We start from the raw sequence: 144,179 nt of genomic DNA, 5'->3' as shown, positions 1-144,179 counted from the left end.
TCAGATAGCGGCGTATTCTCTGAGGCGTTGACGCTGTGATTAGGCTGGGAAGGTGACTTTATCTTGGCAAGTCTCCGTTTCGTAATGCATGCTCTTTCGATATGCCCTCGCTTGTGGCAAAAATTACACGTGGCTGACTGGAATCGACATCCCTGGGGGTTGTGTTGGTCGTCACACCGCCAGCAGCGTTGTGCCTTTTTGACCGATTTTACAACAACAGAAGGCTTGCGCACCTGGTTGCTTGTCTGGTGTACCGGCTCGGTGTTCCGGCGAATCCCTCTCTGCTGGTGACCGGCGCTCTCCGCTCGAACGGCGATGTCGTAAGCTTTGCTGAATGTGAGGTCCTTCTCAGCGAACAGGCGCTGCTGCAGTGACTCGTCACTCAGTCCGCACACAAATCTGTCGCGTAACATCACGTCCAAGGGAAGCATGGTGGTGTTAGCAGAAGAAGCTGCGTCTCCCTCCTGCCCGGTAGCTGTTGTCGACAGCGTTCCAAAATTGCAGTCGGCAGCGAGCTTCTTGAGCGCGGCTACGTAGGCGCTCACAGTTTCTCCTCCCAGTTGATCTCGTCGTTGGAAGCGAGCCCGGCTGTAGACCTCGGATGGCCTTGGGTCGTAGTGCTTTTGCAGCGCTTTTACGATGTCGTCGTAAGACACTGCCGCTGGTGTGCTTGGCTGAATAAGGGCGCAGACAGTATCGTAGGTCTGCTCCCCGCACAGCGTCAGCAGGTTGGCCCTCTTCAAGGCTGGGTCTGTGATGTTGTTAGCTTCAAAGTAGAACTGAAGGCGTCCAACCCACGATGACCACGATGAGCCGTTGAACTCTGGTATCTGATTGGGAAACCCTCGCGTAGCCATGGCTTGTCAATAGCGTTGCGTAGCGCGGGTCGAATCCACTTTCTCGTCGCCACTGTCGTGTCCGGTCGCTGTGTTGAATGCAGCGAAAGACGCACACGGTACTTTAAGACTTCGTTTATTTAAAGCCGATGAGGGTGCGACCAGCGTCGACCGAGGCAGGAGCCGAACTGGCCGCCCGAAGAAAGGAGGGAGCGGAGAAGCGTCCACGGGAGGGAGTGGCTTCCCAAAACAGGAGGAGGGTGCGGGGGCGCACCATGGAGGGGCATCTGGCGACAGCGTGCGACGAAGGGCAAGTGGTCGTTAGGAGGAGGATGCGAGTGGTCGTTAGGAGGAGGATGCGGGGGCGCACACACACAAAAGCAATAAGGGGACACAACAGCAAGAAACTGAGAACTGGCTGAAAAAGGGCATCATCCGCAAGTCCAAGTCTGCATATGCCTCGCCTGTGATTGTTGTCGACCAGCCACTGCACAAATCTACACCAAAAAGGATGTGCGTTGACTACCGTTTCCTCAATGCGAAGACGATCAAACGGGTTTACCCTATGCCTAGAATCGGTACACTACTCCGCAAGGTGTCAGGATCGCGACTGTTTTCGAAACTTGACGTGAAGAAAGCGTTCCTGAACGTCCCAATCTGTGAAGAGGACATCGAGAAAGCGGCCTTCGTGACCGAAGACGGACACTATGAGCCAACACGCATGATTTTCGGCTTATGCACAGCACCGGCAACTATGCAAAGCATCATGGACGAAGGGCTTCAACCGCTCATCGACAGCGGACACATCATTGTGTATATGGACGACATATGCATCTTCACGAACGACGTCGAAGAGCACATCCAAACAGTGAACCATGTTTTGAAGAGACTCAGAGACCTCAACCTACGAGTGGACTTTAGAAAGTGTACTTTCGCAGCCGACTCTGTTAGCTTCTTGGGCTACGTCATTTCGCGAAACGGAGTAGCTCTATACTTCGTCTCACAAGATGTTTGCAGCACTACGGAAGGTAGAGCTCTCTAGTCCAATCTGGACTGCAGAAACACAGAAAATAGTCCCTCGAATATTTGAGGAGTGTACGACTATTAATCATAACAAAAAGCATTGCAACTTAAGACATGCTTTGGACAGGTATATTTAAATGGTAGAGAGTGTTTCAATCACTGGGGATATTACCAGACAAAGCCCGTACGGACACAGCTCTGCGGAGGCCTGCTGCGAGGTAGTGATGCGTCGCCACTTTCCAACATGGCGTCGGTCGAGTCTGTTGTGTCTTCTGTGTGCTCTACACCGACAGTGCGCTGTTTCCCCAAGCAGGCGAAGCAGGTGGCTTTAAATATTCTTGAAGCGCTTCGCGTCGAGTGCGGGGGCAGTTCGAGTACAAATGCGCTCATCAAGAGGACGGCAAAACTCACGCAGGTGAGCGAGCGAACGCTTTACAAGTGGACAACGGAGACGTTGAAGGCGGGCCGAGTGTTGTCACCGAAGAAGCGTGCTGGCGGAAGAGGCCGCGACCGGACGAAGAATCTGGACGATTTTGACCTGAGCGTGTTGCGAAGGGTGGTACACACCTTTTTGCACGGAGGGGAAATTCCAACTATCGCGAAGGTGGTTGCGCATTTCGAAGAGGACGACACGCTACCGACCGTGTCCGCAGCGACAATGCAGAGGATGTTGAAGAAACTTGGCTTCCGATACAAGAAGCGCTCTCGGAATGCGATGTTAATCGAAGCGACGCACATTGTGCAGTGTCGCCGCCGGTACCTGCGCCAGATAGCGGAGCTGCGACGCCAGGGTAGGCCTATTTTCTTCACCGACGAAACGTGGGTTAACGCCGGCCACACGTGAAGTCGAGTGTGGACTGACTGCACCATCCAATCTGCACACCAAGCGCATCGATCCGGACTGTCGACTGGTCTACAAAACTCCAGCGGCAAAGGTGGCAGGCTTATTGTGACGCATTGCGGTAGTGAGCAAGGTTTTGTCGAAGGCGCAGCGGAAGTTTTCCGAGCGAAGAAAAACTCGGGCGATTACCACGAGGAAATGAACGGGGAACACTACGAAAACTGGTTCTCCAGGAGACTTCTCCCACTACTACCACCCGGCAGCGTTATAGTGATGGACAACGCGCCATATCATTCTGTGAAGCAGGATAAAGTGCCGCGGATGAGTAGACTCAAAAAGGACATACAGGCTTGGCTGTCCGGAAAAGGTGTCGCGTGGAGCAGCGGCATGGTGAAGGCCGAGGTCATGCAGCTTGTCAGCAGTGTGAACACAGGTGGGGAGCGATACCGTGTCGACTGCATTGCTGCAGCTGCTGGCCATCTAGTTGTGCGCCTGCCACCATACCACTGCCAACTGAACCCGATAGAGCTTCTCTGGAGCGACGTCAAGGGTTTCGTGGCCAGCCAAAACAAGACGTTTAAGCTCCAAGACGTCGAGCCTCTGGTTTGGCAAGGCATCACGCAAGGGACTGCTGAGAAATGGAAGAATTACGTCCAGCATATTATCAGTGAGGAAGATGTGATGAAAAAACTGGACCACCTCATCGACGATGTTGTTTACCAGGGACCGGCCATTGTTGTCAACCTGGAGGACGACACAACCAGCAGTGCTGAATTCAGTTGTGATGAGGACGTTGAAATGATCGAGCCCGTTTAACGTGCGTTGACTTTCGCGCAGCACATGGGCTTGTTTTGCATTTCGCCACCATCGACACTCGGCTGCCTGGGCACGCTGGAGTAAATAAATTTATATGCACATGACACGATTACTGAAATTTACTGCGACGCGATAACAGAGGAACTGATGAGAACAGGTCGCGACAAAAAAAAGTGGGGCCAGTCCCTTTGGAACGGGCGTCCGCCTGTCCAAAAACAAACCAAAAAAAGAATAAAAAGATATCAAGCGCCACCTGCTAGAGGGTGGAAGAAGCGAACTACTAGTACGCCTTCTTTCACATGGATGGAGCCACCTGTCAGTAATTGGCGGGGCGACAGGCGCGTAGGAACACACTAATGTAGTGCGCGCCATCCTGATTGGACGAGAGAGCTCTACCTTTCGTAGTGCTGCAAACATCTTGTGAGACAGAGTATAGACCCACGACGCATAGGTGCCATAAAGGAATTTGGGCAACCGCATTCGAAAACGGCAGTGCGATCATTCCTAGGTCTGACGTCTCACTACAGGAAGTACATCAAAGATTACGCGAAAATAGCTGAACCATCGACCGAACTTACGAAGAAGGATGCACTGCTGACGAGGACTGCTGAATGCCAAACAGCCATGGATACGCTGAAACATCGACTGACAGAGGCACCGATATTAACCAACTTCGACCCAGCACTTCCAACGCAAGTTCACGTTGATGCCTCATACACATGCGTTCGGCGCCGTCCTTTCACAGAAACACGGGAACGAAGTACGCGTAGTGGAATACGCTAGTAAGAAAGTGCCTGACTCGGACAGGCACAAGCACTCGACAGATTTGGAGGCAATCGCGGTGCACTGGGCTGTGACAGACAGGTTCCACCCCTACCTGCAAGGCTTGCAACACTTCGAAGTCTACGCCGACAACTGGGCGATGGCGCACATCATGTCCAAGAAAAATCCGCAGCGGCGATTCGCCCCCATCGTGCTCGACTTGATGTCGTACAAATTCACGATCCGCCATAGATCGGGCAAGACGAACGTCATCGCTGATGCACTATCAAGAGTCCCAGAAAAGACACACAACGTTTTCGTCCTCAGAGCTGAAGACAACCGACTTTGCAAAGCGCAAAGAGAGGACCCTTCACTTGCCCCGGTCATTGACCAAGCACGAAAAAACGGAACGGAAGCAACATCGTACAGGCTCGTGCACGACAGGCTTGTACATGTGTCCACCGACGGAGAACGAGCGAAACAGCGTATTACCAGAAAGCCTGAAGCAGTCTGTTTTCACGTCATACCACAACGAGGGCGGGCACGGCGATGGTACTAGGACGCTTGCGAAAATCCGGCAAAGGTACTTCTGGCACAACATGAGCCGAGATGTGGATAACTACGTACGCGGATGTCAAGCGTGTCAACGGTACAACGCGAGTACAGGCGTGCAACACGGTTCGCTCAACCCACGCATGCCAAAACAAGCACCATTCGATACCATTTCCATGGACCACGTTGGACCAATCTACACCGAGGACGCCAACAAGTACTTTATAACGGCAGATGACGTCACGACGAGGTTCATAATCACACGTGCTGTACCAGACAAGTGAACTGAACACGTGCTACGTTTCCTTGACGAGGACATTCTATTCACTTTTGGGGCACCAAAAACGGTGGTGACGGACAACGACCGAGTGTTCACGTCGAGACCCACGAAACACAGAACGTCTTAGAAACGTCCTGAAAGAGCTCGAAATGGCTTCACATGTCTTGCGCTAGAATGAAACGTCTCATATACGTCGACGGCAAGATGTCTTTTGGCAACTTCTTCAAGACGTCCGCGGTTTCTGAAACGTCTAACTCAAGACTATATCAGGCGATTGGCAGAAAGCTGCCACCATTGATTAAACATGATATAGATCATGACAAACATTTTTAACCTTCACGTTTTATTCCAAACAATGAATGAAACATGCAAGTGTGGCACAAACTGTTAGATTTCAGTGCCCTACTATTTGCACTTTTTTAAGAGAAGGCGCGCCGGTGCAAAGTCCGCGCTTTGTGCTCAAACTGTGACAGCGCATTTTGTCATATGTAGTCCGAAATCACGTTTATCACGGTCCACATCGAGTACAACTAGCCCAGCACTTGTAAAGCTGCACTAAAGTTACGCAAATCATGAAATTTGTTTCCTGTTGCGAACGCCTCTTCGTTCGGCCTCGGTTGGCCACGAGCAAGGAATGTTGCCGTCGCGCCATCGCCGCTTTCTTACATGCTGTCCTCGCCATGTTGGCGCAGTCCGCTCGAGGCTCGCGCGCATTCTTCTCTTCGCCACGGCCGGTCTCATGGAGGAAAGAGGGGCGCCTGAACGCCTCAGCTTGCTGCTTGGTGTCGCTCCGCTCGGTGGCGACACCACCGAGTGGAGCCAGGATCAGTTACATAAACATGCAAGGGGGTAGAAAGGGAGCGAAATGGCTAGAAATAGAACAGCAGTTAAAGGACGAAGCAGTAGGTGTGTACGCTCTATGCGAGACACATCTGAGGGATCTAGAAGATCCACCTTTAATCGATGGCTATATCTGGGAAGGGTGCAACAGAACAACGGAGAAGAAGGGAGGAGGAGTAGGTATGCTGATACATCAAGGAACAAATTAGCAAAGAATAAAATCAACTTGCAAGGAACATGTCTGGGTATCAGGTACAATTGCTGGCAAAAGGGCATGGCTAGGGGTAGTTTATTTAGGGACCGGGGGCAAATGCAGACAAGAAAACAAGGATCTAGTTAAGTGCCTCAATGACGATATAAAGCAGATTGGAGACGGTGTCGATATTATTTTGCTTGGAGACATAAACGGCCACATCGAGGATCTGGATGGATGCACGGATTGTAACGGGAAGTTAATGCTAGCCTTGTGTGAGCGGCACAACCTAGTTATTGTGAACAGAGAAACTAAATGTGAGGGACAAATCACGTGGGAATCCCGTAACAGGCAAACAACCATTGACTACTGTCTAATGTCGAAGGGCATCTATGGCAAGCTCGCAATAATGGAAATAGACGAAGAGGGGAAGTACAGCCTAGGAAGTGATCATAAACGTATTAGTCTACAGTTGGGAGCCCTAGTCAAAAGAGAAATGCAGCGATGTCAAAAAGATAACGCAAAATTAAACGATGAACAAATAGCGCTAATATCAGCCGAAATAGAAGAAGTAATCGAGAAACGCCCCATGGAAAAGTGGGATTATAATCAGTTAGAACTGCTCATCGCTACAAAAATGAAACAAGTGAAAGGAGTAAACCGCTGGAGAGGAAAGAGGAAGCGACGAAGCTGGTGGAATATGGAAATTAAGGAGGCAATCGAACAACGACGGGTGGCTTCAAGGGAGCACAGAGAAGCAGAGAAGGCGCAGTTATCTGAAGAGGAAACAGGCGAAAAATGGGAATCTTATCGACAAAAGAAACAGCAAGTTCAGGTCCTAGTCCAGGCTATAATGAAGCAGTCCTCTGATAAATGGCTGGCTGAAGTTCGCGAGGCAAATAAAGGGGGGCCAAGAAAATTCTGGAACCATATAAGCTGGTTGGGAAAAACAAATAAAAGAACGCAGGAACAGATTATAGATGCTGAGGGAAAATGTTTAGAGGGAGACGATGCTGTGAACTACATTACATCATTTATAGCTGCGTCTTTTAGCAACGACAATGGGGTAATCTCCCCAAGTGAGGCGGCAACACAGGACAGCACAATAGAGAACAGCTTAGAACTGACTAGTCTTAACTGGGAAAAGGCGGAAGCGAATATTCCTAAAACCACATCCGCAGGGATAGACGAAATTCCAATTAAGCTGATTAATGAACTTGGCCCAAGAAGCAAGGAAGCGCTGATAAGAGCATTGGAGACAGTCATAACAAATCAGTAAATTCCGCAGAGCTGGAGACAGAGTAAAATGAATTTGATTTATAAAGGGAAAGGAGATAAGATGAACATCAAATCCTACCGTGCGATTACGATAACGTCTGTTATGTACAGGCTGGGAATGCAGGCGGTGAAATTAAAAATGCAGGCATGGGTAGAACTAAAGTGGCTGTTTGGGCTTGTTTGTCAGTGATCATGGTTAAAAACAGGACTGGCGCTGTTGCTTTAAAACAGCGTCAGTCCTGTCCACTTCTTCGTTTGTCCTTGTCTTTTCGCGCTGCATTTCTTAACCATGGGTAGAAGGTAATCGGATACTCGGAGAACCTCAGAATGGGCTCAGAAGGGGTGGGCGTTTAGATGATAGCCTGTTCGTGCTTACCCAATGCATAGAAATAGCTAAGGCGGAAAACAGACCTCTGTTTTTAGCCTTTCTGGACATAAGCGGTGCATACGATAACGTGAACAGGGAACTCCTGTGGAGCATATTGAAAGATTTAAGTATCGGTCATGAGGTAATTGATTTTCTACAGGAAATCTACAGAGATAATGAAGTTGAAATTACATGGGAAGGAAAAAAAAGTACCACAACTGTGGGGGTGCACAAAGGATTAAGGCAAGGTTGTCCTCTATCACCGCTGCTGTTCATGCTTTACGTGATATATATGGAAAGAAGGCTAGAAGAAAGTAATCTAGGTTATAATCTGTCGTACAGATTAGGCGGAAATGTAGTTGAGCAGCGACTCCCGGGTTTAATGTATGCGGACGGTATTGTACTGTTAGCAGATAGCCAGGAAGATTTACAAACTTTGGCTAATTGCAGAACTTTTTCTAGGCTAGTTGGTCCATTCTGACATTAGTGAAAACAGCGCTAAAGAAGAAGCCCGAAGGCGAAACAAGGAAGTGATAGGAAAGAGCGCTGGTTTCTGTCACTTCCTCGTTTCGCCTTCGGGCTTCTTGTTTACCGCTGTTTTCACTGATGTCAGTTTGGTTAATTGCTGTGGAGACGAAGGAGACGCTCTAGGATTCAGTTTTAGCGCAACTAAATCAGGTGTGATGATTTTTAACGATACAACTGACCAGGTGCTTACAATACAAGGCCACGAAATACCCAAAGTGGCTGAATACAAATACCTCGGGATATGGCTAAACGAAGGGCAGATATACACGGAAAAGCACGAACAGGCCCTTAGGGCAAAAGGACGAATATACGCTGGGATAATGAAACATAGGTCATTATGGGGGTACAACAAATATGAAGTACTAAGAGGTATTTGGAAAGGAATAATGGTGCCGGGACTTACTTTCGGCAATGCGGTTCTGTGCTTAAGGGCAGAAGTTCAGTCGAGATTAGACGTAAATCAGAGAGCTGTTGGAAGATTAGCACTAGGTGCCCACGGCAAAACCACAAACGAGGCAGTACAAGGGGATATGGGCTGGGCATCGTTCGAAGCACGGGAAGCTAAGAGTAAAATACTATATGAAGAACGCCTGAGAAAATTGGACGATAACAGGTAGGCAGCTAAGGTATTTGAATATTTACAGTCGAACCACGCAATTACGAAACCGCCGGGGCAGGAAAACTTTTTCGTTGTCGTGAGAATTTCGCCGTCGCGAAAATAGACAAATAAGCACACCCATTACCTTGCAGAACGAAAATTTAATGAAAATAGTCGATTATTTTGCTCTGCTTGACATTGCTGTGCAGGAGCTTGACGACTCTGGCTTCGCAGCTTGATAAGCTATGCATAGCTTCGTCGTCGTCGTGGTCGCCGAGAAAAGTCCGGATAACGTCAAAAGCATCAAGCACCTCACGCGAGCTTACTTGTTTACTTTGTGCTTGGTTTTCGCAATCTTTGTCGTCACTCGCCTCATTTCCTTTGGAGGAGAAATTCGAGGCCCGTGTACTGTGCGATGTCAGTGCACGTTAAAGAACCCCAGGTGGTCGAAATTTCCGGAGCCCTCCACTACGGCGTCTCTCATAGCCTGAGTCGCTTTGGGACGTTAAACTCCATAAACCAAACCTAAACCATCATTTCCTTTGCGCACACTGTCGATAATAGCGTCGTCGCTGAATTCCTCATGATGCCATTCTTTGATTTCAGAATCGTAGAAAGTGAGCTGCACGGGATACTGAACTCTTCCGCAATGTCCGTCTTCTTTCTGCCTTTTTCAGATTGCAGCCTTTTCCTGCAGCGTCAAAAACTTGCGTTTCTTTACAGGAGGCGGCATGTTTCCGACAGTCAAAAAAACAACAAAAAACACTGTACACGAGCAAGTCGCGGGCGAATTCGGCTTGCACAAGGCGGACGGCGAGATCGGCGAGATAGCGTGGTCGGCGCACTAGCGAAAAAAAAAAAGGGGTTCCTTGCTCTTCCCCGGTTGGCCGGCGGTGTCGTCACGTGAAACGTCACGTGCGTGCGTAGTCGCCACAGACGGGCTAGCAAAAATCCGCTCTCAGCGGGCAAAAAAAATGCTTTGCTATCATCATCATTACCGAACCAACCGAAAGTAAACAAAAATGGCTGCGCCGGTGCTTGTTGGCAGGTGAAATGAACGGGCCCGACTTGTCGGATGAGTGTGCTGCTGCAGTTTTGCCCATTATATGTTCCCGACTGGCTGATGTGCCGAAAAAATGTTGCAGATCACTACCTCAAACTTTCGTTAATGCGCGACTGCTTTTTAAAAACCCTTCGCTGTTGAGCGCAGCATTGACTGCAGAAAGAGCGTTGACTCACAGTGGCGGAAAAGAACTAGAAAACTAACCAGTAAGTATGCAGGTCATGAGGACGGAGAAAGAAAGAGCATTAAACGACAGGTTAAAAACGCGGAAGTTAAAAATTGGATGAATTCAATGGAAAAGAAACATAGTGTAGAACTATATCGATACTGGAAAAGGCAGATCAGGAAAGAATTTTTCTATGATAACTCAAGAGGCAGTGCCCTACTTTTTGAAGCTAGGTCAGGGTGTCTTAGAACGCGCAGCTACATAAAGAAATTTAACGAAGAAGATGACGCATGTGCAGTGTGTGGTAGATCTGTGGAAACAATTGAACACCTCATAATCAGATGTGATGGTATCCATCCGGATGTCGATGCAGGCGCAGTCACTCTTCCTGAGGCCCTAGGGTTTAAAGATAACAATGGTCATGTAAATAAATCTGCAGTGGAAGTTAGCAAAAAGCGATTGGAGGATTGGTGGCTGAAAAGCAGAGATGGGTCATAAGGTTAGAATTGTAGGAAACCGTAGGTAAAGATGATGGCGATTCTTAATGAGAATTGCCAACACAGTAAACAAAAAAAGAAAAAAAAGAAAAGCTGAGCATGGTGGCAATTGCCACCACCCCTTTTCAAAAGGGGCGCTCCTATCCATCCTTCCATCCATCCATAGTCTACAGTCTGTCTACGTGAATTTAACTGTTTCAAGCAAAAATCAACCTTTTTGCAAGTTATAAATGCTTAGCGCCACATAAAAGCATGAGATGCAATTTGTGATTATTTTTATGTTGCTGCTTTGTTTTTTTTTGCATTTTTGGAATCGTACTTCGTCTGGCCATTTGGCGTTGCGGTCGCTAGCGGTCGCTTGCTACGCGCGCGAAGTGGACGCTCACAACGTTTCTCTGCCTTCTTTGTCTCGCGCTTGTAGGCGCTTCATTTCATTTGACGCTGCTGTTTGCAGTTTTCCCGCGATGTCTTTCATTACCAGGACTGCGCTGAAAGGTGCACCTCGCTTTCAGCAAAAGTAAGTCGACTTCTAATTCTCTCGTGTGTTGAAAGCGTCAACCTTTCTGCGGCTAAGTTGCGCCTCATTCAACCGTCGGCTGTGCGCCCCTCCTTTGGTTTGCAAATCACAAAGCTGTCTCAGCCAGTGTTTTCATACCGAAGTGTAACGTTTGATGTACGAAAACAGGGCGTTTCCAAGCGTTTGAGATCTCGTTGAGTGGGTACCGCTATGTTGCTGTTGCATCATCCTCTATGAGCTGCTTTCTTACGAAAGTCGCCCATAAATTGGAACCATAGAAAAATAAAGTGTCATCATTTGTGACATAGCTTCAAAGCGACCACGCTTTGTTTAAACACGGGTAGAAAAGGCGGGAATTTTTTCTACACATTGAAGTGTGCTCGACTGCATCCCGGTAGGAATTTTATTGTTGCAAACAACTCTGTTCTGTCCTTGCGAATGTTCGTATTCAACTTAATTTGATGACTACCAGCGACACTCGTGTTAAGAAGGCGTTGGTTATGATTATAATGGCGGAATAGAATGTGCAATGCCCATTATCATGAAGTGATCATGAAACCCGTCGTGGTGACTGTGTGGCCGTGCGTTCGTTTGCCGTTCGCAAGCTATCTGACGCCGCCCGCGGCGGCGCACGTCGTTAAAGTCGAAATACAAAGACGCCTGTGCGCTGTCTTAAGTAAGCGCACGATAAAAAACCCCTATTCGTCCAAATTAATCCGGAGGCCTCCACTATAGCGACCCTCGTTGGCTATATATCGCTTCTGGACGTTATAAGCCACAATTTACAAGTAATCATGTGGCGTAAATTGTATTGGTTGCATGAAATTCAGTGACTACATGCATAATATATTGTCGATGGCTTTTTTGTTCCAGGTCTTGATGAAAATATGGAATAATACTTTGTCAGTTAACTGTGATTACCTGATTTCTGTTTATTTGAGCAGGGCTACCCTGAGCTATTTCATTTGCACTCGTATATGCCTTGTTGCTAAATATTATGGATGTGCTGTGTTTTGCCTTAGGTCTGCAGTTGGTTGCGGACTTAGAGAAAAAATAATGGAGTTGAGGGAACTGTGAAAATCCAGGTGCTTGGTTTATGGGGTTTTAACGTCCCAAAGCGACTAAGGCTATGAGAGACGCCGTAGTGGAGGGCTCCGGAAATTTCGACCACCTGGGGTTCTTTAACGTGCACTGACATCGCACAGTAGACGGCCCTCTAGAATTTCTACTCCAAAGAAATTGAACCGCCGCGACCGGGATCGAACCCGCGTCTTTCGGGTCAGCAGCCTAGCACCATAGCCACTGAGCCACCGCGGCGGCGAAAAATCCGGATGCATTACTGCATAGACTTGTTGGACCTGTCAAGCGTTTGTTTCACTATGATTGATAGCTACAACACTCAGGAAACCTACTCGGTGGTACTGCTCTGTATGTGTGCTGGCTGTTTGACAATGTAAGGAAGTAGCCCCTTGGTAGGCAGGCCTCCTTGAATTTTTTCGTAAGCCATTGCAGTTTGCACAGCTGGTGTTGCCGATGAATTCACCCTGTACATTTCTTTTTAGGTAGAAGTTGTTCAACAGTGGTTTTCAGAGAACCTCCTGGCCTGCTCAAACTTATAAAGTTTTGGTAAGCACTCTTCACAGCTGACAGTGTTTTCCCTTCACTTCATGCTTTCTTGTATAGGAGCAGCAGGCAGTTAGCGAAAATTTATTTCACGAATTCTGTTCTTTGCTTGACCTGACCTTTTGGTTTTGTTAGACCTGCTACAGTTTACCAAACGAACAAGGGCTTTAGTTATCCAAAAATTGCACACAACGACACTCCTTAGTCAAAAACCAGGTTACTGCCATTCATAACTAAATAGTTTCTAGGCGCAACAACAGACGAGACACATATGAAGGTAACAGGACGAAGCGCCAACTTCCAACTGATTTTATTGCATGCATGAAACATACTTATACAACTTGTCGTCACATGAGCGGGAGGGTCACCTAAAGCTCAAGAACGACATGATAAGGCGTGCTCCAGGAATTTCTTATCACAGTTTATGGGGGTTATTCTTGTGATAACGCTCAAAGGGCTAGAAGCAGTTGTCGCTCTCTAGCACCAGCGTGCCAGCCCTAGCAGTCAGAGCTGTGACCCCCAACCCGCGGTGCGGTGAGTCGCAACCACGGCGGGTTCGGGCCAGAGGGGACAAACACCAGTATGCTACTCGGAGGAGCGTTTATTGCTCCCGAGCAATACAGTGCAGCAGCAACAATACAACCGCCGTAACGAGGGAGAGTGTTCCGCTCGCGTACGGGGGTGAAAAACACAAAGGGCAGAACGCACGCAAAAATGTGGGGGAAGAAGGTTCCGCTCACCTCGCGTGGTTCCTCGCTCACGGCCCGCGGCGGTCAAGTCACACACGGTGGCCGGGCGATAAGGGCAGCGGTCTCCGTGGCAGATCTCTGATCCGTGCGTGTGCACGGCTCCCGCCAGAAGACAAGCGAGCCTCGGGAGAAACGCGTCTCCTCCCGAGCTGTGGAGAGGAGGTCTCTCCGTTGTAAGAGGGGAAAGACGGAAAGTCTCCGCGGCGGGGAGCGAAAGGAAGCGGGGGTGGCGAGAGTGCCCTCCCTCGCAAAACCTCCCGAACGGCGCGCGCATAGCATCGCGTGATAATTACTCGCGGCCGTTACAATGGGGCGGGGGATTCATGTGTATCCCCACATCCCCCCCTCCTTAAAACTGCCCTACGGCCGAGAAGTGACCGCGTTCCCAAAAAGGGTGTACCGAGTGGGGCCGGCGAAACGCCGTTTAACTTTAAAACCAATAAAGAAAAGATTGAGCTCACAGCCAGCAGTGCCGTCGTCGAACGCCGTGGACGCTGGGGCAGGAAGGCAGTGTAGACGGCCGCCATGGACGACCGTGGAGCCCAGGGTTGAAGGGGGTCGATGACCGCAGGTCCCGTGAGTCGGCCAGGGCAGCTTTGCCGGGACGCGCGGGCGGCAGGCAGGCTCAGGGCAATTACGCACCGTGCCGTAGCGTACGGCAGGCCCCCACTCAGCTGGATGAACCGCTTGCTCTTGGCTCGCCTTCTTTTCCTCTCGTTGGGGGGTGACAAAGGCGCGCCGACCCATTTTCCCTCTGCCGCAGAGGACTTGCGAGGCGGGCCCAGCGGGGCACCAAGCTTCTCTTGCGGGCGAAGCCGCTGCCGCGGGGACACGGGAAACTCCAAGGCGGCTTCTCTGCTGCAGTTTTCGCCATGGTAGACATAGGCCCCGGTTTCTCCGAATTCCCGCTCGCTCGTACCGCGGCCGACCGGAAGCTGTTCTTCTTCTGCGCAACTTGGTGGCGACAGCGGGCTCTTGGCTCCGGTATGCGGCCACCTTCCAAACGGCCTGGCTCTCGGTGTTAGAAGCAGCAACGGTCGTTGCGGCGTCCGCTGGCTCTCCTCCGGGCACGCTGTGAAGGCTGGCCTGCGGCTGCAAAGCTGTCTTTTCTTTTTAGTTACTTTTAGCGACTTACACACATTTTTTTTTCTTTCAGTTAGTCTAACCCCGCTCGGTCTTTTCCGAAGAGAAAGCGTGTGCTTGCTCCGGAAGCCACGGTGCGAAATATGGAAGGGGTGTTCCGTCTATATTAAGCAGGAGAGATTACTCCCTGCGCGTTGGTCAGAGTTGTTTCTGCCGTGGGCGCAAGTTGTAACGAGGCGCCGGGCTCTGTTGTCGAGCCTTGCCTCTCGGTGCGGCTGCCTGCTGGCGGGGGAGGGTGTTCTCCACAGGCCACTCGTTCCATCTGTCAAAGTAGGGTTTGAGATCACAGACATGCACTGGCCCGCCGGTCGGTCTTAGCGTCAAGTCCGCGAGCCTGTAGACGAGAGAGGAAAGTTTCTCCCGAACTACGTATGGTCCCGTCCATTTCGGCGCCAGAGAAGCAGAAAACCGCTTACTGGCATCGCTCAGAACGTGACTGCGTCTCAACACCAGGTCACCCGGTTTGTAGTAAACTTCCCGGTGAGAGCGGTCATACTGCGCTTTCTGCTGGGCCCGGGCAGTGCTCAGATTCCGGCGTGCTTTGTCCAAAGCCTCCGTCATCCTCGCGCGCAGCCCGGTCGCATAGTCGGCGCGTGCCGACCAAGCAATCGGGTTGTCGCTGCGAACCTGTAGAGTAAGTTCTAACGGGTTTGGCAGCTCCCTGCCAAGGTTGAGAGCGGCAGGTGTGTACCCAGTCGAGCGGTTCACGGTCGACCTGAGAGCAAACCCAATCTCGGGGAGACAGGTGTCCCAGTCGATGTGCGTCTCCGCAAATGCAACGAGCATGTGCTTGATGTTGCGGTTCACGCGTTCCGTGGGATTCGCCTGGGCGTGGTACGTGGTTGTTCTCCTGTGCTTAATGTCATGGGCCGCACAGGAGTAAACGAAAAGTTTGGCAGTGAAGTACGATGCATTGTCCGTTATCAACTGCCCGGGGTAGCCGAATCGTGTGAACACCTCGATCAGCTTCCCCATGATTACGCGTGCCGTCAGCTTTCGAAGTGGGAACAGTTCCACCCATTTGCTGAAATGGTCTGTGACAACGAGCAGATATTGGTTTCCACTCGGAGTCCTGGGGTAAGGTCCCATAACGTCACAAGTCGCAATTTGCCAAGGACCCTGGCTATTGATCAGCTGCATGAGCCCAGGTGGGCGTCCACCACGTGGCTTGACCCTTTGGCACACGTCGCACGAGCGGGTGTAGCGTATCGCATCCCGCTTCATGCCAGGCCAGGTAGCGAGGCGGCAAAACTTGAGGTAAGTCTTAGGGCCACTCGCATGCCCAGCGATGCACGTGTCATGAAAGTAGCGTAAAAGTGCTCCTCTCAACGTGCGTGGAATCCCCACCTTGAAGGACTCGTGTGTATTCTTCTCGGAGGGGATATATCTCAGCAGGATGCCATCGGAGTCGAGCAGATAGGAATCCATCGCGCTCACAGCATTACCAGCTGTGTTCGAGCGCCCCGCACGGACAACAATACCAGTTGCCTCCATGTGCGCCGCGGCCGCGCCGCCCGGCTCCCTGAGCCCGTCGAACACTTTTCGACAAAATGGATCCTCCCACTGTGCCTCCAATAGCTCCCTTCTGCTGAAAACGCTCACCACTGAACTGATGCCTTCAAAGTGGTTTACGCTTTCGCCCTGGGAAGGAGGGGTGTCCCTTCCCTCGGGGCGTTGTGCGAGCTTCGCGGCAGTCTCGCTGCTCTGGCTGTCGGGCGCGGCGGAGTGGGCAGTGTTGTTACTTCCCAAGCCGTCAACGGGCGCGCGCGAAAGTGCGTCCGCCGCCACGTTGTTCTTGCCCCTCCTGTAGCGCACGGTAAAGTCGTAACGCTGGAGGAGTAGCGCCCATCGCGCTAGGCGTCCGGACGGCTCGCCTAGGCGTCTCAGCCAAGTGAGTGCCATGTGATCAGTCTCAATCACGAAAGCGACTCCATCGACATAGTAGTCGAACTTCCGCAGAGCGAAGATAATCGCGAGACATTCTTTTTCTGTCACGGAATAGTTTCTCTCTGCGGGAGTTAATGAGCGGCTGGCGAACGCCACCGGTCTCAGGCTACCTCCGTGCTCTTGAAGCAGGACTGCTCCTAAGCCCAGGTCACAAGCGTCCGTGTGGATCACAAATTCCCTGTTCAGGTCAGGCAGCCTTAGCTCTGTGGTTTCCGCGAGCGCGCAAGTGAGATGGCGTAGTGCCGCCTCTTGCTCGGGTCCCCAATGCCACTTCACACCTTTCCTTAACAGCGTTGTTAAGGGGGCTTGCAGAGCTGCGCAATCTGGGATAAACTGTCGATAAAAGTTCGCCAGCCCCAGAAAGCGTCTTAGTCCGCCTATATCTGCCGGCGACGGGAACTGCAAAATAGCCCGCAGCTTGTCTTCGCACGGCAGAAGGCGGCCTTTGTCTAGCGTAAACCCCAACAGTGTTATTCGGGTCGCCGCTATCTGGGTCTTGTTCGGGTTCAGAGTGATTCCCGCAGACCTCAGCCTTTCCAGTGCATCCCTGAGATGGCGTAAGTGCTCATCAAAGGTTTACGAATACACGACAATGTCATCCAGGTAAGCAAGAGCGTGGTGCCACCTTGCATCGCCTAGGACACGGTCCATCAGACGCTGGTACGTCGCGGGCGCTCCGACCAGGCCAAACGGCATTCGGGTAAACTGGAAAAGTCCCCTGTGACAAGTGAAGGCAGTTTTCTCTCGATCACTGGGGGTCATCTCCACCTGAAAGTATCCTCTGCTAGCATCGAGCGTAGTGAAGTGCTTCGCTCCACCAACATTGGACACTATCGAGGGAATGCTCGGAAGTGGGTATGCGTCCTTCCGTGTCACCTCGTTCAGGCGTCGATAGTCCACACAAAGGCGGGTTGTTCCATCCTTTTTGGGCACCAGCACCACTGGAAACCCCAAGGGGCTGTTTGATCGTTCCACGACGCCTGTATCGAGAAGCTCGTCCAGTGCGTCATCGAGCGCTTTCCTCTTAGCCAAGCTGACTGGCCGAGGATTGCACTTCCATGGAACAGCGTCGCCTGTCTCAATTTAGGAGCAGAGACAAACGCGCTTTTTCCTCCCCCGACAAGCTGTCTGAGTTGTCCAGCAGCGGGTGGGGAGGCCTGCATGCCGCCGCGGCACAGAGTGCAACCGCAGGGGGGACAGGGGGTCGCGCGGGAGGGGAGAGGTTCCCTTCGGCGCTTTTCCTCTCGGCGCGGTCGACAGGCTGGTTGTTCAGCCGGGCCGAAGGCGTTTCGAGGCTCTTTTTCGGGCGATCGTTGCGTACGTCTGCGCGCGAAGCATCGGAAAGCGAATGCGCTTTCGACGCTTTTCGGGGTTGAACGAAAGGTTTCAGGGTGCCACATGCTCGCTCCCTATATCCTCCGTTGCAGACGTCAATAACAATGCCCGTCTTGGCGAGGAAGTCTCTACCAAGAATAATTGGAACCGATAGGCCGGGGAGGTGAGCGAAGCGCTGGCGCCTCACTCTTTTCTCCCACCGCACCACAAGCCGCGCGGCACAGCTCGCGTGCGTAGTGCCGCTGGCTAATCGGAACGTGAGGTTGCTCGCTCGCAGTCGGAGTCCGTTCCGACGGAGATGCTCACATACCTCGTCGCCAAACAGGGATGCGCTCGCTCCTGTGTCTAGCAATGCCATGAACTTACGTTGTGCCACTGTAAGCTCAATAAGCGGTACTGGCGTGTCGCTGGGTGGTTCCAAACGACAAGCCAGCGGGGCTAGGAGTTCGTGTGACTCACTGAGCACCGCTGTTGACGCCGCCGGCTGCGAAGCGTTGCTTACCGGCGGCTGCGTTCGTTTCCCGAAAGCGCGTGCTCTCGGTTCACGGGGCGTCTGCACTCCCGGGCGTAGTGCCCTCGTTGGTTGCACCGGTAGCAGAGTGTATCCGGCCATTGCCGGGCGGGGCAGTTGTCGCCGCGCGCCGGTTGACCGTTCCTCCCTACCGGGCGAACCGTCGCAGATGCCCTTTGGTCTAGCGTCCTCGGGTCGGCATGTCGGTCCCGATTCTGCATACCTTGGCCACGCGCAGCGTGTGCTGACCGCATAGCATACGTGTACGGGTCGAGAGCTCGGTCTGACAGTTCCCAACCGTTTCTCAATTGCCCGTCACTGAATGCAACCATTTCGGCTCCCCGGGAACGGTTTCGAAAAGTGTCTCCGTTCCAGGCGCATCGCGGCTCAAGTGCCTGCGACGCTGGCGGGGGTGGCCGATACGCGCGGGAGGCGAGTATGTCCGCCTGTATGCGCTTGGCTGCCGAGGCGAGTTCGTCCAAGTCCCTGAACGGTACGCCTCGTAGGTAGGCTGCGAAGGTAGGGTGAGCTTGTCGTGTGACACGCTCTACCTTCTCGCCGTTCGAAGCTGAGGGGTCTGCAAAACGATAGAGTTCGTCCATCGCCCTCACGTACTCAAGCAAGGACTCGTCCGGATGCTGAGTACGCAGCTCCAACTCGCGCCGCAGACGACGCTCGTAATCTGCGGGCAAGAACTCCTCGCAAAACCTCGCTCGGAACTCCTCCATTGTGCCAAGAATATGGGGGTTATTCTTGTAGTAACGCTCAAAGGGCTAGAAGCAGTTGTCGCTCTCTAGCACCAGCGTGCCAGCCCTAGCAGTCAGAGCTGTGACCCCCAACCCGCGGTGCGGTGAGTCGCAACCACGGCGGGTTCGGGCCAGAGGGGACAAACACGAGTATGCTACTCGGAGGAGCGTTTATTGCTCCCGAGCAATACAGTGCAGCAGCAACAATACAACCGCCGTAACGAGGGAGAGTGTTCCGCTCGCGTTCGGGGGTGAAAAGCACAAAGGAAAGAACGCACGCAAAAATGTGGGGGAAGAAGGTTCCGCTCACCTCGCGTGGTTCCTCGCTCACGGCCCGCGGCGGTCAAGTCACACGCGGTGGCCGGGCGATAAGGACAGCGGTCTCCGTGGCAGATCTCTGATCCGTGCGTGTGCACGGCTCCCGCCAGAAGACGAGCGAGCCTCGGGAGAAACGCGCCTTCTTCCCGGGCTGTGGAGAGGAGGTCTCTCCGTTGTGAAAGGGGAAAGGGGGAAAGTCCCCGCTGCGGCGTCGCGGCGGGGCGAGGAAGAAAGTGGGGGTGGCGTGAGTGCCCTCCCTCGCAAAACCTCCCGAACGGCGCGCGGGAGACGACACGCGACCGCCGACTGGAGCAGACGTACGCTGAAAGGGCTCCCCGCCCGACTCCGACAAGCTGCGAGTTGCCTGCCCCGACGAAACCGGTCGCGCTCTCGGCCGCCGGTGACCTTTCATCCCTTCGCGGCCCACGCCACGTGGCTCCGCTCTGACGGAGCCACGCCGTACTCCCGCTATCCCTAACGCCAGGCAGCCCGTAATGGCGGGCCCGTCTACTGCCCCATCGACTTCTACGGACCTGGGACCACCCCAGGATTGCAACATCGAGCGAGAATCCGATATGGAGTCGCAGGACGAGGATTTTTCGCAAGAGTCTACCCCCCTCACTTCAACGTCCGGCGCTGACGATCCCCCTCCCCTCCCCGGCAAAGGGCCAGGATGGGAGTTGTACGTTAAAAGAAGCCGGGCGAAGAAGCTCCGGACGGAAGCTAGAATTTTGGCTGCAACCACCAGGAACACGGAATCGAACGTGAGTGCTCCTCAAGATACTCCCCACAACGATCAAAGGTGCCGCCCGGGTCCACGTCGACCTCGTCTGCCGCCTCTACCGAAAGATGACATCAAGATCGTGGTTCGCCCGACCGCAGGCCTCAACCTCCGCAAAATACCGACACCCGTACTCTCAGAAGCCGTGGTTCGCTCATGTCGACACCCACAACGGATCCAGGGAAGGTACATTGTTCGCCTTCACCCAGGCTCAAATATCATCGTCATCAGCACGCCGTGCGAAAACTCGGCGGCCGAGTTCAGCAACCTCGAAGGACTCAAGTTGGACGGCAAAGTCCACCCGGTACGGGCGTATACCCCGCTCCCCACAAGCACACTCAGAGGAGTCATCCACGGACTCCGGTCCACCGAAACCCAAGAAACACTCATGGCATCTCTGTGGGTGAGAGACACAAGGATCGAAATCCTACACGCGCGGATCCTCGGTTCCTCCACAACAGCTCTTCTCGCTTTCTCGGGACCATGTCTGCCTCGAACGGTCTACCAAGAAGGAGCGGAGTTTGTGTCATCCGTATCGACCGGCGCGGCAGTTCTGCTCGGCGTGTATGCAGCCGGGCCACCGACCCGACGTATGCCCCAACCCCACAACCAAGGTGTGTCGTCTCTGCGGAGCCAGCGACCCACCTGCGAGCCACAAATGCCAACCCAAATGCTGCCTCTGCGGGGACCAGCACGAAACCGGTGCGAGAGGATGCCCGCGACGCCTTAAAGCCGTGCGCCAACCTCCCGTCTCCTCCAAGACAGTCAACCCAGGCCAGGGCCGGAAGTCCCGCAAGGACGGGGTGCCAGGAATCCACAAAGGCCGCTGGTTCTCTTCAGACGACGAGAGCATGACCAGCCACGGCAGCAGGCAGGCGAGCCAGTCTGGGAGCCGTTCCCGATCAAAGACCCCGGTGCCGCCCCTGGCCCCACCGAAGCCGGCGCCGAGGAAAAACAAGCCGTCACCGCCGCCGACGACGAAACAGGTGAGCTGGGCAGAGAAGGTTACGGCCTCCCCTCCTCCCTCGTTTACTGACTCCCGAACTGCTAAACTACAGGCCCAAATCGCGACCCAGGAAACCCGCCTAGCAACACATGAAAAGCTTATAGTGGATATCAACGCGAAACTAGATCGCCTCCTCGCGCGAAAAGAATCCCCAGCCCCTAATCCGACGTACGTCACACAGGAGCAGCTCTCCCAATTTGCGGAGCGTCTTGACCAAACAATTCAAACCGAGGTAACCTCACAGCTCACGCACCTCCTTGAGACCAAAATCGAACCGCGCCTTGCTCGTATAGAAGCGCAGATTGAACACATTCTCAGGATACAAACGCAAAACGCGGCAGATATGCAGTCCCTCCGGTCTACGCAGCGAAAGCGTACCGCCTCGAGCGACTCGGGCCCCACCCGAAATCGGAGTCGTGCACAATCGACCAGCAGTGAGGCGGGCGTTTTCATTGCCCCGCAGGTCCACCAATATGGCCCCACACCCTAGACAGCCACCCACCGAACACGTCGAAATTTGGCAATGGAACTGCAGGGGGTTCCGACGAAAGTTAGGTCTCCTCAAGCAATTCATTGCTAAAGCTCCTATCAGACCCGATTTGATATGCCTGCAAGAGGTCAAGGCTGACAGAGCCCCCTCCGTGCCGGGATACTACACGGTCGTTCACCCCCTCATGCCGACGGTTGCAACGCTGGTTGCAAAGGATGTGACCGTTGTCGAACACACGTTATCTGTGCCGGATGTAGAGCACTTAGCGGTCGAAATAGTGCCAAATAAGCGTGGCCGAAAAAGCACATTCGTCGTAAATATGTACAAAGCACCGACCCCAGCGAGAGCTGACTTCACAGATTTCTTAACGGCGGCAGTGCAAAAGGCGCAAAACAACCAACTTGTCGTAGTCGGCGATTTTAACGCCCCGCACAGAGACTGGGGATACCGCATCAACTCGGCAAGAGGAGCCTCGGTGGCTAGGGCGATAACAATACTCGGCCTCGAACTCCTCACCGACCCAGACTATCCGACGAGAGAGGGAAACAGCGTCACGAGAGACACTTGTCCGGACCTGACCCTCGTCAAAAATGTCACCCATGTTACGTGGACGAATCTCGGAGAAACACTAGGAAGTGATCACTGCATCCTCAGCACCTCGCTCGCATCGACGAAAATTCGCAGAAACCTTGGCCCGGCACGGCTAACCGACTGGACTAAATTCAGAGAGTCACAAATTTCAGAAGGCGCCATCGAGTCGCTCTCGGATTGGTGCGATGCCATTAGACAGGCGCACGCTTCCGCCACCGAGATAGTACAGCGTACGCCGGAATCGCCGGAAATCGATCGGCACCTACTCAAGCTATGGCAGCAACGAACCAAACTAGTGCGACGGTGGAAGCGCCAACGCCTGAATCGTCCCCTAAAGAAACGCATCGCAACCCTCACGGAGGAGGCCCAAACGTATGCCCTACAGCTATCTCAAAGGAATTGGCAACAGTTCTGCGAGTCGCTGAGAGGCACGCTGGGAACGTCGCGTACTTGGACGATTTTGCGTAACCTAATCGATCCCACGAAGTCCAAGACTGAATCAACTCGCACGTTAAAGCGCATTGCTCATCTGTTTCCGGGAGACGATGCAGCGCTGCTCCTAGCCTTGGAAAACAGATACGTCGGCACAACGCCGACACCACCGAGCACGGTCGAGTACCGAGGAAATCCCAATTCGGCCCTAGACGCTCCCATCACAACGGCGGAAGTCTACGCTGCGGCCCGTTCGTGCATCCGGAATACAGCGGCGGGAGCGGACCGGATCAACAACGCAATGATCCGGAACCTCAGCAACGCTAGAATTCAAGACCTGACAAAATACATCAATGATTCGCTCTGGGAGAAGAACGTCATCCCGAATGAATGGAAACATGCGGAGGTGATCGTAATCCCCAAACCGGGGAAACAACCTACAATTGAAGCCCTCCGACCCATCTCGCTGACATCGTGCCTCGGCAAGCTGTACGAACGAGTTGTGCAAACAAGACTCCAAAACTACTTAGAAGAAAACAACCTTTTCCACCCATCGATGCTGGGATTCCGGGCGGGTCTCTCTACGCAAGACGCCTTCCTCCTTCTTCATAACGAGGTCCTCGTCGGCATCCCGAGAGAATCCGAACACGTCGTCATGGCTCTCGATCTCAAGGGAGCTTTCGACAACGTCTCGCATGACGCTATCCTGAACGAACTGAATAACCTCCACTGTGGTGAACGGGTATTCCAATACATCAAGAATTTCCTCTCGAACCGCACGGCCACCATTGGCATAGGCGAAACGCGCTCCGATATCAAGAGCATGCCCAACAAGGGCACGCCTCAGGGATCCATCATCTCCCCTCTCCTATTTAACGTCGCCATGATTGGAGTGGCAAAGGCCCTGCAAGAAGTTCCCGACATTGGATTCACTCTGTACGCGGACGATATCACCATCTGGACCACCAAAGGCTCTTTGGCGGACAAGGAACAAGCGCTACAAGTGGCGGCGACATGCGTCGAAAGAGAAGCGATATGCCGCGGCCTGCGATGTGCCCCTGAAAAATCAGAAATAATCAGAGTCAAGGGGTTTGCGTACAAATCCCAAGACACCCCGATCAACGTCCTACTTCATGGTACCCAGGTTAAGGAAACTTCTCTAGTCCGCATACTCGGTCTCTGGATACAAAGCGACCGCAAAGCCACACACACCTTCAAGCTACTGTCCCACGCCACCCAGCAAATCGCCCGAATGATACGCCGGGTGGCCAGGAACAGAAAGGGCATGCGAGAAGAAGACACAATAAGACTGGTGCAGGCGCTTGTCCTCAGCCGCATCTCTTACGGTCTTCCGTATCACGCTCTTCTCAGACAAGACTTCAAGAAGGCGGACGCGCTGATCCGCACGGCATACAAACACGCCCTCGGACTACCCCCGTATACGACCAACACAGAACTCGAAGCACTGGGACTTCACAACACCTTCGACGAAATCAGAGACTCTCTCCTCCTCGCACAGCGAGAGCGACTCCTTCGCACGGAAACCGGCAGGCAGATACTCATTAGAATCGGCTTCCCGGCCGATCTCCAAGTCATCGAGTCGACGGAAAACCTTTCACCCAAGTACCGCAATAGAGTCCACGTCAATCCACTACCCAAGAACATGTCACACTCGCACAACGAGGGCCGACGCAACGCTCGGATCGACTACTTAAAGCGCACAGTTGCCCGCAGCTTCAATACTCTATACGTAGACGCCGCCCTACACAGAGACGCCACGCGCGCCACGGCAGTAGTGGTGGACTCGACATTTCAGGAAGTGGCCAGCGTTTCCCTGAGGCACTGCACGGTCACCGAAGCTGAAACGGCCGCGATAGCGCTCGCCGTCCAGTACGGAGATACGCACGGCAAAGAAGTGAAGATTGTGTCGGACTACCAGGCGGCATGTCGACTTCTCCTCGCAGGAAGAATCCCCAAAAAGTTGTCCGTATTTGCAACGACTTCCCCTGTACACAATTCCGAACTCCGACACGAAATCACATGGGCTCCGGGGCACTCGGGGCTCGAGGGAAACGAGGCCGCGGACCTGTCAGCTCGAGGGCACACCAACCGAGCGACAGACACCCCCGACCAGGACACCACCACCCCCGAAATCCCCACTGCCTACAGTGCACGGCTCCAATACTTTAGAACGCTTCGCCAGCAATACCCCCCACCGCATAAAAGGCTAAATGCTCAGGAGGCGCGCGAATGGAGGCAACTCCAGACCGACACCTTTCCTAATCCATATAAGTACCACATTATTTTCCCGGGCCGTTACGAAGGCTCCTGCCCGTGGTGCGAAGAACATCCCACAACATACCACATTACAAGTGGGTGCGTTGGGCCAAAACCATTGGATCTAAAATTCCCTAGAACAATGGAGCAGTGGGAGGCCACTCTGCTCAGCTCGGACCTTGTCATTCAGCAACAGCTGATCAAACAAGCCCGGGCGGCAGCGATAGCCACTGGGGTCCTGAAATGAGGACACCACCCGTTCTGTAACCTCTCATTTTCTTACTTTCTTTTCCTTTTCTCAATAAATGTTTTCAACAACAACAACGGCGCGCGCATAGCATCGCGTGATAATTACGCGCGGCCGTTACAATGGGGCAGGGGATTCATGTGTATCCCCACAAGTTATACAATACAACTGATGTGTCGCTTCCGCACAAGTCGCCTTTCTTTTTGATAAAAAAACGCTTCTATCGACTCCCCAGCAGTAGTGTCATTGCTTTTGCCCAGAATGCGCACATCAGTGAACTTTGAGCGCGCTCTTTTTGCTATCTCTAATCTGGTTAGTAAGGGTGCTCAACCCCAGATGATTACACAAGGGTATCGCGGCCCATTTCACTTTTGTAGACTTTTTAGAAATAAGAACAAAATTCTTTCTAACCGCCTGAGTTGCTCTCGCTGAGAAGTTATCATATGAGCACCCTTACTAACCAGATTAGAGATAGCAAAAAGAGCGCGCTCAAAGTTTTCTTTTCTGTCAAAACTCAGAAGCAAAGCATGCCGTTTAGAACTATTGTAACTGAAAAAGTCACGTGGCAGAAAAATCTTAGCATGTATTTGGCTAAGCACTTGTCTAAGCTGCATGTAAATGATCCTTTTTTGACGAAAAGGTCAAATGAAATTTGTGACTTTTTTGAAACCAACCCTGATGTTAAGAGTGCTTTTTCAGAGGACGTTGTAGATTTGTTCTATTCAGCTCCTCATGGCCCCTTGTTCTCCGCTATTAGGGAGTGCATTGAAGAAAATGGCCTGATTTCTTTTCAGAACTCAGCGGGTATTTCCATAGATGACTTTTTAACCTTTTTACAGTTTTACCTGGAATCTACTTTTATCACTTTTGACCAGCAGTTTTTTCTGCAGAAGTCAGGCATATGCATTGTGTCCTGTGTGGCACCGGTGCTCTGTCATCTTTTTATCCCGTATTGACCAAGCTCTGCAGCAAGTTTTACCCATTGACAAGGTTTTTAAAGTTTTTAGGTATGTTGATGATTTTATGATTGTTTTAACTAAAGGTCTTTACGACTTTAATGAAACAATGGACAGTGTTTTATCTGCCTTTAGAGAGCATGGAAAAGGTATGGAGTTCCTACACGAAATACCTGATCATGATTCATTACAGTTTTTAGACTTGAAAATTGAGTTCTGTGGTGATCGGGTCTGTTGGTCATATTTTCCGCGTGCAAAGAAGCAGCTTCTACCTTTTGACTCCTGCCATTCTAAACTTGTGAAACGCGGGATTGCTTCGCTTTGCCTTGAATCGGCACTCAAAAAGTCATGACCTCACAAAATGCGGGACAGTTTTAATCACCAATTGGCTAGGCTTTTTGCAGCCGGGTTCCCCTGTTCGCTCGTGACTGCGGTGGTCGAATGTCTCCTAAACAAGACAAAGAATGGTACTGGTAGAGCTAGGCCAGAGCTTCCTCGAGAAGAGGTAAGACCAGTGGTGGTGCCATACGTGCATCGTGTGGCCCATAATTTGAAAAAAATTGCCAGCCGCCATGCTGTACGGCTCGCTTTTTCGGCGCAATGACACTACTGCTGGGGAGTCGATAAAAGCGTTTTTTATGAAAAAGAAAGGCGACTTGTGGGTAAGCGTCACATCAGTTGTATTGTATAACTGTGAAAAGAAATTCCTGGAGCGCGCCTTATCATGTCGTTCTTGAGCTTTAGGTGACCCTCCTGCGCATGTGACGACAAGCTGTATAAGTACGTTTCATGCATGCAATAAAATCAGTTGGAAGTTGGCGCTTAGTCCTGTTACCGTCATATGTGTCTCGTCTGTTTTTTCGCCTAAAAATTATGAACCAAAACTAACCAGCCCAGCAGCAAGTGCTCTTATACTGCCATTCAAAAGTTTTGAAGTTGATTTTGTGTTCACGAAGCCTCTCATTCAAGCAATGACCAGATTGAGCAACATACTACTTGACACAAGAAAGTGGGGTGTCATAAACAATGCCTTCAGTCCATTTCGCGAATTTTTTCCTGTGATTACTGGTGTACTGCAGCTTTTGGGGACGTTTGTCGGCGGGGAAAGTTTTTTTTGGATAGCGCATCTTTTTTTTTAGGGACTGAGTAACATTTGCTTTATCCCAATTTTATTGACATTTTTGGTCTGGCAATGAATGTAGGGAATGGCGGCCATTCTGCCTTTCTTTCTTTCTGAAGGCACAGACGATAGTTGATCTTCCTGGCACTTCTTCTTCAGTATGCCTTCAGCGGCAGAAACACAGATATCAGCTGGGTAGCCTGCTTCACTGAACCTTGAGAGTTGTTCGTGACAGCTCTAGCTGATGAGGTGGGGGCATGACTTTTCGAGGGCATTTTTCAAACAAATTAATAATGACATGTTTTACGAGTTTAGAATGTTCAGAAGTGTAGGGAAGTGCAGGCTGAAGATAGGTTATTTCAGTAACGACTGAAATAACCTACCTTCAGCCTGCACTCCCCTATACTTCTGAACATTCTAAACACGTAAAATGAGGCATTATTAATTTATGTTTGAAAAATGAACTGGAAAAGTCATGCCGCCACCTCATCAGCCACAGCTTTCACGAACAACTCACAAGATTCAGTGAAGCAGGCTACCCAGCTGATATCTGTGTTTTTGTTCCTGAAGGCATACTGAAGAAGAAGCACCAGGAAGATCAACTACCGGCTGTGCCTTCAGAAAGAAAGAAAGAAAGAAAGAAAGGCAGAATGGCCGCCATTTCCTACATTCATTGCCTGTCCCACAATCTCGAGAAAATTGAAATGAAAGTGAATGTTTGCGTGCTTTTTTCAGCCCCTGAAAAACTAAGTGCGCTATCCAAAAAAACTTTGCCCGCCGATAGACGTCCGCAAAAGCTGCAGTGCACCATTAGTCACAGGAAAAAAATTCGGGAAATGTACTGAAGGCATTGTTTATGACATCCCACTCTCTTGTGGCAAGCGGTATGTTGGTCAGTCTGGTCGTTGCTTGAATGAGACGCTTCGTGAACACAAAAACAACTTGAAAACTTTTGCCGGCAGTAATCTGGTTTTGCACTGTAAGGAGTGGGGTTTTGTGCCATTTTTGGATAAGTGCTCGATCGTGGCCAGACACCGGAATCAGTAAACACGTGAAATTATTGAAGCAGCGCGTATCGCTGCTTTGGAAGATAAATGTGTCAGCAAGCCTACTATCTTCCTGTCCAAAAGAGAACTGGCCTTCTTAAACAATCGCTGAGTCGTACGTGTCCTTAGTTCCTCGTTCACCTGATTTTAATTTTTTTCCGGGCACATACGCCTGTTTGCCCTCACGGTTCACGTTCGTCTTGGCCGCCTGGGCTCTGTCAGTCGGAAGTTAGCGCCTGTGTTGTGTTCGTCTTTCTCTGCCCTTGTCCCGTTTTGCGCTACCTCTCGTACCATGGATCACCGTTACCGACTCGCCCAAGTTTCTACCCTTGTGAATGATGTACAGTTATCAGTTGCTGGCTGTCTTGTGTATTTTTCGTCTGCTTATGTGCACTTAGTGAGAAAAAATATTCAGTGCTGAAAATTGACATTAATTTTTCTGTTCACCCAGTAACCATGGCCTTTTTTATGCCCGCTGTGGAGTGCGACTGCAAACATCTGTGTCGGAGTCATCGTGGGAGACGTGGGCGTGGTGCCTACCATGCATATGGCAGACAGCTGTCAACTGTTCCTACCATGTGGCACTTTTTGTTCTCTTGAGGTATTTTTCATGTGTTTTGATCCAACGTGTCACTTTTTTTAATCCTAAGAAGCAGGTATGTATTACTGAGGCAATAAAATGTTTGATTCTTTGATTGAAGCCATTTCTTGCTCTTTTTTTCACTCAGAACAGAGCTGGCATGAAGAACCATCGACATTGGCTTTTTTTTTCTTTATCTGAATTTTACTTGTAGTTCTACTATGAATAAATTTAATTAACACAGTTTGCCTGCCCAAAGCTTTCATCTTGCAGTAAGCATTGCAAGACTGTCAGATTTGCACAATTTACTTATATTTACGCAGCAGCCAAAGTTAAAGGTGCTTTACGAAGAGCTCATCTTGATGTCTCACGAGCAATAAGAGCTCAGTTTAAGAGAAGGTACAGATCTCTTGCATGCTTGGGAGAAAAAAATGTGTATTGAGGGTGTATGAGAAAACTTGTTGCTGTGCTCTCTTGTCCTTCTTGCCTCGCATTTGGCCAGTTGTCTACAGATTAAAGGAGTGTTTGCATTTAGCAGTAGTCTAGCTACCAGGCAGTTAATACATGAAATGATGCAGCAGTTTCTTTTGCACTCTTAATATGCAAAATTTTATTGCAAAAGAAATTGCTGCATTATCTCATGAATTAATTACCTGGTACCTAGACTTCTGCTGAAGAAAATATACTTTTAGTCTGCAGACAACAAGCCAAATGTCAGACAATTTTCGCACACTCTCAATGCACATTTTTTCTCCCAAGCATGGAAGATTTTTGTACTTTCTTCAGTTCTTATTGCTTGTGAGGCGTCAAGGCCGGGCTCTTCGTAAAGTGCCTTTCATTGAGCATCATTACATTAGCCCCGATACAAAATACCTAAAATACATATATATACAGCTAGGTAAGACCTCTATTAGCCAACTACTAGCATCGGATGCCACAGCTACAGAAGAGCTAAAACTCTTTTTTTAAAGCTAAACAAGGTATCGGCTAGAAGTCTACAAGATGTCAACAAAAACCTCTTGTAGCCGACAGATAGCGTTGCATTAGCCTAGGCTACAGGAGGTCTTCAAGACTTAGGACGGCTATATAAAATCTTGGCTATGCTTCTATAAGACGTCAAAACATCTTGGTGTAGATGACTTATAGATTTCTACAAGCACTTTTTGTGTTTCGTGGGGATCTGCAACATGCTACTTCGCCGAGAAGAGCATCCATCATAGGTTCACAGTACCCTATGCACCCGAGACAAATGGTCTAGTCGATTGTGCAAATGCAAAAATGCTATCAGCGCTTAGGAAGAATCTCAACGGAAACATGGACAACTGGAGCGAGTACCTAAAAGAAAGAACGTTCCAGGTAAACAACGAGCCGCATGTGGGTTTGCAGATTTCACCATTCGAACTGCTGTATAATTACGTGCCTCGCCGATCCATCAACAACGAGCTATCAGCACCAACAACGCCGCAAGCCCAAGCAGAAGCTAAACGCGAGGAAGCACGCGCTACGCTTACCGACTACTTACACGGCGTCAAACGCAAGTACGATGCCAAACGTAGCCCGCCATCCTTCAACGTGGGAGATGAAGTATGGTACCATAAAGGTTCGCGACCAACAAAGTTAGGCCCAATGTACGAAGGACCCTACACGATCACACAGGTGGAGAAAGAAACGTACACCATCACGAAGAACGGAACAGAAGAAACAAGGCTCGCTACTGCCAGACAAGTTAAAAATCTCCACGAGCAACCTGACTTCAACGAGACGCAGTCGCAAGCCGCAGCTGAAGTTGTTACAAGCACGGACTCCGGCGAGCCAAACCAACCTGCCCAAGCGCAAAGCTACAGACACGCCGAAATGCAACCGAGTGGAGAGAACTTGGCACCTTTCCAAATCGCGGGTCATCGGCCACGTCAAAGAAGACCGCCACGCTGGCTACAAGACTACTATTGCGAGGACGCAAAAAATTGAAGACCCGTCCGTGTTAGCTTGTTGGTACAGAAATGCACACCATCTATCGCCAAACGGAGGAAGCAAGAGCAAGCGCCCTCACCCTGGCATCGTCTCCGCGGGGAGGCGCTAGACCCGAGGGGAGAGAAGGAGAGCGAGCAGAGCGTTCAAGCCGTGACGACGCGCTCGTCGAGACAGTTATGTAATACAGTTAATCCTTCATTAAATGTTGTTTGCAGAATTGGTCGTGTCCATCATGTCCACCAAGGCTGACAATTAAGCTCCAGGCGATGGCCGCTGGCCGCTGGAAAAAGCGCCGCGCCGCGGATGAAGCGAGAGCTACACAAGAAGGGGTAGGAGGCAAGAATCTGTGAGACACATGGTGAAGGAGTAGGACAGAGCTATCCCCACGGCGCGCCCGAGCGCAAGGACGACGCAGCAGTGGCCGCATTTGTTTATCCAGTGGCTGCATTTGTTTTTCAGTCCCGGACTGTCCGGGACTACTTCCGGACTCGAGTCCGGTATTTGTTTTTTCTCGGGCAGTCCGAAAGCTCCGCCCACCTGCCTGCATCGCCATAGCAACGCGTTCGTTTTTCGCCAATGGCAGTCCGCGGGCTAGTTGGGGCCGCGGGAAAGGCAGCAGACGACAGCTGCGCGCCGCGCTGGCAGCTTATTGTGTTAGACTCCGTGTGCATTTTGCGTACTTTTCGTGTTCCCGGAAGACGATATCGTGCGTTAAACCTTCACATGAGCTCCGTAACTGCTCTCTGAGCCATCGTAAGACTTTTTGTTCTTGCATCTTCGTTTATTTTCTTAAAATCCACCGCACACGGACGCGCGTTCGGAGCTGCGAGCGCGTATTGTTTGCTCTAGTGCACTGCACGGGCTCGGGCCAGCCCGAAAGCCCGGGCCAGGCCCGCGGGCCGGGTCGAGTCGGGCCGGGACATGATTTGTTTTGTGGGCCGGGTCGGGCCGGGACATGATTTGTTTTGCCGGGCCTGGGCCGGGCCCGGGCCTGAAGTTGCGGGCCAGGGCCGGGCTCGGGCTTAAAGCTGCGGGCCCGAGCCAGGCTTGGGTCCGTACAGAAATGGCTGGTGTTCGACTTTTCATTCACTATTGCAGGGGGAAGTACACAACTACGGCATTGAAGCAGCGACACGGATGAGCTATGAGTTATAGTACGCGCCAAGAAAAAAAAACTAAGCTTTATTCATTGACTTATTTATTTCCTTATTTCCATGCCGCGGTGCAGAAAGAGTAAAATTCAACCGGCTTTAATTGGCCATTGATCGTTCGTAATCCCAAAACATACCTATACGCTATTATAAATGCATTTTGGAAGAACATATTAGTTTATGACGCTTATAGCCTTCAAACACATACCGTGAAATACTCAAGCCTTTTAGCTTGTCGTTTCTGCTGAAAGGCGACCAGTTCGGCAATGAGCTCAACCTGTGAGATCGTGTTTACTAAAAAAATGTCATCGTACTGATTGCTAGGCAGCTTTAATATTTACACTTCGCCGGCGGCAGAATATAACTGATTAAAATCATTGGGGAACGCAAAGTAGACTACTACGCCTGTATGCAGCCCTTTTTATTAAGCATGAAATGCTTTTAGCCCCCGTTGTCGGCAGTGTGGTGACGTCACGCCGAGACCAAGAGCCATCATCCGGGCACTGAAATCCACTCATCCGGGCACTGAAATCCGCTCATCCGGGCATTGAAATCCACTCATACGGGCACTGAAATCCACTCATACGGGCACTGAAATCCAGTCATCCGGGCACTGAATTCCAGTCATCCGGGCACTGAATTCCAGTCATCCGGGCTCTGAAACGAGAACATCCGGGCACCGTACGAGACTTGACGAGATTTCACGAGACTCTGTAAGCCCTCCTACGCGACCGGCATGCAAGCGCCGGTTGGTCTCCAAAGGAGTCACAAAAAATAACTGCTGCCAGTGCCTTCTCAATGTTTATCAAGATATCAGTCGCTGTGCGTTTGATAATGCACGGAATTATAATTTCCGATTTCTAATAACGCGTGCAAAAAGCACATAAATGCCACGATACACCTCGTTGTCATACGTGAACTCTTAGGGGCTTCGCGCATCGAAGCAAAGCCGCGCAGGCGCACAGGGGCCCGGGGGAGAAGCGCTGCGTTCAAAGGGCAAGGCATCGCGCCGAACGGGTGGTGGCGTTCCTCCCTTCCATTACGGTGTGGTTCGGGTGTCCACCGAGATGGCAGAGAATTACTGCGTCATTTCCTTTCCTCAAAAAACCTTGCGTTCAAATGGCAAGGCATCGCGCTGAACGGGTGGTGGCGTTCCTCCCTTCCTGTACGGTGCGGTTCGGGTGTCCACCGAGATGACATTAGACCCGTAAACATTTCATGCTTACTCTACTCTCGGTTACGGGAGAGGCAGAGATTTTTTTTAGCTCTCGGAACTGCCGAGTTTATCTTTGCCCACATACACCAGATCACTGTCCAAAAGACGGGCCTGGCGAGCACTACTCTTCATCGCTTCCTTGTGGGTTAAAAAGACCCAACTTTCTGGAAACCAAACTGCGGTTTCAGAACCTTTGTCGGCCAGTTCCTTATCGGCGTAGTAGCAGTCTACTTGCTCAGAGTGAGCAATATACCTCAAGAGTTCCTGAGAAACGGGCCGTGCCGGGCCCGGGCTGGGCCTCACTCCGGGATCCACGGGCCGGGCCGGGCTGGCTAGAGTGATAATTTAGCGGGCTCGGGCCGGGCCCGGGCTTGAAGCCGCGGGCCTGGGCCGGGCTCGGGCTTGAGGTCTCGGGCCCGGGCTGGGCTCGGGCCTCAGATTGAGGCCCGTGCAGTGCTCTAGTTTGCTCGTGGCGTCAAGAGGTTCTTGTTCGCTTGTTTTGCGACATGCTGTCTGCGCGCTTACCTGAAAGCATCGCAGGTGAACCACTCGTATACTGGAGCAGCTATAGCGCTTGTTGTCAACATTTTTGCGAAGGCTTTCGTCTATCTGCCTATCCGGAACGAGTTGGGCTACTTTGTGCAAACTTCGGCGCGAGCAGTAGCGGCGAGCATACCTCCGAAGCTGAGTTCTGTGATGCACCTACGCTAAGCTGGCAGTACTGTCTTCAAAACGACTCAGTATCGAGCGCAGGGCGTTGCTTCGGCGTCGTGGTGGCCATGGCTTGCGTCGTCTGCTTTAGATGACAGCGTCCAGGTACGGTAACAGAGGGGGAGCCCGGCTCTGTCCTCGAGTTCGGGAGCAGCCTCCGGCAAGTAGGTCATGTGGCCATGACTCTGTTTCCTGTCAGTGCGGAAGCCGAGACCTGTCAGCAAGCAGTCCGGGACTGGAAAAACAAATGCGGCCAGTGGGCGCATTTCTACCTGCCGGTAAGACACGGCCGAAAAACAAGTCAACCAGTCAAATCGAGCTGCGCTCCAGCTATCGTCAGTCGTCGCGAACATAGGGTGTGTTTCCATTCTCTAGACGTCCGACAAGACGTCTAGTGTGACGTCTAGGAAGTCGTCTACATGTCTACATATTGGAACGTGTCAACTTCACTGGCCGCCTTGCGGCATACAAATTGAAATAAAATATACGGTTAGTTGCACTCTATTTCTTAAAAATTTTTAATAAGACAATTTAGAAACGCGCACCTATTAGTTCGCTTTTTTTTTGCTGCAATAATGGTGCGTTCATCGCTACTGCTTTAGCAGACGATCTCACCCGCACGATTCACACATATAAGCTGCTATAGCAATCGTAGGTCCACAAAGACTGTTTCATTGGCCGCCAGTTCTTACAAAAATCAACTTAACAAAATGACACGCACGTGAAAGATGATGCGTTTCCGGGCTACAGTGGCCGCGAAGAACACGGCTGGCTCAGCTCCGACTGCACCAACTGCGCCGCCATCTTTAGACAAGAAGTTAGCCTGCATCGATGTTGACTTCGACGAAGCAGTCTTCTGGACGGCTTCGTGAAAAATGGAACGCGTCTCAAAATGGCGGCTGTCGGGCAAGACGTCTAAGTAGACGCATGGAGGAAAAAAAACTAGGAGAGAGGGCGCTCAGCCTCTGCAAGCCATAGAGTCACTGGAAAAAATTTCAGAGTACCGCATTTCTTTTCCCCGCGCCGCCGACGCGGTCATTGGCCCAACCGTACCACGTGATCTTGGGGTGCCATATACCTTCCAAGCGCCGGTCGGGCCGGCTGAGGAGAGCGCAGGTTCCCGACGTTTCTCGTGTTGCAACTGTCGCTCTCGTGTTTGATACTGAAGAAATCATGCCTGGCTGCTGCGCCTTCGGATGCAGCAACCGAACCGAGTCCAGAAAGACTTTTTTCTCGATTCCGACCGGGAAAAATGACCGAGAGCGTCATTCTGCGTGGTTGCACAGAATCGGCCGGGAGAACTTCAAGCCTTCAAAAAACACACGCTTGTGCAAGGTAAGTGCAACTTGGTTGTGCTTTTTGGTGCTGTTTTAGAAGGTAAGCGCAGTGCACGCGGTGTTAGCGGTAGGATGCTAAGAAAATAGGAGTTCACAGCAAGACCGTTGCGCATGTCGCGCAGGGATCGTTCGCGGCTTGCCCGCTTGACGCGGGTACACGTGTACGCGCTTGTTACTCAACACACGCGGCTCTTCCGACTATTCCGTGCTTGTGGCACGCAAAGGCACATTTATCGCGCGAGAATTCCACGTTCTAACGTGCACCAAGCACTCGCACGATCTTTCCGCGCCTCGAGTCATTCGACCCATGGCACTTGTTTTTCGCGGACCGTGACGATCGCAGTCAATAAAAGCATGGTCGGGCATGTCTTACGTTCACATAACGGCCGCTTTCTGTTCAGTTGTGTTGGGACTGGTAGAAAAATAGAAATGGGTCAAATGATAGCAATCCTTGTAGCTGCTTGTTTGCGGCGACATGCGTGTTTACGTCCAAAATGAGCTATTTTAAGTGTCACTGCGTAAACTTAGAAACCTTTATAACGTAATCTTTTTCTTCGCCTCTTTATTTGGGTGTTTCAGCTTATTGTTACAGCTATCTTCCATGTTTTTCTTGTTCCACATATTTGAAACAGGGTTTCACTCGAAGAAGTCCTGGGAGCCTACTTCGGCAGCCCAGCATTCAGGTGACCAGCATCACTCTTTAACTGAACAACAAACATTTGCAGGACCACTTTTGTGCTGAAGACTTCGAGAAGCCTAGAGTGGATGGGAAGAAGAAGCTAATGTCAAGTAGTTTCGTCCTGCTTGAACGAGACGGCAGTCCCATGGCGGTCCACGATGCTCACTGCCCAAAAGTACGAGCTTGTCTCTTTGCTGCTCGGAGTGGCGAAATGTTTCCTTCGTGGCTTGCTCCGCGGAAGGGGAAAAAAGGCGTGCACAAGCTCCCGATAGCAGCGCTAAGATGCTGCTCACAATCATAGCACAGTTCCTGCAGCAAACGCAACCGCGGAGCAAAACAACCGCTGGCTGCATTACTTTGCGCAAAATAACAATATTTGTTCTCTTCTGAGCAACCATTGTCTCCGAGCACGAAGTATTTGCGCTTCAGTGAACACTCAACCCGATACGTCACCGAATATAAAGCTCTTCCAACACGGCGACCTCCCTGCGACGCAGTCGGCTTGGAAGGTAAATGGTAGCGGCCGCTCAGTGTTGCCACTCAAATTCCGACCTTTGCGGTACTCTGAAATTTTTTCCAGTGACTCTAGCAAGCCATCCTTCTCTGACGCCGCTGCCGAGGGCCCTTTTGAGCACTGACTTTGGGAAATAGGCCCTCCACAGTTACCAGATTGCCAACCAGGGGTGATTTTTAGTGAACGTCCGTGCTCCGATGTAGCGCAGAAGCGCAGCGCCTGTGTTGCAGCTTTGGCGGAATGCGTACCGAGATCGAGGTTGTCTGAAGGCTCCGCGTCTCAACACTTCTGTTGATTACACTCTTTAGTTTTTGGGTGCACTGTAGAAAACTGCAGGTAAACTTTTCATCAAAGGGTGCGGCCGCGACCTCGTCACTGTTCAACTTTGGTTCCTAAAGGGAATGGAGAGGAATTCCTTTCGTCGTTATACACACATACGGAGCGTTTATTTCAGCGCATGCTGTAAGCGGAGAACTCGAGAGAAGGCGAAGAAAACGAGCCTCTAAAAAAGGACGCAGTGGCTTCCAGAGCGCTCACGGCGGACGGACGTGTTTAACGAGCGCTCCGGCGCGCTGCGCAAGATTCTATTTCTCGGGCAGGCGGACTTCGGCCCGCCCATGGGCCCGCCGTTCTCTGCTATTCTCGAGGCCCAAGTCGCTCCGAATACTCTAGCGCACATACGCGGTTCCGACGTGAAATGCAGCAGTGAAGTATTTCTCTCTCTCGCTGTCGAGGGAGAGCGCCGGCGGCTTTACGTCTGCCCCTGCGCGGGGTCTCCCGGCCACTGCGCACAATCACTTACAAAAAGAAGTTAACTGTATGTACTACATAGCCGCGCGCACGGCACACTGCACTAGTGGCCGGGGTGGAGCGCCCGGCCGCGTATTCCGTCCGAGGTGGCACCCACGGAGCGTTCGTGTCACGCGTGCACTACATGGCGAAGAGCAAGCGGGAAGTCAAGTCCGCCTGCTCGGTGAACGCACAGAGGCTCACCATTGTTCAGTCACGGATGCGCGCACTGCCGCGCGGCCACAGGAGCGCTTCGAGACTGTCCGGGATGATTCCCAGAGCCCTGTAGGCCGCGAGCATCTCGCGACGCGGCACTGCAGAAGCGGCGCAGCGAAGGAACATGTCTCCATGTTCCTGAAGCTTGAGGAGCATGCATGAAGCATGAAGCATGCTTCAGGAGCATGAAGCATAGAGAAAGATATTGGTAAAGAGCGGACACTCCCATAGGGCCCAGCGGCCCATTTGACTGCAGCGCACCAAGCGGGCGGAGTCTCATAACATCCGGTTTCGGTTTCAACGCGCGCAGTTTGAATGGCTGCATGCGCTGCGCCTCGCTGCCTGGGACGACTTCTGGTTCCGGTTTCAGGGGCGCGCGGTTTGAATGTTAGCATACGCCGCGCCCCGCTGCGCCGTTGGCAGCGTATAATTAAATAGATTTCGAGTGCTTTTGACCAGCCATGAACGCAGCTGCATCACAGCCTTTGCCAAATATTAGCACTCCACAAAAGACACCAGGTTTTGAGTGAAATGAGAACATTTATTTTGTGCAACATAAACAAAGCCGTGGGATGCGGAAGATCGTTCCTGGCCTCCTGCTCAAGGTGATCCTGTTGCGGCACCACGGCACACAGCAGGTGTTGCCGACGGGTGGCATCACCTGAAAAATTCGCAAGTATGGTCATTCTCAGTCACCTTATATTGTAACTCTGTAAACAGTGAAAAGGTGCGAAAGCGGCGAGGGAACGAAATTACGAGCGGAGTAAACATGTTTTTGCGAAACTCGCGTGCTGAACGTCGTTGCGCAAAGTACAATACACATACCGTACTACACGGCAGATACCAATCAGCTTTTTGCAAGCATTTCTACTTTCCCCGACGTTATTGTCTACCTTCTAAAACCTAGGTGGACAGCAGAGTACGCGGTTTGTTCGAGAATATTTCGTACAAAGACGGCCACAACACGGACTACGAACCAGAAGTACACAATGTGTTAGGAGCACTGAGAAATACACGGGTGCAACGTATGTTTTAAGAAGCATAGAAAAATTAAACTATCGGCGCAACAGTTCTTGGTTTTCAAGCTCTTAAGAGCTCAGAAAGCCCGACGCGTTGCCTTTTTTTGCCGGTTTTCAAAAGCGCATCCCTGTGTTGTCAATGCACGGGCGAAATGTGCGTTTCCACGAGCGCAGATAACGGACTCTTTCACACGTACTACATACATACATACGTACTACAAGAGTAAGGTTTTTGAGCTTTTCGTGCGTCATCTTTTTTTTCCACCAGTCTTGAAAACTACGGTCCCGTACTTGCTGCGCGGGAACGGTCGTCTTCGCCGTTCGCCCACTTTCAAAAAAGTACATTTTAACCTTACACCGACAAATGTCACCCATAAGAAGTTACATATTGTCGGGGGACATACAAAAACGTGACATCCCGAGAAAGCGCGAAACCAAGCAAAACTAACCGCTAGGCACAGCGCGTCGGGCCACAGGCCGTGGGCAGGTTTTTTTTTTGTTTCTACGCACCGACCGGCGAGGCTGCATCATGCAGCATCATTCCTCCCGCCGCTCCCGCCACGGCGTAGCATGACACAGCGTGCGTGCGCCCTTCACAACTGCGCCGGCGTACTAAGCTAGAGTGCTCGAAATGCAGCGTAATTTTGCATAAAGTGCTTGAAATGTAGCGTACTTTTGCAAAAACAAATCATTCCTTCCTTGACGTCACAAACTGCAAGAATGCCGTGAACAACAGCCGGCTGGCCACAGAGCGAGCGCGCCGCTTCACGAACTGCAGACAGGCAACGGCGGCCGGCGCGGCCGCCTAAATTGCATGCAATACAGCGTACTTCCACAAATAAACATTTCTCACCTTGCCGCCGTCATAAACAGGAGGAGTTCTGCGTCGAAGGGCAAGAGAGACGAAAAAAATTGCGGTCTGCCCGCACGAGCAAATACGCCGCACGCTTTCACGCGCACAAAACAGCCCCCACGAAGCACCGTTGTCTGCCACTCGGATGGGTCTGAGCCGCCGCGCCGGCTACCCGCCCGCGCGCTCGCGCGCGTTTAGAGACTGGTGGCGCCATCCTGGAGTTGGAAGATTATCTAGTGGAGGAGGAGGATTTCGCGTCATTTCCTGGGGCCAGATTTCGCCGAGTGTCCGCTCTTTACCAATATCTTTCTCTATGCATGAAGCATGAAGGAACATGCTCGAATGTCTCCACTGCGCCTCAGTCAGCGCACGCGTCGCTCGGGGTTGGTGGCCGCTGCGGCGAGCAAGCAGTTTGCGCTCACCACGGAGCCGTCAGTGAACACAAGCAGATGGTCGCGCACTTGCTCGTAGAGCGAGAGCGCGAAACCGAAACCGAAATACGGCTAAGAGCTACCGCTGCCTTGTCACGTGAGGGCCTCTTTCTCATGGTGCTTTCCACTATATTTTTTATGACTAGGCTTCAAGATTGTGACGTCATGCTCCCTCCTAGTTTTTTCGTCCTCTATGAGTAGACGTCTACTCGGGCGTATTGGAACGCACCCATAGTCTCGGCTTCCGCTCAGACAGGAAAAGCGTCATAGTCACATGACCTACTTGCCACAGGCTGCTTGCGGACTCGCCGCCGGAGTCGGGCTCCCCCTCGGATGCCGTATTAGGACGCTGTCATCTGCTAGCAGACGAGCCATGGTCGACACGACGCCGAAGCAACGCCGTGCGCTCGATCATGATACTGAGTCGATTTGAAGACCACACTGTCAGCTTAGCGTAGGTGCATTACAGAACTCAGCTTCTGGGATATGCTCGCCGCTACTGCTTGCGGCGAAGTTCGCACAAAGTAGCCCGACTCGTTGCGGATAGGCAGATAGACGAGACTTCGCAAAAATGTTGACAACAAGCGCTATAGCTGCTCCAGTATACGAGTGGTTCACCTGCGATGCTTTCAGGTAAGCGTACAGACAGCATGTCGCAAAACAAGCGAACGAGAACCTCTTGACGACACGAGCAAACAATACGCGCTCGCAGCTTCGAACGCGCGTCCGTGTGCGGTGGATTTCAAGAAAATAAACGAAGATGCAAGAACAAAAAGTCTTGCGATGGCTCAGAGAGCAGCTACGGAGCTCATGGGAAGGTTTAACGCACGATATCGTCCTCCAGGAACACGAAAAGTACGCAAAATGCACAAAGAGACTAACTCAACATGGCTGGCAGCGCTGCGCGCAGCTGTCGTCTGCTGCCTTCCCCGCATGCCCAAGTAGCCCGCGGACTGCCGTAGGCGAAAAACGAACGCGTTGCTATGGCGATGCAGGCAGCTTTAGGCCGATTCACACGACGGTCCGTTCGTCCGCGGCCCGCGCATCACGTGTTCATGCATCAGCACATTGAGAGGCGCGCTGACCAGGCCGCGGGCCGACAGCGCGCCTCTCAATGTGCGGATGCATGAACACGTAGTGCGCGGGCCGCGGGCGAACGGACCGTCGTGTGAATCGGCCTTTTCTGACTGGTGGGTGGAGCTTTCGGGCTGTCCGAGAAAAATAAATACCGGACCCGAGTCCGCAAGTAGTCCCGGAAAGTCCGGGACTGAAAAACGAATGCCCCAGTGCTACCATCTGGGTAGCGCCGCAGCGCGGCATAGAAAGAGAAGTTTATTTTTTCTAATGTGAACAAAAGTACAAAACAGAACGGCTGAACTCAAAGGTCTGATGTCACATGCACATGCACAGTGCCGCTGCACTCAGCACGTCAGTAGGGCAATAAGAAAGCCGATACTCGACCGCCACGCAGGACGATGAAGTATGTCGACCACTTGCGCAAAAACTCCGCCTCGCTCATTGACAGTGCGTCCACGCATGCTTGCTCAAAGAGGCGCGTGCGGAGGCGCTGCAACATCGGGAACATTGCTCTTTGCGGACGCCCATTTAAGGAAGCCGCTCCACGCTGCCGCCACATAACGAACATGCCGACACACAAGAGCAGCGCGGCAACTAACCGAAACGAGGTGTACGACTGTTCTCATTGCGAAGCGGGCGATACGGCTGGCGTTGTAAAAATAGAGGAGGCGCTGCCCAGGCTTAGTGTGTGTGATATCTGGTTTGTGTAAATGGACCGGCCTCATCAACAGTTTCACCCCACCACTGATATCACGAAAAGTGCTGATATGGCGACAGTGTGACTAGATCAACAACTGACGCTCGCTGCACGCATGCTCATAGCGACAGCGCTCACGCCCCCAAAGTGCCGCTAGCTTTTGGAAGCGCTTGTTCGACCCTATCAAACGGCGCAGCGGCTTCCACTGGCATAAATGCGGCATCATTGTCCGATCATAAAACCGCCACTCGCCGACGCCATCGATGAGGTGTCGCTGACATTCGAGTTGCTGACTAATCGGCGGCACGTATTACGTGGGGCCCATCAGATCTTGACAAACGTGTGGCAAAATGGACAACTCCTCAGCCAATGCACGCGGATAGGAAGCGCAGAGATAACACGCCAGCTTCGGTGTTGCCCCTGGAGCGAGGCAGACAGCCGAAGCACTTCGCTATGGCTGCCTGCTGGCATTCGACGCCTGTTCGGCCCAGCGCCCAAGGTTCAGCGGAGGAGCTACCCGACGGTGCTTGCACGTAAGCCTTCCTCTCGGCTGCAGTCGCCTGATCATTGCGGCTAAGGAACTGTCTGTGGCTCTGTCGTTTGGCTGCCGATTCTTAACGTAGTGTGTTGCGATGTCAGTGCACGCCAAAGAACCCTAAACGGTTGAAATTAATCTGGAGCCCTGTAGTGCACCGTCGCTTCGGGAAGCACCTCGTTAATGACAAGGAAAATAAGCGAAATGGAAGCAGCGGTTTCCTGTGTGTGTCGCAAAGCACATCGTAGTACTTAAGCTTCACAAGAGGCGTCACCATGTCATGTTCTTTGCAGTCCTTATTTGCGCAGTGATGGCGATTTAGCATAGACAAGCGCTTCGTGTATTGAAAAAGTAATCGTGCAGCAGTTTAATTTCTCATCCTTTCGCGCGCTTATAGCAGATTTGACTCCTGCTCACAGGAGATTCGAGTGTACTATATCGACAGCAAAAGTGGCATAATGCACGCGGCGGGCGCCGGAGAAGCGCAAAACTGTTTACCCAAACTGCATCGCAACGCCATCTGCAGGCGGCATCGGGGATCGAGACAGCCAATGGGAGCCCTCTGCAGGCATGTCGCTTGGCTGGCTTCAATGCCGAGCGGCGCCGCAGCGGTAGCGATCCGGTGACCCACTTTTCATTTCTTCTTTTATTGCGAAAGCAATACTACTCCCAAGAACGGCATTTCGCGTAGCGGCGGCCACTTGGCACGTTTGACCTTTAGAATGATTCCTGACGTCATACCATACAGAGTGACGTCACAGCGTGACGTCATACCAGGAGCGAGACACGGGCTACCAACTCGGCTCGTCGGGTATAACGGCGGCCGCTTGGCACGGCGCGCCGCGCTCTTCCCACTAGAGGCGCTGTATATGCAGTATAAAACACCTGCTTTCGCAACCGCTTCGGCCGCTTATCTGTTTTTTCAGCAGCGTCCGCTTCGGCGGACGCAGTTGTTGCTGCGACGCGCGTCCTTTCTTTTTCTCTTTCCTCTGATCTCTCCTCTATCTGCACGCGGCAGCGGTGGTGGCTCGGCTCGAGCCAGTAGGCAGGCCCGTGAAATTTCCTTTTCATCCTTCTCCCAGTCACAACAACAACAACAACCTACTAGGCTTAACCAAAGCTAAGCCCCCGCGATTTTTTTTCTATGCGTGTTCGAGATAGGGCACGAGAGCCGGCGCGCGCCGGTTCTTCTCGTGCCTGTAGTTGGCGTTGCGATACAGTTGTGCAAACAGTCCTTTAGTTTTGCGTTGCTCTCGCGCCCGCTGCTTGGTGGAGTGTGCCACTTATGCTCTCGACAGTACATCCGTCAGCACGCTTAACACAAACGCTCAACAGTGTTGCTTGGACGTGCTTGAACTGACGCCAGCTCTACGAAGCGGTGTCCGCTGTTTCCGAGATATTATCGGTGTTTGCGGCGGCTGACGATAGCTGGGGCGCAGCTCGATTTGGTTGGTTGACATATCTTTCGCATCTGCCGCCGCGGTGGCTCACTTTATTGTTTATGGGGGTTTAATGTCCCAAAGCAACTCGGGCTATGAGGGACGCCGTAGCGAAGGGCTCCGGAAATTTCAACCATCTGCACAGTACACGGACCTCTAGAATTTTGATGGAGTCTCAGTGGTTATGGCGCTCGGCTGCTGACTAAAAAGACGCGGGTTCGATCCCGGCCGCGGCGGCCGAATTTCGATGGAGGCCAAATTCTAGAAGCCCGTCTTAAAAGAACCCCAGGTGGTGGAAATTTCCGGAGCCCTCCACTACGGCGTTCCACATAGCCTGAGTCGCTTCGGGACGTTAAACCCCAATATCAAACCAAACCTTTCGCAGGACCGGCGGTGAGAGTGAGCTCGCTTGACAGGCCTGTTCCTCCACGTGTCGCTCGGGGTCACATGCGCTCCCAGAAAACACGTTGCGGTTTGCTTATCTCGGCAAAGCAACATGGCCTGCGACAACTTGCGAGCCTTTCGAGTTCGGCCTCAAAGCTGCCGCTTGAATGAAATGAATATTGGGAAAAGCAGAGCCCGGGTTTGTGGCGTTTCTGAAAGGTTAGACAACAAATAAAACTGCAAATTCGGTAGTTCCGGTCGCTTCTTCATCTCTTCATTCTCTGAGAAAGCGCATCGCAGTATGCGAGTTATCTTATGTGCACTTATAAGCTGCTACCTTTCGATATTTTGCGTCTATGTCCAGAGCGTTTCTAGTTACACAGCCAGTTTCTTATCTGACGGGATGCCACTTAGCGCTTTTCGACAATGACTAGACATTAAAAAATATAGTTGAAAGGGCATCCACGCGTTTTTCTTTCTCGCGACACGAGCAGCAGTTATGCCCCGACACTATATCTCCACAGCAGCGTGGACTAAATAGGAAGCTGTGCACCAGCCTGCGGCAACACTCCGATGCGCACTGTCCGAGCATTAAGAAATGGAGAACTTGCGGACCAACCTTTCCCTATCATTTCTTTCTAACGGTGGCTTTGAGGCCAAACTTGAACGGCGTGTGATCCATGTCGCTATGCTGAGATCAGCAAACCGCAACCCATGGGTGCGCGTGAGACCGCAGCCGAGAGCGAAGCGTGAGTGAGTGTGCGCTCACCGCCGGTAAGACACGGCCGAAAGACAAGTCAACCAGTCAAGTCGAGCTGCGCTTCAGCTATCGTCAGCCGTCGCCAACATAAGAGGTACAGCCTTTGTCAAAAGTTTAGAGCCCAGGGGGTGTGCTTCTAAGCGCAATTGTGGCGCTACTGTAGCACTAATGGAAGTCCTACGCATCGGAGGGAGCAGGACCAAAAATCTTCTCACCTTCAGGAGATTTGGGACGCTGCGGACGCATTACGAGCAAAGCAATGTGGCCCAGAAGCAGACCCCCTGGGCTCTAATCTTTTGACAAAGGCTGTACTCGTATTAAGGCGAAAGCCTTATTAGGCTCATGACTCGCCAGCGTGTCCACCTGCCCGCGCGAACTTGTCACAAGTCGACGTCATGCCAAGTAACGTGGTCGGTGTAATATGTCGTGAGGGGAAACTTGTGAGTGGTGTAACTGTCCGTACGCGCGAGCTGTCAGTCAAACCTAATTAAACAGCCCGGCACCCCGCACCCCTTCGACGTCACGAAGATGCGGGGGCGCTGATGTCAGTTCACACGGTAGGCAAAACAGCTTCCACCTGCCCGTGCCTACCGCAGCTGCCACAGTTACCTGCTGCTGCATCATGCCTGCGCACTGCAGAAGCAGCATGTGCTGACCAGCTTCGTCACTGTTGGATTCGTGTTGTAGGATAAAACGAAAGATTAAACTAGCCTTGATATTTTTCTCGTAAACAAATACCGTATTAGCAAATGGGCCGCTATACTAAAGCGCGGAGTCTGGGTGTCGACCGGCGCTGCCAGTCAACGTACTTACAGGTGCGGCTATAATAATACGGAGCACGCGAAAGGCGGCCAAGCTAGCAGAAACTAGAGTTACTGTATAGAGAACCTGCGCTGCCCAGGTGGCACTGCAGTTATTCCGCTAGGTGCCTAAAAACTGCTGGCGTCAGTCGCTTGGGCCGCTAGAAACGCGAGAGCACATTCTGAACGATTAGAAGCCCGCGTTTGATTGATAGCACTATTTGCCTCGCTTCTGTAGATATAACCCAGATAGCTGGCACGCACCACGTGTGGCTTCGACAGAGCGCAGAAGCTCATGCCAATAAGCTCAGGAAGGTGGCGTGGAATGGCACCAAGACAGCCCCCAAAACTGAGGAGGGTAGCTGTGTAGGCCAGTTGGTGAGACATGAAGGCGCTAGACACCGCAGCGGACACGGGACATAGAAAGAAGACGACACCCTACCCTCCTAAGTTATGTGTCCCCAAAACTGCTTGCTTCTCGCGCTATGCTCTGTGTTACGGCGCTGCAGTCGACACGGCAAACTTCAGCTTGGGTTCCCTATATGCTCCCTGGGAGCATATACAGGAACTCTAGCAGAAACTGCATCTAAGCGCCACCTATCAGCACAACAAAGACACCCCTGGCTATCCGCGCGCAGCGAGAATGCCTGCCGCCGAGCCCCCCTCTTTGCTGCAACACTGCCGTTATCACTGTTCGAAAGATGATGAGCTGGTTCGGGCAACACCGCCAGGTGCTGCCTTCATCCAGGCGTGCTCACTTCAGCCTCGGTGGCCACGCGGACTGAAGGGCCGAGATAACACGTAATGCCAAACCGGCCGTCTTGCGCCCGTTTATAGCGCGCGCCGCTCCTCGATGCGAGAAACGGGGCAACGAAGCGCATGGCGCTGTCAGCAGAGTATCAGTCGATCATGGAGCAAGGGTTTGCATGCTATATGCTGTGATGTTGATGGGCCTGCGGAAAAAGTGGGTCCGTGCTACCGGCGCCATCTCGCCGCGTCCAAATTTAGATAGTTCCTGTCGCCACTGCTAGGCAGCGCGCATAAGCACGTTTCCGCTGCTCCGAGACCCTTCCTCTGCTCCGTATTATTCTGGCCAACGTTTTTAGATCCCTTTCAGTTTGCAAGCTCCCCCGGGCCGAGCCCGAGAAAGCGGCCCCCGTCCGCTTCCACTCACCACGCGGCGCTGCTGTCGCTGTCGGCCCGGAGCCGCCGGAGCGCTCGCGCTTGGCAGTTGCTGTGACAGCCTGTTCTCATCCGCGATAACATTGGGAGCGAACACGTCGAACTCAAATTTGCTGCACTTTTGTAGCTGTCACGTTGAAACTTCAGTCTCATGGTTAAATGAATGTTTCGCCTGGCTAGTAAGGGTGAGATAAAGCGCAGGGTGATGCCAGTTCGCAAAATACCAATCGTTTGCATTGCGCTTTATCGCATCGCGTTCGCGACGTTTAGCGTTATGCGTATCTTGGAGTAAAGCTATCAATATTTTTTCGGTAGAATGCACGAAACATCAATGAAAGGTTAAAACTAGCGATGTTCCACTTCTAGATCAGTCACGAAATTCCGCGCTATATTATCAACGAAGCACCGCACATACCAGGAGCATTTTGCACGTTCTTTAGAATGCCAATTTCAGAGAACACAAGTATAAATGCAGACACACTTAGCTGGATGCAGGGAGGGAATAACTATAGAAGAGCTTTTTATTTGCAATGATCGCACAGACGGGAGCAGCGTCCTGCACTTTCATTTTTAGAATGTTAATTTCATTGAACACAGACGAGCATTAAATGCAGACACACTAAATCGGAAGCACGGAGGGAATGGCTACAGAAGGTGAGCTTTTTTATTTGCAATAACCTTTTCTCTGTTCTCCAACCGACGGTTGTCTCTCGCATAGAAGTGCATGCGTTTCACTATGACAAAATGCAGCAGTTGGCATGTAAAAGTGGCCATATGCTCTGCACATCCAAGCCGAGCAAGGTTTTGCAATTGCAGCTCGTCTAGCACCTCCCAAAAAATGTCCCCAAAAACGGGACCTTCTTTCAAAGAATTCGAGATTGCTTAGTTTACAATGTTGGTAAACTCTAGCATCTTTTTGGTGGGATGCGTTAAGCACCCTTGCTTGAAGCTTTTGTATACTGTAAGATAAGCATCACTGCCAACAACTGGCACAGGAGAGCTGATATCTTCCATGCTGATATCTGCTGGCTGCTCAAAATCAGGCGGCGGCGACGATGGCGTAGGCGCGAAGGGCCACGCTGGTCGGGCAAACAGCGTGGCGAGCGCCACCGCGCGGCAGGAAACGGGGAGGCGACAATCCGCGCACCGCAGCTTTCGAACTGAAAGGGATCTAAAAACGTTGATTCTGGCCGCACCTGTACTTCATAGCAGGGAAGTTGCTGCGCTCATTCACCTGAACATCACCATAGTACGCTTGCAATTGAGCAAGGAAAAAAGCACGTATGTAGCTGCGCACATATATTCATCACCCTGTGCCGGGGTGCGCGGGCACCGGCAGGTTCACTCGCCACCAAGTAATGCCATCTTTTGTTGATAGCACAGCATGTCTTAACGTGTGTAGAAGTTTTACGAACGTATACTGGCACGTTTTATGGCATTTAATGTATACTTGAAACTATTTCTTAGTATGACTGACATAATAATCTGACTCGAGTAGAAAGAGGTCTAAGCTGTGTCATTCTTGCGCGGTCACGTTGGCATGCTTAGAATAACGTACAGAGGGCAAAATGCATGTCTAGAACGGCCGAACTGCGTGCTCCCGGCCGCTCAGAGCTACGTGCGCAACGCCTAGCGATATGACGCCTGGTTCGAGACGACGGAGTGTGGCCAAACTGATAGCGCTGCCTGTCTTTTCGGGGCAGCTCGCAGGCGGCCGCGGCTTCACCTCCTGCTTTTGTCCTTAGTAGCGTTGATTTGCGCTACCGCCTGCGAAAGGACATACGCGGCAGGGCGCACACCACTGACTTCTTTTTTTTTCCTTTCTTTTTGTGCACTTGCAAAGCTCTGGCGAGGAGCAATTCACCGCATCACATACGCGCCGGTGTACTGCATCGTCATCGCGGCTACGAGCCTTAGATAAGGGAGCGAGGTTTGGCATTTTGGCGTTCTTCGGCAAATGCCAAAAAAGGCATGTGATTATTGAAAGCATACTGGGGCCTCAGGTGAGGTGGCTGTCGTTGCACAAAAAGAAAGTAAAACAAAAAAAGAAGTCAGTGGTGTGCGCTCTGCCGCGTATGTCCTTTCCACGGTGGAAGATATATAGGTGAGGACACAGCGGCCCGCGCCGCTCTCACATAAAGTCCCCTAGTTTCCAGAAGTGCCACGAGATGGCTGTTCGCTCAGCGGACCGAGCCGTTGTGGGAGGCAATGCTTTCCTATGGGGAATGCGCGTTTTGTGAATGCCATTTTCCCGAAACCTGTTGCCCATAAAAAGAAGAAAACACTTTTGCCACTTTGTTTCTGTACCACTTCGTTACCAACTGCGGTTTCATGAAGCAGCGGCTTCGCGCTGCTTTAGTTGTAGGCGAAAGAGGCGATGAGTTCTGGCGGGTTTTTTGAACCTGCTACATGAATAAGAGCCGGCGCCCTGATAACCGAGCATCTAACCATCGCTCGTCTTTTTTCTTCTCTTGAGTTTGGCTCGTTGGTTCGTGCGTTGGTTGGCCCGTTCATTCGTTCACCTGCTGCGCGCCCTGATCGTTGTTTCGCTAGTTAGCTCGTTAGTTCATTCTTTAAATAACTGTAGCATTCGCAGGGTTGCCAGATTGGGCTATTAATAGCCAAATTGGGCTACTTGTTGTCCGAGTTGGCGTCAGAAATTTCGTTTTGGCTATGTGGCTACTTTTGGGCTACACCTTTTTCATGGGTGAAACAAAAGTTGAAGTAGCTATAATGTGCTCTGTTACAATTATACAGTGACAGAAATAAAGGCATGCTGGAATCAAAATGCACGCTATAGAAGGTTAATGAAATTGAGCGCGTCTGCTACAAAATGACAATTTGTAAACGCTGTGTTCGAGAAAACTTGTATTTCAGGCGGTCAAGGATCATGGCCTTTCGATCTCTTTTATAAAGAGTTCACACTACGTGAAAGTTGCCCCCGCGGAAACACTTCACGGCCTATAGATTCCACTTAATCCACGCCACCCGCGCGCGCGCGCGCCATTGAATATAGATTGTTGCCGTCTGCACATGTGAGCGTTCTCCCATTGACGGTGCACCTCGGGTGGCCATGACAACCATGATACCAGAATAGAGAGAAAACATTAAGAGAACTTAAGTCTCCCTACGTGTTTTTTTGTTTTGTTTATGGGGTTTAACGTCCCAAAGCCACTAAGGCTATGAGAGACGCCGTAGTGGAGGGCTCCGGAAATTTCGACCGCCTGGGGTTCTTTAACGTGCACTGACATCGCACAGTACACGGGCCTCTAGAATTTCTCCTCCAAAGAAATTCAACCGCCGCGACGTGGATCAAACCCGCGTCTTTCGGGTCAGCAGGCGAGCACCATAACCACTGAGCTACCGCGGCGCTCCCTACGTGGTGCTAATGCGTAAGCATTAAATGCTACTATTTCGCTTCTGTTGCCTGGTTTCGTGATCCTCACGTGTTAACCGTTAACCATAGACGTGGCCTAGTGGTTTGGGCGTCCGCTTCGGCTGCGGTAGGTGGCTGTTTGGAAACCCACCGCCAGGCATGTTCTTTTCTTGTATTGTTCATTCTAGTTCTGCGGACACATTCTGCTCAAGATTCGCGCATGAGGCAAGTAATGCTTACGCATTAATAAGGTATTTTTCTGTTTCTCCCTATTCTCGTGCTGGACACAGCAAGCGCGCCACTCGCAAGAGCCTACGCTTTTTCTGCAGCCTCAAGCGGCACACGTGCAGCCCTCAAGATTCATTGCAAGCGACGCGAGAGCGCCGTGTCAGTTGCGTAATCTGCGTGCACTCATGCGGAGCCGTGGAGCCATCCTTCGGCGCGGCGCGGAACGCACTGTAACTAACGAAGGCGGCGGAAGTTAGTGGCATGACATGGCATTAGATCCGTCGCTACGAGAACTTTCAGAATGGGCAAGTGGGCGATGTACATCCGGAACTACAAAAATAAATGGAAAAAGGAGCCGGAATTCAAGGGTAATTGTTTTTCTCATTATTGCGAAGGTGCTGTTAGACTGAAGATAAAATCGACATAGATTATCATCTAATGGCATATATCCTAATTTATTCTGAGCTCATGCATATCGTAGAATGTAGCTTCCAGAAGGCGCATGCTCGATGCTATGAGGTGACGCTCTCAGTGAGAATCTTCCTCTTAAAGCATGCAATTGAAAGTGAGGCTGCGTATGTATACAGTAAGGTATTTTCACTGTCGACGTGTCTAATCTGCGCGCGAACATTTAAAAGGTGAAATATTCCTAAACTAGATATAGCTCCGCCGTTCTTTTCCGCGTGCAGACTGGCTGGCGTCACCCGCCTCAGGTGATATGGCCTACTGCCGCGCCTGCAAAGTGGAACTGCGGCCCCATCTTTAGGACCTGGTTAGTGCACCTGTTAGCCGCACTGGTTAGCGCGCATGACGGATGCGATACGTAACAACGGAAAGAACACGCCGTGCGCACCCCCTCAGACATCATCTGCAGGAAATAAATCTAATATGTAAATATTCTTGCCGAAAATTAATTCAATATGCTTAAGAAATGTCGTCAAAAAAGCAAATTTTTTTGGCTACTTTTGGGCTACACAAAAATTTCGCTGTTGGCTACGTTTGGGCTACTACGGAGGCCAATTTGGCTACCTGAGGTCGGAGCCATCTGGCAACCCTGAGCATTCGTACTTCCATGCACTTGCTTATTATACCATTCGTTTACTCAGTCGTTTGCTTGCTCTTGATTTGTCCGCTCGTCTGGATGTGTTTTTTTTTTTCGACTTTCTCCCGATAGCGCATTCAAGCACGCACATGTTTTAAGTGTTTTTAGCTGTCCCCTTGCTTTAATTTGCACTAACTAAAAGTGCAACAACAATGTTTCCGGAGCGCCTACTGTAAAATAACTATGACTCACTTGTCGGGTGATATGCTGCCCACTCCACCACATTGCAATATCAAGCGCACTATTAAACTTATACTCGCTGCTCTGTAAGGCATAAGGAATGATTAACCTTAACAGTGTTAACACACCAATAACATATTATTCTGGTCTTCGCTTCTGCCACTGATCCAAGGGTGCTCTCAAACTTTTACTTTGCCACAGTTTGCAGTAGCAAGATGAATGTAATGAATTTTATTTACTTCTTGCTACAAATTTCATTCGCACCACACTTTATTGCGCGCCACTGTTTCGTTACTGAATTTTGTTGGTCTTGCCTTTCCGACCCATGCCACTAACTCGTCGCACTGCATATAGACCAGAATACGATACTCTCGAACCGGACGAGCCATGCGCATACTCCGGAACCCAGCGACCGGCCGCCATCTTTGCTGGACTGCCAGAAGGCGTTCGCGCAGCGTTCGCGTGTACGTGGGTGTGTGTGTCTGCGGTGCTTTTCGATGAGCCAATATGTCTATTCCTGCCGCAACGAAGTACAAAACTTCATCAGGGCTTCACTGCGCCATTTATGGATGTGCAAATAACCAACGGAAAAGAAGCAGGCTGTTGACCACCGTTTGCGACGAGCACGGCGTACGTCGCGAGTTGTGCCGCTGTGGCATATTCAGCCTGTATCGCTTTCCGCCGGGCACAAAAAACGCCGAGCTCCGCCACAAGTGGATTACTGCGGTTCATAGAAAGGACTATGTTCCCAGCGCAAATGCAAGAGTAAGTTGATTTTCGTTAAAATGCCGGTGCGACTGCCTCGTTGCCGCAGCCACCGCGCTATGCTTACGAAGTCGCGGCACCTTTTTGGACTCTGTAAACGATCAATTTATTGAAATAATCGAAAAAAATGAAAATTATGTTCGACGGTTCCAAATTGCTCAGCGGCTGCTTAGCGGTGACGATTCCTACAAACTGCTGCATGGCCTTGGTAGCAAGAACATCGTCCAAGTAGCAATTAAGCAGTTCGCGATCTGCTCCCCTTGTAGAAAAGCTATGCGCGTGCGTGCGTAGGGACCTGTAATACAGGAAGGCCCTCCGTATTAACGACTCGCTTTAATAATGTGTCTGCTTTGCAAGAAATGCAGCGGAAGTTTTCGCGCCGCTACGAGGTTCTGGCGCTCAATAACCAATCTCTAGGTAACAAATGAACTGACATTGGCGGTGTGAAACTTCGCAGAACCTCCGAACAACTCTTCAAAACATATTTTACAATGTGAAAGTAAAATATATTGCGTGATTTTATTAGTACATAACATATTGAGCATGCAAATCACATTGGAAAAACTTTACACACAAAGGTAGCATACATGCATGCATTTACCCGGGCAATCCGCTGCAATTGTGGACGCAGTGTTTGCCTCCGCCATCGCCAGATGTGCAGAGCGACCTTGGCATGAGGCTGAAATTCACCTTATATGATTGTTCTAGTAACCAGTCACAAAATCTTCTATGAAACGTAAGAGCGCGAGCGATACCCATACCCGCGGCCGCCTCGCGTGGCAGTCCAGTGCCGCCGTTTTGCCGCGCGCCCCATAGATGGCGCCACAGCTCTCTCAAAATGGTGGATTTCAATTTACCCGCCGTGTTCTGGTCTATAAGTATTTTTTCTTATACTTACAAAGGCATTATTATCGCTTACATCTTACTGGGCGATACTTGGGAACGGCAACCCCGACGTACTTTTTTCGTAATCATCAGCTATTGCTAACAATGTATGCGATCAGAACAGTTACATTGTACAGTTTACCAAAGCGTTTGCTCATTGTCGCTCGGTAGGTAACGGTTTCAGTGAGTTTAAGCAAAACAATTAAAATAAAACACCGTGATTGCACTGAAAGCCGCTTGCGGTTTTGAACAAAGCACTTGCGGCCCATTGCTGCAGTTTACCGACCACCACCGTGCCGCTGGGGAAGCACTGGCGTAAAACCGCACCGCCATGGACCGCGCTCAGGTTGCTTACAGTGCCGCGATGATGCTGCTGATGACAGCGCAATGAACAGTTCATGCCATGCGAACGGCTTTTGTGATGTAAACGAGCCGTGCGATATCTGCATGGTTGCTATCGCAACAAGATGTTTCATTTATGTTTTCTTCGGGCGAAGTTTGCCCGCTTCACCGACACTGGCGCTGCGATCAGCGGCCCGGTTCGGATGACGCGGCTGGTACTTTATCTGGCCGCTTGCGGCCAGTGCGCCGCCCGCACAGTGTCCTCACCTATATATCTTACGCCGTGGTCCTTTCGCAGACGGTAGCGCAGATCAGCGCTACTAAGGACAAAAGCAGGAGGTGAAGCCGCGGCCGCCTGCGAGCTGCCCCGAAAAGACAGGCAGCGCTATCAGTTTGGCCACGCTCCGTCGTCTCGAACCAGGCGTCATATCGCTAGGCGTCGTAGCTCTGAGCGGCCGGGAGCACGCAGTTCGGCCGTTCTAGACATGCATTTTGCCCTCTGTACTTTAAGTGCGCCAAAAGCCACATGCCTTTTCTTTGAATCATGCATGTGTTATAAGCTGAGTTAGTACATGACTGCGAAGCTTGTTTAAAAAGAAGCAACCGTAGGCGGGCTACCAACAGCGGCACAGAGCGAGATTGAGAGGGGATGAGGCAATGAAAAGTGTTTTCTTTATTTATGCATGAGGTATGTAACCAAATTTGGTGCAGATATGAAATTGCTATGCTAACTTCAACAATGCATTTTATTAGCTATACGTGGCAGATTTCTTGGGTAATTGTAGTTAACACCCTCGCTAAGTCACCCCCGTATCTTGAACAATTAAAGAGAAAGTGCGGAATTTTCTTATTTCAGCATTTTCACAAAGCCCTGTTCTCTTAATGACGCTATTACTTCTTTTTTTAGATTCTTAGTAGTTATGCATGCATAGTTGCATCAAAACATTTCTTACAAAAATAACATTCTAGTACACATGCAGGAAAAAATCGAGATTTATTACACTCCTCAACGTCTCGGGGATTGTTCGCGACCATTCTATTTCTATTCGTTACGGATTAACGAATGGGTGAGTGATGCGAGTTATAGGAAATGTTGAAGATCAGAAAACACCTTTAAGTTTATTCCCTCGTTTATGGCCTCTTCGCTTTCGCTTTGGGTCAAAGAAATGCAGCACTGAAATCAACGAAACCTCTGATCTCTCACATTCGTAGTGATACTACGATGGTGGTGCTCTGTTGTCGGAAACCATCGAAGTTCGCGACTTGTCAGGACCATCAGAAGCTCAATTACCTCAGTTTTCGCCGACCCCACATCTAAACACCATGACGCAGCGGAAGGTGGTACGAATCTCTGGACTGCCGCCATTGGAAACCGAACCTGGAGAGTTTAGCGCAGAGCGGTGGGTCTACAATTTAACATGCAGAAAACCAAAGTAATGTTCAACAGTCTAGCAAGAGAACATCAGTTCGCAATTGGTAGGGAGGTGCTGAAAGTAGTAAGGGAATACGTCTACTTAGGGCAGGTAGTGATCGCTGATCCGGATCATTAGAGGGAAATGGCTAGAAGAATAAGAATGGGGTAGAGCGAATATGGTAGGTTCTCTCAGATTATGAATGGCCCTTTACTAATATACCTCAAGAGAAAAGTATACAACAGCTGTATCTTACCGGTACTCACCTATGGGGCAGAAACCTGGAGGCAGGCGACAGCGGTTCAAGTTAAGGACAACACAGCGAGCTATGGAAGGAAACATGATGGGTGTAACGTTAAGAGATAGGAAGCAGGCGTAGTCGGTGAGGGAACAAACGCGGGTTAATGAAATCCTAGTCGAAATGAAGAGGGAGAAATGGGCTTGGACAGGGCGTGTAATGCCGAGGCAAGGTAACCGTCAGGCCTTAAGGGTAACGGAGTGGGTTCCAAGAGAAGGCAAGCGTTGCAGGGTGCGGCATAAAGTCATGTGTTCGGATGAGATTAAGAAGATTGCTGGAATACGGTGGCCGCAACTGGCGAAAGACAGGTTTAATTGGAGAGACGTGGGAGAGGCTTTTGCCCTGTAGTGGACGTAATCAGGCTGAGGATGAACTTTATGAATTTCCACTGAATATTTTGCTATAATTTTTCGTCTGGACACAGAAGACCGCAGGGCTCAGAAAGAAAATAATTTCAGGTATCCAAACTTTTCATCAAAGCGACCAGTTTAACAAGCGGAGAAGTCGGCCTGGCTGGTGCTTGATCTGGCGGCTAAAAACAGCGCTTCCGCGAGACAGAGGAGACCGGGGTCACGATCGACGCTGTCCCCCCTTTTCGCATTGCGCGACACGTGCGTCAACAGACGTCTGCTCTGCCGAAAAAAAGCCAGTGCTTCCCCTCACTATGGTACCGAAGTAAAATGATTCCGGCTAGTGCAGAGGTGAAAAACTTATTTTGTTCAGTGTCTAGGTAGAACTGCCTGAAAAGCTTTCTGCTTACCACTAACTATAATACAATACACTGTGGCGAAATACGCCATACCTGGCCAACGCGAGCCCATATACTTGGAGAAATTACTAATATGAAAGCATCAGCCACTCCTGTGATTCACAGAAAGTGAAAACGCGCCTACGAGCCTTGAAAACTCGCGCTCACCGCCCCTCCCTTGTCTACCGCGAGCCCGGTACTGATTGCAGCGCCGCCTCGTTTGTTCGCTGACATGCAGGACACGGTGTCCGGGAATTAGGAATTAAGAATTTTTCTAAAAGCGTAAATATTGACTTCAGACAGCAAATGTGAATAGCAAAGTATGAGAGCACCTTCAGAAACCCCCCTTCTATGTATTTGCGATAAAGGAAGCCTCACGTGTACCTTTTTTTCGAGCTCCAAAGAAAGTCCGCGAAATACAAAAAAAAAAAATCACGTGACTAGCACAGGGCGCATTTGTTTTTCAGTCCCGGACTGTCCGGGACTACTTGCGGACTCGAGTCCGGTATTTGTTTTTCTCGGGCAGCCCGACAGCTCCGCCCACCTGCGTGCATCGCCATAGCAACGCGTTCGTTTTTCGCCAATGGCAGTCCGCGGGCTGCGGGGAAGGCAGCAGACGACAGCTGCGCGCCGCGCTGGCAGCCATATTGAGTTAGACTCCGTGTGCATTTTGCGTACCGTATTTTCCGGTGTACAAGACGCACCCTTGTATAAGACGCACCCGCCATATATGCAGGCTGTCATTGAAAAAATTGGTATATAAGACGCACCCGCGTATAAGACGCACCCCAATTTACCCGTTTAGGCTAGTGAGGCTTAATTAAACATGCTTATGCGACCATCGCAAAATGCACCGTACGTGTGAGAAGTTCTTAAGCAACGCTAAGTGATCGAAAAAGGCAACACTCACGCCATACCTGCCCACGTTTTAGCACAAAAGAAAAAAAAAAGCGAAAGAACTCTCTTTGTGTCCATAACAATTTATTTTTACATAAAACCTTCAAAGTCTTCATCTTCGGATGCGCTATCGAAAAGGCAATGCGGCTGAAGCATTCTCTTTGCACTACCTACTTGCAAAGGGTGACTAAAAAAAAAACATCGGCTTCTCTTGGCTTGACAATATCCAGAAGCGCGAATGTCACCATCTTTTGGCATTTCACATTACCTTTGCTTGGGGCTTCTGAAATGGCCGCGTGTTTAAGATCCCGGAAGTGGTCAACCGCGCCGTTTCATGATAAAGTTCACCTAAAAAAGTTGCGCACGGCGGTCCCCGTATTGAAGTATTAACCATGTTACAACCGCATTATTGGTAGTAATATTTTTTCGGTGAAAAAAGCTTGAACATGAACCTGAGTAATTTCTGAACTCGCAATAAAACCCGGAAAATTCGCATATAAGACGCACCCTTGTATAGGACGCACCAGCAAGATTTTTGAAAAAAAACCGCGTCTTATACACCGGAAAATACGGTACTTTTCGCGTTCCTGGAGGACGATATCGTGCGTTAAACCTTCACATGAGCTCCCTAGCTGCTCTCTGAGCCATCGTAAGACTTCTTGTTCTTGCATCTTCGTTTATTTTCTTGAAATCCACCGCACACGGACGCGCGTTCGGAGCTGCGAACACGTATTGTTTGCTCGTGTCGTCAAGAGGTTCTTCTTCGCTTGTTTTGCGACATGCTGTCTGTACGCTTACCTGAAAGCATCGAAGGTGAATCACTCGTATACTGGAGCAGCTATAGCGCTTGTTGTCAACATTTTTGCGAAGGCTTTCGTCTCTCTGCCTATCCGCAACGAGTTGGGCTACTTTGTGCGAACTTCGCCGCAAGCAGTAGCGGCGAGCATGCCTCCGAAGCTGAGTTCTGTAATGTACAGGGTCGTCCACTCTTAGTTAGAATGCGCTAGCGCATAGCCGCACTCTTCAGAGGGCCACCGTGTGCGACACAGTCGCTCATTGCAGCAAAGTGGCGCAGGAGAAGGTGTACCTGGACGTGGTGCTTCGCGTCATCTGCCACTTCGCTTCGATGCGCAGCCGTTTCGGACGCAGTGACCCTCCAAAGAGCACGGCCATGCGCTAGCGCATTCTAACTAAGAGTGGACGACCCTGTACCTACGCCAAACTGACATTAAGGTCTTCAAATCGACTCAGTATCATGATCGAGCGCACGGCGTTGCTTCGGCGTCGTGGTGGCCGTGGCTTGCGTCGTCTGCTAGCAGATGACAGCTTCTCGGTACGGTAACCGAGGGGGAGCCCGGCTCCGGCGGCGAGCAGCCTATGGCAAGTAGGTCATGTGACCATGACGCTATTTCCTGTCAGAGCGGAAGCCGAGACCTGTCAGCAAGTAGTCCGGGACTGGAAAAACAAATGCGGCCGGTGGGCGCATTTGTTTTTCAGTCCCGGACTGTCCGGGACTACTTGCGGACTCGAGTCCGGTATTTGTTTTTCTCGGGCAGCCCGAAAGCTCCGCCCACCTGCCTGCATCGCCATAGCAACGCGTTCGTTTTTAGCCTATGGCAGTCCGCGGGCTGCTGAGAAGGCAGCAGACGATAGCTGCGCGCGGCGCTGGCAGCCATATTAAGTTAGACTCCGTGTGCATTTTGAGTGCTTTTCGTGTTCCTGGAGGTCGATAGCATGCGTTAAACCTTCAAATGAGCTCCGTAGCTGCTCTCTGAGCCATCGCAAGACTTTTTGTTCTTGCATCTTCGTTTATTTTCTTGAAATCCACCGCACACGGACGCGCGTTCGAAGCTGCGAGCGCGTATTGTTTGCTCGTGTCGTCAAGAGGTTCTCGTTCGCTTGTTTTGCGACATGCTGTCTGTACGCTTACCTGAAAGCATCGCAGGTGAACCACTCGTATACTGGAGCAGCTATAGAGTTTGTTGTCAACATTTTTGCGAAGGCTTTCGTCTATCTGCATATCCGCAACGAGTTGGGCTACTTTGTGCGAACTTCGCCGCAAGCAGTAGCGGCGAGCATACCTCCGAAGCTGAGTTCTGTAATGCACCTACGCTAAGCTGACAGTACAGTCTTTAAATCGACTCAATATCATGATCGAGCGCACGGCGTTGCTTCGGCGTCGTGGTGGCCGTGGCTTGCATCGTCTGCTAGCAGATGACAGCGTCCTTGTACGGTAACCGAGGGGGAGCCCGGCTCTGGCGGCGAGTTCGAAAGCAGCCTATGGCATGCCTATGGCAAGTAGGTCATGTGACCATGACGCTTTTCCTGTCCGAGCGGAAGCCGAGACCTGCCGGCAAGTAGTCCGGGACTGGAAAAACAAATGCGGCCGGTGGTTGCGGCGCCCGCGCGAGCCAGTCTGCAAGCGTGACGGCGCAAGTTGTGCCGCAACCACGGTTGACATATCGGCCTGCCGGAGCAATGAGGTCGTCGCGCCTTGCCAGCAGCTGATTTCGTTCACTCAAGCCACGGTTGAGAGCAGCACAATCGTGGCGCGCGACTGCACTAGTCGGGTTATTTTTTGTATTTCGCGGACTTTCTTTGGAGCTCGGAAAAACGATGCATGTGAGGCTTTTGTTATCGCAAATAAATAGAATGGGAGTTTCTGAAGGTGCTCTTCAACTTTGCTATTCACATTTGCTGTCTAAATTCAATATTTACGCTTTGAGAGAAAGTATCTTAATTGCTAATTAATTGCGTAACAAAAAATTGCCTATGATGCGCAAGCCTGTTGGTAGATTTTAACCCTAGGCTAAAGTCAGCCTGGACACCCTGTATATGTACTCTAGTGTGTGAGAAGTTCGAGTGGGACCAGGGGGTGGTACCACTGGTAGACATATTGTGTACCATCTAATTGGCGTAGAATGTTCGGAGTGATATCAAACGATTCAGCGCGTTACGGAGCATAAGATTACTAGTCTAATGAAAGCGTAGTTGTCATAAGAATTCGCACCGACGACCTTTGGTTCCCCAAACCGTGACTTGATATTTCAAACGTTCATTAGGGCCGAACTAATTGGCGTAGGGAATTCGAAGTGGTGTTAAAAGATTAGTGTTAAGCGAAGTGGTGTTAAACGGACTGCTTTTAATTGCGTAATTTGAGCGCTGTGCTTTGCCTTGGGGATGCCGCTGATAATGAAAAATGGCTCTGCGATGGTGGTTTGCCCATACGATGCAATTATGAGCTCCATGTTCTGAAGAATTATTCACCAAGCAGAACCGCTTTCTTTCCACAGCAGACAAGGAGTTGCTGGAATCATTGTTTTCTGTTTCTTCAGCATAATATTTGCGGTGGTTTGATTTAAGGAAAACAGGAGAACTAATCAGGTTCGATTTGTGCTGGCAGGCAAAGTTGCTTGCACAGACGTCCACCAGGCTTTTCTAGAATGTGCTCGAACGGCGCGTTCAGCTGTTCGTTTGAAAAGGAGTGCCGAATGCCTGCCCCTCCATTCCTTTCCCGAGAGCGGTTCGCTTTTTGCCTCTCGGTTTTATTGAATCATTTTGCGTTCAGCTAGGCTTCCTCAATAATGTGTGGTAATTTGGTTTTGCTTCAGCCCCTTCTCTTGCTTTCTGCGATGGGGTTCGTTGAAGTACACACGTCGAGTAGCAGCGGATAACACAGCGGCTATCTGCCTCTCAAGGACTTGGATTTGAGGCGCAAATGCTGCAAACAAAGCATGCAGATTTTCGCTGCTTCTGTGTGGAAAATTTTAACATATTGGGAAAGCGTTGCATGCTTTTCTTTTGCTCCTTAGACGATTATATGTGAAGGTTATATTGTGTCGCATATACCGTGAAACAATGAGTGGGTTTTTTGCGTGCCGAGGCCGAAAAGCAATAACAGTGGAGGGCTCCGGATTAATTTTCCGCCGCGTGGAGTTTTTAGGTGCGTTGCAATCTCAGCAAACGAGAATTCGCTTTCGAAAGACCCAAGAACCGCAGCTCATGAAGCATGCACAGTGAGAAAAAGACGTGTTTCTGGATGAACACTTATTTATTTTCAGTTGTTCATCCACGTACACAACAGCATAATAAGCTCGCTAAAGCACGCATGGCTTCAAACTTTTCCTTTTCTTTTCGTCTTCATTTTGAATTACTCCTTTAAAAAAAAGTAAACCCGTGTTAAGCAGCAATACTTGACTACCAAACTCGTCAATGTAGCTGGGCGCAGCCTATTTTTCTCGTTTAAAGAAAGAGAGAAAGGGAGAGAGAGAAAGAGAAAGAAAGAAAGGGAGAGTAGAGAGGAATGGAAAGAGGGGAGAGAGAAAGAGAGAGGGGGAGAAGGAGAGGAGAGAGAAAGAGAAATACAGAAAGACAGAGAAAAGGAAAGAGAAATAGAGAATGAGAGGGAGAGAAAGAGAAAGAGAGGGAGAGAAAGAAAGAGCGAAAGAGAAAGAGAGGAAGAGAAAAAGAGAGAGTGTATTTATTTAGCATAAAACATGAAATACAAACACAACTTCAGGGACCCAACAAAATTTGTTTAATGGTACCGACCACTATAAGCTAATACATATGATGTAGATGACAGCACCAAATAAGGCAACTATTTAGCAATAAGCATATTACAGCAGTAGGCACTGGACACTACTGAAAACCTCAAGGAAACAGGTTTTTTTTAGACAAAAAACACAAACCAAAGCACTAAAAAATATAGACTAGGATGAATTCAGTAGAGAATGTTTTAATTGTTTTTGAAAGGCATGACGAGTAGGTGAAATTGAACATTATAGTCAAGACTTTCCACACATATAGAACACGTAAATTGCAATGTTTGTCGACCATAATTGGTGTGCATTGTAGGAAGCAAGAGCCGATGTCTTGTAGGAGACATGTTGGCGCGTAGTGAGTGATCAATACATACTGTAGTTAAATTGAGTGCGTTGTGAATAATCTGATAAACTAAGGAAGCGGTATTATAAGTTACTTGGTCGTATATATTTATGTTACCCAGAACGCCAAATAATTCATCCGGATGAACATGCTGAATGTTTTTCGCGACAATTCGAAGAGCTCTTTTTTTGGAAAGCATATAAGGGGGCCATGTGTGATGAATATGTGCATCCCCAAACAGATATACACTAATTAATATGTGAATGGACAAAGGCGTAATTAGGTTTAGGTTTTATGGGGTTTAACGTCCCAAAGAGACTCAGGCTATGAGAGACGCCGTGGTGAGGGGTTACGGAAACTTGGACCACCTGGGGTTCTTTAACGTGCACTGACATCGCACGGTACACGGGCCTCTAGAATTTCGCCTCCATCGAAATTCGACCGCCGCGGTCGGGATCGAACCGGCGTCTTTCGGGTCAGCAGCCGAGCACCATAACCACTGAGCAACCGCGGCGGCTTAAAGGCGCAATAAAGGTTAACAAGAACATCAATGGGGACGAAATTTCGGCATTTGGAATGTACATATAGGCCGTATGAGGCTTTTTTAATCACTGAACGGACGTGTAAATCAAACTTGAGATTATTATCCCCAATGAATTTCCACATGCCAGTCACCGACTTAGCGTGAAGGGCAGTTTTACTAAAGAAACTAGTGATTTTGTTCTCTAGCGTCATAATGAGGTTGTAGAGGGATTGCGTCAGGTACAAAAGTCTACCAAGGTCCCACTGCATTGATGTTTCCGTGGGTAAATCGGAGCTGGGCACGTCGTCTCTCGTCATTAGGCAAGCAGCCTTGTAATTCTTAGTCGGTGGACAGCACGCGCCTTCTTGCCACGTAGCCGGCGATATAACAAATAGGGCGGGCATCACTTTGTTCTGATAAGTAGGAAGCACGGTCCAGAGACGCTTCGGCTGCAGCGTATCAGAGCGGTCGCCTTTCTTCCTCTTGTTCTTCGCCGTCGGTCTCATTCAGCAGTTTCTCCACCGATAGCAGGCAATCGGGGACGTTGCCTCCCTTGGGTCTGCTGAAAAGGTACCTGCAAGTAAGCGCGGAATAGTAATTCATCTTCAGAGCCAAGTGTAAACCAGTTAAATATGCACAATGTATATGATGCATGCAAGCTCATTGCGGCAGAAAACAACCAGCAAGAATAGCGATACCTCATGATGACAATGAACTGGGCCGGAGTGGGATAGTCATTGGCCTCATCAGCTTGCCTCACAATCACGAAACACCGCTCAAGGTAATGTTGGCTGAGGTGGGCGCTCATGAGTTACGTTTGCATGATGTGTTATTCCCCCCCCCCCCCCTACGGTAACGCCGCTTGTGGTGCTGTGGGTGTTACAATAAATAAATAAATAAATTCTAAAGAGGCAACTCGCACAATTAATGTGGACGGCCACGGTCTTTGTTCGAACGGTGCTGCTCAACAGACGAGCTTTCGTGTGCGCCAGCCCGAACTCCGTCAGGGTCGTCTTCGACTTCAGCTTCGTCGGCGTTGGCCGTTGGGGCATCCAGCCCCAACTGTCCTTCTTACAAAATAAATAAATAAATACACCGTCTTTGTCTGTTAGGTAGTCAGGTAGGCTCTTTTTTGAACTGAAGTTCCCACGCAGGCCAACATCCGAGCTTCTGCTTAAAAATCCAATCCCCTTAGCATGGCCCTCCCAAAGGTCGAGACAGTGCAGCATTTCGTCCAATGTTTTCTCATTCCTGCTGCCGGGTCTGAAACACCATTACAGTATGCACATAGATGTATTGTTGACAAGTGAGAGAAATGTGGCAATAAATCTGAACTTGCCTCAAGGCTTCTGCTGGGAATATGAACGTCATGGCCTCAGTCAGATCAGCCATGAGCCCAGTGACAATTCTTGTCGGGTCGCTGCTCGGGTGTTTGCTCTCAATTTGCTCTTTCTAGAAGGCCAAATCCCTCATAACTGGGGCGCTAAAGATTTGAAAAGCAAGGTCTACCCTCATCTTCTCGAACACATTAGGAAGTGTATGGGACCTCGTAAAATTTGGTGTCACGTTCAAGGTGACGCTACCACTGTCCACCTTCTACACTGTCGACATGTGTTCCCACTGTGCCTGTAAAATTAATCATTTCGCATCGGAAAGAATGACAATGAACAAACATTTATGAATACGTGCCAACATTTCACCCGATGTTTCTCATCAAGCATACTCGTTCATTGTTTTCAATTTCAAGTTCAATTCAATTTATTAAACATCATGAGGATGTTGGGTGCGCCGACAAAAAGCCAGAGAGGAGGCTTGACAGAGGTCGACGTACCCTACAATAACTTGACAGCAGCACCAGAATGTTGTACAGTCCACGGCAAGTGAGCACACAGGGGAAAAAAAAAGTACAAATCATGAGTAAAAATCTCCGTGACACGAAGTGCCGACGGTACCTAGGGTTACAGCAATTTAGATGCCTTATTTAATGAGCACGGAAGGGTATAGCAAAGCATTTGGCGACCGTAATTCGTTCGAGTTTTTGGCACGAACCATGTGAAACCAGTACGTGTGGTGTACTTCTGTTCTTTACATTTTAAGTTCGACAGGTTCATCATAAATGGATTGTTTTGTCTAATACTTGTTTTATACCGCCTTAACAGTATACTTTCAAAACCTTGTGGGAGGGGGGTAATGCTAAGAGATGCGAAAATCGGTTCGGTGTGTTCAAATCGTGAAGCATTAACAATATTCCGAGAAATTTTCTTCTGAAGTATATGTACCCGTTTAATATTAATAAATGATGTTGTGCCCCATACCAAAATACAATAATTAACAACAGAAGAAAACAGTGCATTGTACAGCATCTGCTTAATATGTTTTGGTAAAAGGTATCGCAGTCGGGACACGATACCAGCAACCTTGGACAACTTGTCCCTGACCTTTAAAACGTGTTCATCCCAAGATAAGTGTTCATTAAAAAGCACTCCTAGACTTTTGACCGTAGGAACTATTTGAATGAATGAGGAACCCATTTTCAGCGAAATTTGTGAGACAGCAGGATCCTTATTGCGAGGTCTAAAAAGTACAGCTTTGCTCTTTTCGGTGTTTATGACCAGCGAATTCGACTCAGACCATTCGTGAAGCTGGTGCAAACAATCTGCGGCTTGATGTTCAAGATCACGCACATGTGCCGCTCGGAAGAATAGAGTGGTGTCATCGGCGTATATCACAAAAATTGGCAGTTTACTGATGCAGACTATGTCGTTAACATAAAGGAGGAAAAGCAGCGGCCCTAAAATACTGCCTTGCGGCGCGCCAGAAAACAGATGTTTAAAATTTGATGACTCGTTGTTTACCGTTACTTGTTGGACACGGCAACTAAGGTAAGATCTGATTATTTGATGAAATTTTCCGCGAAAACCATAGTGCTCGAGTTTCGCCAACATTGTGTTGTGATTGATGCGATCAAACGCTTTCGAAAAGTCGATAAAAATGCCGAGAGTGAAAAGTTTTTGTTCAAATGACTCTAAAATTAGTTCTTTCTGGGTTAGAAGCGCAGTTTCTGTAGAAAAGTTTTTTTCTGAAGCCGTGCTGGCTAGGTGTTATTATTTTACATTTCTAGAAGAAACTGGACATTCGCTTGTATAGTATTTTTTCAAAACACTTCGAGAAAATGGGGAGGATAGAAATTGGGCGATAATTTGACATATCGTTTTTGTCTCCACCCTTATGAACAACAGTTACTTTGGCATCTGCAAATGTCGGGGAAACACTGCATGTTCGAGGCAACAATTAAAAATGTGCTCTAAAACTGGGCTAATTACATCGGCTACATATTTTATTGGTTGGAGTTTAAGGTCGTCTACGTCTCGTGACCTACTATTGCGCAGGGTCAAGAGGCAGGTTTTAATTTCATTTGCGTCCGTTGGCATCAAGAATGCCGTGGAAGACACCCGCGGGTCAAGGCATTTCGTAGTATTGGGGCCGTGGCTGCCATTTACCAGTGACACGAAGAAATCATTAAATTTTTCTGCCAAAAGTTTCCCACTCATTGGTGTGTTATCTACCAAGACCTCAAGTATGCCGTTGGCATGTCCACCTCGGTTCAAAACTTCATTCAGTGTTTTCCATACAAGGTCACTCCTTTTAATTACGTCTGGATTAAATAGTTTTTCCATATACTCTTGCTTTGCTTGGCGAAGAAAGGAAGTGACTTGGTTTCGGTACACCTTAAAGCGCGCTAGGTCGTCAAGGGAACGGCTTTTGATAAAGCAGTTGTAAAGATTCGTTTTTGTTTTATCATTTTAAGGCATTCTTTTGTTATCCAGGGCTTGCGGGCCTTGCGGGGTTTTGTGTAAGTCTCAAGTGGAAAACTTTGCTCATAGATGCACTTAAATGTAGTAATAAAGGCACCATATGCGGCCTCTGGATCATTTTTGCCGATCACATGATGCCAGTCCACGCCTGCAAGTGCTGTCCGAAAGGAATTTAATGTGGTCTGGTTTATACGCCGATATTGTGCCACAGGAAACTTGCGTTGTTTTGGTGGAGTTAAGGAATCTACAAACATGAATATGGGTAGATAGTCACTTATCTGGACATTAATGACTCCGGAACGAAGACAGTCAACTGAACAGTTACTAATGAAGACGTCAATGGCGGTCGCTGCCTTCGGCCGTGTAGGTTTATTTATAACATTTACAAATTCGTTGCTGTGCAATACGTAGTCAACCTCACGTTTATTTGCAGATTGGGATAGAAAGTCCATGTTAATATCACCGCCTAAAACTAGATTAAGCCTGTTCTCTGTAATACATTGCAGATATTCATCAAGAAAGCAGATGAAATTAGAAACGCTGCCTTTAGGAGGCTGGTATACAACGGAGAAGACGCTACTGCCGCTTTGCAACGACAGTATTTCGTAGTCCTCATGGGTTATAGAAAAGTCTGTAAGAATGGTGCATTTGTAAGTGTCGTGTCCGGTCGCTGTGTTGAATGCAGCGAAAGACGCACACGGTACTTTTAGACTTCGTTTATTTAAAGCCGATGAGGGTGCGACCAGCGTCGACCGAGGCAGCAGCCGAACTGGCCGCCCGAAGAAAGGAGGGAGCTGAGAAGCGTCCACGGGAGGGAGTGGCTTCCCAGAACAGGAGGAGGGTGCGGGGGGCGCACCGTGGGGGGGCATCCGGTGACAGCGTGCGACGAGGGGCAAGCGGTCGTTAGGAGGAGGATTGAGTGGTCGTTAGGAGGAGGATGCGAACTGTCGTTAGGAGGAGAATGCGAGTGGTCGTTAGGAGGGGGCGCACACACACAAAAGCAATAAGGGGACACAACACTTCCTTCCCCCTTAGAAAGTTGCCTGGTATCGTGCAGGGGGTCGGCGCTCACGCGTGGAGGCGCGCTGGCTTTGTGCGCTCGGGGGAGAAACACTTGTAGGCTGGCTGTTGTTCGCTGTGTCTCCTAGGTCTGTCCTGGGCGAAGTCTCTTCTTCCGGGAAAAGGTGCCAGGCTATGTGGGAAGATGGAGCACGTGTTCTCTCCGCTGGCGGACAGCTCTCAGACGGCGTCGTAAATCTACGCAGCTGGTTGAGATGTCGGCGTGCTACTGTGCCATGTATGTTGACGAGCCAAGAGCGCAGGCCTATGCGTCTGACAATTGTAGCTTCCTCCCAGCGTGGCTTTTTCAGAAACTGTCGGGCGAGGACGCGCTGCCCCTCATTAAGCGTGCCGCAGCGCGGAATTGCTTTTTCTTCCCGGAACGTCTCTGCCTTTGGCTCGGGGAGGATGGCTGTGAGCTGGGTTCGCATTTCACGCTCGAACATCATTTTCGAGGGGGTCTCGCCTGTTGTGCTCTGAACCGTCGTGTGCTGCTTGAAGAGAAAGCGCGCAAGGCGGCGCTGCAGCGAGCCTGTCTGATCTCTTTCAAGGGCGCGTTTTAGCTCGGCTACGTAGCGCTCGGCTTGTCCGTTTGTCGCTGGGTGGTAGGGGGCCGATGTAACTGATGAGATCCCGTTGTCGCGATAAAACTTGAGGATCTCCGCAGACACAAACGGTGTTCCGTTGTCCGACACTACCTTGCGCGGCAGGCCGAACGTTGCAAATAGTGATCGGAGGTTGTCAATGACTGCTGCCGAAGTCGTCTGTCCCATTTGCCTTATCTCAAGCCACTTTGTGTAGGCATCTACGACCACAAGGAAAGTGCAGCCCTCAATTGGTCCTGCAAAATCAATGTGCAGTGTGTGCCATGGTGTGTCTGGCTTTTCCCATTCTGGGACAGGAGCTTTCGGCGGGGCGCTCCGGCTGCTCTGGCAAGGCTTGCATTCTCGCACCACTGTTTCGATGTCGTTGTCAATGCCAGGCCACCGCATGTAGCTTCTGGCACACTTTTTCATTGCAACGATGCCCCGATGTCCGGCGTGGATGAGAGACATAGCTTGTGCGCGTAGTTCTCTCGGCATCACAACTCGGGACCCAAATATGATGCAGCCGCGATGGGTGCTCAACTCTGTAGCTCGCCTGCGGTAAGCGTCGAAGTTGTCCCCTTTGAGTTTATGCACGTTGCCTTGTTGAACAGCTGTGTAAACTAGCCGGAGAGCTGCGCACTTCTGCGTAGATGCTGCAACTGTGCCTGCTGTAAGCGGAGGTTCTGGCAGTGCTTCGAACATCAGAACGTCTCCTGGTGGAAATGGTTCGTCAACAGTTGCGTCTAGTGGCAGACGGCTTAGCGCATCGGCGTTTTGATGTTTGCCGCATATCATCACGCCTAGTGGAGAAAACCAATTTCTCCCTAGAAGGCTTGATCCTGTGCCCTTCACAACAAGCAGAGGTAGCGTATGGGTCTGGCCGTTGTAGTTAACCTGCACGTTGGCAGAGCCCAATAGTGGCAGATTCTGTCCTGACCACGTTCGCAGGTGCGTGTCGTCTTGTTGCAGGGCGGGTGCGTCAGATGGCCATGAAGTTCGGAACGTGTCCTCACTGATCAGAGTACAGGCTGCGCCGGAGTCCACCTCGAACTTAATCAGCTGGTGATGTACGCTTACTTCTGTAAAAATCTTCGGTCGCGTGCCGAGATTCATGGTGTTCAGGTCGTACAACACAGATGGTGTTGCTGATGTTGTTCCATGGAGATCAGATAGCGGCGTATTCTCTGAGGCGTTGACGCTGTGATTAGGCTGGGAAGGTGACTATCTTGGCAAGTCTCCGTTTCGTAATGCATGCTCTTTCGATATGCCCTCGCTTGTGGCAAAAATTACACGTGGCTGACTGGAATCGACATCCCTGGAGGTTGTGTTGGTCGTCACACCGCCAGCAGCGTTGTGCCTTTTTGACCGATTTTACAACAACAGAAGGCTTGCGCACCTGGTTGCTTGTCTGGTGTACCGGCTCGGTGTTCCGGCGAATCCCTCTCTGCTGGTGACCGGCGCTCTCCGCTCGAACGGCGATGTCGTAAGCTTTGCTGAATGTGAGGTCCTTCTCAGCGAACAGGCGCTGCTGCAGTGACTCGTCACTCAGTCCGCACACAAATCTGTCGCGTAACATCACGTCCAAGGGAAGCATGGTGGTGTTAGCAGAAGAAGCTGCGTCTCCCTCCTGCCCGGTAGCTGTTGTCGACAGCGTTCCAAAATTGCAGTCGGCAGCGAGCTTCTTGAGCGCGGCTACGTAGGCGCTCACAGTTTCTGCTCCCAGTTGATCTCGTCGTTGGAAGCGAGCCCGGCTGTAGACCTCGGATGGCCTTGGGTCGTAGTGCTTTTGCAGCGCTTTTACGATGTCGTCGTAAGACACTGCCGCTGGTGTGCTTGGCTGAATAAGGGCGCAGACAGTATCGTAGGTCTGCTCCCCGCACAGCGTCAGCAGGTTGGCCCTCTTCAAGGCTGGGTCTGTGATGTTGTTAGCTTCAAAGTAGAACTGAAGGCGTCCAACCCACGATGACCACGATGAACCGTTGAATTCTGGTATCTGATTGGGAAACCCTCGCGTAGCCATGGCTTGTCAATAGCGTTGCGTAGCGCGGGTCGAATCCACTTTCTCGTCGCCACTGTCGTGTCCGGTCGCTGTGTTGAATGCAGCGAAAGACGCACACGGTACTTTTAGACTTCGTTTATTTAAAGCCGATGAGGGTGCGACCAGCGTCGACCGAGGCAGCAGCCGAACTGGCCGCCCGAAGAAAGGAGGGAGCTGAGAAGCGTCCACGGGAGGGAGTGGCTTCCCAGAACAGGAGGAGGGTGCGGGGGGCGCACCGTGGGGGGGCATCCGGTGACAGCGTGCGACGAGGGGCAAGCGGTCGTTAGGAGGAGGATTGAGTGGTCGTTAGGAGGAGGATGCGAACTGTCGTTAGGAGGAGAATGCGAGTGGTCGTTAGGAGGGGGCGCACACACACAAAAGCAATAAGGGGACACAACAGTAAGTTTGTTCGGTTGCTATCAGGACACCACCGCCTCGTTTACCAGTACGGTTCTGCACATGCGTGTTGTAACCGGGCAAGCGCAAAGTTTCGTTACTGTTTTCATACCACGTTTCTGTAATCATTATTACATTGAAACAGAAGTTTAGTGTACATAAAAATGCTTCTAACTCGTCACCCTTGCTTCGCAAAGATTGCGCGTTAAGATGAAACAAGGATACAGCATTCTTTTTCTGAGCAGACACAGCACAAAGGTCAGAAGGCAAAACTATTGTGCACATCCTGGGGGCATCATTTTACTGTTTGGTACTAGAAGAAACGCCAGATCTATACTATCTTATCCAGGTCTCGCTCGCAGGCGATACGCACAATCGTCGATGACTCTGTCTTCCTAGCAAGAATGTGCCCATTTTTCGTCCAAACAAATTTCCATTTTTGCTCCTTCTTTCGAGCTACTGCCATGCCCAGCAATTTCTTGAGCAGGGGACACAAGTGCTCATTCACATAGACAGTATCCGAACCATCGTAACCGAGGTCTTCAGCTGCAAGCTTTGTCTTTTTCGCCTTTGCCAGCACAGTGTCACGCTTGGTTCGTGTTTTGAACTGGACAACCACATTCGAGCTAGTCTTGTTCTTCGTTTGAACACGGTGGCAAACATCAACATCGCTTTCCAGTATTGGCTTTTCGATCATTTCGCCGATTTTTTGCAACATGTTTGGCAGGCTTTCATTTTCCTGGGATGGAAGTCCCTTTATCTCAATGTTTTTATTTCGGGAGTACTGTTCCAGGCCTATTAGTCGTTGCTCAGGGTCAGAACATCGCTTCTTCAGTTCCTCACATTCGGATGAAATTGCAGCCTTTTCGGATTTCAATGCCTTGTTTTCCTCTTGCAATGATGAAACCCTAGCGAGCATGCATATCATCAAATCCATTGCTGCAGTGTTCAACACTTTTAGTTAATTCTCTTGAGTCGTTGCGCAAGTCGCGTTCTAGCGAGTTCCGCATAGCTGTAATCTCTTTTCTCAGCTCTTCTCGAAGTTTTCCATTTCAGAAGGCATAGCAAAAAACACTATAGGCAACTGGCCCTATAGGCAATTGGCACAAGCGACAAAGAAAACCAGTGTGGCGTCAAAGTGGCAGCAGTGACGGCAACAAAGCGTAACAAGAATGTTTAACAAGAATACGATAAAACTAACCTGTAAGTAGACAGGGAGCGACGTAAGCAAAGGGCGATGTGCTCACGGGGCCGTCACTGCTGCCAAGAAGAGGGGCCGAGCGCGGAGGGCCTTTATATACGGTCAAGAAGCCGGTCGAGGCGCTGGTGAAGGAGACCAGGGCGCAGGCGCAGATTGTAGGCGTAACCGGCACCTGGCGCAGGCTGCTTTGTCAGCTCGAAGCGACTGGGCTTCGAGTCAGCTGCACGGACGTCGGTAGTGATCCTCGGTGAAGATACAGATGTGCTGTAAGTAGACAGGGAGCGACGTAAGCAAAGGGCGATGTGCTCACGGGGCCGTCACTGCTTGTGGGTGTTGTGGGTGTGGGTGTTCATTATGGGTGTTGAAACCTTGTTTCTTCATCATGTTGCGCACACATTTGACGAGGTGTGGGAAGTCAGATATAAAATGCAGAATCTGCCCTTTTCACAGGACCCGCCGCGGCGGCTCAGTGGTAAGGCGCTCGTCTACCGAGCAGGAGTACCCGGGTTCGAGCCCGACCGCGGCGGCCGCGTTTCGATGGAGGCGAAACGCAAGAGGCGTCCGTGTGCTGTGCGATGTCAGTGGTTTACCGACCAGGTGGTCGAAATTATTCTGGAGACCTCCACTACGGCACCTCTTTCTCTGTTTCTTCTTTCACTCACACCTTCATCCCTTCCCTTACGGCGCGGTTCAGGTGTCCGCCGAAATATGTGAGACAGATACTGCGCCATTTCCTTTCCTCAAAAACCACTTTACCAATTTCACAGGCGTTGACGACTCTGCACCTTACATCACTGAAGTTCCCACGTTGTGGGTTCGTCAACACCGGAGTGACGATGTGCTCATTAGGTGGCACTTCGCCCACATATCGCGGGTTCGGGCCGGAGCAAGCCGAGGGCACTGCCAGCGTTTGGTACACGCCTGCGCTCTCGCTCCGAAGGAAGAAAGGCGCAGTTATTCGAAAGCACAAGTGTTTATTACACAGAAAGCTGCATTACATAACACTGCACTAATCCCCAGACCTCGGTGCAACCCATAGCCCCGCCGCAGCACCCGAAAGCGGGCCCGCGAAGCCGCGCGCGCAAAGCAAAGACTACATACGCGCGTGACAGCACAGCTAAGGGCGATCGCATGCCGCGCGGCCAACCAAAGGGTTAAATCGCGCGCAGCGCAACACGAGGGAGGATAGGGTATACGCGGAGCACATCTTGACGACGCAGGTCGCACATCGATGGCTCATCGCGCGTCGTCACCGGCAATGGCCGGCGATGACGGAGAACCAGCCAAATCAGGCCCTCCCGAATCCGGAGTGCGTCGGCGCGCACAGGCGGGCTACACGACTCCGGAGGTTCGGGCCTGGACTCAAGCATACATACTAGATGCGCACGTTAAAGCACCCGCGCTCTTGGGCCCCCGGCAAAGGCCGGGGCACCCGGGAGCCAAACTCTACGCACCTTTCTGCTGCCCGAGTCGGTGGCGATCTCCCCGCTCATTTCCCGCTCGGGACCTCTCGCCGAAACAACGCCCCCAACTGTCACTCGGTGTGACCCAATGGGGAAGCGAGGTCGAAGCGGGAAGAACGGAAGGGAGGGTGATTTACTGCGGTTCTCGGAAGAGCTTAACTTGCAAGGGAGGACAAGCAGCGCGGCTGCCCCCCTTCCGCTCGCGGACACCCCACGGGGGGTCTCTCTAACGAACGAAACGGCAGAAGCGGGCGCACACTCGGGTAGCCCAAGAAGCTCAATCCCCACATCGTATACCTAGGATGTTCACACATATCGATCGACACGGAGACTAGCTTGTTCGCTCAAAATCGTTGCGTCCAGAATAATTTTTGCGAGTAGTCATGCTTTTACATTTCCATTGGAAGCGAACACACCTAAGGCAAAAAAGAACATCGTAGGAGATCGTGTGATTTGCTACAAAAATTTACGAATAGTCAAAATTTGTTTACCAATAATCTGAGTCCACTGGCCCACAAATGGCTGAAACATCACCACCAGGCCGTGGTCAGCCTTTTTTCTTTTGTCACATTCATCAGTGTGCTTTCACTTTCCCAGGTCCACAAAGCCTTCTCGGTGCTTGGACGATGTCATATGAAGATGCGTCGAAAGCTTCATTTCATGCACTACTAAACGACCATGCCTTTTCATTTCGCCTATGTCCTAGGCTTTTGATTTCACGCATGACAGAAGTTTGGCATTAAATCCATTAGCTCTGTAACCCTGAAAATGCAATGTTGCCACTCGGACTTTCATAATACGTCCAGCCACATATCTTAATGTACCTTTGTAAGCAAACACGACTGGGAGCAACCAGAATCTTGTGGCTTCTGAGGTGCTCCTAGAGCCGTGGGTTTTAATCTTTATGCATTCAAGAAGCCATTCCTTGTCATAACAGTATTCACGCCGAGACTTTCGTTTCCAGGCTTCGAAACATGCACGAACAGCGGCTTGCTGCTGCTTTGTAAACTTTTTGAGGTGAAGAAAAAAGGGAATATCATGCGTATATCAGCACATGTACTATGCCTAAAGCATTGTAGCATACCTTTTCTTCGAACTCGCACTTCTCGATTTTGCACTTCTTTTCTCGGAGCCCTCTCAGGTTATCTTTCAGAGTATGAATTTTCTTTCCCTTCCGCTTCAAAGTACGCAACTAGGGGGGCGAGCGGAGCCGTCCTTGCGATTGGGCTTTTTACTTTTTTTTAAGGTGCAAAAGGTGAGCCATAAGAGCCTTTCGGCATGGTCTACATGCGGAGCACCTTTCAGCAGGGGCATCTGTTGTATATGAAAAAATGCGTTTTAACCAACACAGCAGTTCCTGTGGATTCATCTGGGGTGAGGGCACCAATCTTCTCTCCTATACATATATTCTACGAAATGATTCCAGACCTTGTGATAAAGATGAGGATCCATTGCAACTCATGGAGAACATGTGTTTTTGGGTCCCTTTAGCACCTCTGTCACATTTAAAGGCTGTAATTCGGTACGGCACAATAAGTTTGTCAGAATATGCCAACATGTACCCTCATTGTCTTGCAATGTAAGAATCTGTCTTCTAGTAACGAAGTCCGTTCTGAAAGATGCTACACTGGGAAGGTCCAGCACTGTATTCCGCTTCGAACACAACTATCTTGTTCTGCACCACAGAAGGAGTTGTGTTCCTAAAGAACTGCGCTCTCTGATAGCATAGAACATATTTGTATTTAAATTTCTGCAAAAGCCAGAGTTCAATTGGGCGAGTAAGCTCGCTGCTTAAGGATGCTACTGAACATAATGCCTCTTGCGAAACATTCGCGTCGTCCTTTTTCACTGATCCTGTTTCCATAATCTTAACGTCTCTTCGACTTTTTTTTAATGGAACAGCAGTTTACGTTTCTTTGCTTTCTCTCCTTTGGCAGGGTATTGCTCAAGTATTTTGGCACGTTAGGAAAAAAATAGTTCATATCGCATCTTCGGTTGGGCCAGGAGCAGCTCGGGGCACTACCACCTCCTTCCCCCTTATATTGTGCTTGAAGTTCCGTTTTATGACTAGGCTTCAAGGCTATCGTCGGTGGCTCCCTCGGGGCCACGCCACGCTGTCGAGCGTTCCTGTTGAGCGTGCTGACCACGGTTTCCGTTGACGGCCACTTCGCGATTCCGTCTGGCAATGAAAATTTCAAGTTGGCGACCTGGCTACTTTCTGGCTACTTTAAACTTTTATTTTGCCGCTGTTACTAGACATTTTATTACTAACTGCAGAAACAATATGAAGCAAGCGTCAAGACGACCCATTATTTCCGAGTTTTGCTGTCATGGTGGCCGATGCGCGCGCGCGTCCTCCCCGCCGGCGGGAATGCCGATCTAGGCGCCCGCGAAGCCATGCACGAAAGTGCAGCCATGTGGATGGCGTAACGCTAGAACACGAGAAGCACAATAGCATAAGGAAAAAATTCAGGGGGCACTTTGTTGACCTAAAGTGCGGTGAGGCGAAAGCCTTTAGCGCGGTGTTGCTGCTTGTGTCACTGATGTGTGGTTAAGATGTGAATTAAGTACGCAATTGTTTGTGAATCTTAAATGCTGGAGTCACTGGAGGGCGTTTTGGAGGCATCCGTCTGATTCGACGCCTTATGCAAACACACTCCAGAGTCCTAGACAAGTAGAACTACATATGCGTTGGCAGGAAGTAGCGTAGCCATTAGCACGCTAGGCTGCGAAACGGAAGGATGCTGGTTTGAATCCCATCATGCATAAATATTTTTTTTTCTGGTCTGACTAGAAAAAACGTGATACCTCTGCTGACAACCTTCAGCTGACAACCTTCTGTCGACAACGTTGAGACATTAAAGACTTTCGCCTTAAAACACTTGTGCAGCCCATAGTGACATTCTGTTTTCTGTCTATGGCGACGATAACCCTATGGCGACGATAACCCAGCGGTTATGAAAAGGGGAAGACTACACGGGCCCGTAAAGGCGGATGACTACGCGATCAAATGGAGTGCAGGGCAAGGTAATGGCTGCGACGGTCCAGAAAGGCGCTGCGGTGAGAGTTGGCAGCCAAGGCATAAGGGAATGTACAGTCTTTGTCAAAAGTATAAATCCGATGGGGTCTGCCTCTGATCCCTGCAGCGCGGCTCCTCTTTATACTCAGGGATCCTAATCTGACGAAGGCGGGAGGAACCCTCCGAAGCTTAGGACTGTCAAATGTGCTTAAGAGCCGCGCTATGCGGGTTGGAAGAAAACCAATTTGCCTATATAGTTTTGACAAAGACTGTACTTGGGTAAAAAGCTGAACATCCACGCCAGTAGTACCGGCGCGGAAGTCGTGTGTAGGTTTTCAAAACATCGCAATGAGCAGTGTGGGTTTAGAAGAACTTTTTGTTGGGCAAGATGGTGCATGTTGTAAGAAAATAACAGTAGCGCAACGAAGACGAACATAAGAGAGGACCACACAGGACTAGCGCTAAACTTCATCTAACTTTATTCACTAACAGCGCAGCAAGGAAAACAAGGACACGTGCAGAGAGATACCAGTTTCCACACAACACTATCTACAGAACCGTTCAAGATACGCCATTTCCGATTTGAAGAGTGTCGTGTCCGGTCGCTGTGTTGAATGCAGCGAAAGACGCACACGGTACTTTAAGACTTCGTTTATTTAAAGCCGATGAGGGTGCGACCAGCGTCGACCGAGGCAGGAGCCGAACTGGCCGCCCGAAGAAAGGAGGGAGCGGAGAAGCGTCCACGGGAGGGAGTGGCTTCCCAAAACAGGAGGAGGGTGCGGGGGCGCACCATGGGGGGGCATCTGGCGACAGCGTGCGACGAAGGGCAAGTGGTCGTTAGGAGGAGGATGCGAGTGGTCGTTAGGAGGAGGATGCGAGGGCGCACACACACAAAAGCAATAAGGGGACACAACACTTCCTTCCCCCTTAGAAAGTTGCCTGGTATCGTGCAGGGGGTCGGCGCTCACGCGTGGAGGCGCGCTGGCTTTGTGCGCTCGGGGGAGAAACACTTGTAGGCTGGCTGTTGTTCGCTGTGTCTTCTAGGTCTGTCCTGGGCGAAGTCTCTTCTTCCGGGAAGAGGTGCCAGGCTATGTGGGAAGATAGTGCACGTGTTCTCTCCGCTGGCGGACAGCTCTCAGACGGCGTCGTAAATCTACGCAGCTGGTTGAGATGTCGGCGTGCTACTGTGCCATGTATGTTGACGAGCCAAGAGCGCAGGCCTATGCGTCTGACAATTGTAGCTTCCTCCCAGCGTGGCTTTTTCAGAAACTGTCGGGCGAGGACGCGCTGCCCCTCATTAAGCGTGCCGCAGCGCGGAATTGCTTTTTCTTCCCGGAACGTCTCTGCCTTTGGCTCGGGGAGGATGGCTGTGAGCTGGGTTCGCATTTCACGCTCGAACATCATTTTCGAGGGGGTCTCGCCTGTTGTGCTCTGAACCGTCGTGTGCTGCTTGAAGAGAAAGCGCGCAAGGCGGCGCTGCAGCGAGCCTGTCTGATCTCTTTCAAGGGCGCGTTTTAGCTCGGCTACGTAGCGCTCGGCTTGTCCGTTTGTCGCTGGGTGGTAGGGGGCCGATGTAACTGATGAGATCCCGTTGTCGCGATAAAACTTGAGGATCTCCGCAGACACAAACGGTGTTCCGTTGTCCGACACTACCTTGCGCGGCAGGCCGAACGTTGCAAATAGTGATCGGAGGTTGTCAATGACTGCTGCCGAAGTCGTCTGTCCCATTTGCCTTATCTCAAGCCACTTTGTGTAGGCATCTACGACCACAAGGAAAGTGCAGCCCTCAATTGGTCCTGCAAAATCAATGTGCAGTGTGTGCCATGGTGTGTCTGGCTTTTCCCATTCTGGGACAGGAGCTTTCGGCGGGGCGCTCCGGCTGCTCTGGCAAGGCTTGCATTCTCGCACCACTGTTTCGATGTCGTTGTCAATGCCAGGCCACCACATGTAGCTTCTGGCACACTTTTTCATTGCAACGATGCCCCGATGTCCGGCGTGGATGAGAGACATAGCTTGTGCGCGTAGTTCTCTCGGCATCACAACTCGGGACCCAAATATGATGCAGCCGCGATGGGTGCTCAACTCTGTAGCTCGCCTGCGGTAAGCGTCGAAGTTGTCCCCTTTGAGTTTATGCACGTTGCCTTGTTGAACAGCTGTGTAAACTAGCCGGAGAGCTGCGCACTTCTGCGTAGATGCTGCAACTGTGCCTGCTGTAAGCGGAGGTTCTGGCAGTGCTTCGAACATCAGAACGTCTCCTGGTGGAAATGGTTCGTCAACAGTTGCGTCTAGTGGCAGACGGCTTAGCGCATCGGCGTTTTGATGTTTACTCCCATTGCGGTAGACCAGAGCGTAGTCGTACGCTGAGAGTTTGATGGAATGCTGCGTCGGCTCGATGACACCTTGCTGCTCCAGTTTGTCCAACTCTTTTTCAACTGAATCTCGGAGAGCAAACGGCACCGGCCTGGCCCTCAGAAATTTGGGTTGCGCGTTGTCCAACAACTCCAGTGTGACCGGGGGCCCTTCGTTTCCTGGAATCTCTTCCGAGAATACTCTTTCGTATTTCTCTTGCAGTTGCTCAACCATGTTCTGGCTCGGCGTCTGGTGTATGCCGCATATCATCACGCCTAGTGGAGAAAACCAGTTTCTCCCTAGAAGGCTTGATCCTGTGCCCTTCACAACAAGCAGAGGTAGCGTATGGGTCTGGCCGTTGTAGTTAACCTGCACGTTGGCAGAGCCCAATAGTGGCAGATTCTGTCCTGACCACGTTCGCAGGTGCGTGTCGTCTTGTTGCAGGGCGGGTGCGTCAGATGGCCATGAAGTTCGGAACGTGTCCTCACTGATCAGAGTACAGGCTGCGCCGGAGTCCACCTCGAACTTAATCAGCTGGTGATGTACGCTTACTTCTGTAAAAATCTTCGGTCGCGTGCCGAGATTCATGGTGTTCAGGTCGTACAACACAGATGGTGTCGCTGATGTTGTTCCATGGAGATCAGATAGCGGCGTATTCTCTGAGGCGTTGACGCTGTGATTAGGCTGGGAAGGTGACTTTATCTTGGTAAGTCTCCGTTTCGTAATGCATGCTCTTTCGATATGCCCTCGCTTGTGGCAAAAATTACACGTGGCTGACTGGAATCGACATCCCTGGGGGTTGTGTTGGTCGTCACACCGCCAGCAGCGTTGTGCCTTTTTGACCGATTTTACAACAACAGAAGGCTTGCGCACCTGGTTGCTTGTCTGGTGTACCGGCTCGGTGTTCCGGCGAATCCCTCTCTGCTGGTGACCGGCGCTCTCCGCTCGAACGGCGATGTCGTAAGCTTTGCTGAATGTGAGGTCCTTCTCAGCGAACAGGCGCTGCTGCAGTGACTCGTCACTCAGTCCGCACACAAATCTGTCGCGTAACATCACGTCCAAGGGAAGCATGGTGGTGTTAGCAGAAGAAGCTGCGTCTCCCTCCTGCCCGGTAGCTGTTGTCGACAGCGTTCCAAAATTGCAGTCGGCAGCGAGCTTCTTGAGCGCGGCTACGTAGGCGCTCACAGTTTCTGCTCCCAGTTGATCTCGTCGTTGGAAGCGAGCCCGGCTGTAGACCTCGGATGGCCTTGGGTCGTAGTGCTTTTGCAGCGCTTTTACGATGTCGTCGTAAGACACTGCCGCTGGTGTGCTTGGCTGAATAAGGGCGCAGACAGTATCGTAGGTCTGCTCCCCGCACAGCGTCAGCAGGTTGGCCCTCTTCAAGGCTGGGTCTGTGATGTTGTTAGCTTCAAAGTAGAACTGAAGGCGTCCAACCCACGATGACCACGATGAGCCGTTGAACTCTGGTATCTGATTGGGAAACCCTCGCGTAGCCATGGCTTGTCAATAGCGTTGCGTAGCGCGGGTCGAATCCACTTTCTCGTCGCCACTGTCGTGTCCGGTCGCTGTGTTGAATGCAGCGAAAGACGCACACGGTACTTTAAGACTTCGTTTATTTAAAGCCGATGAGGGTGCGACCAGCGTCGACCGAGGCAGGAGCCGAACTGGCCGCCCGAAGAAAGGAGGGAGCGGAGAAGCGTCCACGGGAGGGAGTGGCTTCCCAAAACAGGAGGAGGGTGCGGGGGCGCACCATGGGGGGGCATCTGGCGACAGCGTGCGACGAAGGGCAAGTGGTCGTTAGGAGGAGGATGCGAGTGGTCGTTAGGAGGAGGATGCGAGGGCGCACACACACAAAAGCAATAAGGGGACACAACAAAGAGGTTCACCGACGTATCGCTAACACAAGATACACCTCTCTTCCTTATATGAAATGCTTCCTTATACGACGTCAGCGAAGGTGACGTCATGACGTCAGCGAAGGTGTACTGACACGTTTCCAACGCACAAACGCTTGATTTTATGGAAACGAAAACTTGGTTCAACGCAGCTGAACCTAATGTCGATCGATAGCTCCGGTGTTATAAGACGCAACGCTGGTTTCAATGTTTTATTATTACTTTGGCCGGCCGGGAGCTTTGGCAGTGCGCGACCGGGCGTTGCATCGAACACAACCACCGTTTCATTGAACGCATCAGAACACACCGTCATTCTATGCAGAACCCACATTCATGCCCTGCTCATGTGGTGCCCGCAGACGCTTTCGCGCTCCACTCGGTCAAGGTGTGCGACCTCAAGGAGGGATCACTCAGCCAACACCGCCTAGCCTCAAGGCTTATGCATTTCTGCATTAAGTCATCGTCGTGAGGTCATCCTGAAATGCTGCTTCGCCCTCCGCGGTCGAGGTTCTTGATTCTACGTTGCTCTTGGAGCTACCTTCCGAAATTTGTAGTTCTAGCGATGCACCGAAGTATACTTGGGTTACCTAATATTGTCACTCTATTTAAGTAACTGAAAAGTTTGGTATTATCTACCTGACATTTCATTCAACGGCAGAAGTGAAATTGCGAGGAAATTTTGAGCGTCACGCACAATCGTTTGATTAAACCTTAACTGAGACACGGATTTTCATTTGAGAGCACATTTTTTGAAGACATTAGATAAAATTATGCACCCTCAGCAGCAAGCACTTATGCTTTAAGAGTTTTCAGTTTTCGTTTTACTGTCTTGCTCTGCTTTCTCTCAGTGAGTTTATTGTTTTCAACTTTGCACAGGTTGTTTAGCAACGTGCTGGCAGCAACACTGAGAAGATAACCCAAAGCTAGTTCGAGTGAGTGACCACCAGGGGAGTAGCCAGGGGGGTGTTTCGGTGTCAGAACACTTCCAGACATTTTCTGAGTGCTGCATACCCCCTCCCCCCCCCCCCCACACACACACACATTTTACGATTTTACGGTCATGGAGGTGAACGGTCGATTTTAAGTAATATTCAGCTTGTAGAGGAGCTCACAGAAGTTGCATGCATTGCCGCAACCCTATTTTAAAGGAGCTCTTTTTCCTCGAAGACAGTTCCGCGTTGAATTGCAAACAGTGGCTCTTATTTTCGTGTTCAAGTAATTATTTAGGAATCTTCTGATGCATTCGCGTTCTCTGTTTATTCTTGAAAAGAGTGATGTACGTAGTAAGGGCTCTATAATAGGAAGCGGAAGTTATTGCTGAGCAGTCAACCTTCTTCGCCATCGCCAACTGTAACTGTCAACTGTAACTGTCAACTGTAACTGTCAACTGTAACTGTCAACTGTAACTGTCAACTGTAACTGTCAACTGTAACTGTCAACTGTAACTGTCAACTGTAACTGTCAACTGTAACTGTCAACTGTAACTGTCAACTGTAACTGTCAACTGTAACTGTCAACTGTAACTGTCAACTGTAACTGTCAACTGTAACTGTCAACTGTAACTGTCAACTGTAACTGTCAACTGTAACTGTCAACTGTAACTGTCAACTGTAACTGTCAACTGTAACTGTCAACTGTAACTGTCAACTGTAACTGTCAACTGTAACTGTCAACTGTAACTGTCAACTGTAACTGTCAACTGTAACTGTCAACTGTAACTGTCAACTGTAACTGTCAACTGTAACTGTCAACTGTAACTGTCAACTGCAACTATCAACATGACAATCAAGGTACACACGCAAAAACATCGTGCGTAGTGTTCGACTCGGGTAGCATGGCCGGAACCGGTGATGGGACGAGGATGATCGGAGACTGGGTTGGGAGGAAGGCAAGGAAAACTTTATACAACTATTTACATTATGTACAGTCTGCCAAATCTTTAGCTGGCGTGCGTGACGGCCGCTTTTTGCTTTCTCCCGCACGTGAGGATAGCGCAAACTTGCGAAAATATGAAATATAAGCACATGCTCATCAAGGCGGTGCTTTATATTCAGTTTTCTGCAAGTTCGCTTCGTCGTAAAAAGCATGACCAAGCAAAAGGCGGCCGTCACGAACGCCAGCTCAAGATTTGGCCGCCTGTACACGTACAGCAACTGAGATTGCTTCTCAGTCGAAGAGTCTGAATAGGAGATAGCTATTTGATGAGAGGGACTCCATGGCTGTCCTAGGCGCCGGGTTTTATAAGGGATCTCTTTCCTAAAATCCCTAGACGGAGACCGTGTTTGCTGAGGAAGGCGTGTTCAAGTTCACTTATGGCAGGTCATCACGCACTCTGGAATACGCCCCCATCACGTGTTGAGCTTCGTCATGCAGACAGGAATATCCACGAGTGACGTTCCCAACGTGTTCAGCCCGTCGCGCGTGTTTCTTATCAATGCACAGGCAAGCTACGCGGGGTCAGCCTCCTCTTTGGAGCCGAATTCCGATGTCAACACTTGACCATTGGGCCCCGCAGCACTTCCCGATACTCCTCACTAGCCCGGTGCAGTCGCGCCGGGCTCAGTCTTCCAGCGCCCCGTCGAAGTGGCCAGCAGGTGCGGTACAGGGAACCCTCCTTTTTCCGAGGCAAAGGGCATCCGGTCTGCAGCCGTCGCGAGGTTGTCGCCTTTGCTGACAGCTCTCGGTTGTCGCCTGCTCCGGCCCGCGTGGCCAGAAGTACGATCATAACAGTAGGGCGGATACAGTATCAGCAGTGCCACACTGGTTAGGGCTCATGGAAAGCCCAATTGTGCCGATCTAAAAATTCAATATCTTTCCTTGATAAAGATAAGGAAGGCGAGCTGACAAAGTTGTCGCCCATTTGGAGATGAAGTAAGCCTCGATAACTTCTCTTTCGGTTTTTGTTTTTGCCTCAGCAACAAATTGTTTTCTCCAGATAAGAAAAACAATTTCTGCTGTCGATGCTCTTAGACTGTAGGGGCAGACTACCGCCCATGCCGTTGCGTAGGCATCGCGTCTGCTCCAGAGCGTGCTCGTTACAACAACGGCCAGTTTGTCCTATGTAGGACCGTCCGCGCGAAAGAGGTATTACGTAGACAACTTCGGCAACGTATTTCGTGAACTTGCTCTGGTGGTTCTTTTTGTATGTTGTGGGTTCCTTTTTTCTTCTAGTCAGTAAAGGACATACTTTTAAGGCGAAAGCCTTTAATGCCTCATCGTTTTAAGCAGGAGTTGTCGACAGAAATGTCACGCTTTTCAAATGGTCGAAATGGTCGTGACGTCAAAGTACGCGAATTTCAAACGGGGTTAATTGTACTTTGGCTAGTAACCATGCAACCAATTAAAGGGATGGTATAGTGATGTTCCAAGTAAGGAGACTGAGTTTAGTTAATTAACCAATTAGCCTAATTAGCCTTTACAGTCAGACCAGAGACATGAATAAAACCGAGTGGGAAATTGTTGCCTTTGCAGGGCGGCGAAAAACGACGCGGATCCCATACCTTTCCGCAACCTTCTTGATGTTGTGGGAAAGACAAAGAATATACGGCATGACAAATGCTGGCTTCGATTCTGCGTGTGGTTTTTTTTTTATCTGGAGTGTTTATCCCTTGTAGCAGGATTTTGCAAGTGGTGAGAATTAGAAGACGAGGGTAGCCAGCAGAAAGAAGGTGCTCAACTTGACATTGAAAACTGGTTGACAGGGTGTGGGCAGAGGACTTCTGTAGGGCGGAGAGACGGCGAGACATGATGGTACCCAGAGGGGTTCAGTCAAGGGGTTGTTGACTCAGCACATCTTGGATGCCTCCTTTTCTCCTCTCCGCAACGCAGCGAAGGCCGCGGCGGCGGCGTGTGCATGCGCAGTGCGGCAACTGCCCTCCTCCACCTCTTCGCAGCGGCGTAAACTGACGTGGGCGTACGTGACATGTGTGCCTCCTCAGAGGTCAAACTGCGGCGCCAGAGGTCATACGCTGAAACTCACCGGTCATGATAGGAGTAGAGCTACCGCTCCAAAAAATATCGAAGACCGCCTAGCATTGTTGGGCAGCATCCAACGAGGCACAGCAAGGCGTGGTTGACGACAGCGGAAATTTAATATCTTGCCATCCGTGACGTCACGCCAAGCTTCTTCTCAGTCCTCTGGTGCTGTGAGGAGAAGCCTAAAATTTAATCGTCGACTACGTCACTATATTAAATGCTAGCGCAAAAACACTCGGCATGCTTTGCCTGTAGCTTATACACCTGGTCTTTCAGCGAAAACTTTCAAAATGGTTCAAAAATAGGCTTTTTAGGGTAAAAATATGGCTTTTGCGGCATAGCATTACCAGTGTTATCGGATACCAGAAAACCGGTGAATGATCTTTAGTAAGCTGGTTAATTAATTTTTAAGAAACTCCCCGCAGGGGGGCGTCTGCAGCATGCAGACGTTGGTGAGTGGCGACACCACGGGGTATCCCGAGCATCCGCAGGGACATCCCCGCAGGGGGATGATGGTGAGCAATGCGTCGCCACGGACCCGAGCATCCGCGCTTAGCCGTGCGTGGCATCGCCGTGTCCGGGGAAAAGGGGATCCTGGTGGTTGAGCCGATGCCAAGCGTTTGGACCCTTAAGGCCCCTCGGCGGAGGCAACACACCACTTTGGCCCCAACTTCTTGTAGACGGCACCTCCGGCCTGACGCGACCGGGGGAAATCGGCAGTCGCCTTTTCCTGTCCTCCTCTTTATCTTTCACTTTCCTGTCTTCTTTCTTACAACTTTCCTGTATCCTCCTCCGTTCTTGGTTTTTTTCCTTTTTTTTCTGGCGGCGAGGGTTAACTTTGTGCAGCCAACTACCCTGAATTGCGTCATATTTGGTTATAGTTAAGGTGTACAGCTGGCGTGGGCAGGACTTTCTTTCAATTTCCTGTCGCGTCGTTCCTGTTGGACTCCATGGGGGGGGGGGGGGGGGGGGTGGCTAGCACTATGACCGAAAAACTAAATTTTTTATGGCTCCCCCCCTTTCCAAACCAAATCGCTCTCTTAAATGAGGGCGGAACGAGGCAGCAGACTTTTTTTCGAAAAAGAAACCGACATTCACAAAGTTTCATGTGATACACAGCAACAGTGACGAAAAGCAAGCCCGAATCATATCCCCATTTCTTGTAACCAAATGTTTAACAGATACCTTATAGGGCCTGGCTATAAGGTATCAAAAATGGCCAGCGGCGACCTACTCCTTGAACTGCGCGAGAGCATACAGTGCTCGAAACTCTCAAACATTGCTTCCATAGGGGACATCTCTGTCTCCGTGACTCCCCACCGATCTCTTAACACAGTTAAAGGCGTTATCTCAGAGGCTGACTTCATCCATCTAACAGAAACCGAAATGCTTCAAGGACTCTCTGATCAAAATGTAATTGACGTGCACAGGATCCAAATCCGCAAGGACAACAAAGAAATAGACACCAAACACATGGTCCTCACATATAACACCAGCAGTTTGCCCGAAACGATCGATGTTGGATACTTGAAAATCACCGTCAGACACTACATACCCAATCCCCGCCGATGTTTTAACTGTCAGAAGTGGCCACGGCTCACAGAGTTGCCACGGCCGCAAAACCTGCGCGAAATGCGCTTCGAAGGACCACCTTTCTGAGGAATGTGACGCAGCCCTACGCTGCGCGAACTGTGAAGGAGGCCACGCTGCATACTCCAGGGCGTGTCCGTCCTGGAAAAAGGAGAAAGAAATCCCCACCATAAAGACCAAAGAAAACATTTCATTTAAAGAAGCCAGAAGGCGTTTTTCACTTACAAATACATTCTCTTTCACAGCGAAACCAAACTTTGCTGATGTGGTGCGCAGGGGCGTAGCACCACACAGCACTCCGGCACCTGCCGCGGCCACTTCCACCGCGTCTGTGGCAGGGCCATCCACGCCCTAGGCAAGAGACAGCGAAGGTTGCTCTGCCAACTCCAAGCCAGGGAGTGCCGGCTCACGGGTCAGCATCCCGCAGGACTTCCCCCCGTCGGGGGAGGCCTGACACCCACACCCGCGGCATCTCCGCGGTCGTCCAGCACCTCTTGCGAGGTGATGGACCAAACTCCCAGCCCGCCTGCTTTACAGCGGCGGAACAGCTCTCTTGAGCGGAAAAAAGGCAGGGCCACCATAACGGCCCCAGAACATAAGTAAACCCCTCGTCGTTCCTACCCCAAAATGTAAACATGGCTTTTCTAGTTCAGTGGAACTGTAGCGGAATATTGAGAAATTACGATGACATAAAAATATTTTAGGGTCAATGTCACCCGTAGCTTTATGTCTTCAGGAAACCAATCTAGGTCCACAACATATTGCCACCGTCCGAACCAATCGGTGGCGCCGTACCACGGCCGAACTGTTTAAGCAGGGACTTGCCAAGCCTTGGGCATTCGAGGTGATCGCAGATCGTCGTCTTCCTCGCTTGAGCTGCCTGCTGGCTGGCACGCCCACCTCGTCTAATTAGAACCTGGGCTATTTCTTCACCCGTCTGTCGGTGACATATTTGGTGGAGGTGCTGGATAACGTCCCATGTACTCGGATTGCGAGGACACTCTCGACACCTGTTCTCCATGCGTGGACACAGCACCCGTCCACAAAGCGAGCCGCCGTCTGCGAGGCCTACAACCGGAGTTCAGCCAACTGGCAGCACCGGTAAGAGCGGTAAGAGCAATGACATCAACCGTGGCTAGCCAGACGACTCAGCATTCCGGGAATGCCCCGCCATTCGTCCTTCACGCACCTCGGTCGCCGCCGCCGTTCCACGGGGACAGGTTAGATGACGTAGAAGACTGGTTGGCCAGCTTTGACCGAGTGGCGGGCTTCAACGAATGGGACGGCGAGCGCAAATTGCGCAATGTCTACTTTGTGCTGCAGGACTCAGCCAAAACATGGTTCGAAAATCACGAAGCCTCCTTTACCACCTGGGAAGTGTTTCGTCGAGAACTCCTAGCGACGTTTACCACCAGCGAAAGAAAAGAAAAGGCTGAAATCACTCTGCACTCGAGGTCCCAGCAGTCCAACGAGAGCGTCGCGATGTTCGTCGAGGACATGACGCGACTGTTCAATCGGGCCGACCCTGCTATGCCAGAGGCGAAGAAGGTGCGCCACTTAATGCGCGGCGTAAAAGAACAGCTATTTGCTGGACTTGTTCGTGACCCGCCAAGAACAGTGGCCGACTTCACAAGGGAGGCAACGAGTATCGAGCGCTCTCTGCGGGAACGGGGCGCGCACTACGGACGTGAGGCTACTTTAGCAGCCGCTTTCCAGTACACGCCTACGTCGCTGCCCGCCGAGGAGCTTCGGGAGCTTGTAAGAAGCGTTGTGCGCGAGGAATTGGCGAAACTTCGCTTGGGAGCTCCACAGGCCAGTGTCGCTGCCGTAACCGACGTGGTCTGTGACGAAATCCGACGAGCTGTGCAGCCGCCCCCAGCTCCACACCCGGCGCCCTCTGTTATGACGTGCAGCGAGGCACTACGAAGTCCTGGGCCAGCGATGCAAGCCATTTCCCCTGCCGTTCCCATGCCAGTGCCATCTCTGCAGTACCCGAGCGCAGCGGTACCATCTGTGCCGCAGGAGTACAGGCCCCCCATGAGCAAAGCGCACGTGTGGCGTACGCCAAACAATCGGCCGCTCTGTTACCATTGCGGAGAGCCCGGCCACATCCTCCGCCACTGCCCCTACCGTAGAATGGGTTTAAGAGGGCTTTCACCTGACGCACCACGACCGCGCTACGGTGAAAGGCCACGGGATATCGAGCTGTACCTGGCTGATAACGTGCAGTCCTCGACCCCGCAGCGGCGCCAGTCCAGATCGCCATCCCCAAGGCGGTTCTCTTCGCCCGGCCGCCCATCGTCCTCTGGCCAGTTCAGAGGTGCGTCCCCACGTAGGGAAAACTGAAGACGGCGTCCTCCGGGGGTAGGGCCGCCGCTACTGGACCGTGTCAAGAGCCTCCATTCGAAGATTCGCCGCGACGCTCCGACCGACGACGACCTGACCCTACGACCTCAACGATGCGCTGCCACCGACTGGTTTCTGCCGAAATTCCGGTATCCGCTGGCAACCACGACGTTACTGCACTGGTGGATACCGGCGCCGATTTTTCCGTAATGAGCAGTCGGTTAGCCACGGCCCTGAGGAAGGTACTGACCACTTGGTCTGGGCCGCAGATCCGGACAGCTGGTGGCCACGTCGTAACTCTGATCGGTGTCTGCACTTCGCGAATCCAGATCCGCGGAGTTACTTTCCCTGGTTGCTTTGCTGTGTTACCCGAGTGCTCCAAGGACCTCATACTCGGTTTGGATTTTCTTCAAGAGTACGGTGCCGTTATCAATCTACAGGAGCTAATCTTGTCGTTTTCCACCCAAGGCCCTGTCGACGACGATACTGAGCCACGCAGGGCTAAGCTATGCGTCTGTGACGACCAGGTAGTAATCCCGTCAAGAGCGAACATGTTTGTTACCGTAGAGTGCGATAACAGCCCAAGCACTCGTGGCATCGCTGAAACCAACATCTCGCTGCTCCTTGGTCGGCAAGTCGGTGTAGCTCGCGGAATTATTGAATTGAACAGTGGGCGAACCGAACTTCTGGTGACCAATTCTGGTTCTGAATCTCAGTGTCTGCCTGGCAAAACAGCTATAGCGTATTTCGAAGAACTTTGTGAATTCGCGGGACAGCACGCGTTGTCCGAAATCCCGGCATCAGTGGAGATACCGACCACTCCCATAAAGACCGACGTCAACCCGAACCTCCCGTATCATCAGAAACGCTGCCTGGAGAGCATTATTGAATCTTTCCGCGACTGTTTTGCCTCGACCTCTAAAGTTAGGCAGACTCCGCTCACAAAGCATCGGATTATTGTTGACGGAAACCAGCGACCGTTATACCAGCCGTCTTATCGGGTCTCTTCGAAGGAACGTGACGCTATTCGCCGACAAGTTCAAGAAATGCTCCAGGACGACGTGATACAGCCGTCGACGAGCCCGTGGGCATCGCCTGTTGTTCTTGTGGCGAAGAAGGATGGCACCCTACGGTTCTGTGTTGATTACAGGCGTCTAAACAAAGTCACCAAAAAGGACGTTTATCCTCTGCCGCGGATTGATGACTCCCTGGACCGGCTACGCGACGCCACGTATTTCTCGTCACTAGATTTACGTAGTGGCTATTGGCAGATCGAGGTGGACGAGCGCGACCGGGAAAAGACCGCCTTTATTACACCGGATGGTCTGTACGAATTCCGGGTGCTCCCTTTCGGACGGTGCTCGGCTCCTGCCACCTTCGAGAGAATGATGGACACCGTGCTTGCCGACCTAAAATGACGTAGTGGCTATTGGCAGATCGAGGTGGACGAGCGCGACCGGGAAAAGACCGCCTTTATTACACCGGATGGTCTGTACGAATTCCGGGTGCTCCCTTTCGGACGGTGCTCGGCTCCTGCCACCTTCGAGAGAATGATGGACACCGTGCTTGCCGACCTAAAATGGCAGTCCTGCCTCGTCTACCTGGATGACGTTGTCATCTTCTCCGCTACGTTCGAAGAGCACCTGAGGCGCCTGCGCGCCGTGTTCGCCGCAATTCGTTCGGCCGATCTTTCCCTCAAGCCCGAAAAGTGTCACTTCGCCTTCCAGGAGCTGAAGGTTCTGGGTCACATCGTGAGCGCTAAGGGAGTTAGCCCTGACCCCGATAAGACAGCCGCCGTCGCTGCTTTTATCATGCCAACCGATAAGCGAAGTGTGCGCCGCTTCCTGGGCCTCTGCGCCTATTATCGGCGTTTTGTGCGGAACTTCTCCCAGATTGCTGAGCCCCTCATCCGCCTCACGAAAGATGCCGAACCGTTCTTCTGGGGCCAGGAGCAACAACAGGCCTTCGAAGACCTCCGCACTCGTCTGCAAAGTACGCCCCTCCTTGGCCACTTCGACGAGTCAGCCGACACTGAACTGCACACAGACGCCAGCAACATCGGCCTCGGTGCGGTCCTTGTGCAGTGGCAGGATGGTCTCGAACGCGTAATCGCATACGCAAGCCGCACCTTGTCACGCTCGGAGGCGAACTATTCCACTACTGAAAAAGAATGCCTGGCAATTGTGTGGGCAATGACCAAATTTCGCCCATATTTATACGGTCGCCCGTTTAGAGTTGTCACTGATCACCATTCGCTGTGTTGGCTAGCCAACCTGAAAGATCCCCCGGGGCGGCTTGCACGCTGGAGCCTTCGTCTTCAAGAGTTCGAGGTCACCATCGTTTATAAGTCCGGTAGGAAGCACAGTGATGCCGACTGTCTGTCTCGTGCACCTGTCGAGAACAACCGAGCAGATCCCGACGACGATTCTGTGTTTCTCGGCGCCATCTCCACGTCCGTCCTCACTCAACACCAAAGAGACGACAGTGAACTACGGCCTCTCATTGAGTATCTTGAAGGAAGCGCAGAGTCGCCCCCGCGACTCTTCTCACGTGGTCTGTCGTCATTCTGTTTGCGCGATGGCGTTCTGTATAAGAAAAACTACCGCCCGACGGAAGCTGTCTATCTGCTCGTCGTACCTGCGGCTTTGCGCGAAGAAGTCCTGCAGGCGTGCCATGATGACCCATCTTCTGGTCACCTGGGTTTTTCTCGCACTTTGGCGCGGATACGCCAAAAGTACTATTGGCCCAGGGTTGCGGCAGTTGTACAGCGTTACGTCCGAACTTGCCGCGAGTGCCAACGTCGCAAGACGCCACCAACTAAGCCAGCCGGACTACTACAGCCCATTGATCCGCCACAAGTCCCCTTCCACCAAGTCGGCATGGACTTACTCGGCCCCTTTCCGCAGTCCTCGCTGGGTAACCGCTACATTGTGGTGGCCACCGACTACCTCAGCCGGTACTGTGAAACTAAAGCTCTCCCCCGTGGTACCGCTGACGAAATTGCGAACTTTTTCGTTCAAAACATTGTGCTTCGTCATGGTGCCTCCATCGTCATTATAACTGACAGGGGAACGGCGTTCACCTCGGCCCTCACACAGGAGGTTATGCGCCTTAGCGGCACGAGTCACCGAAAAACAACCGCTTACCACCCTCAAACGAACGGACTCACCGAACGGCTCAACATAACGATCGCCGACATGATCTCTATGTATGTTGACGCGGACCACCGGAACTGGGATGCCATACTCCCTTACGTCACTTTCGCCTATAACACTGCACAAGAAACGACGCGTTTCACTCCATTTCGTTTAGTGCATGGTCGCGAAGCCACCACCATGCTGGACGCAATGTTGCTTCCAACTAGTACTACCTCAACTGTTGTGGGTGCTGACCACTTCGTTCGTCACGCCGAGGCCGCCCGCCAACTCGCTCGCCAACTCGCTCGACAGCGCATCCGGCACCAGCAAACCCACGACGCTCGCCGCTATAACCTCCGCCACAGAGCTGTTCGTTACCAGCCCGGCGAACAAGTCTGGGTTTGGAGCCCAATCCGCATGCGTGGACGCTCCGAAAAGCTTCTGCGCCGATATTTCGGCCCCTACGAGGTACTCCGTCAAGTAAGTGAGGTGAACTATGAAGTCCTTCCCCAAGGAGCCGTTCGCTCCTCCAGACGGCCGACCTCCGAAGTTGTCCATGTCGCCCGGATGAAGCCATACCACGCCCGGTAGCGCTTCAGGCGTGTCTACACCTGCCGCCGGACACATGCAGCGTCCCTTCTCTTCGTGCTGCCCATTCCTGCGGCACCGAGTCGGTGCCCTTCAGAGAGGGGGCGCAATGCCACCGTCCGAACCAATCAGTGGCGCCGTACCACGCCCGAACTGTTTAAGCAGGGACTTGCCAAGCCTTGGGCATTCGAGGTGATCGCAGATCGTCTTCTTCCTCGCTCGGGCTGCCTGCTGGCTGGCACGCCCACCTCGTCTAATTAGAACCTGAGCTATTTCTTCACCCGTTTGTCGGTGACAATATGAACATCCTGAAACATTATAAAACTTTTAGACGCGATCGTGAGCAGGCAAATAGACTCTCTGGAGGCGTCGCGATTATCGTATAAAGCGGCGTTCCTGCTCGAGAAATCAAACTCAGAGCAAAACTTCAAAAGAGTTGAAATCTGGGTTAGTTGGTACATTATACTTAAGAAAAACCAGCCAAAAAGACAGGGACAAAGGAGAGACGAGGCACACACAACGACTGGACTATCAACTGTGCTTTATTGAAAAAACAGCCAGTCTCCAAGAAAACCCAACAGAGCATGCGCAAATCAACGGCACCGCAAAACCAGCCCAAAAAATCAAGAAACGCGATCTCCTAAGATAGTCAAACTGCGGTGTCAACGGGACAAGTAACCTAATTCTTTCTGCATCAACGTGATAGAAGCCGTGCTAACACAGTTATCTCCATGATTGCTAATGTGAAATGCTTCGAGGATTTCCCGCTCAACCTTATCCTTGCCTCTACCGAGAAAGGTAACATTGGAAAACAACGGGTAGCACCCGCAATCGCGGCAATGGCGAGGCAAGTTTGCTCCGTCAGCCGGAGTCAGAGAGTTATGGTGCTCTCGTAGCCTTTCATTTATACACCGGCCAGTTTGACCGATGTAAACTTTTTCGCATGTCAGCGGTATCTTATAAACCACCCGTGTCGCACAAGGAACATAGCACAAGGAACATAGAGTCCTTTGTCTCTGTCTTTTTGGCTGGTTTTTCTTAAGCAAAACTTCAAGCCGTTGCGGTCAGTGTCGTCAGCTATAAAACAATTTATATCTGTTCTGTATATATTCCTCCACATCTTACACTAACAGTCCACGATCTACAAGGCCTCATTGATGAACTTCCAGAACCATATCCAGTAGTCGGGGATTTTAACGCTCACTCCCCTGTTTGGGGAAGTGAGCGCTGTGACTCTAGGGTTCAAATAATCGAAGATTTTATATTCACAATTAGTGTATGCCTTTTAAACAGAGAAAAAGCCACATACTGCTCCCCTGCCTCAGGGAAAATGACCTGTTTAGATTTGTCTTTTAGTTCACCTTTTGTTTTTAACGATTTTAACTGGGACGTCATTGACAACCCATATGGCAGCGATCACCTCCCTATACTAATCACTTTAACATCCCCACCGGAAATAATCCCCACAAGGCCACGGCGGTGGAAGCTTCACCTCGCCGACTGGTCACTTTTTAGAGCAAAGGCAACCTTACAAAATATAGTTTTAGACAATCTCACTATCGACCAAATAAATGAAAAGTTCACTAATTGTATCATAACTGCCGCACACAGCTATTCCTCAGTCGTCAAGAGTGGTGCGACAAAACCATAAAGTATGGTGGACCAAAGACTGTAAGGAAGCCAAAAAACTACAAAACAGAGCTTGGGGTAAATTCCGAAGGTATCCGACACATGAAAATCTCTTAAATTTTAAAAAGGCAAAAGCTAAAGTTCGGTACGTCCGTTGTAGTGCCGAGAAGAAAGCATGGCAGACTTACGTCTCTTCTATAAATAGTCACATCACATCTAAAAAAATGTGCGAACATGTGCGAAAATTAAATGGCAACTTTTCACCATTCACAATTCCTTTATTGACAACACCTGGCACACAAACAAGCATAGGGGAACAGGCAGACATATTAGGAGAACATTTCGCTGCAGTTTCAAGTTCATCACAATATACGAAGTCTTTTTTAAAACACAAAAACACAGCCGAAAAACAAAGACTTCCACCTAGTGAAGGTGCAAACCAAAAATATAACAGTGCGATTACCCTCCGAGAAATAAATACAGTACTGTCTACTGGTAAAAAAAACTGCTCCAGGACCCGACCAAATCCACTATGAAATACTGGCCCATCTCTCACAACCTGCCGTAGAAGCACTTTTAAGGTTCTTTAACATAGTTTCGACATCAGGCAAAATACCTGAGGCCTGGAAAAAAGCTATTATTGTACCATTTCTTAAACGTAGTAAACCCCCAACCTCTCCTAGCAGTTATAGAGCCATAGCCCGGACCAGTTGCCTCGCGAAATCCTTCGAAAGTGTCCTAAGAATACGACTAACCTTTGTTCTTCAATCCTGTGAACTTCTTGATATTCATCAGTATGGTTTTAAAAAGGGATGCTCCACTATAGATCACCTAGTCCGTCTTGAAAATAGTCAGAGAAGCTTTTATACACAAACAACACTGTCTTGCAGTCTTTTTCGATTTAGAAAAACCATATGATACAACCTGGAGGTTCGGGATTCTTCAAGACTTAGCTGAACTTGGCAGAATGCTGAACTCCATTAAAGACTTTTTATCTAACCGTTCATTTAATGTCCGTCTAGGCTCAACCCTTTCGAGGGATTTCATTCAGGAAAATGCAGTGCCTCAAGGATGTATTTTAACCACAACTCTTTTTATTGTCCCGCAGGGGCACCTTATGTAACGAGGTGTTGGTGCTTGGCGCCACCACGGACCCTTAGCCCCAATACCGAAGCTGTCATCCGTACCGTGGAGATAGGTTGAAAGGCGGAGGGAAAAAACCTTGAACGGTGGCGATCGAGGAAGTGGTCAATCCTCGGCCGATGGGCTCCTCGTCTGTCTACCAGGCGGGGAGTCCCGGGACCTTCCTCTGTGTATAAGGGTGAATCAGAGGCGACAAAATGTCAGGAACCCTTAGTTTATACATGCCGTATGGATAAATCTGCAAAAAAATCTGATCGGCCCCCAAAAAGGGGTCGCACCGATGTCAAGAAATTGAATCCACAGAAGCCAGAAATGTTTGCGAAGTTTTTTAGGGTTCACTCAAACACTGATGAACCGGTAGCCAACCTGTCTGCATTTGTCATCACCAACACCCTAAAAAGCTGTGTAGGCAAAGTCTACAAAGCAAAAAAGCAGCGAACCGGAGATCTCCTTGTAGAAGTAAACACAAAAGAACAAAGTATCAAACTGATGTGGTTACAGAATCTAGGAGAAGTGAGTGTGCAGGTAACCCCGCACCGCGCCCTGAACCACTCCAAGGGCGTCATATCTAAATATGAACTCCTACAGAGTACCGATGCGGAAATGGAAGAACTAGCTCAACAAGGAGTAATAGCAGCCCTACGAATAACCATCCGGAGAAACAATGCTGAAATCAAGACAAAACACATTGTCCTAACATTCAATGGCACAACTCTGCCTGACTCCATCCACGCCGCATACCTCCATTGTAAAGTCCGCCCATATATACCAAATCCGAGACGATGTTTCAAGTGCCAGCGCTTTGGACTCAGCATGTTGGCTTGCCGAGGTAAACCCACTTGTGTCACATGCGCAGAAGACACACATACAGAAGAAAGATGCGAACGCACACCAAAATGCGTCAACTGCAATGGCGCACATGGCGCGCACTCCAGGTCGTGCCCAGTCTGGAAAACAGAAAAACAAATTATAACTTTGAAGACCACAGAAAACCTGTCCTACCTTGAGGCAAAAAAACGCGTCTCTTTCCAACAGAAAGGGACATACTCTGAAGCGGTGACGCCAGGACCGCCGCCGCCTTCAGTTTCTGTCGGCACACAGGTCTATCCGGTGGACCTGGTGTCAACCCCCAAGTCCCCACCACAGAAGTCGGTGGTACACTTCACAGGGCTGAAACTTTCGCGAGAAGACCACGCGATCCTCGCTGGAGACCCTCTGGCCCCACTTTCAGCGGCGGCATCCTCTGCGACAGACACCCAGAGAAGCTCTGCTGAACTGGACCTGTCGCCCCACCCCTCTAAGAAGGCACCTGCTGGCCCAAGAGACTCTGCCCCTGGAGCAGAGCCTGGTTCAGTGGTGCCAACAAAGAATACGAATGCGAAGGCCACGGGCCATCGCAAACAAGAAGCATCCTCCACGTCCACCGTGGAGGAGATGGATGTCAGCGAAAGTCCGCTTACATCTAAAACACACGCATCCGCGGATTCTCCGCGGAAATCCCGCGCCACGAAAGTGGCGATGGATAGAACTCCTGGTTCGCCACCGCTGCAGCGGCGGCGAGACTCCCTAGAGAAAAAAGGGAAACCACGAATCACCGCTCCTGAGAATAAGTAACTTTCCCCAATCCCCAACTTATCACAATGGCGTATCTAATACAATGGAACTGTAGAGGTCTACACAGAAACTACAGACATAACCCATATGCTCAAAACAATGGCACCTACAGCTGTGTGCCTGCAAGAAACGAACCTTGGGCCACAGCACAAAAACATCTTAAAAAAATATAATATTTTCCGGAAAGACCGAGTACAATCTAGCCGACTCTCAGGAGGCGTCGCTATCATTACGCAAAGCGATGTCCCTGCGAGAGAGGTATCATTAGAGACGAACTTAGAAGCGGTCGCAGTAAACATCATTAGCCATAAAACAATAACAATATGCTCTGTGTAGATACCACCACACAACACAATAGCCATGCATGACCTAGAAGAACTTCTGGAACAGTTGCCAGAGCCATATGTAATAATAGGGGATTTTAACGCACACTCCTCATTCTGGGGAAGTGAGCATACTGATTCCAGGGGTCAGCTCATCGAGGATTTTATTTTTTCGAATAACATATGTTTAATGAATACGAGAAAAGCTACGTACTGCTGCCCCAGCTCTGGAAAAATGACCTGCCTCGATTTTGCATTTGCATCACCATCTGTTTTTAATGATTTTATTTGGGATGTTTTAGATGACCCCTGGGGAAGTGATCACTTGCCTACGGTTTTAAAACTAACATCAGCTACATTCATCCTCCCTACGAAGCCACGGCGATGGAAAATTCACCTCGCCGATTGGGCACTTTTCAGAACGAAGGCCACACTAGAAAAAGAATATGCCGAAACCCTTTCTGTAGAAGAACTAAATGGAAAATTTGTCACATGCTTAATATCGGCAGCAATAGAAGCCATCCCACAAACGTCTGAAATTGCACGAAAAACACAAAGTTTGGTGGTCAAATGAATGTTCATTGGCTAAAAAGCAGCAAAACAAGGCTTGGGGCAACCTTCGCAGATATCCCACTGCAGGAAACTTGCTCATCTTCAAAAGGCCTAGAGCCAAAGCACGATACATTAGACGCAACGGAGAAAGGGCATCATGGCAACAGTACATATCCTCCATAAACAGCTCAATATCATCAAAGAAAATGTGGGAGCAGGTGCGGAAATTCACAGGAAATTTTACTCCATTCACATTTCCAATGCTAACAACACCCGGTACTCAAACAACATTAGAAGAGCAGGCCAACATATTGGGTGAGCATTTTATGCGAAGCATACAACTTTAGCTACCACTCCAGCCCTTCACCGTGGTTATGCGCCTCCAAATCACGTGATGCATGACGTCACACCACGTGACACGATGACGTCACGGCAGTGGAGAAACGGGGGCCCACCTCGCGCCGTCGCTGTGGTTGTGCGCCTCCAAATCACGTGACACGATGCCACACCACGTGACACGATGACGTCACGGCAGGGGAGAAACGGGGGCCCACCTCGCGCCGTCGCTGTGGTTGTGCGCCTCCAAATCACGTGATACATGACGTCACACCACGTGACACGATGACGTCAGGACAGTGGAGAAACGGGGGCCCACCTCGCGCCGTCGCTGTGGTTGTGCGCCTCCAAATTACGCGACACGATGATGCTTCGCATTCTCCAGGCTTAACCAAGTTAAGCCTCAGCCATTTTTTTCCAGTTTTTCCATCCAACTACACACACACATTTCAAAAGCACAAAACAATAGTAGAAAAACAAAAACTGCCCTTTGGAACATGCATACATGAAGACTGCAATCAGCTTATTACAATGCAGGAATTAAACACAGTACTAACATCCTGGTAAAATGACAGCACCAGGCCCAGACAATATACATTATGCCATGCTTGCTCACCTCTCTGAGACTGCCATAGAGGCTCTCCTAAAATTTTTCAATAAAATATGGATGAGTGGAGAAATCCGCCAAGCATGGAAACAAGCAATCATAGTATCCTTCCTAAAACCAGGGAAACCACAAACTATTCCCACCAGTTACAGGCCAATAGCACTCAATAGCTGTATAGCAAAATCATTCGAAAGCATTCTAAACATCAGACTAACCTTCATACTTCAGTCCCAGCAACTTTTAGATATACACCAGTGCGGTTTTAAAAAGACATGTTCCACAACCGATCACCTTGTATGCTTTGAGAACAGTCCGGGAAGCGTTCATCCACAACCAACACTGTAGCGGGGTCTTCTTCGACCTGGAGAAGGCTTACGATACCACGTGGAGGCTCGGTATCCTCCGTGACCTAGAGGACCTAGGTATCCGCGGCAGGATGCTGAGCTGTTTGAGCGACTTCCTGACCAATCGAACGTTCAGAGTCCGCCTAGGCGCAACCTTCTCCAAGACTTTTATCCAAGAAACTGGTGTGCCCCAAGGGTGCATCCTCAGCACGACCTTATTTGTCATCAAAATGAACTCCATAGGAGAAATAATCCCAAAATCCATAATGTACTCAGTTTATGTAGACGACCTCCAAATAGCATGCGCGTCTTCCAGCATACCTACTTGTGAGCGACAGATACAAATAACAATAAATAAACTGGCTACCTGGGCAGATAAAAACGGATTTAGATTTTCTCCTCAGAAAACAGTAGCGGTTCTGTTCTCTTTGAGACGAGGCCTACAGGTCGACCCCACACTATATTTAAAACAAAACACACTACCTGTCAAACAAGAGCATAAATTCCTAGGGATAACTTTCGATAAAAAGCTCACTTTCTTGCCACATATAAACAGCTTAAAGAAAAAAGCTTCCCAGGCCCTCAATGTGCTGAAAATACTATCAAGAAAACGCTGGGGGTCTGATAGAGCTTCCCTGTTACATATATATCGTTCTCTGGTTCGCTCTAAGTTAGACTATGGCTCCATAGTATATGGCTCAGCAAGACCGTCCTACATAAAACGACTGGATCCTGTCCACGTGGAATCTTGATTTAAGGTTGTCTTCCGGTGCTTACAGAACTTCACCAATAGCAAGTCTGTATGTGGAAACTAATCAACCTTCCTTAGAAGATCGAAGAACTGCACTAACTTGTACATACATCCTCAAAATCCTTTCTCAGCACAAACATCCCTGTTACCCAATTGTCACGAAATGCCCATCCCGAATACTCTTCAACAACAAGCCCCATGCGATTAAGCCGTTCCTCTTGCGCTTCGAAGAAAAAATGTCAAACTCTGAACATACTAAACGTAATCAAAAATATTGCCCCAAGACACGAAGCGCTACCACCGTGGTACACTCTGCCCACAGTGTGTGACGTCACACTAACACGCCTCAGGAAAACCTGTACACCAGACGACCATATAATGCAAGAATATCTAGCAGTACAACAAAAATCCAGAAATTATACTGCCTTTTATACTGATGGGTCAAAAACGCATGCTGATGTAGGAAGCGCAGTAATACAAGGAAAAAATGAAAATGCAGTACGACTGCCCTCATGTGCTACAGTTTTCTCCGCGGAGTGTTATGCTATTAGTGTTGCGGTACAGAAAATAACAAATGAAAACATCAAAAACAGCATAATTTATACAGATTCACTGAGCGTCCTTGTAGCATTAAACTCCAAAAATGCCACGGAGCCACTGATTGGAAGCATCATACACAATATAGTAAAGGTCACAACACAAAAACATGTTATAAAATTCTGCTGGGTTCCCAGTCACGTTGGCATTAGGGACAATGAGAGTGCCGACATGTGTGCTGCACAAACCAGAACCATGGAAATAAAACATGTGAATTTGCCTCCTAGAGATTACATGAAGTTAGTGCATAGCAGACTAAGAGCCAAGTGGCAAGCTTCTTGGGAAAATGAAGGACACAACAAGCTGCATACTATAAAGCCCATTTTAAAAGAATGGAAATCATGCCGCCATAAAGAGCGTTTTATCGAAGTAATTTTATGTCGTTTACGCATAGGTCACTCACACATCACCCATAACTTCTGATTAACAAAAAAAGACAAACCTTTGTGTGAAATGTGTGGTGAGGAGCTCACAGTAAATCACATTTTAATTTCTTGTTCGCGTCTCGAAGAACTTAGAAAAAAAAATTTTACGGTATTTTACAATGAACACATTCCATTTCATCCCGCATTGCTTTTAGGCGAGCAAACACTTCTCGAGTTTTCACTTGTTTGTAAGTTTCTAAAGAGAGCCAACGTTTTAAATCTATTATAATGTAACCTCTGTACACTTGACATAACATCATCTAACCTTGTGTTTGGCGCATGATAGCCATAGTTGCTTATGCGCCATAAAACCCCATATAACCAAATAACTTTTTATTGTAAAAATGAATTCTCTTAACAAAATAATACCCAAGTCCATTATGTATTCACTTTATGTAGACGACCTCCAAATAGCTTACACATCCTCCAACATATCAACATGTGAAAGACAAATACAGCTGAGAATAAATAAACTGACAACATAGGCAGAAAGAAATGGTTTCCGACTTTCTCCACAGAAAACAGTGGCCATTCCGTTTTCACTCAAACGAGGCTTACAGGCAGACCCCACCCTACACCTGAACGAAATAGATTTACCCTTAAAAAATGAACATAAATTTCTAGGCATAACATTTGACAGAAAACTCACTTTCCTGCCTCATATTAACGCGTTAAAAAAGAAAACTTCCCGATCACTGAATATACTCAAAGTCCTTTCGCATAAACACTGGGGTTCTGACAGGGCAAGCCTTCTAAAAATTTATCGTTCTGTTTTACGATCCTCATTAGACTATGGTAGTATAATATATGGTTCAGCAAGGCCATCGTACTTGAAGCGACTTGACCTAGTGCACAATTTAGGTTTACGTCTTTCAACTGGTGCGTATAGGGCGTCGCCTATAACCAGTCTTTATGTTGAAAGTAATTAACCATGACTTACCGACAGACAAATCATGCTCACATGCTCATACATTCTAAAGATCCGTTCCCTACCGAAACATATCTGTTACAAAATAGTTACAAAGTGTCCATCCAGAACACTCTTTAATAACAAACCACAAGCTACCAGGCCACTCCTCCGGCGTTTTGAAGTCATGTGCCAGTCTTGGCGTACTGAACACATTACCTCTCATTGCGCTCAGAGGAGAGCCATTACCTCCATGGTACAACTTTCCTGCAATATGCGACTTCACTCTTACACAGTTTCACAAAACGTAAACCCCACAACAACATATAGTACAAGAATTTCTTGCACTCGAGGTAAAATACAATGGTTTTACGGACTTTTATACGGACGGTTCAAAAACAGATGCCTACGTAGGAAGTGCAGTAGTACGGGGTCATGAGAAAGAAATAATCAGACTTCCACAGTGTGCATCAATTTTCACAGCCGAATGTTATGCTGTAGGCTTAGCCGTAAAAAAAGTATTGTATTTACCAAATTCCAACGCGCACCCAATTTACGGCACCAAAAAAAATAAAAAAACTTCAAGTCCCGATTCTAACGCGCGCCCGATATTGATAATGAAAAAAAAGCCCCGCTTCTAACGTGCATGTGACTTCCACGAATGAAAATAATTTGCAACCGTTTTTATATTTTAAGGAGAGATGCGGGTGAAAAAACCGCGATTTTTTTCGATAAAGTCGATTTTGTATTTTCTTCTGTTTTGTATTCCCCCCAAGCCTCTCCTTTTAAGTATAAAAAATCAAAGCCGATAATCAATGGGAAGTTAGTAAAAAATGCAATTAAAGCACTCGCGGTGGCTCGAGAAAGTGCGAATTTGACCGAATTTTGGGAACGCGGCATTTCGCTCCACGGCGTCGCCCGCTCTTGAATTTTCGCGGGGAAGTAGGCCTACCCATCTTCTACCAAAAGCCACTTCGGCAGCGGCGCATTCTTGATAAAAATACGAAAAAAAGGTCGTTTCCCGCCCGAGTCTAGCGTCGCAACTGGCCCTTCAAATCACGTGGTATGATCGGAGCCCTTTCATTGGCTACGAGCATTCCACCGCACGGTCGGACGCAGACGCTTTTTCTTCGTTGTGCCGCCACCGAGACGTGAACCAACGCTTCTGCCCGTGTTTTTCTCCTTTCTCCGCTATGGATGTGACTGAGAAACGAGATTTTCGTTCACGCAAGTTCCTGACAAAGCATCAGTATAAAGGAAGACGCCCCAAGCGCAAGCTGAGAGCTCCGGTGACGGGAGGTTCGTCTGCTGCTAGGCGTAACTGCGACAACGGCGATGCATCACTTGGATCCTTCAAGCTTCTTGCGGAGCATCCATGACTTCGTGAGTGCATCTGAGCGAAAGATAAAGATCTTCGACGGCCAAAACAAACGTGAGAAGGAGCGCAGAAGCGCTGTTATCTGTGAGATCGGCATGATGCACGACCTCGCCAGCGGCGCGGCGTGCCCCGCCTGCGGACGATGTAATCTCTGTCAGAAATTCGGCCGCAAAACAGAAAGGACTCTCATCGTTTTTGGAACTTTACCGCCGAAATGACGCGTTTCCGACAACCGTTGTTTCATCAACATATTCTTCGAGCCGCGTATCTCGATCGTGCAAAGGCAGTGATGAGGCGTCCGCCCGCGGCAGTGCACGGGATACCGTCGCCGTGAACGTGGTTGCGACCACGCGACCAATGACAAGCGCCACACCGGTTGAAAACGGCTCCTGCGACTACCTGCGACGCAGGAAACGACGAGCAAACGTGCTCCCATGTTTGCCAGCAGTTAGTGAGCTCCCACAAACGTTGGCTCCCACATCGTATAATGGCGATGACGATGGGCAGCTATGGGGCAGTTTCGGTTTGCACTCGAATCCAACGCGCATGCGATATTGAGATGCATTTTCCCCGAAAAAAGGTGCGCGTTGGAATTGGGTAAATACGTAAATGAAAACCTCAGAAACAGTATAATTTACACAGACTCCCTTAGTTTACTTACAGCTCTCCATTCTAGAAATGCAATTACCCCGATGCTCGGTGACATCATACACAACATAGCAAAAGCCATAGCTCAAGGAAAAAACATAAAACTTTGTTGGGTGCCGAGTCACGTCGGAATTAAAGGCAGCGAGAGAGCAGACCTCTGCGCTGCGCAGGCTCGTGGCAAGCAAATAACGAAAGTAGACATTCCCTTTAAAGATTGCATGAACTCGGTACTTTGTGAAATAAAGAAAAAATGGCAGTCTGCCTGGGACAATGAAGCCAACAACAAACTACACTTCGTAAAACCAGTTTTAGGAGAATGGAAATCCTGCACCCACCAAGAACGCTTCAAAGAAGTCATTATTTGTCGTCTTCGTATAGGACACACGCACCTGACACACAATTTCCTACTGACAAAAAGATCAACCTATTTGCGAGGAATGCGGAGGTGAAGTTACGATTAACCACATTTTATTCTCTTGTACGCAATTGGAAAAATTAAGGAGAAAGTACTTTACTCAGTTTTATAACGAATACATCCCTTTTCATCCTACACTGCTTTTAGGAGATAATACAATTGTTGATATATCACATGTTTTTAGTTTTCTTAAAAAAATCAGGATTTCTTAAGTGTCTCTAAATGTGTTTTACCGACTGGTCTGTTTTAATTCTAGTGCACCTCAGCCACTTTCTCACTCCTGAGAAGACGGCTCAGGTCCCTATTCCATCGGTTGGGGACCTCGAGATCCTTGCACAGCCAAGGATGGCTGCTGAGGTTACCGACCCTCTTTAAAGCTTTTACCATGAGTCACTTCTAAAATTTTCTCTTATATATTTATAGGTTCCATGAATTAACTTTTTAGGCCCTTTACACCGCCGTTCATTTAGTCTTTTGTATAACATCCTATATAAAACAATTTTCTATACCCTGAGCTTGGCGCATGAGAGCCTTAGTTGCTTATGCGCCATTAAACACAACACACAACAACACAATTTTTAAGAAACTTTAAACTAGTCAGCCGCCTAGTTGCAGTTGGATTTGTGGCCGGTCGTTAGTAATAGCCATATCAGTTCTTATACTTTCCAGACCGCGATTACTGCCGGCGCTGTGCCTCGACAAAATTTGACTTTTTAGACTAGTTAAGTGCCTGCATGGCGCCGCCGCGGTGGCTCAGCGGTTATGGTGCTCGGCTGCTGACCCAAAAGACGCGGGTTCGATCCCGGCCGCGGCGGCTAGAATTTCTTTGGAGGAGAAATTCTAGAGGCCCGTGTACTGTGCGATGTCAGTGCACGTTAAAGAACCCCAGGTGGTCGAAATTTCCGGAGCCCTTCACTACGGCGTCTCTCATAGCCTAAGTCGCTTTGGGACGTTAAACCCCATAAACCAAACCAAGTGCCTGCATGCTTTAGAAAGCGCATGTATTTTCGTACGATGCAGCCATATTTTGTCGAGCCATTGCCGCCAAGGTAAATTCTGAAACCTGATATGGCTATTACTAACGACCGGCTACTAATCTCTAATTGCTACCAGTTGCCTATCTGCGATTGTTATTATCAGAAATTAGTCAACCAGCTAATTAAGAGAATTAACCCGATTTCTGATGTCCGCTAACACTGGTAATACTGTGCAGGAAAAGACATTTTTTTGCTCCAAAAAGCTTATCTTTGAGACTTTTCTGAAACACCTGTTTAGGCCTGATTCTCACAGCCGGTCTCCTCTCCGGCGCGGCGGCGACGGAGCCGGGAACCGCGGCCGCAACGGAACGGATTTGTGTTCTAATCGAAAGAGGCGCCGGACACCGGCAAACCAGTTTGGATGGGCGCTCGCTGCTCACCGCTTTTGCACCCTCGCTGAGCAGCGAGCAGTACTTTCTTCGCGCCAGCATGGCGCCACAGTGATGCCAACTCAGGTCAACGTTTTCTCCCTAGATTGAACCCCCAAAAATTCCTAGATTGAAGAAAAATCCCTAGCCTATAATTGTTTAATTGTTAATGCGACCATTTGAGCTTTAGCAAAGTCTCAGCGCAGTTCACTGTTTCGTCCATTGGTTATACCTTTTGTCAGGCATTAATAAAAGCGTGTTAGCCACAATTGCACCTTTTTTGTTTTCTTTCTAGATTTACCTTAAATAGAGGGCCCACACATGGCAACAGCTTTTACAGAGACGTGTGGTCACTGGTGAGAAAGATAGTGAGCAACGACGCTCACGAGCAGTCGACTCCCGTATCACCGCACCGGATTTTGAGCTGCTCCTTCAGCTGGCTTATCTTTACGCGCAAAGAACCTATGCAGCCCTTTGAAAAATAAATGCAGTTGATACCAAGGTGAAAGAGCTGGCATTGTCTGCTAAGCCCCGTCAACACATGAAAGTATTTTATTCAGACACCATTAAAGGTTGTTTTAAGGATTGTTTAAAGAGGCACACAGAAAGGCGAAAATGTTTGAATTAATGAAAGACTCCTTCTCGCCTCATAGAGAACATTCAGAAGCGGTGAAATGGCGTATCTCACCGCACAGTTATTTATTAATCATAGTCGCAATTAAAGACCGTCAAATAGCTTTGGAGCTACTAAGGATTGACAACCCGAGAAACTGGCATAATCAAAAATGTAATCTTGTTATATTTACACAGCAATGATACAAACGTAAGATTGGTAATTACAAAATCAGAAAGTGATTCCTTACAACTTTGAATGTGTTTTTTGGTTGAACAGCACGTCTAAATCAAGTGGTCTAGCATACATGGAGAATGCGAACAATTGTGGGACTTTTTGGTAAAGGTAAGCGGTGAGCGTAAACGTAGCGCGTTGATCTAGGTACTACAAGTCAAAATTCAACTTCGTCTTTTGTAGAGGAGCAGTCACTCGAAGCGCCAGAGATGGCACGCACGTTAAACAGTTTGAAATTCACATGGTTTCGTTTTTCCTCCCTGTGCAGCAGACGATAATTTCGCGTTGCAGAACTGCTTTCGCCCTCTCTCGGCTCGGCAGAATACTAAAAATAAAGGAGTAGTAATTAGCATTTTTCATAGTTTTTTCTGTTCCAAGCGCAAAATAATCAGATACACCTGCCATTGAGCCGCTTAGAGTAAAATCCCTAGATTTCACAAAAAAGACGCTAGATCCCTGAAGCAAAGAAAAAAACCCCTAGATCTAGGGATAAATCCCTAGGGTTAGAATCACTGCGCCAGTGCCCCACGCACCCGCCCGCTCATCGCCGCCGAAGCCGCGACGCTCGCCAGCGCCATCTTTTGGTCGCAGCAAGCAGGCGGTGGGTCACGTGAAGCGAGCTCGCGCTGTGACTGGCTCGCTCTCCGTGGGGCGGGGCTCCGTCGCCGGCGCTCGAAGGAACGTAGAGCACATGGAGGAAGGAAAAAGAGAGGAGAGGCCCTTTCCACACAACACCATGGGAGAAAAATGTGGAGGAAATCACGTGGTTTTTTTCGCGATCGGGATGCCACCTAGTCCGGGCAGCTTAGCAACGGCGTCGTAGTTGCTGCTTGCAAGCAGGGCGGTAGCAGACGACCGCGGCGTAGCAGTTGTGGTGCGGCGTACTTTTCTCAACTGCTCGAGTTTGTTTTTGATCGTGCTCACAAGCTTACGTTGGCGCCGTTCACTCATATCTCAGGCGGAATTCGCTGCAAAACTCTCGTTGTTGCGTGCATTGATTTCAACGTGCTCGACCACGATCGCACGGGCATTTCGTCAACTACGTCACTGCTCGGAGCCGTCGGGAGACCGCCGCTGCTTACTGAGGAGCACTCGCGCTGTTCGTTTACCAGTGATTCAATACGCCGTGCGCTAGAGAGGTCGTCGGCGTATTGCGCGGACGTTTCGCGTCCTGTGCGTGCAGTGTGCGTGTGCCATTCGCGCTCCCGTTTCCATCGGCAGTGAAACCTCGTTGCTATTAGGCGTGCTCTTGCAACGCTCTAGTGATCGTCACTGGTGTTAGTGTAACTATTTTCGTTTTTCGCGATTGCGCTTGTGTGAATAGCGGGGGCCATGACATCGGTGGAGGGCGATATTTTAAAGGAAGCCGCTGCGCTCGCTTTGCATGCTTGCACGCCCCTGTTATACGCCGCCGGTAAAAATGAAAAGAAAGAGACCCTGCGCTTAAACAATACCTTAGAGATTTTTTTTCTTTAATAAAGGCGAAGGGTTAGTTTTGTTCACTGCAATATCTACATAAAGATACGAATGCACACAGGATGCCGAGAACTTCATTTGTAAAAAACATTTATTTTCTCAGAAAAAACAACTCGCACGAAAAAACGTGGCTATTTACAATATCTTCACATCATATACAACAACACAAAAGCTTCTGCTCTATAACAAAGTCATCAACTGCAAACAAATGACATTTGTCAAAACTTCAACCCCATACGCAAACCTGCGCTCGGCTGCAGGTCCTTTAAAAAAAAGCACTTTTTATTTTCGCGATACCTTCATTTGAGGAGAATGCAAAGGATTAAAAAGTAAACTGACGTAAAAAGGTCTGTTAATAATGGGGTGAACTGTGCCTAGAATTAAAAGGAGTGTCATACGCCGTGCGACGGTGAAGAATAAATGGGCACTCTTATTTTCGTTTCCACATTTCGTTTCCACATTTATTTTCGTTTCCATTATTTTCGTTTCCAATAAATAAATAAAACATGTGCCCCCCTCGAACAAAATTTCTGGCTACACCACTGCTCGTGTGGAATTCGCGCGGCTAGGGGCCCGCGTTTCTCGCGTGTGCTTAGTTGTCCTTCGCCCACCGCAGTAATTGAAAGCGACGGTCACTTCCCGTGCTTACAAGAGTTGAGGAACAGGGAGGAGATTTTCGATACCGGACGAATGCCCTTCCCGGGCATCGGTGGCCGTCGTGTGGTTTCGCGCGACGAGGGGCCCACGTTTCTCGCGTGTCCTTCACCTCACCCGGTGAAGGCTAATTTCGAGCGCTGAGCTAAGCAAGCAAGTATACTAGTTTCATCGAATGCAGCCTTCAACTTCAGAGTCCCATGGACGGGCGTTGCCAAAGGGGGGCCACCGCAGATAACCACCACAAGATGGGCCACCGCAGTAATTGAAAGCGAAGGTCACTTCCCGCGCCTGCAAGAGCTGAGATAAGTATTTTTCTCGGCTGCTACTAATTGTGACCAGGGCCGAGCAGTTGGAGACGGCGCGGAGACGACGCAGTACGAAGCAGTAACTGAAAGTAGCCGCCTGTCTCACACGGGTATTTCCGCTTTATTAACTTTTCCGCTGACGAACACCGGCATAGGGAGCCCTAAACCGGCCGGTAAGCAGCCAAGCGCCACCAGCGCGGGAATCTGTGCCCCTGCGGTAGCACGCTCCTTCGTTGGCTTTGAAACGCGCGCGCAGTAGTCGAGGGCGGGACTTATGCGATGACGTCAGCCCGGACAAGATGGCGCCGAGCTGGTTTCCGGCTTCACAAAATGTCACGTGACGGCCTCTCCTCTCTTTTTCCTTCCTCCATGGTAGAGCAGGACCCGGCGGCACCGGCCGCCCGATTTGGGGGGGAAAACGGTCCAAAAACCAGTACCTCCGTCAGCTGCGGGCGCGACGGAGGCGACGGAGCAAGGGAAAAACCGGCTGTGAATGTGGCCTTATAGGCTCCCAAAGCATCGCCGGGTGGCGCTGCTGCGCCTGATGTGCAGTGCCATCTATGGAAGAAAAGTAAAAACTGGGGCGCTGCTCCAAGGCCGCCTCGATCACGCGCGCGCGGCGGGGCTTTCTCCGGCCGTCCCATTCAGCGCGCACCCCATTGTAAATGTGTATTCGGAGAATTCCGTCGCGCTCCGCGGAGCGGCGCTGTTCTCCCACCCCTGCTTACAATACAAGGCCACGAAATACCCAAAGTGGCCGAATACAAATACCTCGGGATATGGCTAAACGAAGGGCAGATATACACGGAAAAGCACGAACAGGCTCTTAGGGCAAAAGGACGAAGAGACGCTGGGATAATGAAACATAGGGCATTATGGGGGTACAACAAATATGAAGTACTAAGAGATATTTGGAAAGGAATAATGGTGCCGGGACTTACTTTCGGCAATGCGGTTCTGTGCTTAAGGGCAGAAGTTCAGTTGAGATTACACGTAAATCAGAGAGCTGTTGGAAGATTAGCACTAGGTGCCCACGGCAAAACCACAAACGAGGCAGTACAAGGGGATATGGGCTTCGAGACGGATATGGGCTTCCTGCTACATTCTACTCCACCTTGGGGGATTCCCCTAAACATTTGACCACCATTGTTCACACTTGCAAGTGGAACCTGCGGGTCGCCTTCTCGCTTGAAACAAAAACTCTCCGGAATAACATTGCTTGCGCGCTTTCGAGAATTTCGTCTGCTTTGACCGCGTCTCCTGCACTCGCGCTCGGTGCGATTCGCAATGCACTACGGCGACCAGGAGGATGTCGTGAAGGTATAGATGTGCACCGCAGTCGTACAAGCGTCATGATGACAGCGGCAGCGGCGCGCTTCTCAGGGCCGGCCTGCCGGCCTGTTTGCCTGCCGCCGCCGTCAGAAAAATACGCTAATATTGTTTGTTCGCGTTCATACCGAGCCCTGGAGTAGAGCAACGTCAAAAATGAATCATTGTTGAGGATCGTTGGCCAGTACCGAGCTGCTGGTAGAAGTGATAACTGCGATACAAGCATATTTCTTTTCCAAAGCTGCTTTGCTGATGCCCAGTGCTGCTCGCCTGTTGTCACCTGGCTCCGCTGTTAAAGGCATCACGGAAATCGGTCACGTCTTTGTTTCATTATGTGACGAGGAACACAGTAAAACGGTGACGCGAGTAGCACCTTTATTACAGCACTGGTCAGTTCCGAAGTGCCCTCAGCTGCAGCATCGATGCGAAATGGTTAGGCTTAGCGACGACTACGGCAGAGAGGGAGCAGCGCAGCTCGTCGCCCGGCGTGGCCGCGGGCGACGTCGTTGCCGAAAGCTCGACTGTCCGCGGGCGACGTCGTTGCCGAAAGCTCGACTGTCCGCGGGCGGCGTCATTGCCAAAAGCTCGACTGTCTCGCCGATTAGTTCAGCGGCTTGCGACTCGCAGTCGCAAGGCTGGAATATCGAGCAGCGAGCGACTTGCCTGCGCGTCGTCTGCCACTTTTTTCGTGCATGGTAGGGACAGACTCACTGGCTCTCCGAAGAGCGCAGCCGCATACTCGCGTGATCGCGGTAAGAGTGGATCACCGTGTACATACGCTTTGGTTTTACAATTCGGCCTTCGTACTACCTCCATTTTGCTTCGCCGAGACAGCGTCTGTCAGCGCGAAGATTGCGCCTCGCGCGACTCTCCCGTCGCACGTGCACACAAAGCTAGCAGGGCGTCTGCTCCGGCGGCACCCCGAGTTTCCGCTGCTCGCCGCTGCGGCGCTGGCTTCGCGCTCCCAAACTTGAGCTTGGGTTTCCTATACCCTTGTCACACGAACAGCCTAACCATGGTTAAGGCTGACGGCAGTTAAGGCTAACTGCAGTTACGCCCATTCACACGATAAACCTGACCAATTAACTGTAGTTTCAGATTAGACCGCTATACTCGTACCACCCGACCGCCAAGAAAATCAACAAAGTCCGGGTAATTGCGGCTGCAAACATGGCTACGTAGCCGACAACGACCACTGTTGAAAGACGAACTTCGCTAAAGTTAAAAAACAAACTTATTGTACTCCAAATAAAATTAATATAGTTATTAAGAAAATATTATTAATTTGCCAGCCTCAAATGGTATTTTTTATTATTGGTAAGTTGTTAAAATTGTTGAAAAAATGCGTTTACCTCTCGACCATGTGATAGTTTTTGCCGCTGTGTCAGAGAGCGTGTAGCAGCGCCACAGTTCGGTTTAAGGCAACTGCGGTTACGTCGGGTAATTGCGGTTAGATTTAACTGAGGTTAAGGCTGCCCGTGAGACGAGGGTATTAGACTTGCATCCTTGAGTAGCGATGAATTCTAAGAAAGTGGCGCAGTTGCCCTTTAAGCCATATCCGACCAGAGCAAATTTAAATAATGAATAAGTTAATGCTAATGTGAACGTGGCGTAATAGACAGCAGAAAAATCCTTATTCGTATCATCATGAGTTGCTTCGAGCTGGGAAGGCATGTTCCTCAACGTAGAAGTGGCTGCGCTATAATGCGCCGCAGCTACTCTACTTTCGTGTACAACTGAATTATTGTTGAATCGCGCGAAAGGGTGCCTTGGTACTCGTATAAATTTTCCGCTACCTTCACAGCCCTGGCTTGCTCTGAAATGTAGTGAGTGAATCGTAACTGCCGGTATGAATTTTTGCAGAACCTAATTCTACGTGTGCTCACGCTCATGAAGCTTTCTGCTCCATTCCAGCACGCTTTCGCGTAGAACAACCACGGACGCCGCAACCACAACTGAAGAAACTATTCAAGGGGATTCTCTGGAAAGGTGAGCTCGAGCAGTAACTATCTATTGCGGCCTCCTGCGTTAACGCAAAGACTTCCCTAGGGTCACGTATCTTGTGTTTTCTCTTTGACTGCGTCAATGCATAGCGGTGTCTATACCAGCAAGGCTTGCTGGCATGTTTTTTCTCATTCTGACTGCGTGAATACCTGACGTATAATCAGTAACCCTGACAAAACCACTCCGCTGGAAGCTTCGTATAGCAGACTGGGAACTTTTCCGAGCTGAGGCCAGCCTCGATAAAATATCCACAGAGCATTCTAGCATAGTCGAACTGAACGAAATATTTACCTCATGTATTATTGCTGCAGCACAGTTAGCCATTCCTCAGACTTCGGGAACGGTACGACCAGGCCATAAACACTGGTACACACAAACCTGTAGAGAAGCAAGAAAAGAAACAAAATAAAGCCTGGGGGATTTTCCGACGATACCCAACGCAGGGAAACTTTATAAATTTCAAAAAAGCGAAAGCTAATGCCCGGTATATACGCCGCATAGCTGAAAAAGAATCGTGGCAAAAGTTTTTGTCATCAATAAAGAGCTCAATTGCACAGAAAAAAATGTGGGAACAAGTGCATAGATTAAATGGGTGCTTCTCCGCTTTCACAATCCCTTTTCTGACCGACCCCGACAAACAAAAAACACCAAAGAACAGGCAGACATTTTGGTAGAGCACTTCTCTCAAGTTTCTAGTTCCCTCCACTATACCGACTCATTTCTAAAGAACAAAAACACTGTTGAAAAACAAAGACTTCCCACAAATAGCAGGTTGAACGAGACATACAACAGTTTCATAACCTTTGAAGAAATCAGTAGAGTACTCCGCACCGGAAAGCAAACAGCACCCGGGCCTGATGAAATCCATTACGAGATGTTAGCCCATCTTTCAGAGCCTGCCCTAGAAGCACTTTTAAAGTTTGTTAACAAAATATGGGTTTCCGGGAAGCTACCTGAGGCATGGAAGAAAGCAGTAATTGTACCTTTCCTTAAACCCGGAAAGCCACCAAGTTCCCCCGGTAGTTATAGACCCATGGCGCTCACAAGTTGTCTTGCCAAAACTTTTGAAAGTGTTCTTAACATCCGGTTAATGTTCGTCCCTGAATCCCGTACACTGCTTGATATACATCAATGCGCTTTTAGGAAAGCGTGCTCAACAACCGAGCATCTAGTCCGCCTTGAAAATATAGTACGAGAGGCGTTTATTCACAGACAACACTGCCTGGCAGTTTTTTTCGACATGGATAAAGCTTGACACCACGTGGAGGTTCGGTATTCTTCGTAGCCTTGCAGATCTAGGCATCTGCGACAGGATGCTAAACTGCATGAAGGATTTCCTCTCTGGCCGTTCATTATAAGTCCGCCTTGACTCAACACTCTCGAAAAATTTCAGTCAAGAAAATGGAGTGCCCCAGGGGTGTATTCTGAGTACAACTCTCTTTATTGTGAAAATGAATTCTCTTGTGAAAATAATGCCAGTCTATTATGTATTCTACATACGTTGATGATCTTCAAATAGCGTACACCTCCACAAACCTTTCAACATGTGAACGACAAATACAGCTGACGTTAAACAAACTGGCAATTTGGGCTGAAAGAAATGGATTCAAGTTTTCCCCTCAAAAAACAGACGCCGTTCTTTTTTCACTGAAGAGAGGCTTACAGGCCGACCCCACACTCCACCTAAATGAAACAGTGCTGCCTGTGAAAAAGGAGCATAAATTTTTGGGCGTAACATTTGACAGGAAACTTGCGTTCCTACCCCACATAAATAACCTAAAAAAGAAAGCCACTAAATCACTGAACATAATGAAAGTACTGTCTCGAAAACACTGGGGGTCTGATAGAGCATGCCTCCTACACATCTATCGCTCCTTGACACGTTCCATCTTAGAGTACGGATGCGTAGTGTACGGATCAGCACGGCCATCATATCTGAAAAGACTAGACCCCACACATAACTCAGGACTTCGCCTTTCATGCGGCGCTTACAGAACATCGCCCATAGCCAGTCTCTACGTCGAGACAAATGAACCCCCGCTAGAAGTCAGATGAAACGCCCTTACTTGTACATATGTTTTCAAAGTGAGATCCTTGCCAAAACACATCTGTTATTCCATCGTAACAAAGTGCCCCTCTAGAATAATATTCAGGAACAAACCACAAGCTACCAGGCCTCTGATGTTAAGGTTCGAAGAGATATGCCAGAATCTTGGCATAGCTGACACATTACCTAACATGGCTCAAAGACGGGACCCACTTGCCCCATGGAATAATTTTCACACCGACTGTTGTCTGACGCTTACACAGTTCCGAAAAACACAAACTCCCTCACAACACACCATTCAAAAATTCCTCGCACTCGAGGAAAGGTACAGTGGCCTTGAAACCTTTTATACTGACGGTTCAAAAACAGCCGATTGTGTTGGAAGCGCCGTAGTACAAGGAAGATGGGAAAAAATAATAAGACTTCCGCAGTATGCATCCATCTTCACTGCTGAATGTTATGCCATCTGGGTTGCGGTAGAGAAAATAGTAAACGAGAACATAAGCAACAGCGTTGTTTTCACAGACTCGCTCAGTGTACTCACAGCGCTTCACATCAGAAATGTAGTCACGCCACTACTCGGCGACATCATACAAAACATAATAACAGCCACTGCCCACGGACTAAACGTCAAATTCTGCTGGGTCCCTAGTCACGTCCGTATAAAAGGGAATGAAAGAGCAGACGTATGCGCAGCTCCAGCCCGGAACAAACAAATCGAGAAAGTAAATTTACCTTTTAAAGATTACATGAAATTAGTACATTCTAAACTAAGGGATAAATGGCAGGCAACATGGAACAATACAATAAATAATAAACTTCACTCGGTTAAGCCTGTGTTGGGCGAATGGAAACCATGTACTCACCAGGAACGCATTAAGGAAGTCATTTTATGCCGTCTTCGCATAAGACACACACACCTCACACACAACTTCATACTAACAAAACAAGACAAACCTATATGTGACGCATGCGGAGACGACTTCACCGTAAACCATTTGCTATACTCATGTCGAAAGCTCGAAACACTGAGGAAGAAACATTTCATACGGTTTTACAATGAACAAATCCCTTTTGTTTGATTTGAAGCAGCGCAAGGCCGGAAGCCAAAGAAGAGAGCAGAGAAAGAAACGGACAACACAGCGCTGAACTAACAACTGACATTTATTTGGCACGCTGCACGTATAAATACATTCAGGCACCAAAATAGAAAACAAAGCAAAGAGCTCATTCATGCACTGGGATTCTGCACGCCAACACAAGCTAAGATGTGCAATTCAGGAAGCGAAGTTCTTTTTGAGATAAAGACACTGATGGAGCGCTTACACATGTGTCACCATACGTCTTGATGTTCGAAGCCTCGATTATTTCACGGCACAGCTTATCTCTGTTCCTATCCACAACTCTGCAAAAATCAAACTGTGGGGTGCACTCGCACTCACGGCAGTGCATGCTGAGGTTACGGGACTCTTTATTATCAACATTGTTGCGGTGCTGCCTAAGCCTATCATTTAAGCACTGTCCTGTCTGGCCAATATAAAACCTATTGCAAGTGAGGGGAATAGAATACACGATGTTTTTTGACACTTCACGAATTTGCACTCATGATTTTTCGGGCAAACGGGGATAGTTTTCCCTGGATTGTTGACACGCATGCACAAACTTGATAACTTAATGGGGGCCGAAAAAACAACATCCACTCCGACTCTTTTTCCAACACTTTTCAAATTATGTGATATCTTGTGGATATAGGGAATGGCTGCTACTGGCTTACTTGTTTGACATTCAGGACTCCAACAAAACCAAATCGCCCATCAGCTTGTGCTTTCAAATCCCTTTTCATCCATCATTGGTTTTGGGAGAGAATGCACTTGTCAACTTGTCCTGTACATTTAACTTTTTAAAAGAAGCAAATATTCTAAACAAACTATAGGTTACAACAACTGTAACACAAATTCTAGAAACATGCATTTAACCCCGTGTGTGGCGCATGATAGCCTCAGTTGCCATAAAACCCAGTTCAACACAACACAAACACCTGACGTATACCTTTAGGAAACGGTTGCGGTGAAATGCCCGTGTGTGGAAACTTATCCTGCAACACAGTGATAAATTGCTCATCAAACCGCTCATTTCATCACGAATACTACACCGCCATAATTGTTAAAAATTTTTATAATATGCAAGAAACTACTCAGTTCGCATATTCTGCACTTCTTTGCTGATATAGAATGTGTCGTTTTCACTCGTACGTAGCAATAATTGGGCTAATATGTCCCTTCCGTACCGGAGCCAGCTGCGTATAGTCTGCTACTGAAGTCTTTCTTGAAGAGCTTCGTTGTAGATTGTGTACACGCCAGGTCTTCCTCAGTTTAGCTACATTGTATATCTACAACTACAGGATTTCGCGAGAGTTCGTTCTTATTAAGCGGCGTAACTCATCACTGACTGAAAGGTCGTATTAGTACCCGAAAGAGCAGTTTCATTCCACACGAAATAGTTTGAAGTTCCGACTTGCCGCACTAAATTGGGGTTGCAAATGTTTACAAAATTATTTCCGTGACCTAATGCCGCTAATTTGCCGCTCGGGAGTGTAAAAAGAATTTATAGAGGAATCATGTATTTATTTATTTTATTTTAGCTTTTGAGTGGACGAGTTGAGCTGCTATACCTAGCTTGTGCGGTATGCAAGTTAGCCTGAACTAAGCACTTCATTAGAACAATTTCTTTTAACATTTATTATACCTAAACAGAACAAAATGACGATACTTGAGCGGTGAGCTGACGTAAGTAAAGTGGGAATTTGATGAGTTCGTAATTTACTAACAAGAAGTATTTAACCATTATCATCCAAGCACAGCCATACCGCTACAAAGGAAAGCTTTGTACCTTTGATTTTAGCCTTATGGCTTCATTCACTTGGGTTGATACTTATAATTACTTCATTATTGCAAACCTTCGGCTATGGGGGAATAACCTAAACCAGTGGATGAACATCGTTTACTGCATGTACTTCTGCAGTGACCAGCTCAAAGGACAAGAGATTAGTAAGCCGTGTGAGGTGGAAGGCCATTACAGCCTTTTGTGGCAAAAACAAAAATGAATCTTGGAATGCAGTAGCATGACCTAACTGAGGCACAGCAGTGGTCGTGCGACTAGTGCAGAAGGAACCATGAGTCAGAACAGGTTAGTTGGTTATGTTACAGTAAAGTTACAAAACCTGCAATTTCTGCACGCGAAGAAATTTGAAGATTCACCGTTAGTCCTGTACACTGGAGCTTCAACAATGGTTTGAGAGAATAAAACAATCGGCTCCGGACTGAACTCATTCCAGGATTCTAGTTAAGCTAGATTTGTGCCATGTGCCATTAGAATACCCAAGCTGATGCCACACAGTGGATTTGAACGCGAGTAACTTGGAAGACTGTGATACTAAGTACACGTCATGGTGTAAATATCCTAGGTTCTGGGTGGGTGTGTAAGGATTATTAGGTGAGTATTTGAACCAGTATACAGTGAATATACCTTTATTGGTAGGCCTTATATGTTGGCAAAATGTAATTCTGACCATAAAAAAAATATTAATCCATTCTTGGTAACAATGGAGAACAGGCCATTCCAGAGCATGCAAAATGTTGCGATTTCAGCAGCGCGAACACGGTTAGGAAAAGACAGAAGGCAGACAGGACAGAGCGCTGCTGAAATTGTATGGATTCCCACCAACTAGCCCGCCAGATTGTGTTATGCAAAATGTTGTTTTGGAGAACTGAAATAGTGGCATTGATAGCAAGATGGCAGACCCCATATAGCTGTCAGTGAAGGCATGTGGCAAAACAGTGAAGAGAAGGTCATAATGGGGGTAATAAAAATCTCGGACCCAACGGAATGCCTTGGGGGACATCCAAGATTGCAGGAAAAGTCAGGATGCATAAGAATTGGCAAGGGAAATCTCCGGATGGCTGGCTGTTTAAGCTTGGATCCAGTTTATAGCTATTGGGTGCAAGTTAAAGCCCGAGAAAACCAGCCTTACATAAATAAGGGAATCTCATGCTTTTTCAAAGCAAATAAAAAAACATCATAGCCCCTCCGCGGTGGCTGAGTGGTTACGGCGCTCGGCTGCCGTCCCGAAAGACGCGGGTTCGATACCGACCGCGGTGATCGCATTTCGATGAAGGCGAAATGTTCGAGGCCCATGTACTGTGCGATGTCAGTGCACGTTAAAGACCCCCAGGCCCCTTTTTGTAGGCGGTGACGGTTAACCTTGAGTGTATTAGCTACCCTAAGTTGCCCCATATTTGTTTATAGTCGTGTATAGCTCGCGAGGGCAGGACTTGCTTGCATGTTCCTGTCCCGTCCCCTCATTGGGCTCAGTAGTGGGTGGCTGGCACCGCCGCTGAATAGAGAACTGTTTATGGCTACCTCCTTTTTTCAACCGATCGCACTCTGAAACCAGGGCGCACCGAAGTGACTGCAAATTTCTTCAAGAAAAAATGGCTGAGGCTTAGCTAAGGTTAAGCCTAGTCAGATGCGAAGCATATTGATGGCTAGGCTTGGTAAAGTTCCTCGCTTTGTTCTTCAGTTGTTGTAGAACGTTGTCGCCGAGCCGCATATTGAGCACGCCGCTTAGCCAGACGTTCATCCCGCTCTTCATCGGTCTCTGTGGCACGCTGAAGCTTTCGCTTCTCGTTCAAATCAGCCCTGCTTCTAGGCGGCATCCCAACACCTGGCCGCCTCGTAAGTGCCCGGAGAGCGAGGCAAGCTCAGCTTTATACCGCTGCTGTACCGTCACGTGGTCAGCTGCAGCGCCTCTGGTGTGGAGCCTCCACCGCCGCGGCCGACCGCGCGAGCCGGCAGCCCATCTCTCCTCTGCTGTGCCGTCATGTTGTCACGTGGTCAGCCGCCGCGCCTCTGATGTGGAGCCTCCACCACCGCGGCCGACCGCGCGAGCCGGCAGCCCATCTCTCCTCTGCTGTGACGTCATGTTGTCACGTGGTGTCACGTGGTCACGCTAAAGGTCAATTGTAGCTCCACCGCCGCGCTCGACGGGCTGTAGTGTAGCTCTAGTAATATGCTTCGCATAAAATGAAAACAATTATCCAAGGTTCCACGTTGTCCACAGCGAACACGTGGACATAACTGCCCGACTGGCGTCACCCTTCCTTTGAAACAAGAACTTGAACCGAAAGCATCGGACAAATCTAAAAAATCAAGACAATAGCAAATGGTGACCTCCTGTTGGAAGTTCTTTACAGTCATCAATATCAGAAGTTTTCAGAAGTGACAGGTTTCGGAGAAATACCACTGACTATCATTCAGCACCTTTCATTGAATACTGTTCGCGGAGTGATTTCCGACGAGTACCTCAAGTACCCAAGAGAAGAACTCCTAGATGGACTTAAAGAACAAAACGTAACAAACGTGTGCAGGATAAAAATCTGAAGAGATGATAAGGAAACTCAAGCAAAGCACATCGTACTTACCTTCGCGTGTAACATACTTCCAGGTTTTGTAGAGGTAGGATACATAAAACTCAAGATCAGACCATACATTCCAAACACACGCCGATGCTACAAATGCCAGAGGTCTGGCCACGGCTAACGGAGCTGCCAGGGCCAACAAACCTTCGTATTAATAAATAAAAATAGACTCGATCTTACGGGTCAACTGAAGCCATGGGGGTACGTTAAATCTCCTGTCCAATGCTCGTAATTTGGAAGATACTGTCGGTGTTTAGAAACGCTTGATGAATTTTGCGTCCATCGCGATCCTGTAGCGTGGAGACTAACGGTTGTCTTTTTGCCGACATTAGACGTAAAATGGGTTGCTGAGCAAGCCCCCTGTTCCACTACAGCATGTGTAACGTTGCTCTCGACATGTCCAATCATAAAAATATCTTGATGTGCGTCTTTTCGTGACCTTACGTGGAAAACGCATATTTCAAACATTACATCGTCCCTCAGCAAAACGCTGAGATTTTTAAAGCGTCATCTCCGCTCTGCCTCTCAGCATTTGAAGCTGCTCGCATACAAATGACTTGTTATATCAGAATTAGAATACGCATCTTCCATCTGGTCTCCGAAACAACCATATCTCTGTAACTCAATTAAAGCTGTTCAAAACCGAGCAACTAGATTATTTCATTCCTCGTACCTGTGCCACTGTGCTTGACGCGTGGGTGAACCGCCATAATGCGGCCAGGCGGACGAGCTTCACAGACTTGCGAGGCTGGCTTGCAACCACTTGCAGCATTTACCGTCACAAAATGGCGTTGTGCCTTTGAAACCTCCTTTTGTAGTCTGCTAGCCTACCCCTCCAAAGAAAGCGGTGTAGAAAGTAGTTCGCTTGCTACACTACGCGTAAAAGAAATGCGTTCGTGTAGGTGGACAGAGCTGCACGTTTTCTACACTGGCAAAAAAAAAATGGAGCCATGCTACACTGGCTACACTAGTGCGCACTAGTGTAGCCAGTGTAGCATGACTCCATTTTTTTTGCCAGTGTAGAAAACGTGCAGCTCCGCCCACATAGAGCAACCGCACTAGTGTAGCCTGTGTAGGTAAAAAAAATGACCCTATTATGACGCAGGCGACTTCCGAAGCGCCGTCCGCTGCGGCTTCGGTGCGAAACAGCGACGACCAGGGAGCTAGACAGCAGTGCAGTTCGTCGCCCTGCGTGCCTGCGTCCAGCGCCGTTGTCGAAATCTCGCTACTTGGGCAGGCATGCTTTGTCGTCGCTGGAGTACAGCGGGCAGTCTTTCTGATAACATAGTTATCTTGTCTTTTCTGGAGCACACTTCAAGCAGCCAAGCAGCGCTCAGACACTGGTGTGCGGTGGCGGAGTGTTACACCGGCTGTTCGCGGGGTTTGAGTCTAGCGGCGCATACATACCTGCCGCTCCATGTGTACCTGCTTGCAGTGGGCGGCAGTTCGCGAACGGCGACCGGTTCGACGCGCCGGCCAAGTTTTCGTACATGTGTCAGCCCAACAGCAGACTCCGTACTAGCAGGCGACGGTGCAGCTCGGGAAGATCGGCCATTTTTTAATTACCTGGCATGACGTCATTTTGACGCCACATTCGAGTCCATATGGTGCTGTGACCTCGGTCAACTATGGCTCGACAGCCCTCGCTACGCCGCCGGGTTGTGCTGACGACAGAAGCCTCTGACTGGCCGGCCACTTAAGCTGACGTTTGCTGTAGAGTTGAGGGGGACATGGTCTGGGAAACCAGAATTTCGTTTTTTTCGCTGTACGTTCAACTCGGACGGTGAAACAAACCAAGGTATACATAGAATGAAGGGTCAGAATTCCAAATACACACGTCGTTCAAAATTTTCGGAAAATATTTCAGGGCCCCACTCCGTTAGTATGTCTTAGCTGCATTCTGATGTACTACGCCGCTGAAAATGCTATGCCAAAAAAAAGCGCTGCTCTAACGCAAAAAGCCTACTTTTAAATATTGTGTAGAGTCTTAGATGAAACACACTGCATATGTAGGGCATAAGGCTGAGCGCAGTCACTTTGCTTTTTTCGTATTTCGCGGGCTTTCTTTAAATGTGGGAAAAAAGGATCACCAGGAGGTACGATGCTAAAAAATATTGCTTCCGAACCCCTTCTTCAACTGATCGAAACATTCTTGGCCCCAAAATAAACATTAGAATTTTTTATAACTCCTCTTACTGAAGTAATTGAAGGGAATATAAAAAAAATACTCTCGATGCCTTTGTTCTTCAGTGGGCGTGGTCAGGCTGCTGATTATGATGAAAAAATGCTCTTAAGAGGCAAACAGTACGTCAGAAGTACTTGTATTTGGGCGTGTTGGTTCATAACTTTTCAGGAGGACACAGGGGCGCAATAAAAGACACGGACATAGAAGTAGACAGGGACGAGCGCTTCAAAAGCGCTCGTCCCTGTCTACTTCTATGTCCGTGTCTTTTATTGCGCCCCTGTGTCCTCCTGAAACAGTATGTCGTTGGTTTCACCCAGCTGTGGTTTACTGCTTTTTTTTTATTCCTTGGTTCAAGTGACGTGAAGCACCCTGCATATTCAAAAGTTCGCGCACGCACAACTCTACAAGCCATTTTAGAAACTAGCAAACAGGAACTTATCAGACCAGTTGAGAAAGCAAAGTAATCTCCGCACTGCATAGAAAAATTGCTGTGTAAAGACAATGGAGTCGAGAATTAGAAGCAGACGCCATTGAGTTCGTCGCTGGGCTTCATGTCGCTGAGATATCGCGTTTGATTGAAAATTGTTTTTTTAGGAAAGGAAATGAAATTGTGTCGGTTGTATACCGCCCACCCGGCGGTAATATGCTATGCTTCTTCAATTTCTTTGAACAGTTTTTGGAATACGTCTCTGAAAATAGATTACGACTCATATGTTCTGGAGATTTTAACATAGATGTTTTAGAGCAGAGTAATACAACTATTGACTTTACATATATATTGTCCTCAACTGGTTTCAGAAACATAGTTTCTACACCCACTCGTGTCACGTTATCGAGTTCATCAGCATTGGATCTAATTATTACAAAAATTGAAACGACTGTTCACCATGCTGGTACAATCACGTCCGATGTCAGTGACCATTGTCCTGTATTCATGTTTTATTCAAGAGACCCAGACAAGAAAAAGAGTATATCCCGCGATCCATTTTGCTTTCAGTGCGTAACAACAGATGCCTTAGAATCATTCAGAAATGAACTAAGTGCAGTAAACTGGTCTTCTGTATTTGAACAGACAAGTGCGGATGAAGCGTATAGCGTGTTTATCAAAACTTTTACATGTGTCTACACAAAGCACTTTCCCTTCAAAACATCTAAGCCATCGAAGAAAATCAGAAAGCCGTGGATAACGCAGTGGCATGCTAAAATGAAAAGGCATAAAAACCATCTATACCATTCATTCCTGCGTTCGCGTACACCAGCGTCACTTGAAGAATTTAAAAAGGCCCGGAATAAACTTAATGCCGAACTAAAACGGGCTAAGCTTGCATATTATCACCAGTTATTTGCTAATGCTTCAGGCAAACAGCCAGACGTAGCCTGGAAAACATTAAACGAAGTCTTGGGCCGCAACCGCTCAGACTTTCACCCTGATAAGATCACTGTGGACGGCCACGAATTCACCGGCAAGTCCCTTGCTGAATATTTCAACAGGCATTTCGTCAACATTGCTGCAACAATACAGACGGTGCCGCCAGACCAAGAACCAGGACAAGATGTAGAGTTTAGCCCCACAAATAGATTTTTTTATGGAACCAACAGACGAAACAGAAGTGCACAGAACTTTCAATAACCTAAAGAATAGTGCTGCATTGGACTGCGATAACTTAGATTAAGCCGATAAAACATGCGTTAGATTTTCTTCTTCCCGTGCTGGTGCACATATACAACCTGATCTTTGAAACTGGCGTATTTCCAAGTGAAATGAAGCGTTCAAGAGTTTCCGTCATTTACAAGGGTGGTAATAAAAACACGGTAGCAAATTATAGACAAATAAGCATTATTCCAATCTTCTCCAAAGGACTGGAAAAAATCATGTTTTCTCGTCTAATAAAATTTTTTTCGTTAAAAAATGTCTTCAGTGAAGACTTGCATGGCTTCAGAGCCGGGAGATCAACCGAAACTGCTCTCGTAACACTGAAAGAGTATGTACTACATAACATCGATCAGAACTACTTTACTTTAGGTCTTTTTGTAGATTTCACGAAGGCTTTCGATTGTTTGAGTCATAAAATCCTCATAGATAAACTGTCCCGGTATGGAGTTCGTGGTATTTCTTTAGAATTGATTAAATCGTACTTAAGCTGCAGAACACAGATGGTATGCCTGGGAAATCACCGATCCAGTTTTCTACCCATTAATAAAGGCGTCCCACAAGGAAGCCTCTTAGGGCCTCTCCTGTTTAATGTTTTTATTAACGACATTGTCCTCATTGACAGATCAGTGAAGTTTATCATATATGCCGATGACTGTTCAATACTTATGCCGGGGCCAGATGTAGGTATGTTGGTAAAGCAATGCGAAGACTTTCTTTTAAAATTATCCTTATGGACACAATCCAATGGACTGAAACTGAGTCCATCCAAAACCAAAATTATTGTTTTCCGAGCGAAAAATAAAAGATTTAAGGTTAATCACCCAATAAATTATGAAGCCCAAAATATTGAAATTGTAGAATCCCACAAAATACTTGGAGTCACGTTTAGTAGTAACTTGAACTGGGACTTGCATGTTGAGAACATATGCAAGAAAGTATCCGCAGCAGCCGGGGCGATCTCACGCTGTCGAACATTCCTGCCTACGCAGATAAAGGTCCAGCTCTATCACGCATTATTTGCATCCCACATCCACTATTGCAATTTTGTCTGGGGCACCACTACAGGTACCAATAAGCATAAAATTCTTACACTACAAAAAAGGATCATGCGATCCATCGGAAATCACCCATACCTCTCGCACACTGGTCACTTGTTCGCAACCTATAAAATAATCCCTGTGACTTCTTTGTACGCACGTTTGCGCACGTTTTGCGCACGTTTGCGCACGTTTTATTTTTCAAACGGCCCATTTCATGACTTTGTAATTGCAACCGCCTCACTACAGCGCCACGAACATATTCTTTCTACCAGAAGCATTGATAACTGGTACATTCCGCGCTTTCGAACTAATTATAAACATCAGTCACTAAAACATAATCTCCCTTCGGTTCTAAACACGTACATATTTCCTACTAAGCCTACGATAAACCAGTTGAGGCAGCAATTTCTTAACACATTATGACAAAGTTTTAAACACTACCTTGAATGTTTTTCACTTCAAAAATAGTGGTTTTGTTATGTCTAATGTAGTTGTTGCTTTTGAAATTAAAGATGCGTAAGCTGGTTTTTCTTTTTTATTATTATTTCTTCTTATACATGCAGTATGTTTTCCTTTATGTGCCACATTATAAAAATGTCTGACTTCGTATTGTAATTAGTATAATAATGAACTTTGAAAATGTTGTCTCTCCTGCATCTAGAATGTACACTGAACATCTAATGTAATACGCTCATTGATGACTGACTGCACTATTGCAATACTAACTGCTTGTCTACCTACTTGATTTGTATTGCGTGTCCTCATGTATGAACATGTCAGCTTCGATTTTATATTTGTTTTCTCCCTTGGTGTTTGTATTGCCACGCTGGCCTGCCTTGTTGTGGTCTCTTGGGCCCTGTCAAGCTGCCTCGAGCAGCGTTTCGCCCAAGAGTTCCTACCATGCATATGGTGAAATAAACGAATTGAATTGAAATGGCGCATTATCTGTCTCACGTACCTCGGTGGACACCCGAACCGCGCCGTAAGGCAAGGGGTGTGAGGGAAAGGAAACAACGAAGTCCCCAATCTTCTTATCTTACTGAAAACATACGAGAGAAGCCAACAGCCACAGAAACCAAGGAACACAGGGGATTTTTAATGTATTTATTTGTTTTGTGCTGTTCTGTGATTTGGAATATTATTGAATATGTTACCGCTTAAAGTTAATTGATTAGAAAAGCAGAATAAAAAACAACCACATGCCGCCGGCGGGATCTGAACCCACGACCTCTGAATTACGCGTCCGGTGCTCTACCGCTGAGCTACGGCGACGGCTGTCAAATCTTCTGCTTTCGGGTGTATTTATGTTTACAAATAACCTAACCTTTAGAGTGTTCATGAGCGCCACCTACGTTCTTAAGCGGCGGACGTAGCACGTCCTTTCTGGCTTGTGTAACCTTGTTAGCTGCTTGGTTTGTTGGTTGTCGGACAATAAAAAGGCTTTTCAATTAGGAGTAGTAAAAAAATGAGGCTAAAATGATGCACCTGCAACCAGTGTCAAATTTTTCTACTGCAGGCCCGAGTCAGCCTTGGCCAAGCTCCGCCTGCAGCAGAGCCGCTATCGGCGCCGCCTCACCTCGCGGCTTGTGTGCGCCTTCTGCGTGGTGCTGTTCGTCGCCATCGCCGTCTGCCTGGCCTGCGTCGCCGTGCTTCTGCACGTCGGTGAGCAGAGAGCGCCCGTTCTGTCCTTACGTCGACTGAAGGGCCGGTTGGTATAAATGTAAACCTGCTAAGGCCGCGCTTCCAGTTTACCGAGCCTCCGCGTCGTCAACTCAACGCACCAGGTGCAGCGCTCCATGCCGATTGGTCTGAGTGACCTCATGACAGCGCGCAACTCTGACTGGTCTGAACGCAGTGCGATGTCAGGCGGCAAGCATTGGGCTTTTCTCTAATCCGAGTGCAGCGGTATAAACGCAAGACCCGTACCCGGATGTACTAAGGACTGACACTCCGCGTCTGTCTCTGAAATTCTCGCGGCAATTTTCCGGTCAGTTCTGTTTCTAAATTCAGCAGAGTGGAAGTCTCTCACTAGTCGCACCATAGAGACACAGGGAGAAGCGTTTGTACCCTCCCTGCGCCCTTTCTGAGTGGCAGCTCCCGACAGAATCCACGTGTCAGGGAGATTCCGAAAGCTCGGCTGGAAAATGAAGCAGTGGGCCACTCGGAAGTGTGAATGGGCCGTTCTGCCATCGTTTCTTTTTTTTTTTGCAATTGAGTATACCCTACAGAGACGCGAAGAGAGCGTTGGAGAGGCGTCTCACGACTTGCCCAATGTGGCCAACAACGCCGCATTTCGCAAGCGCGGATTCCAAGTTTGCATTATTCATAAAATAACACCACCTCCTCTCAGCGTCAGAGTGTTGGCTTTTACATTAAACGAAGATTGGGCACTTTTCAAACCAGTTGGTAGTTAAGCAACTGTGTTACAACTAACTAGCCCAGCAAAAATTTCTGCTTGTGTTCCCAACCATAGCCACTAAAAATCGACCGAAAGCAATGTGGTGTCTCCATCGCCATTGGGAGAAATTTAGCGCTGTGCGAAGAGTACCTCCACAAAGCCAAGTAGATTACGAATAAATTAGCTTTGCTATCGAATCAAGATACGGGTAGTGCAGCTAGGAATATCCGTACGAATTTTCGATTCGACCTTGTGGTGCGAGCAAATAAAGTGAAGCGCTAGCGGTGGCGCTATAACTCATGGAATTGTAGCTATAGCTGCCAAAAGATGCAGCACCCTTCCGCACTAGGGGGCCGTAGCAGATACTCTTGTTTTATTCATTCGAGGTGTCAGTGTACTGTATATAGTCGCATATACGCCACCCTCGTGTATAGCCCGCACCCCTCACTTCCCCCCCCCCCCTCAAAAAAAAAATTGAGAAAAGTAAAATGTGCCAAAAACGCGCCTAGTCCCATAAAGCGCTACAAGATAGCGCCAGTTAGTTTTTCCCACACCGCGTTCATTATCATCATCGTTGCGTAACACGACGTTTCCCCGGCATTCTGTTTCTGGTTTTCGCGGTACCTTTCCCAGCCCCATTTGGTGTTTGTTACCCGGTGCTTCGTTCGGAACTGTATGGTCTCCTTGCGGAATCTGTTGTGTTGCGTGCGCTGTCGTGTGGCAGACTGCGTACTTTTGAACGCCAGCGAAAAGCACTGGGCAAGCGCAGACGGTCCAACACTGCAGGCTTCAAACGTCAAGTGGCAAAATATACTAAGGAACACGGTAAACGGGAAGGCCGGGAGCAAGGTTGACGTTGACGGGAAGTTTGTATGATTTATGATTTATGCGGGTTTAACGTCCCAAAGTAACTCAGGCTACGAGGAACGCCGTAGTGAAGGGCTCCGGAAATTTCGACCACCTTGGGTTCTTTGACGTGCTCTGACATCGCACAGTACACAGACCTCTAGAATTTCCCCTTCATTGAAATTCGGCCGCCGCGACCGGTGTTCGCTGCTGTTGTATGCAAATGCATCAACTCGCCGAGAATACTCGAACTTGGAAGGCTTTCCGTGGGAAACAGTGCAAGTTCCGAATGCTTGAAGATGACCTCGTCGAGTGCGTTCGCACTACTAGGAGCAACGGCTTCGCAGTGTCTACGGAAATGATCAGCATGAAAGCAATCGCTCAGCACATGAACAGTCGACCTGCGGACTTCAAAGCCAGTCGAGGGTAGCTTCAACGTTTTATGAAACGGCACCATCCGCCGTTGAATGAGGTTGTGCCGGAAGCTGCGCGCAGAATATGAGGACCAGAAAATGGAGTTTCGGCACTTTGTCAACGCACTACGGAGGGAGCCTGAGTACGACCTCTCGCAGATAGGCAATGCTGATCAGAAACCTGTACGGTTCGGTGCCCCTGAAGCCAAAGGGGCAAAAAGTGTCTACGTGCGCACTACTAGCGCCGAACGGCAAAGGTGCACAGTAATGCTTTGCACCACCGCTGATGGAAGGAAGCTTCCGCCCTAAGTTGTCTTTAAGAGAAAGACTCTTGCAAGAATGAAGTTCCCCCAGAGTATCGTAGTCCGGGCGCAAGGAAAAGGTTGAATGTCCGACGAATTGCTGGGACACGGGCTGAAAACAGTGTAGCAGAACCGAGGCCTACTACGCCGCAAAGCCCTTCCTGTGCTCAACAGCTTTATACGGCACCGTAATTCCGTAATTGGCCGTAATTCCTGGTGGTCTGAGAAGCGTCCTGCAGCCGCTCGATGTTTGCGTTAACCGGCCATTCAAGAGCGAATTTCGGCGGTGCTACATGACGTGGATGGCCACGGGGCTAGCACGAAACAACTCCGACAGGGCGGCTGAAGCCCTCCAGCAAGTGTGCGCTTGCATTCTGCAGGCGAGGCGTTCGTTGTCAGCGCACACTAACTCAGAGTTTTACAGTCACGGGCAGTGAAACGCCATGGACGCCACAGGAGACGACCAGCATTCGGAGCACGCCAATGAGGTGAGCTCGCCGACAGCCTTGAGAGTGCCGATGAGTTCGTCCGACGGTGATTAGCGCGAAAGCGGCGATGAATGGTGAGATAAAGTTAGTATATGTCGCCAGCTTTTTAATTGCCTGACATATTAGTCGCTGGGTCACAACAGTGCGTTAATTTGTAGCTATAGGCCTGATTCGTGTATAATCCGCACCTGAGAAAATTTGATGAAAAATAGTGCGGCATGTACACGAGTATATATGGTATCATTTTAATACACTGCTAGCCTCACATTTGAGACCACTGGAGAAAAAAAGGGGCATCATATTCATTAAAACTAAAGAAATGCAAGTAGGTGCGTACTTTAAGCCAATTAGAGTCGACTAAGGCAGTATTTATTTGAACCTATCAACACCCTGACCGCCATGCGTTCGCAAAGGATAATTAAGTTTTGTTACTGGGGGCGACACCGAAAGAAATATCACCCCACATCTCACAAGAAGAGAGGGGGTGGGGGAGAGGCAAACTATGAGCCATGGCCTTAGAAATTCCGGGTCGCTGAGCCCTGCTGCGTCGCCCAGTCTTGGAGACCATGTATATGCGAACATTTTTCACGCTGTCGCACAAACGGACGGCGCCGTGGCGCTCGCTATTTCTGCGCGCGTCTGCATGGGCGCTGTATCCGGAACACTCGCCGAACAAAACTGAGTCACGGGATGAAATGCAAAGCATCATCAGGGATAGGCGAAGCAAAACGGTGGGTTTAAAACTTAGTACGCAGAAAATGGACTGGAAGAGGTAAATGAATAGTCTACTTGGGGCAGGTAGTGACCGCAGATCCGGATCACGAGAGTACAAGAATGAGGTGGAGCGAGTTTGGCATGTTCTCTCAGATCATGAACAGCAGTTTCCAATACTCCTCCAGAGAAAAGTATATAAGAGCTGTATCTTACCGGTGTTTACCTATGGGCAGAAAAGGGCTCAGCTATGAAAAAATATATATACGAGGGTAATCCCAAAAGTAAGGTCTCCAAAGGGCTGCGGCCGCAGGGAAACTGTTTGCGTGGCTGCGCGCCATACTGCTGTGTTCATTGTTCTCCGTCTTCCAAACAAGCAATGAATCAGCGCGAAAGAGATTGTCAGTCTTGGCGCGGCAGCTATTTGAAATGAAGCTCCCGTTGGTCGCTACCGCCAGGTGCGAAGTTCGCGCAGTTATTCGATCTTTGAACGCAAAAGGCGTTACAACAGAACGTAATTCGAGGCATAATAAATGAATAATAAAATAAGCCTCTCCCGCACCACTACTGTATCGCGGGTTCAAGCCAATCAAAATAAATGAATTGGCCCGTAGGCAATTGTAATTTCACCACCCGAAGGTGGAAAGAAATCAATAAGGGAGTACTACTATAGCGACCCACAGCCGGGAGAGCGGGCCCGGGGAGGCTCCCCTGACCTCCCCTGGGAAGTAGCGGAAAGGGAAATGGGACATGAGAGATCGAAATTCAATTCCAGCTGACGAAAGTTTATAGAGAGTCGTGCATGCATGTTAACAACGTCCGCAAGTGGTGCAGGGAGTTCGCAGCTGGTACTGAAATTCACGAGGAAGAAAGAAGCGGGAGAACGTCAATTTCTCAAGAGACGGTCGCGGAGATCGAAGAAATAATGTGGCAAGATCGGCAGATCACACTCGACGAACTCTGCACTTTGGTTCCTGGCGTTTCTAGAAGCACTATTCATAGGATTTTGACAGCAAAGTTGAAATATCGGTAGGCGTGCGCAAGATGGGCTCCGCGAATGCCCACAGACGACCATCAACGGCAACGCGTTGGCTCCTCCAGCGAATTTCTTCGGCCTTATGGAGGTGAAAAGGAGACCTTTTTGGATTCCTTTCTTGGGATGGCGTTGCGCACACGAACAAACGTACACAGGAAGAGGCAGAAGACAGAAAGAGCGCAAACTATCAACTCTCCCTATTCTGTTTTGCACGTGTGTATGCTGCATATATATTCTGTTGCGAAAGCAATAAATCTAGTTGATAGTTTGCGCTCTTTCTGTCTTCTGCCTCTTCCTGTGTACGTTTGTTCGTGTGCGCAACGCCATCCCAAGAAAGCTATGCACCAACTCGCCCAGCAAGAAGTTCTTCTACATTTTTTGGATTCCATTGTTACGGATGACGAAACCAGGGCATTGCATTCCACACCTGAGACCAAGCAAGAATCACGTGAGTAGCGGCACTCGTCTTCGCCCAAGCCGCGAAAATTCAAGCGAACACAATCTGCCGGTCAAAGGCTTCCTCAATGGCATGGCGGCGAGCTGGTATGAGATGGGGCATACAAAAACTGCCCCAGCATCTGCAAAAATCCATAGACCGCAACTGCGATTATGTGGAAAAGTAGAAGAATTGTCTGCCTTTTAAGTGATTTGTAAATTGCTTAAAAGAAACATTTCTTTCGATTTATAAAAACTGGAGACCTTAATTTTGGGATGACCCTCGTACCTGTAACGTTAAGACGGGAAGAGGGCTCAGTGGGTCGGAAAAAATGCGGGTTAATGATACCCTAGTCGAAATCTAGAGGAAGAAATGGGCGTAGACAGGGTATGTAATGCGAAGGCAAGGTAACCGATGGTCGTTAAGTTGTTCCGGACTGGATACCAAAAGAAGGCAAGCGTAGCGGAGAATGGCAGAGAGTTAGGTGGGTAGGTAAGATTAAGAAGTTTGTGGGCGTAAGGTGGCCGCAGCTGGCGCATTGAAGGGATGTGGGAGATGACTTTGTCCTGCAGTGGGCGTAGCCAGGCTGCTACTGCTGCTTGCGATGATGATGCTGTCGAAACCTGGAACGCCCCCAGCCTCCTGTAGTAGTCATAGGCCCATAGCGCAGCTATCTCGCCAGATCTTTTGACAGTGTTCTGAATGCCACAATAGCCGTTGTCCTGAAACCCAATGAACTTCTACGTTCAGCAACGATGGGTTTAAAAAGCAAGGTCTACATGTGACCATTTTGTTTGCCTTGAAAATGCAGTCAGAGAAGTGTTTATAGAGAATAACACTGTGTTGCGGTCTTTGATGTGGAGAAAGCCTACGACACCACCTGGATGTTCGGGGTTCACCACGACCTAGTAGATGTAGGTAGGCATACGCGACACTGCCTGAACGGTTTGGTGTCCAAGCAAACCGAGGAGCATAGGGAATGTCATTCTTTTGTTTTTCATTTGTAGTTTTTCATCAATGGGAGATCACTAAAAGCGAAAGAAAAAACTACCACATGCCGCAGGTTGGATCCGAACCCACGACCTCCGAATTTCGCGTCCGGTTCTCTAGCAACTGAGCTACGGTGACGGCTGTCCAATCTGCTGCTTTCGGAGGCATTCATGTGTAGTGTAAGCGCACCTTGAGAGTGTTCACCGGCGCCACCCCTGCACAGATATTACAGACATACTTGAATCAACGTCGCCCAGAGCTTTGTGCCTTTAGGAGACAAACCTAGGGCCAAAACACAGATATCTTGAAACAATTGCAAATTTTACGATGAGATAACAAGCGAATAGGCTCAGGCACTCAGGTAGCGTCGCAATCATAATACGAAGAGGTGTCTCTGCACGAGAAATATCATTGAAAACAAACTTTGAGGCTGTTGCAGTCAGCGTAGTTACACACAAAGCAATAACAATATGCTCTGTATATACAGGGTGTCCCAGCTAAAAGTAACCAAGGTTTTAAAAAAGACGAAGTGCCCTAGCCCAGTGAGACCAACTGAGGGTTCTTGCCAGTCGCGTGTCCTAGTCTGCAGTATTTTTTTAGTATGCAAACGTAATAAATTAGCGGAGGCTAATTCGGTAACCTTTTAATTATTGCCTTCAGGAAGAAAGTGTCAATGCAGGAATTGTAGATCCCATAGAAAAATAACCGGCTGCCGTGTTTGCAACCAAGTACCACTGATACATTCTTGGTGGGTACAGCCGAAATAACAAGACGCAGACACAAAAAGGAACACGTAGAACATAGACGAAGCTGACTGTCAACTAAAATTTTATTGGAAAACCCGCGCTTTTTGTTTCCTTGTCAAAAAGATCTTGCTTTTATCTCCCGTGGGGTTCGTTCAAGAAGGAAATTTCTTTTCTTGATAGAGAGATTGATGGTGTACTAACGCACCGCTGTCCTGTTTCCCGTATCGCCAATGCCTCCAGGATCTCACGTGTCACTTGGTCTGCAAACCTTTTCATGACTTGAACTTCATGCAACTTGGGCTCACACTTGCGCACTTTTTTTCCTTTTTTGTTTTCTTTACAATCTCTGCAATGCAGGGCTAGATTGCTGCTTGGGGCACCTGATAGCGATGATGCATGTTCCCTTATCCTATCATTAAGGCACCTTCCCGTCTGCCCTATATATTGTTTGCCACAAGCCAGAGGGATATTATAAACCACACCTTTGACACACTCGCTGAATCTTGTTCGGTGTGCGATCTGGCATTGCTGCTTTTTTTGCCTGTTGACTCGGGCACACATGCTCATTGCCTTGTTCGGTGCAGAGCATACAACCCGGACCCCGTGCCTCTTGCCAATCTTCATGAGGTTGTGGGTCAATCCATGAACATACGGAACCACTGCTAATTTCTCCCTTTCATTGCCTTCTTCAGGTCCACCTTTCCTTGCTTGCACTCCTTTCACTTTCCGCAGCAAGCTTTCAGCTACGCTGCTGAGCATCGGAACGGGGTAATCCGCATGTTTTAGCCTATCAATCTGCCGCCGAAAACTTGTCTCCATCTGATGCTCACACGATTTCTTCAGAGCTGACAAGAGAGCAGCACTCGATATTGCCCTTTTCACGGTCTTTGAATGGCTTGATGAAAAAGGGAGAAACTGTTTCTTCGCCCTAGGCTCGTACCTCCAACATAAGTGTCCGGGTTGGAATTCAAGGCGTAAGTCCAGGAATTGCAGCGAATCCTTGGCTGGAAGCTCGTGGGTGAATTTCAACTCTGGGCAGGTTTTGCGAAAGGTCTCCAGTACGCTATTCTTGAGTCGCTCAAAGTCCGTTGAATCCTCTGTTCTGCACAGAACTTTGAGCGACTCAAGGATAGCGTACTGGAGACCTTTCGCAAAACCTGCCCAGAGTTGAAATTCACCCACGAGCTTCCAGCCAAGGATTCGCTGCAATTCCTGGACTTACGCCTTGAATTCCAACCCGGACACTTATGTTGGAGGTACGAGCCTAGGGCGAAGAAACAGTGTCTCCCTTTTTCATCAAGCCATTCAAAGACCGTGAAAAGGGCAATATCGAGTGCTGCTCTCTTGTCAGCTTTGAAGAAATCGTGTGAGCATCAGATGGAGACAAGTTTTCGGCGGCAGATTGATAGGCTAAAACATGCGGATTACCCCGTTCCGATGCTCAGCAGCGTAGCTGAAAGCTTGCTGCGGAAAGTGAAAGGAGTGCAAGCAAGGAAAGGTGGACCTGAAGAAGGCAATGAAAGGGAGAAATTAGCAGTGGTTCCGTATGTTCATGGATTGACCCACAACCTCATGAAGATTGGCAAGAGGCACGGGGTCCGGGTTGTATGCTCTGCACCGAACAAGGCAATGAGCATGTGTGCCCGAGTCAACAGGCAAAAAAACCAGCAATGCCAGATCGCACACCGAACAAGATTCAGCGAGTGTGTCAAAGGTGTGGTTTATAATATCCCTCTGGCTTGTGGCAAACAATATATAGGGCAGACGGGAAGGTGCCTTAATGATAGGATAAGGGAACATGCATCATCGCTATCAGGTGCCCCAAGCAGCAATCTAGCCCTGCATTGCAGAGATTGTAAAGAAAACAAAAAAGGAAAAAAAGTGCGCAAGTGTGAGCCCAAGTTGCATGAAGTTCAAGTCATGAAAAGGTTTGCAGACCAAGTGACACGTGAGATCCTGGAGGCATTGGCGATACGGGAAACAGGACAGCGGTGCGTTAGTACACCATCAATCTCTCTATCAAGAAAAGAAATTTCCTTCTTGAACGAACCCCACGGGAGATAAAAGCAAGATCTTTTTGACAAGGAAACAAAAAGCGCGGGTTTTCCAATAAAATTTTAGTTGACAGTCAGCTTCGTCTACGTTCTACGTGTTCCTTTCTGTGTCTGCGTCTTGTTATTTCGGCTGTACCCACCAAGAATTATGAACCAACTAGCTCAGTTTTCTACTTTTTTACCACTGATACTTCTTTTATTTGCCTTAAAAGAAAGCCCGCGAAATACAAAAAGAACCACGTGGTAAGGAAGCAGTTTCAGCGTTCCCAGACGACCGGTCAAGCAACGACATTCGCTTATCGAAACGCTATCCCGAACGGGGTTCGGCGTATTGCGATGGTTGCGTGACATACGCCAGCAACTCTCGCATGGGCGCTAGGGCGACCGCTTCTTCAGCGCGTGACGGTGCAAGTTCGGCCTTTGCAGTTCGGCAGGTGCAAGTTCGGCACATGCCTATCACTCGAGGCGAGGTTTCGCGCGAAAAGCGTTCCATGCGAGCCGCGCTTCACTTCCTTGAAAAGCAGCGCCCGCTTACTTTCCACCTCAAAACGCCGAACCCTGTTCGGGACAGCGTTGCACACATAAGTGGATGTCGTTGCTTGACCGATCGTTTGGGAGCGCTGAAACTGCTTCCCTGTCACGTGGTCCTTTTTGTATTTCGCGGGCTTTCTTTTAAGGCAAATAAAAGAAGCTGTATCAGTGGTACTTGGTTTCAAACAAGGCAACCGGTTATTTTTCTATGGGATCTACAATTTTTGCTTTGACACTTTCTTCCTAAAGGCACTAATTAAAAAGCTAGCTAATTAGTGTCTGATAATTAATTACGGCTGCGTAATAAAGAATACTGCAGACTAGGACACGCGACTGGCAACAACACTCAGTTGGTCTCACAGGGGTAGGGCACTTCGTCTTTTTGAAAACCTTGGTTACATTTAGCTGGGACACCCTGCATATCACCACACCTCACAGCTACTATCTGTGATTGGGAAAGACTTTTCCAAGAATTGCATGAACCATATGTGGTAGTTGGGAATTTTAATGCATGCTCCCCCTTTTGGGGTAGTGAGCACACATGGACCAGAGACCAAATAATTGAAGATCTTACACTTGCAAACATATGACTCATGAATACAGGAAAAAACACATATTCCTGTCCCAGCTCAGGAAAAATGAGCTGCGTCGATCTAACCTTGGCATCACCATCAGCTTTTAATGACTTTACTTGAGATGTTTTAAATGATCTTCGAGGAAGGGACCACTTTCCCACAGTTTTAAAATTATCATTCCCAATCCAAGTCATCCCAACACGACCTCAGCGCTGGGAACTCCAAGACTGGTCTCTGTTTGCCACAAATGCCACGTTACATAAAGAATTCGATGATGGACTCGGCATAGACGAAATGAACGAAAAATTTACACCTGCATGATTTACGCTGCAATGATAGCGATTCCACAAACAAAAGGACAAATAATAAAAAACACAAGGTTTGGTGTACACAGGAGTGCAGACTAGCAAAAAAACAAAGAATGGGGAATGTTTCGAAGGTACCCGACAGCGGTCAACTTGTTAACTGTTTAAAGGCAAACTAACCGAAATTTTGCAAACCGTAAGAATGTGTTTTTTTAATAGTACACCCCCGGTTTATGTTACCCAAAAAACATTACGTTCCAGTTTCCAACAGTTACGGTGCCAACGGCACGCAGAAATCAGCTTTCAATATCGAAACTGGAAAAACGGGCGCCATTACCGCCGCCGGAAGTGACGCATGTTTGAGACGAGAGTCCGGATAGGTTCGAAGCGTCTGCTCGATGCGGTTCGTACAAAGCCTGGTACCGGTGGCGTGTGAAGCACTTTACTCAATAAATACTGAGTATATATTGTCACGTTGTAGTGACGGCAGTCCAGCGGTCAGGAAGACACCAACCAGTCTTGGAAACGAAGCTCTTTATTTGGGCTGACTTGCGCCCGCAAAAGAACTGAATCACTCGGTGGCGGCGTAAGCAACAAACGTGCTCGTCTGTCGTCGAACTACGAATGTCCGCCGCTCGCGGCATCGCTCAATTTAAAGCCGGCGAGGAAACTTCCAGATAACAGGTCAAGATCATCTACGGTAATCTGGAAAAACCTAGATGCAGCCTTTCATGGCTGCGAACAATCGAGATTAGTCTGGTCGCTTCTCGCGCCACGAACAAAAGTGATAACGACCCTTTCCAGCTGCCTTGAGCGTGAACGAACACACAATGCAATGATACGTGGCAATATGAAAAAAATCATATATTAAATTCCATAAAACGCATCTTAAATCGGGTGAAACGGCGCAGAAAAAGTTTTAAACGTGTTTCATGAAGATTATCGCGCCGGGATGTTTGCCTGGCAGTATTCGATTACAGCTTGTGCAAAGTTCGGACATCATGAAGGAAGGAGGCATACTTAGATGGAGGCCAAGTAGAAAAAGGGCTTGTATTATCAAGTCGGCATTTTTTAGCGGGCACGCGAGCTAACAGCACATGTGCGCTCTGCTATGCGTGCAGTGTAGTCATTGTCTTTATAAAAAATACTAACACAAACAAGCGCTGACTATCACCTGGTCTTTTTAATGATTAAAAGACAGACATCGAAAGACTTATCACGACAACAAAAGTTATCTGGAAGGCACGTGGGAGGTCAGATAACTCAATTCCCTCTCGGATAATGCAGCGTAATGGCTGCTAATACACATCGTGCCGTTGTGGTGAATATAGAAGGTCTCCATTACATCGCTGTGTCCGAACAGGATGCGCGCGTTCTTGTAATCAGGAACGCATTTGCACATCGAAAAGTAGACTTTTGCTGTCTTTTCTGCGTGATCTTTCACATGCTGCAGTGGGCGCCTAAATGGGGATCATTTTTCTTTTGCTCTCATTCTCCATTAGACTTTTTTGGCTGTTTGGCCAATGAGCATGAAACCGCATGAGATAGGGACACCATACTCATATACCGCCTCCACCTGTCAGGTACAGTATAGTCTTGAGGGTACAGTCTTCGTGGCAACAGATACACTCGGTGCACGACAGCAATATTTCGCATTAATTGGGTAGAGCTGTATCCGCAATAAACGCGTGCATGTTGATTCCCTTTCAGACGAAGCAGATCTCTCCTTAGACCTCTGCCTGGTGTAAACATCGTGACGTCAAAAGGGCGTGTTTCGATGAGCAAAGCCGTGTACTTTAGCTTCTGAATAGGCTAAGCTAGCTTGTGACCAGCGCTCCCCCGTCGTCTTTATTCTCCCGATTAGAGACGCCCCCTCCCCTCGGAACGTGGCATGCTTTGCCGATCGCACCAGGAACACGTATACATGCACTGATGATGTAGACCGCAAGAGGTCTATTGACAAAGCCCTGCCCACAAAAGGGGTTTGAACGAAAACATCTTCGACGGAGGTCCGTCTGGTTGGGTTTTTGAGATAGTTCAGAGAAAAAACTGACGCCAACCAATATTTTACTTTTGCCCAACGTTTCGGGACCAACTCGGTCCCTTCTTCAGGGGTGACTAAAGTGTGCCAGCAGCAGAGGGTGTTGCCTTCGCTCTCCCTTTGTTTGCACGTGGCAGAGTCCACTAACGTACACAGAGGGGAGCGTTCCTGGAGTTCTATTCATCGCCGCCTTTGTGAGCCGGATATGCCATGACTCCACATGTCGCCTCTTGAACAGGTTTGGCTCCACGGCCAAGACGCTCACCTCCTCGAAGGCTATTTGGTGGTCGGCGCGCTCGCAGTGTTCGGCGAGGGGGCTGGCTTCCGATTTCATTAGCCGGACGTCATTCTTGTGTTGCCTTATTCTTTTGGGGAGGTTTTTTGTCTCGCCGACGTACGAAGCCGGGCACTTGGAGCACGGGATTTTGTAAATGACACCAGGTTGTTTTTCTTTGGGGACGCGGTCTTTCGGTTGTGGCAAGAAGCGGCTTATTGTTAAAACAGGTTTGTGAGCAACGTAGATTCCATATTTTCCCAGAATGCGTGCAAGTGCCTCGCTGGTTCCCCTCACGTATGGAAGCACCACGCGCACGCGTTTCGTTGTTTCATTGTTGGCTGTTGTTCCCCCTGTCCTCTGAGCCTGACGGCGCCCAACACGTTGAATGAAGCCACGTGTGTAGCTATTCTTCTGTAGGTCGGCGAGAACGGTGGCCTCTTCTGCTCTTTTCTCTGCTTCCGAGGAGCAGATTGCCTTTCACCTTCTCAGAAGAGAGGAGACGACGGATTCCTTGTGGCTAGTAGGGTGGTTGGAATTAAAATTTAGGTAGCGGCCGGTGTGGGTTGGCTTCCTATAGACCTTTGCATCGGGCGAGGGAGTTGTCGAAAAACCTCCTCTCTGGACTGTCGGAAACCTGTTCCGCCGCCGCTTCCACCGTGCTAGCGAGGGGTGCTCACGACAGTCCAGTGAACAATATGGCAGCGCCCATGGGGAGCCCTTATTGCAAAGGTCTATAGACACCGAACTTTAGATCTGCCCCTTCTCTTCTTATGAAGACGTCCAGGAATGGCAATGTGTTGTTCACTTCTCGTTCCATTGTAAACTGAATTGAAGGTTCGACTGAGTTGAGCTGTGCCAGGAAATTTTCGACCTGCGATGTCTTCAGAATGCAGAAGCAGTCGTCAATGTAACGAATGAAAACGTTTGGTTTCCTTGAAAGGTCTTGAGTGCCTTCTCTTCGGTGGCCTCCATCGTCAGGTTGGCAGCAGTCACCGGGCTAGCGCGAGGGAGAAGCGTCAGACGTCCACCATTGTTATCTTTTTCAGAAAAGAGAGCGGAATTCACGTTAAAACCTGAACTACACACAGACAGTTGACACCAGCTGTCGAGATCGGGTGTAAAGGGCAGTATCCGAAAGGGTACAGTGGTGCTTTCCGCATTCCTTTGTGCAGCCACGTACAACGTTGGCCACGCACTGCGTCGACATGATGCCAGCAGTTAATTTTTCTCGAATACCACCGAGCTTCGCAGCGAAAACATCCAAAACGCGCCAGAAAAAAGGGCCTACAAGGGGCGCTCACTCACTTGAGAACGCCTGAAACCGGCGATGCCGGTGTCTCAATAGTGCGTGTTTCCGGTCTTGAATGTTAGTTGTCCAACACACCGCTAGGGGACTGCGTCGACTGCTACAGATGTTTTTGAACGCTTCTAACTAAAATACTAGATTCTTTGCAGCCCTAATATTAAAAATAAATATTGCTCATAACATTCAACAATATATCGAGCGCAAAATTAGCGTAAGTAAACTTTCGCTCAAGTAGGCCTTTAAAAGTGCGACGGCCAATGCGTGACGTATTGGCAGAATTTATCATTCTGGCCATGCTCTTTATCCCCGCCCGTGTAAAGGTCTCTCAAAGGCGGAGGAGCGGCTTCTGCTTCGTCTCTATACTAATACTTTGCTGTGCCCGGCAGCTCTCAAACACTTCGACCCTTCTTTCTCGGGCAGCTGTCCGCACTGTGCGGAGAAGTCTTCGGACATCTACCACATGGTGTGGGCCCCAACCCAACCCAACCCGGCCCGACCCGACCCAACCCGGTCGGCGGCCGATGCCACTGGGGTCCCGAACTAGGGACCTCCACCTAGTATTTGTAAGGGCTGGCTCCCTCTGGGTCAGCTCATGCATAACCTCCTGTAGTATACCTGTACATAAATGTTTTCCACCACCACCTTGGCAGAATTGCCGAAAAAATTACCTGGAGGAAATATGGCTCCGCTATAGACAGCTTACTACCGTCCAAGAAATTGTGGGATGAGGTTCATAAATTCAGTGGTGACTATTCTCCTTACACTTTTCCACTTCTACAACTCCTGGTTCACAAACAACATTAGAAGAAGAAGCAAACATATTACATGACCACTTCGCTGCTTTTTCCAGTTCTTACAACTGCACAGACATTTCAAAAATACAAAACCATAGCAGAAAAACAAAAATCTCCCACAGAAGCAGGCATGAATGAGGATTATAACAGGAAAATTACAATACAGGGACTAAATAGAGTACCGTCCGTAGGCAAACAGACAGCAGCAGGCCCAGATAATATACACTACACCATGCTTGCATCTCTCTCTGAGGCTGCCGTTGAGGCACTCCTAAAATTCAACAAAATCTGGCTTTCAGGGAAGATACCTGAGGCGTAGAAGAAAGCCATCATACTACCTTTCTGGAAACCTGGAAAATCTTCATCAAATTCTAGTAGTTATAGGCCAATTGCACTTAGCAGATGTCTAGCAAAATCATTTGAAAGTGTGGTGAACATTCGACTAACCTCTGTTCTTGAATCTCGTCAGCTTCTCGCCATACATCAGTTTGGGTTCAAAAAAGCATGCTCCGCCGTATATCATCTTGTGCGTTTTGATAACACAGTGCGGGAGGCGTTCATGTTTGCGTTTGTTCATACGCAAACATCACTATCTTTCGCTCTCCTTTGAAATGGAGAAGGCGTACGAAACCACTTGGAGGTTCTGCATACACCGCGACCTAGCAGATCTAGGCATCTGGGGTAGGATGCTGAACTGTATGAGCGACTTTCTAGCCGTTCATTCCAGGTACGTCTAGGTGCTAGCCTGTCAGTGAATTTCATCCAGGAGAATGGTCTACCTCAGGGTTGTGTTCTAAGTGCTACACTTTTCATAGCAAAAATTAACTCCATAGCAAAAATAATCCCCAAGTCGATTATGTATTCCGTGTATGTAGATGACCTACAAACTGCATGTACGTCCTCCAGTCTATCTTCATGTGAGACAGATATAGATGACTGTAAATAAATTAGCTAATTGGACAGATAGAAACGGATTCCAATTTCCACCACAAAAATCACTGAGTGTGCTGTTCTCGCTCAAACGAGGCTTACAGAGTGACCCTACTCTATACCTTAATGAAGTTGTGTTACCAGTAAAACAGAAAAACAAGTTCTTGGGCATAACATTTGACAAAGAGCTCACATTCCCAAGTCACACCAACAAACTAAAGAATAAAGCATCTCGAGCCCTAAAAGTACTCAAGGTACTTTCACGAAAGCGCTGGGGTTCCGATAGAACTTGCCTTTTGCAGATATATCCCGCTCTAGTGCACTCCTGTTTACATTATGGATGCGTGGTTTATGGTTCTGCGAGGCCGTCGTACTTGAAACGACTAGACCCAGTACCCAACTTAGGTCTTCGTCTTTGAACCGGAGCACACAGAACATCTCCAATAAGTAGCCTTAATGTATATATCAATGAACCATCCCTGGCAGACAGAAGAACAATGCTCACAGGCGTATATGTACTGAAAACAAGATCTCTACCGCAACATATTTGTTATCCGATTGTTACTAAGTACACCTCCAGAACACTGTTCATCAATAAACCGCAGTCAGTCAGACCTCTTCTCCATTTCGAAGAGAGTTGCCAAAACATGGAAATAGTGGACAGCCTTCCTGATGTCGCCTCAAGGCACGACCCACTGCCCCCATAGAACAGTCTTCCCACTGTTGTGATTTGACGTTACCACGTTTCCGAAAAAACCAAACACCATTAGAGCACACTTTACCGTAATACCGGGCATTACAAGAAAAATGAGAACTACACAAAATTTTACACTGGCGGCTTAAAAACAGCAGAATATTTCAGAAGTGCGGTTGTACCAGGAAACTGTCAAAAGCTGTGCATCCATTTTTAACACCGAATGTTCTGCAGTAGTTGAATTTAATATCTGTTCGTTATTTCAAGGAAGGTTTCCAAACCCTTCCTCTAATGTAGTTCGGCGTGGAAGAAGACCAAGAGGCTTGCTTGCAGATGATGACAGAATAGCATATATTTACAGCATACATATACAGAGAGTAAAACTGGAAGAAGCATGAATGAATTTATCAAAAGACCAAACTTGGCGCTACTTCACTCATCGACCTAGCAGGTTAGAGCCGAAGTAGCACTGCATTACATGCTAAGCATGGATCCCCAGCTCAGTCTGGGCTCCATTCGTTCACTTAGATTTTAAGCATGAAATGCTTTTAGCTCCCGTTGTCCGCAGTGTGGTGACGTCACGCCGAGACCGAGAGCCAACATCCGGGCACTGAAACGAGAACATCCGGGCACCGTACGAGATTTAACGAGATTCAACGAGACTCTCTAAGCCCTCCTACGGGACCGGCATACAAGCGCCGGTTGCTCTCCAAACGAGTCATAAAAAATAACTGCTGCCAGTGTCTTCTCAATGTTCATCAAGATATTACTCGAGCTGTGCATTTGATAATGCACGGAAGTATAATTTCCGATTTCTAATAACGCGTGCAAAAAGCACATACATGCCACGATACACTTCGCTGTCATACGTGAACTGTGAGAAGGCCGCTTAGAGAAAGAGGGGAGCTCCAGGGCGAGAAGGGCTTTCGGCGGAAAACTGCTTTCGCGCCCTCCCCAAGGATGGCGCTACGGTCCTACACTCACGCATGTAAAAGACCGGCCCCTGGGCCTTCAGTTCATGCCGTTTCCCCCTCTGGCAGGCAGATGTATACACGCTCGCGGAGTATTCGAACGCGCAGCAGATACATTCTTGTCAGGCCTGCGTCTCGTCGTGTCCGCGTACGCTTCTGCATCGTCCTGCATTTCAATGCCGCCACCGTCACAGCTGCTTAAGCCGAGCAATGGAGCCTGATAAAATGAGAGGTAGGAAGCGTCTTGCGGAAAGCGATCGCTTTGCGAGTGATACGCCACAGAAGAAGACTGCTCGCCCCTGCCCTGCCGACAACGAACACTAGACCCATTTCAAGATTTTGACTAGTACCATCTACAAGCAGTGTGTTATGCCCGTAAACATTTCATGCTTACTCTACTGTCGGTTACGAGAGGCAGAGATTTTTTATACCCTTAATTAACAAATAATTAGGGGCGGTCATTTTCAATGGCCCGCCCCAAGCATCAGTTCTCCAATAATAATAATAATAATAATAATAATAATAATAATAAATACTTTATTCACATGCCGCCAAGTGGGACCTACCCCGTGGGCTGGGCTCAGCCTGGAACCAAGGCTCTCGCTAAGAGCACAAACTAAATCAAAAACAAATACGACACCACTCTCTCTACGGTAAGGGCATCCACATCCTCTCCCGTCGGGGCTCTTCCAATTTGTCTCAAGCCCACCCCGCCCCCCTCTCCACTCGCGTTGCAAGTCAAGTTCTTGACACTGATTCGTACCCACTCGTCATCAGTGCGTGTTGTCCGTAAGCAACACGAGAGAAAGGCAAAGGGTCACAAAGCAGGTACAGCACAGACGGCGGGACGCTCGGATAAGAGTGATAAGATGAGCGGGCGGATAAGGGTGAGGAACGGACATTGTCCCCACGCATCGCCAAAAAAACGCTGTAATCGTCTTTTCTTGGGCACTCTTTGCCGTCTCAGCAAACCAGATAAGAAACGGTTCCTGTTTTCTCCCCACATTGGGTCAGGATGTGAAAGATACACCGTAATTGGCTTAACCGGCGCTCCTAATCACCGTCCTTTAAAGACGCCTCGGTTAGGTCCCGCGGCAGCGCATGCAGCTGTGGGACATCGGGTGCCTTTCCGACGATAGCCTACGGTGAAAGGGGGCCCCCGTGAAGATACCGGCGGCGTGTCAAGAGCATGTCCAACTCCCCATCTGCACTGTGCTTGGGGTGGCTCTCGTTTATAATGGAAAGCCGCATCGGCAGGTACAGGGGTCCTGCTAAAGGGTTGCAGCTGGCAATGAGTGGCGGCCTTACAGCAGTCTCTACAGC

The 144,179-nt window shown here is 49.3% G+C and overlaps 1 protein-coding gene and 2 pseudogenes across 1 annotated transcript; 1 reads left to right on the top strand and 2 right to left on the bottom strand.

Annotated features, from left to right (window-relative positions):
* Nucleotides 1-42,168: 42,168 nt before the first annotated feature.
* Nucleotides 42,169-137,307, top strand: LOC149349325 (uncharacterized). Its single transcript, XM_089575435.1, has 4 exons — nucleotides 42,169-42,249; nucleotides 111,520-111,594; nucleotides 125,529-125,674; nucleotides 137,297-137,307. Exons 1-4 carry the CDS (start codon nucleotides 42,170-42,172, stop codon nucleotides 137,305-137,307), a joined length of 312 nt encoding a protein of 103 aa, XP_089431561.1. The 5' UTR covers nucleotide 42,169.
* On the bottom strand, nucleotides 57,844-105,054 carry LOC149349326 (uncharacterized; annotated as a pseudogene).
* Nucleotides 137,308-137,331: 24 nt separating the features above from the next.
* LOC149349324 (uncharacterized) lies at nucleotides 137,332-140,745 on the bottom strand (annotated as a pseudogene).
* Nucleotides 140,746-144,179: the final 3,434 nt, after the last annotated feature.

The sequence above is a fragment of the Amblyomma mixtum genome, chromosome 3 (genome assembly GCF_055824585.1).
Source record: "Amblyomma mixtum isolate Tamu chromosome 3, ASM5582458v1, whole genome shotgun sequence".
Classification (NCBI taxonomy): Eukaryota; Metazoa; Arthropoda; class Arachnida; order Ixodida; family Ixodidae; genus Amblyomma; species Amblyomma mixtum.
Note: the sequence above shows the minus strand (reverse complement) of the source record. Positions and strands in the feature narration are given on the sequence as shown.

What these genes read in the sequence shown, in the direction of transcription:
- LOC149349325 (XM_089575435.1), top strand. Translation starts at nt 42,170, where the DNA reads ATGGCTGCCTGCTGGCATTCGACGCCTGTTCGGCCCAGCGCCCAAGGT. An exon ending in CTACCCGACGGTGCTTGCAC is followed by an intron (nt 42,250 to 111,519) that starts GTAAGCCTTCCT and finishes GCTCCATTCCAG; the next exon opens with CACGCTTTCGCGTAGAACAA. An exon ending in CAAGGGGATTCTCTGGAAAG is followed by an intron (nt 111,595 to 125,528) that starts GTGAGCTCGAGC and finishes TTTCTACTGCAG; the next exon opens with GCCCGAGTCAGCCTTGGCCA.